The 139,188-nt window shown below is 43.7% G+C and overlaps 8 protein-coding genes and 2 long non-coding RNA genes across 20 annotated transcripts in view; 4 read left to right on the top strand and 6 right to left on the bottom strand.

Annotated features, from left to right (window-relative positions):
- The window catches only part of LOC135412873 (uncharacterized), a 636,102-nt gene extending 622,288 nt beyond the window's left edge, over positions 1-13,814 (bottom strand). The window contains exon 1 of the long non-coding RNA XR_010429999.1: positions 13,557-13,814. This is a non-coding gene — a long non-coding RNA (uncharacterized LOC135412873). The remainder of the gene's footprint in view (positions 1-13,556) is intronic.
- On the top strand, positions 11,340-15,747 carry LOC135412870 (osteopontin-like). Its single transcript, XM_064651815.1, has 7 exons — positions 11,340-11,448; positions 12,716-12,782; positions 12,883-12,933; positions 13,808-13,912; positions 14,065-14,109; positions 14,377-14,631; positions 15,081-15,747. The coding sequence occupies exons 2-7, from the start codon at positions 12,729-12,731 to the stop codon at positions 15,483-15,485; spliced, it is 915 nt and encodes a 304-aa protein (XP_064507885.1). The 5' UTR covers positions 11,340-11,448; positions 12,716-12,728; the 3' UTR covers positions 15,486-15,747.
- A 275-nt stretch (positions 15,748-16,022) lies between these two features.
- PKD2 (polycystin 2, transient receptor potential cation channel) lies at positions 16,023-42,613 on the top strand. Of its 2 annotated transcripts, XM_064651804.1 has the most exons (15): positions 16,038-16,545; positions 23,474-23,587; positions 25,922-26,055; positions 26,412-26,662; positions 27,370-27,594; positions 28,151-28,379; positions 30,212-30,382; positions 31,496-31,677; positions 32,682-32,802; positions 35,226-35,324; positions 36,283-36,404; positions 37,004-37,121; positions 37,379-37,542; positions 38,335-38,482; positions 39,438-42,613. In XM_064651804.1, exons 1-15 carry the CDS (start codon positions 16,149-16,151, stop codon positions 39,669-39,671), a joined length of 2,709 nt encoding a protein of 902 aa, XP_064507874.1. In that variant the 5' UTR covers positions 16,038-16,148; the 3' UTR covers positions 39,672-42,613. The 2 variants fall into 2 exon arrangements, with proteins under 2 accessions (XP_064507875.1, XP_064507874.1); XM_064651805.1 differs by lacking the exon at positions 39,438-42,613 and having other exon boundaries at positions 16,023-16,545; positions 38,279-38,376.
- Positions 42,614-53,869: 11,256 nt separating this feature from the next.
- On the bottom strand, positions 53,870-75,573 carry ABCG2 (ATP binding cassette subfamily G member 2 (JR blood group)). Of its 4 annotated transcripts, none has more exons than XM_064651810.1 (16): positions 75,015-75,573; positions 69,128-69,340; positions 67,729-67,788; positions 67,142-67,256; positions 65,861-66,013; positions 65,288-65,445; positions 64,757-64,908; positions 64,209-64,313; positions 62,520-62,767; positions 60,024-60,106; positions 58,933-59,022; positions 58,227-58,351; positions 56,924-57,078; positions 55,897-55,986; positions 55,091-55,188; positions 53,870-54,605 (listed from the first exon to the last, which is right to left on the bottom strand). In XM_064651810.1, the coding sequence occupies exons 2-16, from the start codon at positions 69,331-69,333 to the stop codon at positions 54,455-54,457; spliced, it is 1,989 nt and encodes a 662-aa protein (XP_064507880.1). In that variant the 5' UTR covers positions 69,334-69,340; positions 75,015-75,573; the 3' UTR covers positions 53,870-54,454. The 4 variants fall into 4 exon arrangements, with proteins under 4 accessions (XP_064507880.1, XP_064507878.1, XP_064507879.1 ...); XM_064651808.1 differs by having other exon boundaries at positions 62,520-62,770; positions 75,015-75,572; XM_064651809.1 differs by lacking the exon at positions 75,015-75,573 and adding an exon at positions 69,685-69,784 and having other exon boundaries at positions 62,520-62,770.
- LOC135412875 (uncharacterized) lies at positions 69,850-74,517 on the top strand. The gene is made up of 2 exons (XR_010430001.1): positions 69,850-69,938; positions 74,374-74,517. It is a non-coding gene; the product is annotated as an uncharacterized LOC135412875 (long non-coding RNA).
- A 5,698-nt stretch (positions 75,574-81,271) lies between the features above and the next one.
- LOC135412842 (placenta-specific gene 8 protein-like) lies at positions 81,272-86,538 on the bottom strand. Of its 2 annotated transcripts, XM_064651800.1 has the most exons (5): positions 86,499-86,537; positions 83,060-83,204; positions 82,696-82,820; positions 81,676-81,779; positions 81,272-81,422 (listed from the first exon to the last, which is right to left on the bottom strand). In XM_064651800.1, coding segments are annotated over exons 2-5 (336 nt in total). In that variant the 5' UTR covers positions 83,166-83,204; positions 86,499-86,537; the 3' UTR covers positions 81,272-81,421. The 2 variants fall into 2 exon arrangements, with proteins under 2 accessions (XP_064507870.1, XP_064507869.1); XM_064651799.1 differs by lacking the exon at positions 81,272-81,422 and having other exon boundaries at positions 81,672-81,779; positions 86,499-86,538.
- Positions 86,539-87,858: 1,320 nt separating this feature from the next.
- LOC135412841 (placenta-specific gene 8 protein-like) lies at positions 87,859-93,117 on the bottom strand. 3 transcript variants are annotated; one of them, XM_064651795.1, is made up of 4 exons: positions 89,647-89,809; positions 89,283-89,407; positions 88,263-88,366; positions 87,859-88,009 (listed from the first exon to the last, which is right to left on the bottom strand). In XM_064651795.1, coding segments are annotated over exons 1-4 (336 nt in total). In that variant the 5' UTR covers positions 89,753-89,809; the 3' UTR covers positions 87,859-88,008. The 3 variants fall into 3 exon arrangements, with proteins under 3 accessions (XP_064507865.1, XP_064507866.1, XP_064507867.1); XM_064651796.1 differs by lacking the exon at positions 87,859-88,009 and adding an exon at positions 93,081-93,117 and having other exon boundaries at positions 88,259-88,366; positions 89,647-89,791; XM_064651797.1 differs by lacking the exon at positions 87,859-88,009 and adding an exon at positions 92,986-93,103 and having other exon boundaries at positions 88,259-88,366; positions 89,647-89,791.
- A 1,323-nt stretch (positions 93,118-94,440) lies between these two features.
- LOC135412840 (placenta-specific gene 8 protein-like) lies at positions 94,441-98,202 on the bottom strand. Of its 3 annotated transcripts, XM_064651794.1 has the most exons (5): positions 98,078-98,202; positions 96,197-96,319; positions 95,864-95,988; positions 94,844-94,947; positions 94,441-94,590 (listed from the first exon to the last, which is right to left on the bottom strand). In XM_064651794.1, coding segments are annotated over exons 2-5 (339 nt in total). In that variant the 5' UTR covers positions 96,306-96,319; positions 98,078-98,202; the 3' UTR covers positions 94,441-94,589. The 3 variants fall into 3 exon arrangements, with proteins under 3 accessions (XP_064507864.1, XP_064507862.1, XP_064507863.1); XM_064651792.1 differs by lacking the exon at positions 94,441-94,590 and having other exon boundaries at positions 94,840-94,947; XM_064651793.1 differs by lacking the exons at positions 94,441-94,590; positions 98,078-98,202 and adding an exon at positions 96,481-96,581 and having other exon boundaries at positions 94,840-94,947.
- A 4,015-nt stretch (positions 98,203-102,217) lies between these two features.
- COQ2 (coenzyme Q2, polyprenyltransferase) lies at positions 102,218-116,657 on the top strand. Of its 2 annotated transcripts, XM_064651791.1 has the most exons (8): positions 102,218-102,545; positions 102,637-102,803; positions 106,218-106,339; positions 106,570-106,655; positions 107,522-107,655; positions 108,116-108,304; positions 110,749-110,946; positions 116,452-116,657. In XM_064651791.1, exons 1-7 carry the CDS (start codon positions 102,227-102,229, stop codon positions 110,902-110,904), a joined length of 1,173 nt encoding a protein of 390 aa, XP_064507861.1. In that variant the 5' UTR covers positions 102,218-102,226; the 3' UTR covers positions 110,905-110,946; positions 116,452-116,657. The 2 variants fall into 2 exon arrangements, with proteins under 2 accessions (XP_064507861.1, XP_064507860.1); XM_064651790.1 differs by lacking the exon at positions 116,452-116,657 and having other exon boundaries at positions 110,749-111,278.
- Positions 116,658-118,036: 1,379 nt separating this feature from the next.
- HPSE (heparanase) lies at positions 118,037-132,987 on the bottom strand. The gene is made up of 12 exons (XM_064651788.1): positions 132,783-132,987; positions 130,596-130,741; positions 129,130-129,255; positions 128,681-128,854; positions 128,036-128,207; positions 127,390-127,437; positions 125,247-125,340; positions 123,809-123,915; positions 122,825-122,939; positions 121,003-121,121; positions 120,725-120,871; positions 118,037-120,015 (listed from the first exon to the last, which is right to left on the bottom strand). The coding sequence occupies exons 1-12, from the start codon at positions 132,953-132,955 to the stop codon at positions 119,856-119,858; spliced, it is 1,581 nt and encodes a 526-aa protein (XP_064507858.1). The 5' UTR covers positions 132,956-132,987; the 3' UTR covers positions 118,037-119,855.
- Between the last annotated feature and the right edge of the window lie 6,201 nt (positions 132,988-139,188).

Below are 139,188 nucleotides of genomic sequence, written 5' to 3'. Positions count from 1 at the left end.
CTGTATGAGAAAGTATATAGCATCATAGAATGGTCTGGGTTGGAAGGGACCTTAAAGATCATCTAGTTCCAACCCCCTGGCATGGGCAGGGACACATTCCGCTAGACTAGGTTGCTCAGGGCCCCATCCAACCTGGCCTTGAACACTTCCAGGGATGCAGCATTCATAACTTCTCTGGGCAACCTGTGCCAGTGCCTCACCAACTCACAGTAAAGAATTTTTCCCTAATATCCAATCTAAACCTGCCCTCTGTCAGTTGAAAACCATTCCCCCTTGTCCTATCACTACTACATTTTGTAAACAATTCCTCTCCAGATTTCTTGTAGGCTCCCTTCGGGTACTGGAAGGCAGCAGGTTTGTCAGAATAGAGGATTTTTAAGGTAAGTTTTAATATAATTTGAGATTAGCCCAGGGTTTGCCATGTCACACAGGATTGACACAAAGCAAGTGCATGTTCTGGCATATGTTCAGCCTTTGGAAAACTGCATTTAGAGACTGGGGGAAACAAGTTGCTTTCGGTGAGCTAACCATCATTATAGGTTATGGCAGCCCTCCCCAGACCACTGGCTTAAACAGGAAGGGAGGGAGACGTCTGCCCTGCCTTCAGTTTGACAAACCAGCCTCGTCACAGTATTTTGCTGCACAAACCATCACCCAAAATAACTCCATCCTCGTGTGTCAGTTTGTATTTGCCATTATAATTACATTTCACAGAAGAAACATTTTTCTTGCGCTTTCCTAGAACGGCTGCAGGGAGATCAGTATGTTGAAATAAAAACCCAAACAAATAAACCAATAGCTGTTTTCATTGGAAAGCCTAATTTCCGCCCTGCTGCTCATTAAAGTAGGGCCTATGTTGAGGACGAGATTTTCTGGAGAGTAAGAGCCGAACAACCTGCACAAAGAATTGTACTGAGAAAGGAAAATGGACAGTGTACTGAGAAAGCAAAATGGACAGATGTTGTCACTGGTCACTTCCAGAACTACTTTCTAGCCTTTTTAATGCCTGTGTGTTTCTAATCCATTTTCCATCAGTGGTTCAGCTACTTTGACCATCTTTCAGAGTTGATCACCGGGAGGAAAAATCTTATTTCCAGAAAGCCAGGAGGTATGCACAGAGCCTAACTGAGCTGGGGAAACTCCTGTTTCCCTAGAAGTTACAGATAGGTTTGCCATACAATAAAGCAGACTTCTTGGCCAGCAAAGTCTGAAACTGGAACAGGGTGACAAGCCAGAGCTCTGGGGAGGCTTTCCTAGCTGGGAGCATAAGGGTGCTGGAAAAACCTCACCAGCACTCCATCAGGGTTATCTCAGTTAAAATCAGAATATGAGTTGTAAACACCAGTACTGGAAGGGCTGGAATAGAACAGATAATTGTGAGCTAGGCTGCTGTGTTTATACATGGCTGAATTGTGTAAATAGCCAGAATAATCTCTTGCCCACAAAAAACAATGGGAAAGCCAAAGCCTGTGCATAATTTAATTTTTAGAGTTACAAATGGGTGGTGTAGCTAGTGTTCATCAATGTGACTATATGGAAAATAGCTTTAATACAGAATAACCCCAGTTCAGGAGGAATAATGGTATTTGGCCAAATGCAAGCTGATAAGCTCAGTAGTATCTGAAGTTTGTCCTCCAGCCTGATTTGTGCAGTGGGACAGAGTAAAAGATGGCCGGTTTTAGCTTTAAAAATCCACAAATCCTCACTTGTCTGGTATGTATCATCTGTACACTGAGGTGATTGACTCTTCCAGTCTGTCTGTATTACAAGTTCAGGCCTGGTAGAGTTGTTAGTTTTCCAGGAAAGATCTCCTGGGTATTTACCTGGTCCCCCTGGATAGCCCAAGCAGCTGTTCCAACGTGTAAGGAGGGAGCACAGAGGCTTGCTTTTGCCCCTGTTAATTGCTAAGCAGGGATGGAATAAGGAAGAAAAGCAGCCCGAGCAGACAGGCTAATTGTCAGCAGGCCATAAGGTGGTGAAAGGGGAGAAGCCCTGCTGTTTTAAGCTTCAACTTGCAGCATCTGTGTAGTCCACATAAATAAAAAAAAGCTGCCCTCTTTCCCAGCCTCCAATGTGCAATCTTGCGTATGCACACACATAGCTGTTTTCTACTGAAATCTATGGAGAGGACTTCCTGTTAAAGAAAGATATTTAAAACCTACCAGGGAATGCAATTACTTCACCAGGTTAATTTATTTTCTTTACTATTTTGTCTCTGTATTTTTCCTTGATTTCCATGGCAATAATGATGGGAAAACAATGTGTTAGAAGAAATGCTAGCGTAACTGGAGTTCAGAGTGAGCTTTTAGCATCTCTTAGGCATCTGTGCCTTGTCTCATTTGTGAGCAGTATCAAGCCAGGAGATGATAAACAAAATGAGCAAATTATTATTGCATCAAGACTTAAGAGTTGCCTCCTTTTTAAAAAAATATTTCCAATAGTCTTTACCCAATAACTGGACCTGATAAGTGTATAATCACTAAGAGAAAGCTTGTGCCCATACAGTAGCTTTGCAAGATCAGAGCTGTAATGAATGTTAATTTTGCTGAAAATTTTTATAGTCACATGCTATAACATTAGTGTGGTAAGGGCAGGTACAGTAGACATGAAGATAAACAAAAGGCTTCTTAAAAAAATTCTTTCTATGATAGTTGATGTTTCTTATTATTTTGATGGTACTGGGTTTTTTTATATAATTGGAAAATCTACATTACTCCTATCATCTTAAGACCTCCTGACAAGCCAGTGAGCATGCCTTGAAACTTGCCTGTAAAGCAGCAGTGTTATATCCCAGCAATGACGCTCCTTGCACTGCCCAAAAGAGAGCCATGGTTAACACTCAGCACACCTCCTGTCGCTCTTGCCCTGAGACTTGGTCCTGTACTTCCTCTTGTAGAAATCTGTGTCAAGTGGGACTGAAGCTGTGTTACACTGCTTGCTGTAATGACAGCAGCTTCCTAGAAAATAGGCAGATGAATGAATCAGCTTATCTGAAAGATTGGAAGGTATACATAAAAATGCCCAGTGCGTCAGCCTGGCTTCTTTGCCTGGAGCAGAGGTGAAAAAGACACCAATAACCGTGGATATTTGTTGAAATTAAGCCCTCCTCTCTCTGTCCTGACATAATCCTGAAACAGGGGACTAGGACTAATCTCACTAGGACTTGCCATGGTCCAGCACTCTCTTTTGCTGTTAACTTTTATGGAGGTTTTGTGTTACTTCCATCAGACTCAGAACTCCAGAATTTCATTTGATCCTGAAAGTGGAATTTACAATATTAAGTGTAGGCATGTATGTGTGTCAATATATAGGCACATCTGTGTGTGTGTGTGTGTATTGCTGTGACTGAGCCAAAGCAAATGCAGAAACCCTGCTCTGATTAGATTTTCAGCCTGGGATGGAACTACCCCTTAAATGTTCAGTCAGTAGAATTCAAGCCACCCTGTGCATGGAGGCAAACACTGGAGTATCTCACTGTACTAAAGTCTGTCCTAGGGCAAGTTAGCTTCTTTTTGCAAAAGGTGAATACAGAAGACCCCATTCTGCAGAAGTGATTTATTGATGAAGCTTTCCTGGCTGAATGCTGACCTGCAGCCAGCTCTGGTTTCTGTTGTAGCCACTGCACTATTCCTTTTCCCTGGTTTAGCACACCCAAGGAGCCTGGATAATGTAGCTATGTCACTATACAACTGCCTGCACTATAAGGGTAGAGCAGAAGTAGGACATGTCAAGGATGGGAATATCCTGCAGGGCTCAGGCTAACTGATTCCTGTGGGATGTGACTGCACCAGTGCCAATGAAGGTACAAGTGCCAGAGTTCCTACAGTGCTTTCTTCAGGGACTGGGTGCCATGATAAATGCTTTTCAGCCCTGCTGAGGGCACAGAGTTATCTGTTGACAACCTGCCTCCTTAGATCTGCATTTTCCAACCTGGCTCAGACCACAAGTCTCTGTCCTGTTACTGCCCTTGCTGCCTGAGGTGAGACCAACACAGCTCCAACACACACTCAAGCTTCCTCATTTTGTCTAATCGATTGCTTAGATGAGATCTAGTCTGTGTTTCAACATCAGCTATTTTGGGTATAGCAGATCAAGTTTCTCCATACAGAACGGATGTTGCTTCCCAAAATTGCTTGTCATCCTCTGTATTCACATTTTCCATGGGTGAGGAGAAGTCATTTGACTTCTTTGTGATAAACAAGACTCAGTGAGCAAAACAGCAGTGCTGGCTTGTTATTTATTGACTGGTAATGTTCTTGCTAATGCAAAAAGCCCTCATCCTGCATATGCTCAAGACTTAGTTGCCCTGTCAGCTGCCCCTTCTTACTGTTTTCTTTAGAGCCTGCTGATTAACCCAGTTTCTTAGGCTTTCCTTTTCTGTAGTTAATGTATAGCTGCAGTTTGCTTCCTGCTTTGCATCCATACGCCAACCACAGTTTGCCATTTTTTCTGCCAAATTTATAGCTACATGCTCAACCAATAATCTGTCTAGATAGCCAGTATGAATTATGTGCAAAATGTTATTTCCTAAATCTGGATGTGATTATCTCTCAACTATGTATTTCCAAAAGGGCAGCTGCCTTCCAAAGAGAGCTGGTAAGCAAAGGAGGGATAGCAGGGACTTGCCAAAGTGTTTATGCTGCTGTGCTCCTGTACCTAGCAGGCTCTCTATCCTCCTGGCTGCCCAAGCTCAGCTTGCCTCTGTGCAGTTCCCTTTTATCAAAGGCTGCTGGGCTGCTGGTCCTTGGTGCTGAGCAGGGTCAGAGATTGGCTGGTCCAGAACATCACAAATTTGGGGATTAAGGGCACCTGTCCTGTGTACCTGAGATGCCAATTCAGCAGATAACACATTGGTACTGTCCAAAATGAAATATTTTTTTTGCATACCAGTCCTGCTAAAAGGGAGGCTGAGAAAGAAAAGAAAACCGACTGAACATGGAGGGGGAGATACCTTTCTAATGAAAAGAAACCTTTTTACTTCTTCTCAGACACTTGTATTATGCATCACGTAATTATTCAGTATATCAATTTACCCTATTTACTTTAAAAATTATACATTTAAGAAAACATCCCCTTTGACTTGCTGATGGTAATACCTGTCAGGTGTGAGTTAAACTACTTCCCACTTCATAAATAAACTCTTCAAGTTTAAAAAATTTTAATATGCAAAACACAAGGAGAATTTCTGGGTCTGACTGATGTTCCATTGGCACATTTGTTGCTTGTTGTACAAGAGATGTTTACCCCAATGCTAATTAAATGAAGTATACTGACATGCAGGAGATGTCCTGGCTTTCCAAGCCAGAGCCAAAATGATTATTGCTGCAACGAAGCATAGTTCCTGCAGAGCTCCTGCTTGGATAGGCTTAGAGGGAAAACAGCCTCATCACCTCCAAGCCTGAGCAAGCTGTGAGGAATCTGTCCATGACTCAGTCGAGAGAGTAGAGGCCTTGACCCTAGCCTGCTGATTTTTGGTTTCCCCACAAAATCAAATCAGCTTCTTGGTTAAACTATTTCCTCCCCAAGTCCAGTCCCTAACTCTTTAATTTCCCTTCATCAGGCCCACAGATGGGTTTTTCCTCCCACTCTACCAGCAGGGACTCTACACCCTGGTGCACAGTGCCTGGGACGTGTTTGCTTTCACACTGACTCAGTTCTGCATCCGTCTCACCTCAGACCACAATGGCTTTAGACTGAGAGTTAAGAAAACTGCTCACAACAAAACCTGAAGCCACGTGAAATCTGAAAGGTTTCTGGTACATAGCCAAGCCTATGTCTGAGGTCAGGTTTGTTGACAGGTCACAACCCATGCTAGCAGTCCTGCACTGCTTGTACAGCCTACGCTTCACCTTCCCAAGACTTTCTGGAGGTAGAAAAGTCAGGGCAGGCTGCAGAAAAGATGCTTTGTATACAGATAACCACAGATATGTAGGGAGGAATCCTGTGTTGCGTAATGCCTGGCACCTCTCCAAATTATCTGTTTTGCACTGGCCTCTTCCAGGAGGCACTCAGAAAGCGTGCCTTGTGAAAGGTTTGTCTCTGGAATTGGTAACAACCTTTTCTGGACTCTCTGCTCCTCGTGCTGTGATCCTTGTGTGGCTGTTTGTGGAAACATGACATGGGCTCAACATGGTATATGTGGAATGCAAAATCAAGGCTGCTGTGTAACAAGGATTCCCAGGACACAGTTAGGACTCTGTCATGCTCATCTCAGTTATACACAGAAGCAGTGTACAGGTGACTGCAGAGGAGTTGGCCCATCATCTTCCCTGTCTGACTCTTCTCTGTCATGCTGTGCTATAATCTGTTCTGTTTCTTGCAGCGAAGGGGTGACTCTGTGCTTTCCCAGAAGAGCTTAGTGAAGATACGAGCAGAGGGCTGTGCAAATCATTCCTGTGGTGCCCTGCCAAAAGTCCCTGCACTAGGGAGAACAGGCATCTTGTGACTTTCCACCAGTTTCACAATGCAGAGCAAGAAGATGCTGTTCTTTCCATACCCATTCTGCATATTCAGATGTTTCCATTAGTGTCCTTTCTCAGTGGGAGGAGAAAATTTTGCAGTAGGATAGGAAACAGAAAACTGAGCAGAGGGAAGAGGGAAACAATTTGTCATAAAGTTTTTGCAAAGCTTCTCTGAAAAGCAATCTTTTGTAAAGCTGTTTCCTACCATCAAATTACCATGAGCACTAACACTGTGAGCCCTGAGCTGGCAAACTTTCCTGTGAGCATATAGAGGATTTAGGCACACACACCTTGCATGCTTTCCTTCATCCTGGAGCAGTGTTCAGCTTCAGAGACAACAGATTGAACTCAGCTCCCACTGAGATGGGAAAATCTCATCCCCCTGTTCTCAAAAAATTGCTTTTCTAGGGTTACATACATTACAAAATGGCACAGTTATGAAAACATGATGTACACCATATATTCTTTCTCTGGTTTTGTTTCTAATAGTAGTTCAGTCTATTATTGTGTTTATTATTTTCCAGTTGAAACAAATGTTATTCTTTTTCTTTCAATTCAGACCTGCAGCACAGCCACAAACCCAGCACTGAACTATCTGGTGTTTTGCTCTTCACACTGGTCACTCTGATGACCTGAAAGTAACCTAATGTTTTTGTGCTGGTTTAATTCCTGCTGCTACACCGACTTCTGTATTAAAACACATGAATTTCAACAGGAAAGAAAAAAGATCTCAGAAAATCGTTTTTTCTAGTTGGCTGTAACAGTCAAGGGAGGAAACATTAGTAGGACCCATTTTAGCAAGTTACAGACAGCTGAACTGTATTTACGCTGTAGCAGGAGCAGCCACTTGCCTCTGTGAAAGCTGGGATCTGACTGGGGATGTTCAGCCTCCAGGATTTGTGGCCCACAGCTGTATGGCAGTTTCTCAAATATTACTTTTTTTTCACTTTCCAAAGCCGTTACTAAAACAGCATTTGAAAATGTGAGCAGGTAGCAACTAGTCTCAGAAATCAGAGACAAGCGACTGGGCTCTCTCTTTATGGAGAGGGAGATAAGGACAGACCAAAAGACTGTGCTGTGTGTCAGACACCGGCACTTTCTAACATGCTGTCATCTTACAGTGGAGTTGTCTCCCAGAAAGCCTCTGTTCTGTCCCAATAAATCACCTACTGCAGCTCTAGCTCAGTGTCATGCCTAGTTCTGCAACTCCTCCAGGAACTGCTAGGGTTGGCTCTGGGAAACTGAGGTACTATAAATCCTTTTATTGCTCTAAGGGGTGCAAAGCAAAAGATACACAGTTGTGCTGCAAAGCATGTGTTACTGGGGTGTCCCGCTCACACATGTAAGGAGCAAATCGCTGTTGCAATTTCTTTATCAAACAGATCTGACACCCATATCCCTTCTGCACACCAAGTACTCTCCTAGGCCTGGTCACAAAGACTGTGGTGGTCTGTGTAGTCTATTTAAGAGGCAGAAGGGGTTTTTTTGAGGTCTATCAACTGCTGAATGTAAGTTTTTCACTGCTTTTGAAGCCTTTATTGGGAAAATGTAAGGGCTTTGGGGGATATATTATATTGGCTGACATGCTGAGTTTCCAAGGAGAATTTTATGGTAGCAATGCAAGAAAGTTTTGGTTTTCATCTGTCTTTCACAGAAACCCATGTTTACTATGTCTGCTTTTCTTTGGGATATTCTAGTTGTAAAGCAGTACTTGATAACATCCTTAATGGTACCGAAGAAATTAACCTCTCTCTCCCAGTCTTATCTTTGCCATCTAGATGCTGCTGCTCTGGTCTACCTCTAGACTTGTTTTTTGATAAACAAAACTAAACAAAAGCCAGCTATGCTGAAAGACTGAGCATTACAAGTCACTGCAGGCAGGCTGGAATTTCCCATGCCAGCCAGAGATATCTCTGGGCATCGCGCTGATGTCTTGGCTCAGGATCCTAGGTAGGTGTTGGAGGTTGCAGAGGGAGGCACTGATACCGCTTCTGGACAACATGAAAGAGCAGCCTAACCACATGTTTCCAACACTGCCCAAGATGGAAGAAATTGTGGTCAAAAGCTTTGTTTGACAGGATAGACAAGTAGAAAATGTCACCTACATGCAACAAATTACAGCCTGTCACAGTCATGCTCCAACACAGACCCTGACGGCTCTGGAAAGCTGAAATCATGTACCCTCCCACCTGTACAAATTCAAGCAAGTTGCTTCTGCTGTGCCACCAGCAGCCAAGCATTCCCTATGGAATTAGGCATTTTAATGTGGGAAGTGAAAATGGTGAGAGTTCCTCCCTTTTTCCTATCTCTGACAGGATATGAAGCATTACCCCCTACCAAGGTAAAGGATTTCTCGGCTAGACAAAATATTTACAGGACGAAAAACCACACAGTGACGGCATGAGACAAGTGCTAAATTTACTACAGCTCGGTACTGGCTAATCTTGCATAAATGAAGATACTTAGTAATAACTATCGCTTCACATCCTGCTTCTGGATTACTGCAAAACATCAGTGTTGTTCCTTACTTCTTACAAAATCAACCATATAGCTTTGGCAGCATGTTCAAAAACACTGTCATCTCCCAGCACACTGGAAATATCAGTTGTTTGCCAGAAACAGCTCCCTGGGGGTCACATAGAGTCTCTGCTGGGAGTCAAGTGTTCCAGGTACTTGCAAAACATTTGCCTTGAAAAGCCACGTGATAATTGACTTGTACAGGAAGGTCTTTAACAAGCTGCAGGAAGACTGTGTTTCTAATGGCTCCATCAGCACCACTGATAACTGCTGCTGAACTTGGTGGAACAGGTTGTTTACATGTCTTGACATAATATAAAGTCTGATAGACAGTAATATGGCATTATGCAGATTGCAAGAGCTGGTTTTGGCCAGAAAACAGCTCTAGAGGATCTTTCAGCATATGTTGGTTTTCAGTTCTGCATCTCTTGATGAATGGTTTGTAGGGAAAGTAGGTTTTTAAGGCTTAAAATTTGATCCAGGGTGTGGACAGGAGAGCAGGATCCAGCACACCCAGTTCCACATTGAACTGTATGAGCCACCAAGCTTCACTCTGTCTCAGTTTCTTGCTCTGTCCCATGGAAGTAGTTTGTTACTGATGGACTGGTTTTTGGGATCAAAGGTACTTGGCTACTTAAGGGCCTGAATTGGGGTTCCTTGGAGTCAACAACAGTGCCTTTCTAAAGCTGTACTGGTAACTAAGTAATAGTATCAGCTACTACGTTATGCTCAACCCAAAACTTCCAAAGAGCACCCACTTACAGCTTGAGTCTTGTATCTGCATTCAAGAGCTTCAGTAAACTAACTGGCTTCCAGGAGCACTGAGCTCCAGCCATGATGGAGGATGGTAAAGCTGGCTAAATCTGCAAAAGATCATGCTGCTGAAATCCCAGTTACTGAAGGCTTCTTTTGGTTGAAAAGTCTTTCCTGAGTTAGTATATGGTCACATAGCTCCAAAAATAAAAGCCAGGGTAGTCCTCATTCAGGTGGATCCTTACATGCAGAACTACTAATGGCATGCCATATACTATCTTTTTATCCAATTCTCCTTCTAGGATATTAGAAGACTCTATGAAGTAAACTAAGTTGAACTTCCAGCTGTTGCTGATCTCAGCTCCAAAATATAATTAGCTAGGTCTGTGTGATCATGTGATGGGCAGGTGCTGAGCTAACTTGGGGATGTTTCTCACAATGTTTCTAAACATACCACAGTGTTAATAAGCACAGGATAACTGGTAACATGGGCTGGTACAACAAGGTGTCTATTGTCTGCTTGACTAAGGACACAGCAAACATTAGCTGGGTATCAGAGATGAGGAGAAAGAGAACTGCTTTGAAACAGTTATAAATATTCTGCCTTCTGAAAGGGCTGTTTGGGATGTTTCCCTGTGTTTGAATGACACCTCATTGCCATTTTAAGGAAACACCAAATGGAAGAGGGTCTCAGAGCCTTACAGCACATCCCGGCTGATGCAGAGTCTGCCCAAAGCTATGGCTGTCCAAGCGAGGCACTGCCAGAATATATGTCACCCATCAACAGGGCCAATGCCCTGCTCCATAGCAGACACAGAATTTCATACCATGAGGAAATCAATCCCTTGATTTCCAATGCTAATCATGGCACTTCTCAAACTGGAGCTACAGCTGCTTTCTCCCCTCCTTTTTTCTTTTTTTTTTTAGGTTGACCAAACCATCTAAGAAAGGAGCAAGAAGGGACACAAATGAACAGAAGTGAGAATTTCTCAAAATCAAATCTTTTTTAATTCAACTATCGCTGGCTCTTCTATATCTTTACAAACAAGTTTCTGGATGTAGAATGCCTACTGAGACAACTAATATTATTAATTTTTTTTACCCAGGTCAGACCAAAAAACACAAAAGGCCATATTCTGCCCCATATTTGCAATTCCCATTGCACCATGTATGCCCTGGAGAGCAAATCTACAACTTTGTGGAAGCATTAACGCCTTTTTGGTTAATTTTATGTTCAGATTTCTTTCTTCCTGCTCACATTACAGATTCCTACTCCCTACAGAGCAGGGCACAAAAGGTTTCTGGGAAACTGGGCTCTGCCTTTTCACAAAAGGAGGACAGATGTGCCCCGAAGCCCTCCTACACGATACCAACTGCTGGGCATACAACAGACCTGCTGGTTAATGATCTTGCCCATAAGTAATGTTTTAACCATAGAATAGTTTTTGTTTGCTTCCAAAGCCACAAAGCCAAAGAGGAAGTGTAGGAGAACGTGGGCAGGACGGCGGCCAGGAGCCTCATGACCTCATCTTTTTCCGCCACATGGGGATTGGTGGCTGTGCTTGGGACAGGGTTTAAATTCCCGAAGGTCACAGATGTCAGGCAGTCAGGGGACAAGGGCAGAAAGACAGAGCTTCTGGGAGCCAACTGACTGGAGCTGCTGCTGGGATCACTAGGAGTGCTCTTGCTGCAGCTGACTCCTCCAGCACCAGAAAAGGTAATGTTTTTGCTTTTACTACCTGACATGTGCTAATCTGTCTGCAGCTTTAGTCAAGGAAACACTGAGCAGGAGATCTTTGAAAATTGCTTCACTGGGCAGGGACATTTGATGTTGCTCTGTGGAAAAAGGTGTGTTTTTATAGGAGCAAGGTTGCTTTAGCAATGCAAGGTATTATACATAATGACAATTTTAAACCTGTGTGCTTATAGATGTCAGGAGGAGGTTGTTGAAAACTCTGCCACTGAATCATGTGCTGCAAACTCAAAGCTGATGCTTGAACACAGAAAGCTTTCTCCCTCATGCAACCACTGCCTGGCAGTGTCCTTGTTTTTTCTGGCAGGCTCACAGTTTGTGCTGCACAATCCTGAATGGATGGGACACTCGTCCTTCTCTGTGTAACTTGAAATTGCAATACCTCTAGTAGAGTGTCCTGTCTCAGGGCCAGCCTTACTAATGCATTTTAAATATGTCCTAAGTAGCCCTTTTTTCCTGCTATGATTTACCAAAGTTTTAAATGACTCTTGTTCATCAGTGAATTGGTTTAATTTCTCAGGGATGTTCCGTATCCTGGGAACTGGTCTGTAAGCACCAAAATTTACTGTAGCTCAGCACTCTCCTAATTTCAGCAGGAATTAGTCATTTATTAAATTGCTAAAACTGCAATGTAAGCAGATATTTCACGTTATCTCTTGTTTGGAAACACAGGTTATTTTGTTCAAACTTCTGGAGGGGGAAATAAAGGTCTATCAATAAAAGCAGTTTATGTTCATATAAATTGACTTTACTCAGAAACTCAAGTTAATAACCCTGAAAACTAGTTTTAAAATAACTGACAAGAGAATCCAAACTGAGTTGGCTTTATGCTGTCTCTTCTGAAAAAAAAATACGTTAAATGAATGAAGATAAACCAAAGCTGATATTGATAACACTTTGGCTATCACAAAGCTTTTCCTTTGTCTGTGCAAGTCATTAGGTTACAGGATTCAGTTCAACCTTCTCAATGTGGCCACTCTCACCAACTGCTCAGCTCTTCTCAGAGCCTCTTAAAAATTATTGCAGCTTTTGAGTAGCTAAGTCATGACAAACCAGCTGGGTGTGCGGTGGTGATGGAGGACAGAAGACAAAAATTAGTATGTGCAGGTTGGATCCACAGCAGGGAGCTGTTCTCAGCACAGTGAAGTACACTGGGAAAAAGGAAAAACCTATGGCATTTTTGTGGTACTTTACCTTGTTGACTCACTGTTTGTTCCAAAATATTTTCTAGGTAAAACATCACAATGAAGGCGGCAGTTCTGTGTTTATGCCTTATCAGCATCACCGCTGCATGGCCAGTGAGTAAATCACAAATGTGGATCACCAATCACTTGTATTATTTTCTTTGCATCTTAGTGAGAAACACTGATAAATGCTTTTTTCTTTTCTCCCTTCAAGGTCAGTAAATCCAAGCAGCAGGCCATTTCTGCCAGCTCCGAAGAAAAATATGTAAGCTCTTTTTGTCTTTCTATTCATTAGCTTTAATAAATACTTTTTGATTTTTTTTTTGTTTGTTTCCTCTAATACATATTTTCTGGTACTTGTTTTATGATTGTAGATGCTTGCAGGGCATGTCCTCACCTGGCTGTTAGGAGCCAGTTTCATAGACTTTTTCCTGTGTCTGGTGTCCTGGTTGAGGACTTTCATTAGTTCTATCTCTGCACCAGCACTGCAAACCTTTTGTCTTAATGAAAAATGTGTTAGTTGCCAGTTAAAAAGAGAAAGGACTATAGCATGGCACAACTACTACAGCCCACATTTGTTAGTGTGGATCAGATGACAATATTTGGTGTTGGAAGAGCACTTTAATCCAATTCCCATGATTTTTTGGAGTGATGTAAGTGAACGGTATTAATTTTGTATATAGCTATTTGATTTATACTCCACTGCCAGCTGCTACCCATGTAAAATCAATTCTTTGCTCTGAGAATCAGCTACTGCACTTAGTTTAGAGTCTTCATGATGAGGGAGATAAATCACCCTTGGGAAAAGGACCCGAGAATTAGCAGAAACAATGATTGTTAGATATAACTCCAAATTCCACTCAACAAAAACAAGCTGGAGAAACTGACCTGAAATTCCTCGGGCTCTGCCAACAGGAGAGGCACATCTTCTATATTGTATTCTTTGGGTATAATGTTCATCATGGCTTGTTTCTGAGTCCTCTTCCTACTGCAGTGAATAGCTGAGGGCACATCCTGTGCAAAAGGAGTATGTATTGCAGATGCCACCTCTGCCTGAAAACAGAGGTTGTGATGCAGGCAGCTTTGCCTGATCCTTTGTGGATTAACCTCCATCTCCCCCCCTTTATTTTCTCTCAAAGGACCCCAGGGGCCATCACTTGCACAGATATCACCATGACCGTGTGAATTCTCAGTCTTGGGAGAGTCAGCAGCACACACAGACTGACCTGGCATCACCTCAGCAGGTATGGGCAGCTAGCTGGAAGAGAAAGCAGGAGTATCTTTCCATGACAAGATGTACAAGTTAGGATTAAGTGCTTAAACAATAGTCAACATGCTAATCAGCTCCACTGTACACGCCTTTTTGAACTAATAGGGAGTTTTATATTGCTTTCAGACCCTTTACTCTTCAGAAGAAAGCGTGGATGTCCCAGTGGAACCGGTAAGTGTTTTGAACGACACTATGTCAGTCGAGTGCTGCAGGGCAGCCAGTGAGTAGCAACACTAATTTTCCTCAGTCAAGTGCAGTTCTTGCAGTAGCATCTCTCCCTAAATAGCATCTCCTCCTTAGGCAGGGTGAGGTGAATTCAAAGAAATGCCTGCACATAGCTCCCCAAAACTGCATAAGCCCTGGGCTAGCAGGACAGATACTAGTCTGCACATCTCACATCTGTGTTCATTTGCCTGATGCATAATAAATGTTTTCCAGCACTTTCCTGATGTGTCAAGCAAAAGCCATGAAGATGTGAATGACAATGATGATGATGATAATGATTCCAATGACACAGATGAATCCGATGAGGTTGTCACGGGTTTTCCCACAGACATTCCAGTCACTGTACCATTCCCCCCATTCCCTTTCACCCGGGGAGACAACGCCGGCAGAGGCGACAGCGTGGCCTACAGGATGAGGGCAAAGGCCGCACTGGTGAAGTCTATCAAACTCCACAAAGATGCAAAAAAGGTAAACAGCACTGAGCAGTGGTCCCCATGGTTTTGGAAATGGGTAGTGAACTTGAAGATGGACATGTTGTTTTATGGGAGTCAGCTTTGAGAAGAATCGGTGAGGGGAAAGCAGGCATGAGCAAAGGAATCTATTTTCCCTTGTCTGGATACCCCAAATCAGGGGGTGTTGATGGTGCCAAGGCAAGAGTGTAGCCTGCTGCTGCAAGATATGCAACACTGCAATGATGTACTCACACACATGAAATCTGAGGACAGGATCAAATGTTAATTTCTCATAATGTGAAGGGTTCATTAACTCCATAAAAGTTAGTGTTTCCAGGCAGAGATGTACCATGCAAGCTTTGAGTGTCCCCTCAGCCTAAAGCAGCTTTAGTGCAGTAGGGCAGCACTTGTTGATAGATAATTTCCCAGGAGTGACAGTGGCTCTCGTTTTGCTCTCTAACACAGGTCATGTATGATGCCACTGTGGAAGATGAGAGCGATCTGGATGCAGACAGCCAGCGAGCAGGGTTCTCCCGGGAGGATTCTGCTTCCCGCCGCTCCCTGGAGAAGCATGCCATCAGCGTGGAATGGTCTGACAAGAGCCACGGGCAGGACAGCAGCGAGCTGGACAGCAATCAGCCTGACCGGAGCATGGAGAACGACAGCAGGCAGAAATTCGACAGGCATGAGGCAGAAGGCGATGACAGCAAGTCTGCTGTCAGAGGGGACAGCTTCCCGAGCGTGGAAAGCAGGGAAAGCCAGGTCCGCGTTTCAGCTGAGGTCTCTGACGATAACAGCAACCAAAAACTTGAGAGTGCTGAGGATTCTCAAGACCGCCACAGCATAGAAAATAACGAAGTCACCCTTTAAAAAGGGAGGCAAAAGTAACGTTTCCCTTCTTTTTCAATCCCGGGCTAATGGCAGAGGGGCGTAGCTTCATTTCAGGTCACTGTTCGCTAATGTAGTTCGCGTGGTGACTTTTCGGGTTCGGGGCGGTCCATGACCCGGTGGCCACCCCTGGGCCACCAGCAGAGGCTGCGGGACACACGGGGCGAGGGTCGCGCCGCTCTCTGCGGTGCCGGGCGGTGTCTTGCTCTGTAACGGGACTTAAATAAAACCACAAACCCCTGTACCTGCGGGCTGCGTTACTGTTTGCTGGGTCGGGCGCGGGTAGCTTTAATACCTCTCCTTAAAACGATGTGAAACCGCTGCTCCCACCAAATTTAAGGAGTAAAACCCCTTCGTGGGGCCTCCTCCCGCTCTCACCGAGGGTGAGCGGCGACCGAGACTCACCCCCGGCCAGCCCCTACCCCACTCCGCAGGGGCGGTCCGGGTCTGCCGGCCGCACGGCTCGCCTGGGCGCTTCCAGCCTTGGAGAGGGGAGGGAAGGGTGGGAGGAGTGCAGGAGGAGGAGGGCGGGAAGGAGGTCCCGGCCGCCGCTCCCGCCGGGAGCCAGGGCGACTACATCTCCCTCCGTACCCCGGGCTTTCCGCCGGAGGGCGGGGAAGGGGCAGGGGCGGCGGCGGCGGACCGATGGCGGGCGGCGGCGGCGGTTGCCGGCGCGGGCGGGAGCAGCTGGAGCTGGAGCGGCTGGGCGAGGCGGCGCGGGCCGGCTCCTGCCCGCCGTCGCCGCCGCTCTCCGCCTGCTCGCGGCAGGCCTGGAGCCGAGACAACCCGGGCTTCGAGCCCGAGGAGGACGGAGCGGCGGCGGCGGCGGGACCGGTGCTGGAGATGGACGTGGAGTGGGGCAGCCGGGCGGCCGGCGCCGCGTCGTCGCTGGGCAGCGGTGCCGGGGGCGGCGGGCGGCGGGCGCGGCGCGGCCCCGCGGGGCGCGGCGGGGCCGAGGGGCTGGGCCGCCTCCCGGGGCCGCCCGACGGCGCCGCGCCCCGGAGAGTGGCCTGGGCCAAGCGCCTGGCGCGGAGGCTGCGAGGTGAGGGAGAGCCGCTGCCCCAGCCCCGCACCCCTGCGCCCTGACCCCCGCTCCCGGGCCCGTGCGGCGCCTGTGCCGCTTCCTGCCGGCTGGCGCTCGGGGGAACGCTTAGTTGTTCGTAGTCCCTTTTGCCTGTTGTCCACCCACCCCTTTGCTCCCTGCCCTCTTTTCCCTCTGTCCGTGTTCTTTTCTCATCGGTCCTTACGCCTCTCTGTGTCCCCCGTCTCTTCGTGCACATCCCCTTCCCGGTTATGCCCCCCCAGCACATGCAAATGCACCCGCAGCTCTCTCCTTTCTTTACCCTGGAGTGTTTAGACCTCTCTGCCTTCCAGCTTTTCCTCCTGGCTGCTTTTTGTGAAAGACGTTCCCTCATAGGGGAGGTTTAGTTTGGACGTAAGGAGGAATCCTGATTAGACATTGGAATGGGCTGCCCAGGGATGGATTGGAGTCACTGTCCCTGGAGGTGTTTAAAAAAAGACTGGATGTGGCACTTAGTGCCGTGATCTGGTTGACATGGTGGTGTTAAGTGATAGGTTGGATTTGATGGTCTCAGAGGTCTTTTCCAACCTAGTTGATTCTGTGATAGTTTCTGGATATATGTGGCTTTCTGACCCAACGCCAGGTCTTGGGAGAGTTGGAGAAGAATGCTTGTCGTCCTCTCTTTTTTGGCTTCCCCTGTCCTATAGAAGAGGTGTTTAGGACGGAATAGGATTCTTGGCGTGGGTTTGTTGGGAAGGTGTTTGATTCACTTTTGCTTTTCTGCACTATTGTGCAGTGCCTTGAAACTGCCCTCGATAGTCCGGAGCTGCCTGTTGATGCACAGCTGGGACCAGGGACATAGTTTGAAGTAAAACCGGGTGCACATTGAATGAGCATTTGAGGTGTTGTTCTGAGCTTACTGCATTAACTCTGCACTGAGCTGGCCTTGTACAGGGTTGATTTGACATAGCAGAGAAAATGGTGGATGGGGAGTTCTTTAGATTCAAGGTTGTGGGAACACATTGAAACCCCCCCCTTCCTTTTCAGAGAAGCTTAAAATGTCAGCATCAAAATGGGAATTTTAAACATAGCATTTAAGTGCCAGACAAGATCTTTAAAGTTACAAAGCTGCAGGAAAAGTAAACCCTATTTAGAAAATAGTTTCTTCTTCTAAAATGTGGACTTTCTGAAGGGGTGAATAGTATCGTTACTGGCTGGCACAGCATCAGCAGAACTATCAAAACAAACTTGATTTTAAGCAAGGATTTGTAAATTAGGCTATTGTATATCCTGTATGCCTTCTCTTTGATTTTTGTGTGCATTCAAAGATCATTTGCCATAAGGATTTCTTTGACTTCAGCTGTATTGCACCAAAACAAATCCCTCTTGAACATTGCAGTGTCTTAGATTCAAGTTAGACTTGCAGAGATTATGGAATAGAGCATGTTTTCAGTAGATTTTACTGGGACAATATTCAATGACCCAAGTCACTTCATAATAAGAGATCAGAATGACCGGGAAAAATACCAATAGTGATTGCATTATGTGTGAACTGGCACCACTGTGTTTTGGAGTCTTCAGTGGTGAGTTTCCTTTAGTCTGTTGCTATGTAATTGCCTGGGAAAGGAGCTGCTTCACGTGGAGAAAGTAAAGTCATCTTATAAAAATTCTTATCTAAGTAGACTATTCACATGCTCCCTTCATATTGGTTTTTGCCAAGAAGGAACCTGCTGTTTATGTTTTTAACTATGGTGAAAACCAGCAGTGTTTGTACATGAGGTGAGTGAGACTGAGTTAGTAATAACCTGGCATGAGTTGCTACTGTTGGTTCTCTGTCATGATTTGTGCAGTAATACTCTAAACAGATTACCCACACTAGGACTGAGTTTGGTGCTGATTTCTGAGCCCTTTTGAACCTGAAAGCAGAGCTTAATAACATGTCACTTGTGTAAAGTTAGGGTATTCACAGATGGAAAGTCTATCAGTCAGACAGACTCACTGCCATGAGCTACTGTTCGAAGGCTTGGTGAAATGATTTGTTAAATCATCTGTTTATCTGCATCTACAGCTTAGGGTTGTTTATGAGTGGAGAAAGAATGTTTATTTTTAGTATATTGTTTTTAGCAGTTGAGGTTTGTTTGTTTGTTTGTTTTTAAGCATATATATATATATTCATCTTGTTCAGCTGAGCAAGCAGCAGAGCCAAGAACTGGCTATTGGTGAAGCTGTGTGCTGTGCTGGGCAGAATGAGTGCAGCTGAGCCTTCAGTGGCATCAGCATCAAGCAGATGTTGCCAGCGATGTTCTTGCCCTGCTCTGATAGATGGATCCTCTGCCTGTCCTCCTGCATAAAAGCAATATATCTCTGGCTAGAATAACCAGTTTGGAAGCTGATGTGTGTTTGTAGCTTGAACTTCTAATTTCTGCCTCCAGGCTAAGAGGTGAGGGCCACTTTTGACCTGGTAGCATTGTGCGTCCTTTCAACTGCAATCTCTTCTCCATTGGGCATTAGCCAATTAATCAAATGTGTGTTGTATGGGGAGTGGTTGCAAAGTTACACATTCTTGCAATGCAAGAAGACAGAAAAATATTATCTCTAATGGCCATGGATCAGCTGCCTCTTGCAGTTTGAGACAGTCATTGTACACTGGTAGTATTCTATTTTTAGCTGTAAAATGAAAAAACTTGGACTCCTATTGTAGGAGTGTTTGAAGTGTATTTATTCCAGAGTGGTTATTATCCACAGTTTCTTTTGATTTCAGACCTGTCTCTATAGGCAAGTGTAGCTAAAGTTACTGTAGTAGACAGATTCATTTCTGGCTCTTTCATGAGAATGTTGCTATAAATTCATGGGCACAGTAAATGTCTGAGTGTGACTTTGGTGCTGTGGAGGCACTGCAGGGTGCCGTACTTGCCTGTGGCATAGGTAGCACCTTCTCTGAAAATGTGGTCACTGTGCTATGTAGTGAAAGTGCTGATTTCAAGCCTGACATTATCATAGGACACTGCAAGGATGACTGAGGTTTTAATATTGGAAAGAGCACTCCATAGTTCTTTTGACATTCCATGGATAACCATGAGGATCTCTGAAGACTGGATAATGATGTACTCAGTTTTATTTCAAGATGACTAGAGGAAAGTTAGCATAGATTTATTTAATGAAATTCCATCTCACTAGGCAGAACTCAACAAGAGGGATTAATCCTTTGGATATCACAAGTGATAGTGCTACCATGGCTAAACAAGTTGTCACTCTTTACTGAAGGATATTCAGTGACAGCTTACACTTTACTTGCTGTCAATAAGAAAAATGCAGAGAGGATTTAAGATGGGATAATGGGATTTTGGTAATTGCAACTGTTGGGGAAACTGTAGCAGAAGTCAATAAGTGAATAGAAAGTCAGCTATTTCAGACTACCAGTATTTTAGGTTCTTCTCTTTGTGGATTCTTTTTAGATTGTAACAAGAGTCTCTGTGAAGTGACTTAAGTCCCTCTAGTTTTGCAGATCTCTTCAGCAGACATCCCAGATGCTGAGAGGAGAGGAGGGGCTGACTATCCAACTCTATTAAGGAGAAAGTTATCAAAAGTTTTGATGGGTAAAAACAAGGTCTGCTTCCAGAGCCAGGCTGGAAAGATAATCTAGCCTGCCCTGCAGAGCTGTACTTGATTACTCAGAGCTGCCATGTCTTAATGTGTGTCAATACTGGCTATGTTGGGCATTTCTTGAAAGGTTTTCTTAGTTCTCATTCAATGAAGGTATCAAATATCTGTCCCAGTCACTCATGGATTGTTACTTTCATGAAGAATGCATCATGACATTTTTACTGCAGGCTCTGTACCCTACTAGGGAGCGTGAGCTAAGGATTGTGAGACTGTGTTTTGTTGTTGTTTTCAGACAAAGCGTCTTTGTCTGAGGGTCACTTTCCTTTCTTTCTCCCAGTCTCATTCTTTCCTCAGAATTTCTGGGCAGTCAGGTTAGTTAGTGACATGTATCTTGGCCTGAGCTCTTTCAGAACTTAGGACTTTTACATAAATCTGAATTACTTTATATGCTTCTGTACCTTAGAAACTTGGCTTTATGATTATAAAGGCATATGTGTATATGTAAGTACATATACATTATATATATTACATATGTGCATTATATATATTACATATATGTATGCATATGTATATAAAACATCATATATGTGTGTAAACAGAAAGATTTCAATTTCCTGTGTAACAAACTAGACTTTTTACTGTACAATGAAATTTCATCTATTTTTTTATCATTACTTTTTGGCAACTCTTCTGAGTTTATATACTCTTGAAGTAAGCCATTTGAGATACAGAATGAGTATGAGAGATTGTTAGTTGCGGCACTGTTTGATAAATGAATTACATAGATTCTGTCAAAAAGTTGATGAACAGTAAATTTATATAAGGAAACAAAATGTTCTTGGTGCTTGCAGCATATTGTCAACTTAAATCCAGCACTGTTTACCTCCACTATTCTTGATGCATCTAAATCAGTATTCTCATAAGGCAAAAAGGGGAATAATATATATGTTGTAAAAATGTAACAGCTAATGAAAGCTTCAAGTTGGCTGATGGGCAAATTCAGAGTTCATTTAACACAAAGATCGTTATATGATCTCTGGTGTGGTTTGGTTGGGTTTTTTTCTTCACATGTAACTTTCTGCCAGTCTTTGCTGACTTGACTCCTGACAATAGTCTAATATGACAGAGTTTGAGTTTGCAAGCTTTCTGCTTCTGCTCACCACATTTCTTATTGGTGAGTAATGTACTGACAGCCAGGACTTGGCTTTCTCGCCAGCTTAGCTCACTGGCTCTTCCAGCCTTTTCTTTCTCTCGTCCGTAATGTTTTCCTGCCTCTATTATGAGGGTTGCTAGTGCAACGTAGTCCTGTGTTAGAGGCTGAGTTTGTGGAGTTCTTTATTATTAGTAACTCTGTAAGTGTTCCTGGATTTGTGTTTGTGTTTTCAAGAATGACCTAATGGGGAGGATTTGGCATTCTGTGTAGTAAAGTCGCAGTCTTTATATGTAACTTTTCAAACTTGGCTTTAAAGAACAGCTTTGAAAAAGCTCTCTTATTTTGGGGCTGACACTAGTGAAGGTTATAAGTTACTAATTAAGGAATGTGAACAAAGATTAATTCTAAGACTGTTAGTGCTCGCTGTGCCTATGCAAGAGAATTTTACTTGTTTACCTCACAACTTAAAAGTGTGGTAGCTGAAAGGCTTCTTTCTTTTTTTCTTTTTTCTTTTAGAAACACCTAACATTTTTTTCTGAATAAACCTTATATTTGCAGGTCGAGGGAAGAGCTTCTTATTCCCATCTCTTTGTTAGCAAACAAAGGTCTGCCACAGGCAGATTAGCCCTTTGTCTTGGTTTTACAGCAGTGGTTGCAGATCGACTGAACTCTTGCTTCATTGACAGCTTTATAATGTGTTTTGGCTGTCCCTTGTTGCTGTTCCATTTGACTTCAAATTACTGTGGTATGTTTGATGGATTCAAGATTTTTTCCTAGGGAGTTTGAGGTTACTTCATTTCCATCTACTGAGAACATAAGGGGTGTTTTGAAAGGTTGGCTGTTTAAAGCACCTGAAAAGGGTGGAAGTTTAGTGTGGTTCTGTAAAAATGAATTTTTATTTTTATACACTTTCTCTCTCACCATAAATTAAAGTCAAATTGCCTTGCTTTATTTAGGCTTCAATGAAGAGAAGTTCCCTGAAAGTGGCAGTTCTGATCTGAGCATCAGCAGCTGTTTTCACCTTTTTTTTCTGTTCTGTATTAGGCATAGGAAATAAGTATGGTGGTTACTGTGTTTTTGTTTTAAGATGGTTGTTTTTTTTAGGGACTCCATTTAAAAGGTCCTTTTGCTTTTCAGTTACCCTTTAGGAAGGAACCTATCAATAGCTTCTCTTACAGTGTCTACTTGAGAATGTCAAGTATGATATGAAGTGAGTGGCAGGCAGAAACAGTTCAGCTAACACTGTTGCTCAATTTGACAGCTTAGATGGGAGTTGCTCATTTAGGCAGCTACTAGTGTTTAAATGATAACTCTTTGTTCTGCAGGGAAAGAAACTGTGTAGAAATGCTCACCAAGATCCTTGCTGTGTCTCTGTTGAACATGCCTTGCCTATCTGGGAGAGGAAGGTTATGATTTGGGTGTTTTTAAAAATATGTTTGACTCATGTATCCTCCTGTCACATGGAAAGTTAGTTAAGACTACTCATAAAGGTTTGATAATGGACATGCATTTTCACAGAATCACAGAATATACTGAGTTGGAAGGGACTCACAAGGATCATTGAGTCCAACTCCTGGCCCTGCCCAGGACCATCCCCAAGAGTCACACCATGTGCCTGAGAGTATCATCCAAATGCTTCTTGAATTCTGTCAAGCTTTGTGCTGTGATGACTGCCTGGGATCTAACAATGCTTTTCATGTAAAAAAAAAAACCCAAACAACCAAAACCAAACCAAAACAAAAACACAAACAAACAAACACAAACCCCCAAACCAAAACAAACAAAAACCAAAACAAAACAAAAAAAAGAAAACTAAAAAACCCCACACCCAAAACACTACACTTCCATTTCTTGAAGGATGGCTATATCTCTGTGTGTCTTTATATCCTTGTATCTATCTTCATGCCATGTGGTCTTAAGTGAGAGCACTTCTGGCAGATCTGCAGATTCTGTTAGAGTTCTGCTGAGCTGTTCCTAAGTTGTTGTGGTATCTCATGAGTAGCTAATACTGCCTTGGGCCCCATTCAGTCTATGAAAGAAATTGTTCTTACTTAAACTTACCTCAGTTTAAAATCCACAGAAGAACCTGCAGCAGACGTGACAAAAGTTAAGCTTTCGACAGCACTTATTATGTTGCTTGTGTGTCAAATATCAGACATCTGGGCACATCATTATATATGTTTTCCTTTTAAGGTCTGTGGGGGACAAGACTCATGGAAGAAAACAACACCAGCAGAGAGCGATATCTGAAAAGCATTTTACGGGAGTTGATTACTTACATGGTTTTCCTTGTGGTCTTGTGTGTCTGTAAGTACCATTCAGCACTAATGCATCCAGTTCTGCACTATCTCCTTGCTGTCTGTGATTCCAGAATGAAGGTTGTTTGAGGTAGGAGAAGAATTAATGAGCAGATGTCAAGGCAGATATTTGGAAACAAGTATTTCTGTGCATGGGTTATTGCTCGAGATTGAAAACACTACAACTTTCTGTGCCTTAACAAGTTTGGAATCCTCAAGCAGGATGATAATATTCTTTGGTTTTAGAGAGCATTTTTTTATTGTATTACCACATTGCAGTGTAGTGCTATGCATTTTGAAGTCACTGAATGGAACTGATAGATATGAAGAGGAGGACTAAGTCATCTAGGGCAAATCATTAGATTAAATCACCAAGTTTCAAATTCATCACCAAGCTTATGTCCAGATCATTCTAAGAATAATATTTCTTTCTAAGTAGCTGGAAAGGCAGAGATAGTGCTGGCAACTTAGAAATATCTGATAATCTGTATTTACGTGATGTTGGATGTTTCAGTACTCAGGTGTATATGGATCACAGCTGGAGACTTCTGTGACTTAAGTGTGTCATTTGTTTTGTTGTTTTGATACCATATGAAGTATCATAACATTCTAGAACACAGAACAGAGTAAAATTCAATCTACAATGCAAGAAAGAACCCACTATGGAGTCATGAAATAGATGTTTTATTTGGTCGCTAGGGAGAACAACAGCAAAATCTGTATGCATCGAGTTAGTGCATCTTTGGAAAGCTGATATGTTTCAGTTCTCTAGGTTTTAGTGTGGGCAGTTCTGCTCTAAATGGCTGAGATATCAGTGACAGTTAGGTTGTTTATGATCAGCTGTAATACAAGAAGGTGATGAGGGAATCTTGGAGCAGAAAAGCAGATGCAAAATTACAATGGTAGACTGACTGAGAGCAAGTCTGCCCTGCTTGAATGTAGTAGAAGTACTAAAAGCCTCAAACTTTATACCATTGACAAAACTGTTTTGTTGTTGTACTGCAAACCTGTTTATATACTAAATATCATGGGTTTTTTTCCTCCATGAGTCCATTAACAATGCTTAGTGCAGGTTTATGAAGTAACGTAAGACTGCTTGAGGCTGACATGCTGTGCCACCAAGAGAGGTGTAGCATTAAAATGAAATTGGTTTCAGTGGGAGAAGTTTGACTTATAACAGGCTGTTAACTGTTTTGCTACAGGAAAAGATTTTTTGGAAACAGAATAAAGGAAAAATGTAGTGTGTTAAATATCTAGAGATATTGCTAACTCATTAGTATTTTTTAAGTGCTATCCTTTTTATTTTACACATAAGCAATAACTATAGGACAGTCTGGTCTGTCTGGTCTGTCTGGTCTGTGGCTTGGCATGCTCTAGGAGAGAGCTTTCCAGTGCAGGCTAAATTCTGTGGGTATTTCTTGTTCCCTTGTGTTTTTGAGAGTACATATTTAGAGAGAATCCAGGTATTGCACAGTCATGTGATAGATTCCATGTGCCACAGCAGAACTCCATTAAAAATAGTTCTTATTCTGTGGTTGCTAAAGAAAACATTTTATAAAATTGTCAATACTGACAGCGATTATTCATTTTAGGCGTAATCTTTCAGACTCCTCTGAATTTTAGCCTTAAAATGGTTATAAGTATTTATAGGCAGTAACCATATCCACACCAGAGACTATTGTCTCAAGCCATCTTGGCTTTGTACATCATTTTATAATTTATACTCTGTGCTCCTCATCCAAATGCTTGGCCCAGTGGGAGGAAAAGAAGTAACATGCGGTCATTTATTTCCTGTGCAGAGTTTCTCTTAAAAGGACTGCACATCTGGGGTGGAGGTTCACTGCCTAACCATAAGCTGCCAGTGTCATTCCCAGGGCCCTGCAATATCCTGATTGACTGTCATTAACTGCTCAAGCAGGGCATAGTTCTCCTGAGGGCTTTGTGTCATCCACACTGGTTCTCTGTGCATGCCTTGGATAGCACAAGTCACCTAAGAAGCAGTAGCTGCTTCTCTTCAGGCTGCTGAATCATGCCTATGTTTTTCTTGAGGTTAGCTTTTGTAGAAGTATTAACAATAGAATGAGGTGTGGGAAGGAGAAGAGAGTATTTTAAACTGATCAATCATTCTATCTTCGCTGCTTTTTGTATTTCAGTAACAGTTGACAGATAAATGGTGCTTGATGTGGATTTTGTTTTGGTTTGAAGCTTAAAAATTCCAGTACAAAATATGTACAAATACAGTCTGATGTATTCAAAGCAGAACAAAGTACCTTTTTTTGTTCTTTTTCTTTTCTTCTCTTTCCCTCATTCCTTTATCTCTCACTCCTTACCGAATCTTTTGCAGTGACTTATGGGACGGTGAGTTCCAGTATGTACTATTATACAAGGGTTATGTCGCAGCTCTTCCTGGAAACACCTGTATCAAAAACAGAGAGAACTGATTTCAAAACTTTGTCCACCATGGATGACTTCTGGAAGGTAATCTAAAACCAAGTTTTTATCTCTCTGTTGTTGTGTTTTGCTTGTCCTGTCATGGCCTCTAAATTTAACTGCAGGATCTTATTTTCTAACGTGGTAGGGTTTGTGCAAGAAGATCTATGTGCACAATGTCAAGGCTATGGAACAAAATAGGCCTTTGATATGTAAAAGTTTAGAACACAGATCATGCTGGTGGGGCAGGGTGGGGCAAGGTGGTGGAATGTCTTTGGAGGACAGGTAAAGTAAGGCCTTCTGTCAGTAAAATTATCTACTGCAATTCTAACACCTCCATGGAATGAAGGCCTATAAAAACAATGCTGGCAACGTGCCAAATAAAATTCTGTCATCCTCCACAGTTCACAGAAGGCCCTTTGCTCGATGGTCTTTACTGGGAGATGTGGTACAACAACAAAACCATGGCAGAAAACAAAAGCTTCATTTATTATGAGAACCTGCTCCTTGGGGTGCCTCGCATTCGGCAGCTGAAAGTCAGAAATGGTTCGTGCTCAATACCTGAAGATTTAAAGGATGAAATCAAAGACTGCTATGATGTCTATTCTGTAGCTAATGAGGATACTGCTCCTTTTGGACTTCGAAATGGAACCGCGTACGTAGTATTCCTGTAGACGCAGACTTTTTTCCTTATTTCCTGACCTGGCTTATGCTGAATTACACACTGAGTCACTTGGCAGAGGCAACTTTTGTATGTTCTGTCTGTAATGCCAGGTAAATGTAGAGCAGCTGCCAGTTCTGCTCTTGGAGAAACCTTCCAGACTTGGAGAGGACTGTGCTCCTGATCCTGTTGAGTTCAGGAGCTGTCCCTGTGCCATCAGTAGCTGCTGTGCATGGGAGACATGCTGCATTCTGAGCGCAGCACCGCAGACCTCACCTGTTCTGGTATCACAGATTATGTTGCTGCAGTGGGTTTCAGCGAGTTGTCTTCCCTGGCTAAAATCAGGAATAACACTGCCCCTCTTGGAGGATGATTTGTGAGTTGAACTGTAAAAGGTTTTGGAGGTGGAATGTAACTATGTAAATGCCAGTTTCTTTGTTTCCCTGAGGACAGAAATTCTGTGTGAGTGGGTTTCGTAATTAATATACTTGTGACACATCTTTTTATCTTAATTTTATTGTGTTTGTCAAAAGAACTTTTTTTTCTCTGGGGTACATCAAAACTTTTAACTAGCACCTCTTAAAGCAGCTTTAAGTAACTGATACAGGGTTTTTGGTCAGGTTTTGTTGGTTTCTGTTTTGTTAATTTTAAGTTGAAGGTGGGAAGACCAACGTGTTCTGCTTCACTTACTTTTGAACTAGTTGGACATATACCAATGAGAAGGATTTGAATGGGAGCAGCCACTGGGGCTTGATTGCCACATACAGCGGGGCTGGTTATTACCAAGACCTCTCGAGGACCAGAGAAGTGACAGCTCTGCAGATTGCTAGCCTTAAGAAGAACCTGTGGCTGGACAGAGGGACCAGAGCAGCTTTCATTGATTTCTCCGTGTACAATGCAAACATCAACCTGTTCTGTGTCGTCAGGTATGAACAGAACCACAGCAGCATTCAGTTGCACAGCGTGGGTTGTAGACTTGGGGTTTTCTTGTGATTGCTTTGTTTTAGGACGTGGGTAAGCGTATGTTTTGTATAAAGGAGACAGACGACTGCAGTGACGTGCCTCCCTGCCGCAGAAGTGAGACTCCACATGGTGTCTGCACTCACCATCTGGAGGCAGTCCTGGCTTTCCTGATGCCACAGCGCTTTGGGTGCAGTTTGCAGGCGACTCCTCTCGTGAGTCGGCTTAGTCAAGTAAATACATGGGTATACAGCATCAGTCTTTAGTTTAGACACCATGAAGCAGATAGAAATGAAAACAAATCTCTCTGTTTTCTCACTGTTCCTAGAAAGCTTTGGGTTTTACTCAAAATTGAGCATGGTCATATTTACACCTTTGTGTGGTATCTTTTCTGAATCATATGTGGTCTTGTTTCCATTATTTAAATAGTTATATAAATAAAACCAAGTATCTTTTAGTAGTGCTTTTCATCAGCTCTGTGTATATTTAAGTATTTTCTTCTTTGCCTTTCTTTAAATGCAGGTTGTTGGTGGAGTTTCCAGCAACTGGAGGCCTTGTTACGTCTTGGCAGTTTCAGCCAGTGAGGCTGATTCATTACATCTCCACTTTTGATTTTTTCCTGGCAGCCTGTGAAATGGCATTTTGTCTTTTTGTTCTTTATTATATGGTGGAAGAGATTTTAGAAATTCACATTCACAGACTGCGCTACTTCAGAAGTCTTTGGAATTGCCTTGATATCCTTATCATTGTGGTAAGTGACCTTTATAATAAGGCTGAACTTGCTTTCTAAAATGCGCTTTGTGGAAGACACTGGTGACTCGGTATTCCTATTGTGGGTTTAAGGGATAGGACTGTCTTTAGGAATGATACTTACAGACTATTAGGCTGCTCAGTCTGAATAAGATTTTTTTAGTCTGTGTTGTAATGTTGGTGTGTTTTGCAAATTCAGTTGTTCTGTCTTTAGTGGTTTCAACCTTTGCGTCCTGGTGCAAAGTTAGAGTGTTTGTCCATCATGCTTTTCAGGTTTTGTCTGTAGAGGCGTAGCCATTATCAGAGGTAACAAACTTGCCCTCTGTTGTATGTATCTGATACAGACTAATGCACTGGCTTTCAAGTAAGAAAATCATCCACTTTAAAGTAGTGATTTGCATTTCGAGGAATGGGACTGGGATTTGAATGTGTTTGCAAAGAACCACAAAGAGATTTATTGTGGTATTAAATACTCACCAGCTAATACCAAATTGAAGAAGTGTCTCAAACTTGTAGACTGCTAGCAGCTGTCAGGTCTGCTTTCTTGGTTCAGTGGACAGTGTTGCACATCAGTAATTCTTGGTGTAGCAGAAAATCTGAGTTTTGGATTTGAAGCTACATAATATAATTCTCTCTGGACTCATGTCAAGCTGTTCTTACCAAAAGTATACAAAGCCAGAAGTGCTGAAATAGTTCCAGTCCCACACTCGTTTTGTATCTTCAGGCTTGGATAAATCAAAGGTTTCAAGTCTTGAATTTAGTATCTGTAATCCCGAGAAATCATACTTGCATCACAGTGCTTTTTAAATTTCGGAGGATGTTTACATGAAGTGTGTGCTGTTTGTTATACTTAATGGTGGGAGCAGGAATAAGATCCTTGGCTGTTACAGTCAGTGAAGAGTGTTCAAGTGTGAGTGTAAAATTCATTCACACAAAGGATCAAAATTCTACGTTTATACCTTGCCTGAGGGGCATTAAAAATTTTAGAATTATGTACCTATGACTCTGCTTACATGATGAAGTGTTCACTTGCACTAATGAACGGCACATTTGCAGAGGTCAAAGCAAGAACCTTACCTGTACGGTAGAACTGCAGCTTCTCTGCTCTAGCTTGTTCTGGGCAATACTGGGCAGTCTGTACTCTGGAGAAACTGTAGTGCCTTTTTGGCTACTGCTGTCTTTCTGTTCTTTACTCTTGTCACTTTTGTGGTTTTGAATTGTCATATTTCCTTCCTTATATTTTCTTCTCTGTGACAGCTTCACTTTTCTGAGACTGCCAGGTGTCACTCTCATCTTGTCCTTTGACTCTGACAAGGAAATGACTTCCAAATCTTCACTCCCAGACTATTTATCTGTAGTCCAGGACTATAATGATTTTCTTGTGAAATGCATTTCCTGATATGTTCAGAAATTGTAGTTTGGATCCCATGTCAAACAGCAGCTACCGGGCTGGTAAATGACTCCTGAGTGAAACCTGGCCCCTCCAGCTGCCTGGCTCTGAGCACTAGTGGGATTGGTGATCAGAGGGGTTGACCCTGAAGGACTCTGAGAAGTTTATATAAGTGATTTTTTTGTTTTGTGTTCCCTAGGCTCTGTGCAATCTCTTTTCTGTTTGAAACTTTATCTTTGTAGTCAGGACACCTTGAAAACAGTATTGTTTGCTTTTACTCAAAGCTCACTTTATGGTATAAATGTGCTATAAATAACATAAAGTTATATATAAATAACATGAAGTTCCTCATATCCTAATATTTTCTGACGGATGTGGCTAAAACAAGTTGGTTTAAAATTCTAATCACCTTTTGTAAATTTGTACATTTCTTTTGCACTCAGCTTTCTGTGGTAGCTGTAGGAATTAGCATTTACAGGACATCAACTGTTGATATGCTCCTGAAGAAGCTGCTGGAAGATCAGAACTCATTCCCCAATTTTGAACCTTTGGCGTATTGGCAAATGCAGTTCAACAACATTACTGCAGTCACCGTGTTTTTTGTCTGGATTAAGGTAACTCTAACACACACATCCTTATTCTAATGTTAGAATGTAAGCAGTATTCTGAGTTTCTCATGATACATTATTTGAGTTTTAGTTGTGTTTCTCCTAAAATTGGTCATGCAAGAAAGTCAGAACACAGGGTTAACTTCTTGCAGATGAAAAGCAAGGTTGTAATTTGCCACAGGTTTAGTCAGCTCTTGTTAAAATCTGGATTATATAGTCAGTGCTAGTGTTTTGTCAGCAAGCACAGGAAATGTTTTTATTATTTGTCGATTGCTAAGTCAGTAATTCTTACTGGGTACTGCTTTATCCTAACCCGGTTAAACCATGCCCATATCATTTATTCCAAACTTCTGAATCATTAGAAGAGTTGGTAAAGCTAATCCAATTAATTTGAAAACTCAATATATATATTGCTTTAGTTAAAAGTAACTTCTCCTTTCCAGTGATGCTTCTTTTCATGCCTATACTCATTTTCTGCCCTCTATACATATAAAGTTGCAGAGGAACATTTAGTTAATAAACAGGGGAAATGTGAGATCAATGATAAGTGAATTTCAACTCCGATGCTTAGATTCATCAAGCAAGTTAGCTAGTCTCTTACTGTTTCATAAGAAAAAGTTACATCTAATTTTTGCATCATAGTTAAGTAAAGTGGCTCATTACAAGAAGTAGTGATAAACTGCAGAGTAACAGAATAATGCAGTTTGAAGGGGATCTTGGGAAGTCTCCTTCAGCCACCTGCTTGGAGCAAATCAAAGCTGTGAGATCTGCTTTTGTTGTATTTTACTACTTCATATCTAGCCATCTTCACTGAAGATAAAGGTGGATAAACAGGCTTTTGTAAGTGTTTTGGTAATGCTGTTCTGAAGCCAGGGTGCCAAATACAGAAATGAAAAAAAACCCACACCCAAACAAGAAGTCTGCCTTCTCAAGCAATTTTCCTCATGTTTCAAGCCTCAGTGATTTTAGGAAGTGATGTATTTCTAAACGTAAATTAACTGACTTTGTCTCCAAGCATATCCAATAAGACATCTGATGTAAAAGGCAGGAGAGCGATTGTGTTGAGAAATTGTCTTCCTTGTCTTTACAGGTTTTTCTTGGTTTTTTTTCTTTTAACAGCTTTTCAAATTTGTTAACTTCAACAGAACGATGAGTCAGTTATCCACTACCATGTCTCGCTGTGTCAAAGATGTCATTGGCTTTGCTATTATGTTTTTCATTATTTTCTTAGCATATGCTCAGTTGGCCTATCTTGTCTTTGGCACTCAAATTGATGACTTCAGCACTTTCCAGGATTGCATGTAAGTACAGGTATAAAAAATGCAAAGAATTTCCCAGTACATTGGTAAATGGATCTGCTTGCCTTATCAGAGGTGAATCCTTACGACATCCATCTAAATAGATAGCTGCAGACATATCACTGTTGATGTAGCCCAGTAGCAAATGCATTTTTTTATAATTTTTAGCTCAGAAAACGTTTTTGCTGTGAGATTAAAAATATGCTGTCAGATAATAGTCAGATCAGTGAGCTAAAAATGGCAGGTTTTCATTGGTGGAAATGACATGGTTTTTACAGCAGTTGGTCACATTCTCAGACAAAGCAATGACTCCATGTTCAGCAGTTACATGCTTACAGAAATGTTGGGTGCATAATAAGGCTGTGCTCCTGAATAGTGTTTGTAGTTGGTTGACTCAAATGGCGTCTGTCTTAGCTAACCAGAACATTTGTAACCATCTGCTGGAATGCAGAAGAGCGACAGGACTTAATATAAGGTTGTTAATAATTTTTTCCTTTATTGATTTGCTACAACATAACCTGATTGTAACTGAGGCAATTAACAGGTTGTTCAGTAACCAATTCCCCCTGCCCCCTAATAGAGACGTGGAAGAACTTGAAATAAGCTGATTCTGCTGTAAAATGCCAAACCTCTTCCAGCCTTGGCACTGTCCAGACAATTTTAGAGGGAAAGGGTTGGGATTGTATGTATGTGAGAGAGATGGTAGTGGCTCTTCAGGCTCCATAATGGTAATCATTGGTTTGCTCTGCTTCTGTTGCCCCCAGGCAACTGAAAAGCAGAGGTAACCACCCTGCTTTTGTTCTGAGTGTGTGGCATCTGACCATGAGTTTGATCATGCCTAGAGATGGACTTGAGAACTGGTTATTGCAGTGCCTGGTAAAGTACTAGAGTAGTGCAGACCTCTCTGCAGCCCATCAGTCAGACTGTTACAAAAAAGTAGTTTGAGTATCCTTTCACAGCTCCAAAAATGTTTTCTTCAACTCCTGGATGTGTTTTGTTTTTTTAAGATTTACTCAGTTCCGCATCATTTTGGGAGACTTCAACTTCACAGAGGTTGAAGAAGCTAATCGAATTTTGGGACCAATTTATTTCACTACATTTGTGTTCTTTATGTTCTTCATTCTTTTGGTATGTACACTTTGTTTATGGGGGGTGGGCAGGTGGCTATTTTTGTGTTGCTTTTTCTTTGATTCCCACTGCTACTTGGGACTTTTTGTGATAATGGTGAGTGTGTGGCCCATGTAGGAGCCTGAATTTTACATGGCTGGTTACACACTCTTTCATTTTTTGCTTCATTTAAAATAGATTTGCATCGTATGTTTGTTGTCATTCCCATGTAGTGTTCCACTTGGTGTTTTTTTAATTTTTTTTTCTTATTATTATTGTGAAGAATTTTATTTCTAAAATCTGAATAGTGCCTGGTTGGCATACACAGCAAACCTGTATCTTTTGTTGAAAAGTACCTGTAGTAGCTGTACAGGCTGTTGGTTCATAAAGTTGGTTCATGTGTGACTGGCTGTGTTTACAACAGCCTGGTTCATGCATGCAACACACAGATCTTCTGCTAGAAGAGCCTAGTTCATCAGCAGTGCAGCAGGTTTCAGAAATCCAGGTTTGCCACTCTTCTATCTTCTTTTACTTCTCAAGGGCAGAGTAGCCCCTGTCTTTCTCCCCTTCCCAATGCAGATTACCTGTACAATTTTCAAAGAGCCTTCAGCTTACCTGAGAGGCAGCATGTAGGCATTGCTGGCAAATCAGTGAGTGTATTGTGAGTGACTACTCATCTTTTGTATACTCTGTTAATACTAGTATTGAATCCATATTACAGTCTTACTGATAATTTATACAACAAAATAGAGGGAAGAGACCTCTCTCTTAGAAACCTAGGATACCAATAAATTAATTTTTTTATGTCAATACAACTGGAAAGCTCTGGTATCTTCTACCTGGATGTACTTTTCAGTTAGTTTGGTACTAACAATATATAGTAATTTTATTTCTTATGATAGCACCAGATGGAAGCTGTTATCTGAGCAGGAAGCTTCAGATCATTCCCCAAACTGTGTGTGTTTTGGTGATTTGATAAGGCGTCAAGTATTAGAGCAGGATTTTACTAACCTTACATCAGTCCTGTATCATCATAACTTTCAGAGTTATTTAATGACCCTTGGACTTAATGAAGCATTCTATTATTTTTATTATTATTTGAAATGATGAATGGCATTCAGATTTAATTTGTGGGAAAAGACATCATCTTGGATGTTTGCTACTAAGGAAGCAGAGAATCTTAAGTGTTCAGTGAGATGGACCAGTAGCCAGTAGAAAAATAACATGGGTCTCTCTGGCCAAAGAAGCAAATGAGGCAAGTTTTGTGTTTGCTTTGTAGTGCCTCACAAATTCCAGAGGAACAGCATCTTAAGTGTCCAGTAAGGGAAACAAATATTTTTTTCTAAGGGGCAGCAGAACTGTGAAGTCACAGCAGGTTATCCAAAATACTGTCTATCATTTGTGTGCTTATTAATATCTGTACAGCCTCTCGTTTGGCTTGGAATGATATGTTGATGTCAGCCCCTGGAGACCAGTCTGAGACACGGAAACTAAGTTAGGGAAGATGGGTAAAAAGCATCAACTCTTAATGTTGGGCAGCTGAAACCAAAATAATCAGTAGTCAAGTTACCTCTTACTTCTCTGGTGTTGGGCAAGAATGCATGAAGAATACAGCACTGGAAGATTGTTCTAAAGCAGGTTTTTTTCAGTCCATGAGGAAAGAGAGGTTTAACACAGCCTTTCTGAATGAGAGTGGCACGTTGAACATGCCAGTAAATTTAGTAGTTCTTCTTGAACATGAATGTACAACTTGCAACTCAGTGATGTTTACTCCATGTCCATTAGGAACCTTTCAGTAATGACAGCATGGCTCAAGTCAGTTATATGCTTGCTACAGTAGTGAGGCCAGTATTTTCTCTTTTCTCTGAACGAGTGACCAAGCTCTTTTCAGAGTTGATGCCATACATGCCAAGTGTAGTGTCTGATTTTAAGCTTTTTGGTTTTTATCTTTAGTGTGAAATGCCAACAGAGCTGTAACTAGAAAAGAACCTTTTGCTTGTGCTGTTTATTGCAGGATGAGTAGTTAACTTGATTCCTCGGGCATTTTTGTTGCCAGCTGTGTTGCCTTGATTGATTCATAGTTGTTACCCATGTAAGTTTGGCCTTGCCAGGTAAAGGGCCAAACATACATATAACACTAAACAGGCTTGGTTTATTGCCTCTGCTGTGTGTAGGTGTGAAGCCTCTCTAGAAATTAATTCTCCAGTTATATTAATAACTGTCTTGATTAAAAGTTGTTATACTGCAGCACACATTGTATTTCAATATCAAGCTATTGATGTTAGTGCTTTTTAAACACCCCACCATTTTCTCCTGGACTTTAAAAAAAAAAATCATATACAGGTCTGCACATGTATAAAAAATTCATGTATAAGTCATAGGAGCAGTAGGGCTCAGACTTGTTGAAATTTCAAATTGGGCTTTTTGATTTCTCTTGTGAACAGAACATGTTTTTGGCCATTATCAATGATACATACTCTGAAGTCAAGTCAGACATGGCACAACAGAAGGCAGAAATGGAACTGTCTGACCTTATCAGAAAGGTAAAAGTAATGTTTTGTTTGTTTGATGTCTTATTACTCTCATCTGAACTTATTTCATAAAATGCTACATAAACTGTACAGAGTAAAACTGGCAGCAGCTGATGAAAATACACATCTTTTAAAATAAATGAATCTGAGTGGAGTGTAAATTAACTGAATAAAAACTTTCCATCACAATGTATTTTAGTCACCTGAGACTTTGCTTAGAATGATCAGCCTACTGAGTATGACATAGGATTTTTCTGTCTGGATACATACAGAAATATTGAACTGATGAAGCTAAACTGGTATTTGGGACAGTCACAGAATTCAGATTTACTCCATTTCAGAAAATAAGACGAGGCAGATCTTGACTAATATGCTGGGAGCTCCCAGAAGCAGCTGTCAGTAAGGTTGTTGAATACAAAGTTGGGAGCCTGACCTAAATCCTAGTTGAGGAAAAACATGTGCACATGCATGTGCTCTGGCATGGATGCAATGCTGTGCCATGGTCAGAAATGTCTAAACGCATCCTCAGCATGACCAGCAACACAGACTTTTATTAAACTTGTTATTAGAACAGAGCAGTGAAAAGTGCTATTATTTTTGGATGAAGATTCTTTTAAAAGTCATTCTTACAACTGAAGAATGAGAGATAAGCAAAATGACTGCAGCAGGTTGTACCTTGCAGCATTATTTAAAACTGTCAGGAGCTGCCAAAGGTGTCTTTGTGGGACAAAATACTCCATTCCTACTCAGTAATTGAATTGCAAATTGAATGATGAAAGCCTTACCTCTGACCGCAAAGGTATTTAAATGCTGAAATAAAAGATGGATAAATTGGAGGAAGAGACAAATTCTTGCAGGACTTTTGGAACACACTGAATGATTGTATAGCTGATTTTTGTAATAAAAAAATTATTAGAAATCAAATCTTAACATTTCATGACAAACACTAAAATTTCACTTTCTCTTTTAGGGCTACAACAAAGCCATGATCAAACTTAAACTGAAGAAGACTACTGTTGATGACATTTCAGAAAGTCTGAGACAAGGTGGAGGAAAACTAAATTTTGATGAACTCCGGCAAGATCTAAAAGGGTAAGGGAGTTCTTACTGCTTGTCTTGAGTAGTATTCCCAGAGATATGTGATCTTAAGATTTTGATGTGATTTTTCTTCAGCTTCTGTGGCATGGCAAGACTACACTAATAAAGACACATGGCCCCTGCAGTCTGCACTGTCACTGGTGCTGCTGCATTGGGGCAGCATCCCTCATTAGAGAAAGGATTTGGAGCTCTAGGGCCCAACCTCTTTTTGAATTTCCATGTTGTGGGGGAAAAAGTTCTGAGGAAACAAAGATTTAAGACCTTTGAGGAAATGGTAATGTTTCCGTCAGACCACTGAAGAAGTTTGTGAACAGGCAGGAGTCCAGGGAAAGGGAACAAATCAAGGAGGTATGGAAGGGATAGTTGGCAAGGAGCAGGGTGCAGTGTAGGGGAGATTGGTGCTATAAACTAATGAAAGGTGAGGAGCAAGGGTTTTTTTCTCCATGTTGTGAATTTGTAGACAATGCTGGGATCAGTCATGACTTTGTCTTGGAGATGAAAGTCTGTCTGAAATGAAGTGTTTTCTAATACTCAAGATTCTTTCAGCATCTGAAAAATGGAAAGTAAGGGAACTGCTTTTACTGCCTTTTCAGGAAGGGGCACACAGATGCAGAGATTGAAGCAATATTTACCAAATATGACCAGGATGGGGACCAGGAATTGACAGAGCATGAACATCAGCAGATGAGAGATGACCTGGAGAAAGAGAGGGTGAGCTCAGCATTAGGACTGCTGTGCCACCAGCACTGTCTGCCAGTCTGCTCCCTGTGCTGTTTTGCTGCCTCAGAAGAATCCTCTTGTTGCCCTTCACATTTGCTGTCATCCCTGGCTGTCTGACCAGCACTGTGAAAAGGCACAGGGGAGCTGATGGAGGGCAGGAGCTCTTTGACCTTGTCACCACCATATCCTCCATGTACAAAGTGAAAGTTTTTACATCTTCTCTCTCTCTGGCATGTGTTTTCACAAAGGAGGATTTGGACCTGGATAGGAGCTCTCTGCCACGTCCTCTGAGCAGCCGCAGCTTCCCCCGGAGCTTGGATGACTCCGAGGAGGATGAGGATGAAGACAGTGGACACAGCTCCAGGAGAAGGGGCAGCAGCTCTAGTGGGGTCTCCTATGAGGAATTCCAAGTGTAAGTTTATCCTTCTGAGGGGGACAAATCCGCATGGTGGATTTGGGGTTTTGGGTTTTTTTCCTTGTGGGTTTTCTCCTTTCCATTATTATAGTATTCTTTCCTGTAACTCTGAGTATTAAATTATTAATAGAAAAAAGTGTTATGTTTTTGTGGTGCAGAAGTTGCACCTTTTAGTAGCTTTCAAATAATATCTAAACTGGAAGTGCTTTAGAGAGCCTCATGGGAATTGGTTAGAAAATGAAAAATTAGAATAAACAATTTAAAAAAAAAACAGCAAAACCCCTCATGTCCTTAAAACCTGGTCATTGAAAAGACAGATAAAATGATCATATTACAATAACACTAGAAGACTTTTCTGTTTTTTTAAGTAGTAAAACCTCGAGGTTTTTCTAGGTTCAGTGAGAACTTCAGCTGTTGTTTCTAATAAGATTAAATTACTTGTGACCGTGTATTTCGTCTGAAATGATAGATCTCCATATGAATTATAATGATACTAGATGAGTAAAGAACTATGTAACTGGAACAAAAAAATTTTTATGATGATGCCCTAAAAGCAATGAAAACAGAGAGAAATATGTACTTCTTTTTCCATGTGCTTTTACCCCTGTTCTATCTTCGTGCTCTAGTGTACGTTGTCCCTCCTGGACAGTAGGACTCGTTTGTGGGAAGTCAGATGGGCTCTTGAATAAAAATGGTGTCTCATCCTTATCTGCTCTGTGTGTTGACATGCTAGAACGATGCTGACTGGGAAATGTCAGAGTCACTGAAGCTCCCACTTGTTGCCCTCAGACTCATGAGGCGGGTCGATCGCATGGAGCATTCCATCGGCAGCATTGTTTCCAAGATCGACGCGGTGATTGTGAAGCTCGAGGCAATGGAGAGAGCCAAGATAAAGAGGAGGGATGTGTTGGGAAGACTGTTAGATGGAGTGACAGAGGTAAGGAACCCACTCTCTCCAGTCTGGTCACAACTTGCACGGCTTCCTTACTGTTAGCACTTCTTCCTAATGCTTGGCTGGGGAGGGAGGATTGAAGGAGTGTTGGAAAAGGTGAGGTGGGTGATTTGGCAGTGGCCAAGTGATTCCACTTATGTGTTAGGAAAACATGAAATTTAAAACATTAAATTTTGAGGGCATGGTCCAAGATTCAGGTATGACAACCTGTCTTATAGCAGGCCTGTGTCACCATTTAAACCCATGATATTCAGTAGTTGCTGAAGTTCATCCCTTAGTGTCTGTAAGCATTAATACAATTTTATGGACTGTTAGTCTTGGGGATCCAGCCCAACAGGCCCTGCCTGTTCTTATTCTCCCATGTTGCTTCTGGGATTGTGTGTGGCAGGGGGAAGCAGCTCATTTCTGCCACCAGGGTTACCTGACTTCTATTGCTTCCCCTTTCACCTTCTCTTTCTTGGGGGCCTTTTGGAAGTGGATGGTGGGAGAAACATGTTATTTCTGTGGATGCTGAAATCTGTCAGCTTCCTGATGGGAGCAAGAACATGCAGAAGAAGGCTGTCAGGAGGTGGGTGTTATCAGGAGGACTGTCTTGGTGGGTTATGTAGGTCAGACTTGCAATTGCCCTGTCACAGATATGGTGATCCTGGGTGTTACTTGTTCTTGAGGTGGAGCTTCTTCATGGGTGTGCTCTTCTCAGTATATTTTACATTTCTAGAGGTGGATTTAAATACAAAAAGTGTAATACAAATTGTGCTTTCCTAAGTGAAGGTGACAAGCTGGGCATAACATCACTGGAAATAAAACGATTTACTGTGGTAACTGTGTTTCTCCAGTGGCCTGTGGAAGTACTTGAGTGGTGTAAGAATTTCCCATTGGATTTTGCTTAGCCTGTAGTTTGGAAGCTGCGCTTCCAGCTTGTGTCTTTTAATGTGTTTAGGATGAAAGACTGGGCCGTGACAATGAAATCCACAGGGAACAAATGGAGCGACTTGTGCGAGAGGAGCTGGAGCGCTGGGAGTCGGATGATACTGCATCCCAAATGAGCCATCGATTGGGAACACCACTTGGACTGAACGGCCAACCTCGTTCGAGGAACTCCCGGCCATCTTCTTCCCAGTCAGATGGTATTGATGGGGGAGGAGGAAATGGGGGGAACAACATCCACATGTAGGATTAACTTCATCGGTGATTGCAAATGTTTCAGGTCAGTATTCAGCCAGCAAATACACTACACTGTTTCCCAGCATGAGGTGATCATTCTGATCAGACCACTAAGGACAAGTTTCGCTGGTGGGCAAAAGTAAATATTCTCTTCGTAAGTCATTTTCAGACCTTTGTAAGCCATGTGTCATGTTTGGGTTACCAGCAGTGAGACTGTCAGCCCTGGAAACAAAAATGCAGGAAACAGAATGGATATCAGGTGTGACAAAATCTACCGGGACAGAAATTTGATTCCATACATGTATTAGGGGGAATACTTTCATGAGGGCTGCAAGCATCAGACAAAATAACGTTCTGTGGGCAGCACTCTAAAATGAAAGGCTATGAGTCTTCTGCTTTCCCTTGGAAAATATGATTTTTAAATTATTTTAAAAGCAAATTTTAAAAGAAGATGGCATCAGTTTATTTTCTAATTCGTTATAACAGCTGACAGTTTTCAAAGAGAGAAAACCACTTTTTTTTTTTAAATTTGAGTTGCTATCTGATTTTCTGAGTTATTCTTGGTGTACCAACATTTTACCTAACATTTTCCTGTTTCTGAGAAGTACTACATTTCTTTAAAAAGAAGAAAGTGCACTTAGTTTGTACAACTGTAAATTACATAATTCTGTAGTAGAAACTGAATACATTATAATTAGCATTTCAGAAGTAATATTTGAGAGCTGCCTCTTCACACCCAACTAACATAATAATTTTCAGCTATGTTGCAAAGTGTCCATTTTTTAATGCCATGTTTTCATGATTTAAGTGTTCCTGGGATAAATATTGCAGAGGTTCTAGGGCAAATATGGCTACTTTGCAGAAAATATATTATTTACAAGCACACAAAATTCAAAAACACTAATTCTTCTGTGGGTGTGGGAAGGGGGCAGAGAAGTTGCTGACAGCTGGGAAAATCTGATCATGTGCTATGTGAAGTTCTAATAACATCTCAGCTCTGCAATCTGTATTTACATTTAACGGAAGCGCTTGTAAAATTATTAGGTACATTTCTACATATGCTTTTCTGCTGAGGTGCAACACACGATTCCTTTGGGAAAGATGCTTGTAGTATGATCACAGATTTTTAGTATTTAATTTCCTCTGTTTCCTGTGTCATAGAAGCTTTGTTTTTGAAAGGAGATGCGACATTGAAATTATGTTGGTTTCCTATAGAAAGCATTATAGAAATATAGAAAGCAGTGTTTGGAGTTTTGCCTAGCAACATGTTTCCATACATCGAATGCTGGTTTAGGAGGGAGGTTGTCAATGGTGCTTTTTTCCTGAAGATGGCAGTTGTCTTGTATTTAAAGACTTAGAGTTGGTGAAAAGGATAACGGGAAGCTACACAATCAATTGCATCTTAGCTATTAGTAGGGTATATAGGGGAAAAATGCCTATTTAACGAAGTATAAGTAGCACATATTACATTATGTTTGTTGCCTTTTGTTTCAAAAAGCAGTTGTTGCCCGGGTTTAGCTCCTCATTCTTGTGGGAGTACTGCTTAGGCAAAGCTTACATGTTCCATATATTCTGCACTGACTGGATGTGCAGTGACTCAGACTGCCTTTCTTCTAACCAGAGAATTTGCTAAAACTAAATAGACTTCGTGCCTTTCCCTTTTTTGAGTTTATGAGAAACCATATGCACAGAAACGTAATTAATGGAAGGCAGAACAGGAGGAAATTCAGTGGGGATTGGAATTTCATAGTAGCCTTTTGTAGAGAACAGAATTATGTGGGAAAACAGGTTGTGATTCTTGTGAAGTGTTTTTTTCTTTCTGTGGGTTATTTTGTCTTGTACTAGTAAGAAATTCATAATCTTCCACAAGAGTTCTCATCAATTTGCCAAAACAGCACAGTGGGTAGGGCATATGTATGGAATGAAGACACTCGAACTAAGCTCTGTCTTCCCTTGATTGATCAAATCTTTGGACCGCAGAAATCTTTCTGAGAAAACTTTTCAGTGTTGAAGTGGCATTTCTGACTTCAAACAAACAAACCAAAAAGAAGCACTAGCTGTACACATGGCCAGCTGGTGTGCAAGGAAAATACCAAAGCAATTTAAACATACAGAGGCTTATCTTTATATTCATATCCAAAATGTGTAGTGTATTGGTATGTGATGTGATTTACAGCTTAAACTTTGAGGCACACTGACCAATTGCATGTGTGTAATATGTAATTGGTGTTGGGTTTGTAGGGTCAAGGGTCTAAATGCTATGATAGTATTTAAAAATCAATGACTCGGGCCAAATGACTCAACTTGAATTGTCCAGCAATCAGCTGGGATCTTAAGGGTACCCTGTGTTGAGGTTTGTGCCTGTGGCCTGTCAGTCATGGGGCATGCAGAGGTTTATGGCAGCAGGGACTGAGGAGTGTGCAGAAGTGATCCAGTGGTCGCTTTTGGTGAGGCAGGGCCTTCCTGGGGGAAAAGAAAGCACACTTAGACCTGTCAGTATGGTTTTGCATGGGCTTCCTGTAAAAATGTATCTTTCAAAATGTAAATTCATCGTTTATTTGTACTATATGTTTATTATGAAAATGTCTGCATTCATAGCTTTATTTGTTGAGATGTATTTCTGTAACGTGTCGTTACTTAATAACAAACTTCATCTTGAAGTGCAATAAGTTCTCATGGGGTACCCCTGTGTGTTGACAGTGGGCCTTGCAGTAAGTGCATTGCCACTTGAAAAGTGTTACAAATATTTTTTAATACATCTTTCAATTTTAGATTATAATATCATTTGTTACTTATTAGAACAGTAAGATTTTTGCATAGTAATATACAGTGTTTGATCTTATTAGGAAGCTGTTAATTATGCAATTCTTCTACAATGAGCAAGAATGGATTGATCTGTAAAACTGAGCACTTTACTTCCTAATAAACATTTTATATTCTCTATAAACCAAACATTGTGCCCTTTGCTTGGTTTGTTTATAATGGAACATGAGGAATCCTACATTTTATTTGTGTTACTTTTATCTCATACCTTTATTCTCAGATTACCTAATAATGTAAAAAGGAAGTACAGGGTGATGATGAACAAGAGGACAGGGCTGATCCTGCTGCTTCATTGCCCAAACAGTTCTTTTTTTTTTTTTTTTAATGCTTCATTTCACATTTGTGTTTCTGCAAATGCACAGCTGTTTTCTGCTATTTCAGGTAGCAGCTCTGACTGCTGGTAACTGTCTCTTCATTACTTCACAGTAACTGTGTGAGCTAACTCTTTTTTTTCTCTATTCCCCTTTATTTTTCCCCTTGTTTCAGGGAATCCTGCAGTATCTGGAGGGTTTGAATAGTGCTTGGAAAATCCAAGGTCACATGCCCATTGTTCTCTCTGGACTGCTGTCCTGCCAGCTTTAAAATATACTGTATTAATGAAAGCTGGATGCTTTATGTAAATCAATCTCAATCTTTAATGAAATACATACTGAGTTTAGTAAGTATATTAAGCCTTTAGTCAGTGCACTGTAAAAATCACAGTTTGTGGTAAGTGGTGTGAGAAATAGAGTCTCCAGGTAAAATAATTTTTCCAAATTAGAATTTATTATATAGTAGAAGCAAGCAGCACTGGGTGGACAGACGGAATCTGGTTCCTAAATCTGCCACCCCAATATGGGATATGAGGTCAGTACTTATTTCAGACATCTTATACATATTCATTACATACATGCATATACATTTTACATTGCTATTCCAGGTATTCAACATATGTTTTCTTTTACAACCCAGACTAATTTGTTATCTCTACAACAAGTTATAAATCCATACATTTCTCAACAAAGCAGCACCAGCATTCTGTTTATTGACTTAGTTCAGATATAACTCATGTCCAGGGTAATAGGGAGGGTGCAATTAAGTTTTACAATCTGTTTGTTTCTCTTCTTTCCTGAGGTTACACTAACCCATTTGTTACCCATTTGTCTTTTTTATCGACACAAATTATCCTCTGTTTATCACGGTGGGAACCTTTTTTTTTTATTGAATACTGTGTGTATGCTACAGCGTCGGTGACTTTTTAAGATTTCTTCAGGAAGTACAGTTTGAGATGCCTGTTTGGAATAAGAGCAACATAATTCTTTCGTGTCCCACGAGCATCACTTGGATGCCTTGTATAGTTACTCTTCTCCAGTAAATCTAAATAAGAAAAAACACCTGAAGAAAACGGGAAAAAATGAACATTATGATAAAGGTGTGCAAAGCAATTGTCACCTGCAAAAGAAGGACTTCCAGGTTTTAAGTGCTGATCATGCAAAATAGGTGCAGAAAAGTGGAGGGACAGCTTAATGATTCAGGTGGCAGGCTGACATTCAAAAGAGTTGTCTGTCTTTTATATGTGTCACCTCATGCCAATGCCTTAACACACATTCAGGTGGTTCCAGCTTGTTTCAAAGGACTGGTACAAACATGCTACTTAAATGTCAGTAATGCTAAAACAGCAGTGGGATCACAAACATGTTTTATTTGGATTGGAGATTCTGGCAGCTCTTCTGCTTTGCTTCTACTCCAGGGAATACTCATGGAGACTGGAAATCCCAGGAGGCAAAAAGCAGGCCTGAAGGAAGCAAACTTGTGCCTTCTGTAACAGTCCTGAACTGGGAAATGTGTGGAAACAGGTTTACTGCAGCCAGGTGTTCAGGTATTTTGGAGGAGGCCTACCAGCAGTGGGGTGCTAGGAGGAGAGCAAGTTTTTTGAGATTTGGGGAGTGTACTGAGTTTATGCAGCCAACAAAATGTTATTAGTAATAAATGCAATATATTGCCAAAGGACTGATCATGACAATTTGCATCAGCCAGAGTTTTACTGGTGACATTTTGACAGAAGTTCAGTTAATTCATTCATTTGCAAAGTCTTGAAAGGAGTTAAAGATTAGCAGATAGTCACAGGGGACAAAATGCTCATTAAAAATCTATTCATACAGAACAAAACAACAATATGAAACTCCTACAGAGCTAGAATTGGTTTAACTCCTGTTCAGATTTTGAGACTTCTACTTTCAAAAAAATATCCTTCCAGTGAGAAGAGTTATGCTTTCCTTTCAGGGAAGTCATTTTTAAGGTATTTTTAAAATACACTTAACAGTGTTGTGACTGCCAGAAATGCCTGTGTGTGCTGCACAGGCTGCTGCTTCCCGCTATTACATGGAGAGTGGTGTGATGTAAAATCCAAAAAAATGCTCAAAACAAAAGAATGCTCCTTTCAGGCTAAACAGTTCATTCCAAAGTCCAAGGTAAGCACACTTCTGTTCTGCTATCAGCTTTTCCTGCAGCCGAGGAGGATGCTATAAGATGGAGTTCCCCAACTTCTCAGTTACGGACGGCTGCGTGCTGAGAGATGCAGCAGTGAGAAACTTTTCGCTGCAGGAAGGCAGAGCTTGTGAGCATTGGAGACACTCGGTATCCAGGGACCACTGCCGTGACCCAGAGGAACAGCTAATCCAGCGAGGCCACCACCAGGGTACCCTGGGGAGTCTCCTTCCCCACCTGGCAACATCCAACCTCTTCGCTCCTTCCCAACCATCTTCTCACGCAGGAAGAGACAGCCACAGATTTGAAAAGCGCTTGGCTGAAGTAGGTTTGTCATGTTTATCACACAGAAAAGGCATGCAGCTGTTCTGGTTTCAAAATCGTTATATGTTACCAAGCTTTGAATGATGTTTTGGTAAAGATGCCAAGTTGTGCTTGACCAGATAGTCTTGCTAAGCCAGGTAAATGACAAGAGAAGGAATTCTTTAGCAAGAATTCTTTAGCAAGAATTCCTGTCCCAATATGACCCATTTCATCATAGTAATGCATATTAAGGACCAAGGTGGATTTACTGAGGCATGGCTCTAGAAACTCAAACACAGATAATTTGCCTAAAATTTGTGATATCTCTCCCTGGTTTTCTAAACAGGCATTTTCTCTTTCAGAAAAAAAGATTACTTTGTCACTGTGACCCCCAGAAAGCAGGGAAGGAATCCTTGCATGAGTCTTGCATTTCTCCTGGTAGGAAATTTCCATTTCTCTCAGTGTTCCTATGATGCTAGAACTGTGTAATAAAGGCCAGCTGTGTTTCTGGCTTAGTCATTTGAAACAGTTAAGTGAGGAAACAGGTTTGAGAAGGATTTTAACTGTCTTAACTGGCTGTTATTTCATGCCTGGCAAGCAAAAGGAGGGAGATGTGGACTGAGAAAGGAAAAGCATTTATGTTACATTCAGGAGACTTCCCTTTTTTTTTTTTTTGTGATGCAGAGAGGTGAATATAAGCTTGGTCTGACAGAGGAGAACTCATTAAAAAAAGGGAGGGAAATATTTGGATTGAAGGAAGTTGGTTTTGTCTGTAAGAACCGTAATCAGACAGATTATTTAGCAAATAGAAGTGTGTCACATGGAAGACCCAGGGTAGCAACTACAGGAGTCTTTGTTGGCACTGATATTTATGTTATCAGATTGTACTCTCTCCTCCTGAGCTATACCTTTTGTGTAAAAGGACACGGCTAAACACAAAGTGAGCTATTGCGCTTTACTGAATGTTTGTGAAAATAGCGTTTTTCAAAAATAAATGGTGTTCTCCCTTGAAAGATTATTTGTATAAAGTGTGCAGAAAACCTGGCACTATTAGGCTGTAGCAAGGAATACTGAAATTTTTCATCCTGGAAATAAAAAATTGAATACTTGTGATGTTTATCAGCATCCCAGGAAAAAATTTGTGAACAGAAAATACGTGACTATAAATCCATAGCAGGGATTATCTGGAGAGATTTGACTCACCTTGGACTGATTCTAGTGTTTGTCCAGAAACAATTTTTGTCACATTACTTGCAGTGCCTGTCTGCAGTAATCCAGAGCAGGATATTACGTCCTAAGCACTTGACTCTGTGCCCACTGGGTCAATGGAAAAGTAATCAGAAGGCAGGTGGCTATTTCGTAATACTGGAGAGTGAGGGAGTAATTGCAGTGTTGTGTTTTTTGAAGAAACAGAATGCCTAAAATATTGGCAAGGCACTTTCTTGAGAATTAAATGGTCTGCTTAGACAGCATGACTCAAAACCTTAGGGCAGCAAAGATTATTTCTCTTGAAATATGGAGGAAATACATGAAAATGGAGAAGTGTTGTTTACTTAAAGCTGCCCTTGAACCTATCCATCAGCTTCCACATATAAAGAAACTGTTGTTTTGAGCTCTAACTATTTAGTCTCTGTGAAAACAAGAGATAGACATACATTATTTAAATTCTTTTGTGATGCTGCTATTTATTCTATTTATTATTTTTATTGGCTGTTAACTTCAGGTGTCCACCTGACATAAACTGTTCGTTGCTTTTATGTTTTGGGTTTTTTTAAATCTTTCCTCTGTGCTGAAACAACCTCCTAAATTGCAAATCTTTTTATTGATTTATTCTCTGGCCTGGTAGGATGCTGCTCTTCAAGTACATTTCTTAATGCCTCCTGGAGAGCCTAAATTCAACAAATGTCTTTCTTCACAGGTAGTGAGTATATGGCCTACAAGGTTCTTACTGTATCTCCACAGCACAGAAGTCAAGAAAGACGATGACATTTCTTGTGCAGCCCAGAGCATCCAGCCAGTGTAGCGGCTTCATCAGCAAAACACGTAAGTCCATGGCAAGAACTGTTGAGTCATTCAGGCACTTGTTAAATCTTTGCTTGAACCAATATAATTTATAAAGCCTGGGGACACTATGAAAAATAGGTCACTATTCCTGAGTCAGTGTAACTTATGGACCTTTTAGACGTGCCATTCAAAAAGTCAATAGCCTTTATCATGTCGTTGTCCAACCACATGTAAATGTGTGACAGAATCAATGAAATAACTTGCTAACATCTGTTTTGAAAATAAGGCAGCAATTCGAAAAATGAAATTTACTTTCTATACTGTCTAGCTTTCTGCTTCCTTCAACAAAAGAAATTCAAATTGCTCCATCAGCAGGCTTGCTAACCTGTTTGAAATTCCACTGAAATAATTCTTTATTCCAGAAGGATTGCTCCAACAGTTAATATTATTGATGATTAAATATTTTTAGCTACAGAGAAGAAGAAAAACAGTAAAAATTGGATACCATTGATTTCAGTTTTGCCAGTAGTCTTCTGCATATTTAAAGCTCTCAATTAATACAGATTCGTCCTAGGCCTGCCACCAGCATTTAGGTTGCCTTTTACTTTTTTCCTCTTCTTAATAAATAAACATAGAGCTTTTTCAGGTTTTTCTAAACTGTGGCATTCGGAACCTCTGTAAGTTTTAAATAGTCTTCCTAGGACTTCAGTTGGGTAATGTATTAGCAGTATGTAGCCAGTTTGGTATCTGTTCTTGCTTGTTATGTAGGAATAACATTAGGTGCTTGCTACTAACAAATTTTATGACTATGCGGTTGCAACAGCTGATCAAACAGATGAAAAAGTTGTAATTTAGGCAATGAACAAAGAGCAAGTCTGAAATGTGTGCCTCAGATAACACGCACAGGTATTTGGGAGAAAAATACTTCCCTCTATACCCCTGGATTGCTGAGGAGGAACAAGGGTTATTAAAAATATAAACGCCCTGCTATTTAGCAATGCTGTGCTATTAATTACAGCAAATGGAGCGTTCATTACAGAGAACAAGCAATTACTTTCAGTTACTGGCACTGAAAATATAAAAACCTTAGTTTCTGTACTGAAAGCAATAAAAGATTATTGTAATCATAAAGCTTCCTTCAAACTAATTGATTCAAATGAGTTTTAATAACTCTTTAGGAAGTAACAACCTTCAGCTTGTGATTTATTTTAATTATTTTAAAGTAGTTCAGATGGAGAATGTAAAAGAAAAATTGAATGGCTTGACATAAAACCTAAATGTAAGTCTTTTAAACTTTCTGGGAGTCCAGATTAAATCACTTGATGTTAAATTGTAAGCAAACTGAAACAGGAATTTTCATACACGAAAACACATTTTCAGTTGAGTTAGTGATATAATCAGAATCATTAAATTCTGTACATCACACTTTTTAAATGCTAAATGCAAATGACAAAAATCTTAGGAAAACAATGGTATCAGGCAGTTCTGTCATCTTTAAGCCTGAGCATTGAATGAATCTTAACACTATAAACTACTTGATCCATGGTACCCTATCGCTAAGATCCTGCCGAAAGGAGCAAATGTCAGGGATAATTTGGCTCCTAAGCCAATTGCAGTGGAAAGCAGGGATCATTTCAAGACCAATTTGGAGCAGATTAATGAAGAAAAGTCTTAATGGGCCGTGTACCACTAAAAGAATGCTGGTCAAATCCATCCCTAATGAGGGTGGGGAGATAGAAAAGATTGTGAGAAACAAGTCAGGACCATTAACCTTGAGGTATTAAGGAGATCCTTGAGAGCCTAATTCTTGTCACAAGGTCAAGCTTTTACAAAGCAATTATTAAAGATCTCCATAGTATCAACATACAGACACACACACATATATCAAAGCCTTTTAACCTTAGGGTTTCTGAATTTATTTCCCTTCTCCTAATCACTTTTCCTCCCCCCTGCTTTCCTTGTTTGTAGAGGTACATGTTTGGGTTCCTATAGAGCTGATGTGCCTAGTGGCTTGTGCGAGCAATCTGATTGTACTTGTCAGTCCCAAACAAAAGGGGAGAACCAGATATATAATAGAATCATAGTCCCTTGGGTTAGAAGGGTCTTCAAAATATCATCTAGTTCCAACCCCCTTGCTGTGGGAAGGGACATCTCTCACCTGAATATGTAAAGTATAAAGAGAAAAGTAAAATCTTCATTTAAAGCCTATGCTGTGACAGACAAGTCCCACATCACTACTACTGTAATTTCTGCTCTTGCAACTGAGGTACAGAATCGTACAAATCTCATTGTGGAGTTGCAGAGCTCAGATAACAGATTGACTGCACTGTGCTGCTGTCAGCTCATTAGCGTGTGGGCATTCTCATTAAAATCACTGGGAGCAAATGAGCTAAACAGTGATGCACTTGGGAGTAGCAGAACTTGTCCTCTCATTGAGCTGCATAGGAACTCTTCCTGGGCAGTCACTGGGATTTGCTCTGGTCTCATGGGTCACTTCAATGAAAATTAAATCATAGTGACAGTATGTTAACTTCTCTGCAGAGTGAAAAACAGAAATAGGTATCGGACAGTGCAAGAAGAAATATTTGCTTTACGTAAGTACATTCTTATAGATGGCCAACTGCTGAAATGAGTAGAAGTTTAGGAGCTTCATGGTAAATATTACCTGTGCAGTACTGTGTGAAAATCTGTTCAAAATGGGAGTGGTTTAGCTTAATTTGATTGTTTCCTTTCTCAGAAATCACTGCTGTGTACTAAAATCTATTTTATTGTCAGATTGGAACACAGTCTGATAACTCTTTAAAAATGTTGAAATGTTAAGGACCAGATACAACTGTCTGGGCTGTAGAGTTCTACAGTTTTAAATCTGCTATGATGTTGTTTTTTGTCTCCAAAGGCAGCTTCTCTAATGTACTTTCATTTCTTTGTAGTACCATGACCTGGAGTATTCTTTCTGTTGATTTCTTTGGAATAACCCCATTGCTGTTATCTTCTCACTGTTTCCTTCTGCTTAAAAAGGACAAATGTGTAAGTAAATTAAAGGTACAAAACACTTTCTGCCAATTTTTGTGCTCTGAAGCTCTCATTTGCCCCTGCAGCACTATATCTTACCAACAAAGCAATACCATAATTAGTGATTAGATCAACATGAATCCTGAAGTCATATATATATCAAAATGCTAAGTTTAGAACAAATGTGAGCTGCCCAAAAGCTTAGATCATTTCATTTACTTATAAGCAACATCCCAGCTCTGAATGTTCCGGAAAGATAAAATCTGAATTGAAATCAAAGATCAATCGAATCTGTAAATACAAACACAGCTAAAAAAGTTGAAGTTTTATAATCAGAATTTTACCACCAAGAATGATGGCTCATTGTCAGAAGTACATGTTTCAGCATCCAACCACAGATTCTAGATAATAACATAAATTCACTAGAAAACAGTCACAGTGGAAGACTGTACTCCTGAAAGCTCTGTTATCTTTCTTGATTCACTTTTCTGGAGCCTTCTGCACAAAGGAAACCATCAAAGGAGAAATTCATACCAGGGCAATTACATGAGACAGAGGCTTAAATGAGACAGGAATAAGGAATTCATAAAGCCGCATTACCTTCTCAGTGGTTTGTGATTGTTGAAACTGTCAAGGAAGCTCCATGGATAAGAAATATTTTTGACATCATCGCTGATGATGTTGGACATAGTTGGTAGAATGAACACTGTGATTCAGCTTTCAGAAGTTCATCAAAGGACTCCCTATGTTCAGGATGTGCAGAAGTTTCCCCAAGCTCTTTAGGAGGATAAAATAGAGTATTATGTTGCAGTCTTAGCAGCTCTGACCAAACAGCCAAGCCTTATTGTACCTGCAAGTACTCATCAATGCAAGCTGTGAAAGAGAAGAGTGAATATCTGCTTCAGTTTAATGATTCAAATCTTGAATTAGTCATCCTGTTTTAATATACTAAAATGTTGGGCAGTATTTACAGTGGATTACTGGAATGGCAAGGGGAAGACTTTGTTAAAATTTTAAACAAAAATATTGAAGTTTGAAAGAGAATACTAATACAAATGTCAAAAAATTCAAATCTCAAATGCAAATTTTTTTCTGGTTTTCATGAGAAAGATAGCAGAAGCTACATCCTGGAAGGCTTTTAAATGCTTTCAAACATAAAGGAGAGGTGAAATCTTAAAAAATAATTCTGTAGCTGGTCTCATCTGTTTATGTACAACCCCTGCCTGCTGTGGCAGCTTGTTTACTGTTGTCTGTATAAATCTCATACAGATTTTTAGATGTATCCTGTAAATTTACATTAAAACTAATCTAGCCTCAGATATTTTAAAATTTAACAGGGTCATAACCTATTTTCTGAAAACTAAATACACTCAAATAACCAAATTCAGAAATATTAATGATCAAGCAAGTTTTTTTCCTCAGTTTTTTAGGGCTCTTTGTAATATTGAGAATCTCATGTGTGATTCTATTTGTACATGTGTTCTTAAACTGACATGTGTTTTTTCCCTAAAATTCAGGTTTATGTCAACACCCTTCTGTACAAAAATCCCCTTCTAAGGTAACCTGGAAATTGAAAATTTAACTTAGTGTGTGCTATTGTGTCTGTGAATCTGTAATTTTATCTTCATTATACTATTTCATCCTTTCAGTTCATTTCCTGGATGCTTAAGCAGAGTTGTGACAAAGCTGAATAAAAAAAGGTATGAAAGGTATTTTAAAAAATCCTACTTGATATTTATTAAAATATCAACTTTTTTGACAATAGCAAATGCTACTCCTCAATTTTGTAGCAGATGTTATGGAAATTAGCAGTGGCTTCTGCAGAAACCCTGGGTCTGACTACAAAAAACAAACTGTGAGATTCTGAGTTCCCAGCTTCAGTTGGAGCAAGGACTCCACTGCGAGGATGTATCTCTGTCAAGGGGGTAAAATTCCTTTATATTTGCAATGCTGTTCTACAGCTGTATGTTTGCTCTCATGCAGTTCAACTGTGAGTAGGTGATTGATTAAAATGTTATTTCCACAGGCCCCGTGTCACTTGTTTCAAAACTCACATAGGAATATTCTGGAGCACAGCTACAGATTACGAGTGTACGAACCTTAATTCTGCAGCACTCGTTGTAAGGCTTGCAAAGGGAAGCTGGAGAACAGTGTAGCTTCTTTCCTATTCTCCTTCACCCTCACTTCTCTGCCTCATGTCCTTGTCCTAGGTCTGCACCACTGCCTCCAAACCAAGTAGTTCTGACAGGAGAGCACACGCTCCTTCTGCTTCTTTGATTCTGTCGCTCTACCTTGGATAATTTTTGCAAGAGACATAGAAATGTAACCATCCTCGAAGGAGTCATGTAAGAGAAGGCAGAGAGACCTAGCAAGTCAGAAGGCTTCGCAATCACCAACTATGGAAAATTTAACAAAGACAAGTGCCAGATTCTGTACTGGGGACAAGTCAACCCTGAATGTATGTACAGACTGTGGAATGAGAGGCTGGAGAGCAGCACTGTGGAAGGAGACCTGGGTGGCCTGGTCAAAGCCAAGTTGGACATCAGTCAGCAGTGCCCTGGCAGCCAAGAGAGCCAACCATGTCCTGGGGGGCATCAGGCAAAGCATCACCAGCCAGTCGAGGGAGGGGATTGTCCCGATCTGCTCTGCACTGGGGCAGTTTCAAAGTCCTGTGTCTTTCAAGTCCTTTCAATGTGGAGCTTGAGTCCTGTGTGCAGTTTTGGGAGCCACAATATAAGAAGGCTATAAATCTGAGAGTGTCCAAAGGAGGAACACGAAGATGGTGAAGAGTCTAAAGGGGGTGGCTGAGGGCACTTGGTCTGTTCAGCCTGGAGAAGGGGAGCCTGAGGGAGACCTCATTGTGGTCTACACCTGCCGCACGAGGGGAAGTGGAGGAGCAGGAACTGCTCTCTTCTCTCTGCTGACCAGTGACAGGACCCGAGGGAACAGCATGAGTCTGTGTCAGGGGAGGTTCAGGTTAGATATTAGAAAAAGTTTCTTCACCCAGAGGGTGGCTGGGCACTGGAACAGGCTCCCTAGGGAAATGGTCACAGCACCAAGCCTGACACAGTTCAAAAAGTGTTTGAACGACACTGTCGGGCCCATGGTGTGATTCTCAGGGATGGTCCTGTGCAAGGCCAGGAGTTGGACTCAATAATTCTTGTTGAGTCCCTTCCAACTCAGTATATTGTATGATTGTCTCTTAGAGCAATAAGGTTCTGTAAGTTTGTTTTGTATGACCTGCACAAACCAGGGCAAAGATTACCAGTAACAGCTCAAGAAAGAGCTATAAAGTTGTCTTTATGCATTTTAACACATTTACTATGCATAGCTCTGCATATAAAGTCCTCCAAATAAAGATGAGCTAGCACTGCTGCACATGGCCAGGGAAAAGCTGGCCTGCCAGGAAAGGATTGCTGCAATCTGTGGACCTCTAAAAATGTGGTATCATCCTGTTCAGTCATGCACTTGAAATTGGTCACTATAAAAAAGACTAAGAGCTCATGATAGCAGCAATAATGGGACAGTGAAGATGACTTGCAGTTACACAGAAGAAATGCAAATTTCAGGACAAGGATTATATGAACTGGCAGAGTAAGGAAATTCACAGTCACCTTTATTTAAAAAAGCAGTGCTTCTACCACTCCAGTGTGGTAAGAAAGACTTCATGTCATCAATCAACTACGCTCCAGAGCAGTAATGATTCCCAAATGGAAAAGGGTATGAGATGTGCACAGGGTTGGAGAGGATTTTGTTGCTGTCTCACATAGACTGGGAGCACATAAGCAGTTGAGACTGCACTGGTGTCCTGATAAGCATCATTTTGCACTGGATTTCTTGCCAGTGAATGTAGGTGCTAATTAAAGTATGCAACCTTTTTTTTTTCAGGTTAAGCCACTAAATGTTAATTTTAGTGTAGCTAGAAGATGCAGAAAGACTGAATAGTCTCTTGAAGAAATCAATAGTTGATTTTTTATGGCAGGGAGGACTGAGTCTTGCTAGATATTTCAGCAAAGTACATTAATAGTAAGTATTTAATATAACATACAAGGATGGCATTCACATTATTGACTTGTGTCATCATAAAAGTACAAAGGAAGGCCTCTTAAAAAAATAATGGAGTCAGTTGCACAGTCAGTTTCATCAAACTCCTGAAGAGTGGAAATTGCATCTTTTCTTCTGGTTTTAAGAGAACTTCTTCATGAAGTGCAGTTTCAGGTACGCAATGGTGAAGAATATTAGTGACATGCAGGCAAGTGCCAGGTGGTTCTGCCACAGGCCCCAGGTACTCGCATCGATGCCTTGACTTTTCAGGTAGTAATCTCCAGTACACACCCTGCAGATAAACACACATGCATTTATAAACTTTGTCAGTTTGAAGCACCTAGGAAGATCCCTAGAAGCTGCAGTGTGATTTAATGTGTATAGCAGGTCAGGCGAACACCAGCTATGTTACTGTTTTATTTTCTATTTGTAAATTTGTTTGTCTTGTAGCTCCAGCTTCCTATAGGAAGCTGAGATGGATTTTGTGAGGTTGTAAAATTGTAGTGTGCGTGAATGTCTTTCAGTAAATGCAGTTTGAAGAAAAGGGAAGAAGCATACTGTCAGATATTTCTAGTCTTATAAATACTAAATATGACAACAGGCAGAATGCGTGTTCTATGCAAGCAGAATGCAAAAACCCAGTCAAAACTTCATTTTCTCTAAAAAACTCACAGATTCTGCTGGTCATCAGTGTGTATCTCTGATACTCAGACTAATATTTTAGGACTTCTGAAGTTACTCAGGGTGGGATTCATTTCAATGAATCAAAATACTTACATCTGGTCCATTTGCGGATAGCTATTGTTGCTGCTTAAAACTGTGGTGTTAATGCTGCCGCAGAAGTTCAGACCTTTCAATTCATTGATTTCTAAAGCCTTTTAAAATAAAGGAAACAATGACAACAGAAATCAGTAGGCAAAGGAATGATACATTATCAAGATGAGATATAATGCAATTAAAATTTATTCTAAAAATGTGATGGTATCACTACTATGTTGGCCAAATTTCTATTTTTTAAGGTGACCAGCACGGTTCTTTTAAGAAAGGAATGTATGCAGCCCAGACCCTGTTAAGCATGCACAACAGAAGGCTTTACCACCTCCCCCCGGCTAGACTATTTCTGCAGGGGCATAGTAAAGCCCAAATTTCTCTGCAAAACATCACCCTAGCTATATTCTCAAAAATTAGGCAAAAAGCTTTAGCTTGACAAGTTTTTGTCAAGATGGAAAAGAGAGAGTGATGGAAAAGAGAAGAATTTAATTTCTTTTTTTATAGTGATAACATTGTTCTTTACTTTGTATCGTTTTTGTCCAGCTGCATTGCACTGGGTGTAGTTGTTCAGTTGCTCCCTCATTTGAGGTGTTTCTAGGTTACAGAAATGAGCTCTTCTAGACAGCAGTGGGCGCTGGTTGATGAGAAGCCTTTCTTGTTTCAAGATCCTGCACTACGTTCCAAGGTTGCTGTACTTAATTAGTTTCCTTTTGCTCATTAGACCATAAAGTTTGAAGTTTTCTTTATCACAAAAGATACTCCTTTCTATCGAGCCTTTTCCAAATCTGCACACAGGAAAATACAACACTTACTGTCATTCCATATCGAGGGATGCTGAAGTATTTGAGCCAGGAGAGCCAGGGCAGGACACTTGTGAGATTGACCAGTAACCCAGAGAAAAGCTAGAGACAAGAATTACAAAAAAGCCACAACAACGACAAAAAAAAGCAAATTACAAATTGCATGCTGTTATCATGTGTTCTTCTCTAGCTCTTGACTCTGCTTCTTCAGATATAAATGAGTGGGAAAGCCTTTCTAAAGAAAAAAAAAACGTTCCAGTGGAAGAACAAGGGAGAGGGAAGGAATCAGTTGTGTTACCCAGCTTTGAGCCATAACCCCAGGTCCTTCTCCCGAAATAGGTTAACAGGGAATGCTTTTACCCTGTGCATTAAAACCCTCTGCTTCCTGGCAGGGGGTCTCACATGGGCTTGCATGAACTGTCTGCTGCCCCTCAGGTGTGCACCGGGTTTTGCCTGTGTGCCCTGAGTCTGAGGCAATGTGAATGTTGTCTGTGGGTTCGGGACTGCCTCATTGTTTATGGTGCCTGTCTCCCAGCTGGAGCTGTTTGTGTGTTGTCTGGTTCTGATGCCCGGTGGTGGGCTCTGCAGCTGAGAAGCACAGCTGGAGTAGTGGTCTCAGAGAGTAGGAGGCTGCAGGTCATGTTCTCAGCCAGACACACTTGTCTTTTGCAAAGCTAAGGGCGAAAGAAAAAAATGTAGCTATAGGTGGCTTTTCTCCTTTCAAGGCAGTTTGCTGGTTGGCAGAGCCACACCGAAGAGGGCGGAGGAGCCACTCTCCCGCCCCCTCACACCCAAACCCCCAGCGCCGCCCCCCCCCCCCTCCCCCCCCCCCCGGTTCTTTTTTGTTCAAAGGACGAATCAGAATATTCAACCCCACAGCATCAGAATACTCAAATAAGACAAATCAGGATATGCAACATGCTCGACCCCAAGAGTCTTTTTGCAGAATTCAGCTGAACTCTGAGCTAGTAGGATTTCTACATTTCAGCATTTCTAGGATTTCAGGATTCAGTCTAGAAAACTGAATAATGCTACTCACAATCATAAAAACAAATGTGATAGTCATGAGTAGGTTTGCTACAGCGAGCACGCTCTGTCCTGCTGCAATGGCTAGTGCCATAGAAGTGGCTGTGTAGGACACCATCATAAGGGTAAACATCATTGTAAAGAAGGCTTCTACTGTTGGTTTCAAACCTTAAAGATGAGAACAAGAAGGGTTTCAGTATGATCCTGCCAAAAGCTCTACCATAAGCTGAACACTATCCTGAATTCCGTAGTGTGTACTGCCTACACACTACTCTTTGTCTGACAGCATGGGCTACATCACCAAGACCCAAGCCTGCCATGGTGTTTGTGACAGCCCATGTGTATGCCCTGACAGTGGAGGACGGGAGGAATAACTAGTAACACTAGAGATGGCAGAATGGGTAGGAGTTAAAAGTATTGTACTCCACACATCCAAAGTGATGGCTTCACTGTGGCTTCAAGTTGTCTATCTAAGAAGAAATTTCTAGTGCAATTCCATGAGCAGCAGTTGTATAGCATTTCACCTGGTTTCCAGCAGAGAGCTCTCCTAAAGGACCTAGTAGACTTATGGTGACTGTGGATTTGGTAGCAAGGTCTATCTCACTCCAGTTTCACAGTCCTAGAGCCTCTTGCTGATGCAGCCTTTTTTCCTATTCCTTAGGGAAAAAATCTCAGACCAAAGCACCAAAGTGATTATTTTTAAGTCTTGCTTGTACTTTCAAGCTTTTGGGACATCCCAAAAGGATGTCATCATCTGAAACCTTACTCTAGGAAAATGGTCTGCTGTGGACATATTTTGAGGATGACATTCAAATGTGTTGTTCTAGGGTTGTAAAAGCTGGTGCCAGCAACTTTCAAAGTCTGCTCACTAACCAGAAGGCATCTCACCAAAAATAACAATTTGATACTAATTCACACAATATTAAGATCTTAAATGAAAAATTTTTCTTTTAGGTGTTCTTGCAGGGGTTGGAAAAGTATCTTGTAATAGTCAACAGAAGTTTAAGATGGCCATAGATGAAAAGGAATAGAAAACCTATGCAATAATGGTCACATCATGCTTCCTTCTAGGGACAGGGGACATGAGATGTCACAGATTCTGTGTTGAATGCTTAAATCTTTGAAAGTGTTTCTTTTCTGTAGAAAACCACATGGTGTGCTAAAAGCAACTGGCAGTAACTACTGCCATGCCAATGCAGTGCTTTACCCTACATAAATATGTATGTGTACATACACATCTATAAAACACATGTTCCATGTTAATTTATTGAGGGGGGGTTGGGAGTTGCAGTGTGACCGTAGGAGACCATACTTGCCTAACATGAAGTAAACTATACAGGTGAAGATGATGCTTGGTAGAGTCCTTATGGGTATTAAATCAGCCATTAGCTTTGCGATGAAATACGCAGATGTTCTGTAGTACCCACTGATATATTCATGTCTGGAACACAGAGATATGTACAGCATATGACAAATGTAAATCATTAAAAATCAGTATGGTTATTTAGACAAATGAATTCTAGCTCAAACTGGAAAAAAATCTTTCACAATTAGGCTGTAATGCAAATGTCCAGTAAGCCAGACACTGAACGTGGATACTTGTGCATATGGTTTTTAGTAAATTCATATTGTGCTATCAAAACAGAAAGGGTAAAGTTTAAATAATTTTCATTTTTTGTACAGTGTAATATGCATAGCTTTAAAGAATCCAGTTAAATAGTATTTATTGCCCTCACTAGAAAGTCACAAACTTATTAATCAATACCAAAACTGAATATTCAGGGAGGTTTTTTTCCCTACTCTGTCAGTAATTTTAAACTCAGCTATTTGTGATCACAGCTACTGTTTGGGGGATTTCCAGACAACTCACAGGTTAAAAGAGCACATTTGCAATGAGCACCATCAGTGAAATAAATTGAAAACTCTCCACTTGGTATACATAAATGACAATTAGCCACAGTACAGCAGACAAACTTGCTTTATAACAGTAGTGCCTGATAACCTTTTGTATGCTTTACTTACATAAATATCTTTTTTTCCTGAACGAAGAGTTCAATAGCTGAGATGCTGCTGAAACACTGGTTGGTGGTCAGAAAGAACATTGCACCCACTCTACAAAAAGCAAAACAGCAAGCTGTTATTAAAAATGTGATGTAAATGTAGTGTTTCTACTCCTGGGTATGTAAATCCAACTGTAGCACCTGAAGTTTAGCAGTCTGTGACCTCTCATCCCAAATTCCACGGGAGAAAGCTTGGCTACAAGTCTGAGTCTGTAACAAGCCTGAATTACAATGGTACAGTTAGTATTTGCTTTTGGCATGCAAGAATAGTAAGTTCTCTGATGCAGTTTTTTTACATAATTTCCTGACACATTAAAAGTTCTCAGATTGTGAGACATTTGTCTGATTGCAAACTGTGAGGTACTGAGTAAGCAACGTGAGAAGTAGTTTTCACTTTTTCCACTGAAATTTAAGGCACTTCATACCCAATTTGAAACTGGGCCATTTTTAGGTAAATGCCATATATGTAGTGTTTCAGGACTAACAGCCTAGAGGTTTCATAGTTGCAAAATCATGTGTCAGGTCATGTATATACAGCTGTCAAAATGATACATAGACCAGAATAATTTGAAAATCTAGCTTTAGGTGTACCTTCTGACTTACTGCTGGTAAATTCAAGTGTGTGTATATAGAAATAGACACAAGATTAAAGCTTTCGTTTCCTAGGTTTATGTAGCCAAGTCTGCATATTTTAATCTTTGTTCTTTTCATCTTGGAAAAATCTTTGTAGAAAATAAGTTGAAGTGCCGCCATGCTGAATTAAACCTTTTTAATATGATGTCTGCTCTTCAGCATTTTTAGCAGCCTGACTGGCACTGAAAAGTGTCATCCTACAGAAGCATCATCACTCATTTCATTTAGACTGCTTGTCCAGCTTCCAGCATGGCAGGGCAGAGCTGCATCCCCCTCTCAGTTCTGCAGGGACCAAGGAACATCCTCACTTCGGAGTCACTAACACAGGCTTGGCCTTACTGATTTGAAGGGAAGCATTTGCTTTAAAGAGGTAGAGCTTGAAATCAAATTTTTGAACATCCATTACTCAAACTGACTAACCTGTTCTGTAGTCCAGTGGAGTCCTCTTTAAGTCCAAAGAAAAGGGCACCTACAACCAGTCCCAGAAAAGCCGTAACACACACCTAAATGGGAAAAAAAAAAAAAAGAAAAGAAGAGAAAAAGTGTCATTCTCATTGCTTCAAAACTTCAGTAGGTTTTTTTTAAAATATGTAGCGGGCGAGTGCGGATTGACAAGAAGTATTTTCAGAAAGGACAAAAGCTGCCCAAGCTGGGAAGGGGGTCAATGGGGTGTTAGCAACCTGCAGCTCTGCAGTACTGTGAGTCTCGAGCCATGACATCCTCGGAGAGGTGTCTGAGATACAGCAACTCCCCAGTGCCACCTGCTCGTGGCAGTGGCCAGCTGCTGCTGCCTCATGTGGTCAAGGCAGTGGGACAGTGAGACAGGAGGGCCAGTATGGAAGCTTCAGCTGCTGCTCACTATGCCGTGGTGATACTGGCAGGAGGCACAATCCTGCAGTGATATCATGGCTTTTCTGTGACCTCCTGTGGGGCCAGATCTTGAGGATCTGCTCCACGAATGGTGGGAGGATGCTAAAACTAGCAATGGGAGGATGAGGATAGCAGAGGCTTGGTGGGGCAGGTTAGAAGGAGGGATCCCCAGCATCACTGGACCTCACCCAAACTCCTTTCCCCAAGCACTGTTTCAGCCATTCTTAGATGGTGTGATTAAATTAATTAATTAGATTGCAACATTTCTCCTCTTTTCTTACTGATAATCTCCACCACTCATTCTCCTTTGGACAGAAAGTGACTCCCCATCGGCTGTCAGTGGCAAGGGTCACTTCAGTTCCAGGGCTGACCACAGCTCTGCAGTGGAATGCTTCTGTGGGGATTTCTCTGCAGCCATCTCAAGGCTACTTTGAGCTGGGCAATCAGTCTTTCCTGACTGCCAGGCTGAGGATGACATTTTATTTTCATGCCCCACAATGTCTAATTGCTAGGCTCTATCACACATCTTATTCTTGAGACTTTTTTTAACAAGATACTATGACTGGGCTGTAGATGTGCTGATATTTGCAGTCTGTAACACAATTTAAATAGCAAAGATAACACTTGGCTCAGGGATGAAGACTGAAGTGTGTGCATCACACTTTTAAAACGCTAAACGCAAATGACAAAAATCACAAGAAAACTGATGGTATCAGGCAGTTCTGTCATCTTTAAGCCCGAGCAATGCATGAGCCTTAACACCATAAACCCCTTGATCCATGGTACCCTATCGCTAAGATCCTGCCGAAAGGAGCAAATGTCAGGGATAATTCAGGTCCTAAGCCAATTGCAGTGGAAAGCAGGGATCATTTCAAGACCAATTTGGAGCAGATTAATGAAAAAAAGGCTTAACAGGCCGTGTACCACTAAAAGAATGCTGGTCAAATCCATCCCTAATGAGGGTGGGGAGATAGAAAAGATTGTGAGAAACAAGTCAGGACTATTAACCTGGGGGTATTAGGAGATCCTTGAGAGCCTAATTCTTGTCACAAGGTCAAGCTTTTACAAAGCAATTATTAAAGATCTCCATAGTATCAACATACAGACACACACACATATATCAAAGCCTTTTAACCTTGGGGATTCTGGACTCATTTCCCCTCCACACTGGCCATTTTTTCACTCATTATAAAAGCCATTATACCCCTGGATCCAGACCAATTTTTCTGTTGTCTCCTCTAGAATTGCTGAGAATTGTGAGTTTTGCTGCTGCTGTGACTGCAGTTTGGCCCATGAATTACAGGATTCCTGAGGATTAGTCATTCTGCAGCCAGACATTCTTTATTTCTGAAGGCAATGTACAGCTTTGAAGAAGTCAACACTTTTGGTGTTGATTCTCCTGAAAAAGCAGCACTAACAGGGCCAGTCATGTAGAACATGCTTATCTTTCATGGTGGGTGTTAGACCACATTGTGGGTCCTCATCACATCTTATCCAGAAGACATCACTGCCAATATGGACAGCCAAATGACCAAACAGCACGCACATTACGAGACTGTGAAAATATTTTTGCGCTTGAGCCAACTGCCAGCACTTCATTTTGTACTGAAGGTTAATTAGGTACGCTAGTGTAGTCTGTTAACTTTTCCTGGCAGGGGAGAAGATTGGAGGCCAAACCCCACAGTGCCAAGCCTGGACAATTAGAGTCAAGTTTGAAGAATATTCACGAGCAAATACAAGAAACTACTTGGGACATAACGTGCTCCTGGCCAGGAGCAGCAGAATACCCTACTGGAAAAGATCTTGCCTCCTAAAGTCTTTCAGTAGTCCAAAATTAATTACTGAACAGTCCTGCATGCTTCTCATTTGGGAGCATTGAGGACACCTTCTAGGGAATCAGATTCCCAGACCTTGAACACACTTTCTTCAGATGCTTTCTACAGTCAAAATATCAAGAGGCAAAACTATCCCAGTGACTCATCTAATAATACAGGAGTCAAATAAATTCAACATATACCACAAAACAACAGATACAAATAGCGTTACCTGAGCTATGGAAGCTTGAGGGTTTCGTATCATATTTTTAAACGTGCGCCTGGACACCCATTTCAGCTGATGAAGGAAGGAATTGGCATATGTGATTTGTCGGAAAACTGATTTGGTTTTCTTTTTATTTCCCAAAGAAATATTCTCTAATTGTGCTTTTGTTTCTCGGTAGTACGTAGAGCTGGAGTATTTTTCTGCTAAGTGCTCAGCCAAGGTTTTATCATATTCAGTGTGTTCTTCAGTGCTCTCTGCTGAAAAGATTAAAAAGAAACATGACCGTGCCTGTAAGGGATGGGAAGGTTGTTTAGGAGTTAGGCCAGGGAAGTTTTGTTGGGATGGGAGAGTTACTAATGAACCAGAAGAATTAATATGCACATGTAGTTTCAGTGATTCATTGCCCTCATAGCATGCAGTTCAAAAGAGTTTGTGTAAGACCAAACCTCTGTGCTTGTCTGTGCAACCTGACCACAGGCAGCAGCTTCACAGCAGACTCACTAGGTAAACCCTTGTCTGCCCATGAAGCTTCAACATGACAACAATATAGCTTTTAATCAAAAAGTGACTTTAACACCCGCTTCTCACCCCTCAAGGTTTCTGTAAATGATCTGTTTCACAGATCTGATGAGATAACCCTAGACTTTCCAGACTTTTAAATCCAGGTAATCCTGCATGTGTCTACTTTAGTCATGAAGAAATTTCAGCTGAACCTCCATTTTTTCTCAACTATAGTCCAATGTGCTTTTTCCAACAACATCTATTACCAGGTATAATATTTTTCAGATCCTGAAAAATGCATTTTGTAAACCAGTTGCTTTTTTGGTAAAGATATAGTGAAACTGTGTGTTTGAGTACATAGTATATTCACAACTTCATGTCTCTTTTCAGTCCTGGGAAAAGAGAGTATGCTATTAATGAGTGGCAGCAGAAAAAGATGAAAAAGCATGCTACTTAACATAGGTAAGATCTGATTTTTTAGTTTGGGGATAATTTCTGCCTTATCACAACTTCAGGGAAGCATCAAGTGAACACTGGTCCCCTACCTCTATGCCCTCTTCCCACCTGGCTCAGAGGAAGGAAAACAGTAATTTCCTAACAGATTAACCATTCCATTGGGTAAAAAATATAAGTCATAATTGCATCAAATTATGTCCATAACTGGTTTATCATCTCTGCTTCTGCAGGACTTCAGCTGGTTTGCCTTGAAGATGAAAGCTCTTTCTCTGTGTTGAGAGTTACCAAAATAGTTTCCTATACTCCCAGACATTATAATTTCAATACAGGAAAATATTCTTGCACCTTTAACATCTCATTATTTGAATGTGACACAAAAGCATGCAGGTCAGTTTATGGATAGCAGTGACAAATTACTAAATACCTATTTATGAGAGGCAAACTATTCTTGCATAGGCAGGAATGTTTTATATAGTAGAGCTGCATGTGAATTTGGTACTTATTGCAGGTTGTGCTAATTATTTTCCACACATAAACAAAAAGGATTTAGGAATTGCATGTTTGTGGGGTTTTTTCCTTTAAAGCAACATGGATCAGCAGTGCATGACACTTATGCATACAAACAGCCATACACTGTACAACAAAGTTATTGGTTGGTTGACACCTGTGAATGTTGTGTTGGACACCTCCTGGCAAAATACATGTTGTGATAATTTGACTCAGCTCTGCATTTCATACCTTTGTTAATCTCATCAGTCTTGTTCATTGCCACAGCGGTGGAGTCTCCATTGATGACGTCCAGGAAAAAGTCGGCAGGGTTGTTGAACGGCTCACACTGGTAGCCTGTGGTGACAGCAGTGCAAGCCCTGAGTGATGGTTGTGTGACTGGACAAAGGCTGTCAAGAACACAGCTACACGCTGTGCCCACTGAACTGCCCACTGTACCATGGGCAGGGCAGGATTCAAAAGGTCTGTGCTTTCCCAAGGGATGAATGGCACTGCCAGGCAGCTCCATCAGTAAAAGCAAGGTGACAGCTGGCAATGTGCCTTCCCAGCCCTAGCGTGGGCTTTGTCTAGTTAAGATGCACCCAGGAACAGTTCATTAGAGGTCAGCCCTATCATCCAAACCTACATGTGGGTTAAGAGGAGAAACTCCCAGAGAAATGCTTAGCCTATTAAAACCCTGGGCTTGCTAATACATGCTGTGGCCAACTCTGACCCACAGCTACTGGCATTTTATTCAAGTTAGTGCACACTAAGGGTGTTGCTGCAAAAGTTGTGCTCACCAAGGGACTGGAAGTACCCAATGGCATGCTGGGCTGGCCCATGGTACAGCACTCTCCCTGCAGCCAGCAGCGTCAAGTTGTCGAACAGTCGGAATATGGAGTACCGAGGCTGGTGGATGGAGAAGATTATCGTTTTTCCTTGTTTTGACATCCTGAATGTGAAGAACAACACGGGTGTTAGCTTTACAAGTCAATTCAGCCTTTAGATAAAAGAATTCAAAAGTTCAGTTAAGCCTTGGTGAAGTTTGATTAACCTGTCATGCCAGAGAGGGGAGGAAGAAGGGAAAAAAAAAAGAGAAAGAAAATATTCAAATCATATTCATAGTGTCCGTATGAGAAAAGAATTCTTACTTTGGAGAGAGAGAATTCAGACAGACTTTTTCCTACCCCCTTTGCAGACTTGGCTCGCTGGTAAACAATTACATGTGTGATTTCCCTATTTCCTCATTCTAACTGTAATTTAAGTAAAATACAACTCAAGTGTAGCAGAGAGGAGTGTTGAAAACAGGAAGCTGTTTCCAAGGCCATCACCTTTTCAGTAGCAGTAGAACAGCATTAGCAGTGCTGGCATCAAGTCCAGTAGTTGGCTCATCCAAAAACAAGATGGCAGGATCCGTGATGATCTCCATCCCAATATTGGTCCTTTTCCGCTCTCCTCCGGACACCCCACGAGTGAACTGGGTGCCAACCTGCCACAAAACAAGAAACTTGTCTCATTTGGCCTGATGACAAATCCTTGAGTGAACAGTATCCTACCCACACAGCACTATTTGGGAAGAGTTGTAAGAAATTTTGGCCCTACTCTCTGGAATAGATGTAAATGTTATCTCACACATAGGCTATTTATTAATGTTAGTACTACTTGAGGTGTTTTCTTTTTCTCCAAACACAGACTACCTTTCCCTTTCCCTGCAATGTAGTAGCACAGGGCAGCATCAGTGCAGTCTGTACAGATCCCCATAGAAAAATGTTATTAATTATTGTATTACTGAAACAGATTTTGAAATTAGCCTTTTTTTAATCTGCCATGTTGAGCCATTTGGCTCATTAAATAAATCACTTAATATTTACTCATGGTTTAAGCACCATATTTACATGCCTTACCTTGGAATCTGCCACTTTGCTCAAACCCAGTTCCTTGATGATCTGATTCACTCGTTCTTTTTTTTCCTGTTCCTTTACTGACTTTGGCAAGCGAAGTGCTGCTGAGAATGTCAGATTTTCTCTTACACTCAGGGTTCCCATCACCACATCATCCTTCATTAAAAAAAAAAAAAAGAAGATACTTGGAGGTTGCTTAGAAATTTCTATTTGTTCCTCCGAGAACTGCATTTATCTATGTTTTGTGCTGTTCTTGCATGCAGAGGGACAGTAGTAATGGCCAGAGCATGTGATAAGGTGCATCTTCAATGCCTGTGTCATAGCAGTGTTGATTCCATGCACATAATTGTATTTGACTCAATTCATAAAGCAACGTAATATAGGAACATCCTTCATCATGCATGATATCAAAATCCATAAATAGCAAAGTAATTAAAAACTATCCCTTTTGTCTTCTTACCTTATGCAGTTTTTTGGAGGTGTTGAGGGAGAGACTGAAGGGCTGAAGGGACCTAAGGAGCAGCTACATCTCAGGTCATTATCAGAGTGTGTTTGTTAAGGTAGCCCCAGCCTACCAGGGGAGCAGGGAGAAAAGAAGGAAATAAAACAGAGGTTGTGTCCATGTGGGTGAAGATGAAGGGTGAAGGTGTTCCAAACTTGTTTCAGCAAAGGAGGAAGGAAGGTAGGTTTTTTAGATATTATCTGCTTGTCTCTTGCAAAGGGAATCTGTTAGATTTGGGAGTTCAGAGTGATGTTGTTTTGAGATACCCCCTTTCTGTAACATGCTGACCATGCTTTTACAATTTTCATAGACACACCTCTTCAGGCCTTGATAGATTTGCAAGCCTGCTGCTGAGCACGAGGAGTGGGGAGGGGAAAGAAATGAAAAGAGGCATGTGGTTTTCCTTCTTTTGTCCATCTTCCCAGCCCACCCTGGCAGAACAAAGGTTTTCTCAGAACGGGAGTTAGTGACATTGTCACTGGGCAAGTGGAGGTGCCAGGTGCATATTACCAGAAAACATCATACTTGGAAAATAGTCCATGCATACTGATGGCCTACAGCTGTTCCCCCAAATGGAGAACAAGAAGGGATCCAGATCCAAAGCATCTGCTCCCATAAGCTGTAAAGCAACTCAAATACAAAGCACAGTATTTTTCCCAGCAAGGGTAGATGTGTAGAGAGTTGCTACAGCAACAGCCCTGCTTCTTGGATCACAGCAAAGTACTTGGAACACAGCAGCAACTTTTTACAATAGAATCCATACAGTGATAAAAATTGCCTACCTGTACTACATACCCAGAGGTACATTTAAAGTTGGCAGGCTGAGGAGCTCCATTGATCAAAATGTCACCAGAAAGCCCATGGGGATCCTTCCTTGCAGCCAAAATGTCAAGTAGCCTAGAGGAAAAGTTAGTTACTTTGTCAGATGACCATGCAGGAGGTAAAGATCTCTGAATCACAAGCCCAGTTCATGGAACAAACAGCTACATGAAAGCATACCATGTTAAACATTTGCAATTTAGAAAATCCCCAGCAACTTTGAAGGACTGAGTTTCTTTTGTCCTGGTTTCCTAAGGAAATGAGATCTGTGCAATTTTATGTCCATTTTTTCAAGAAATTGAGCTTTGCTTAGAATGATGCATAAAGATCGTGTTATCGGCAAAGTCTGGACTAAAGCTGAATTTCATCTTTGTCATATAACCTGACTGTCTTTTTTGAATTCAAGTATTTCTCAGAAACAGGTGAGATTTGCACAGACCTAAAATAAAAGCACAATCTTTCTCTGAAAGTATTGTCCATTACTGCTAAATATGTGCAGTTTCGTTTTCTCTTTGGTATAATCTCTGTGTAGGACAAAGGGGGCACTTACGAAGATTTACCACTGCCAGTGGGTCCCAAAATTGCATTCAGTCCAGGTCTCATGATGCCACTGTAAGGCAAAACAGATTTACAAAATAAATAGAGTGCATTTATCTCTTTTACTGTTTCAACTGGTAGGCTGTGTAACTTATCTGTACAACTACCTTCTGCATCCCATTAATTTTGGAATTAATGAAGCTGCCTGATCACTATCAAGATTTATGATCAGTCAAACTCCACTTTAATGTTTATTCCTAATTCAAGAAGAACTAGTCTTCATATAATGAAGACAATACAGAAACATGAGTAAAATGTAAAAAAACCTGTTCATATATTTTTACCCCATGGATCTCCGCAAGTGAAGCACACACTTGCTTTAACCATATTCAGTTCTAAAGGTATTATTCTCTTTAACAGAGAGAATAATGGTCCCTGTAGGCAGAACATACTAGGGATTTGTCTTTACTTAAACTGCAGTTGACAGTTTCTCTGTATCTGACATTAAGCCACATGAAACTCAAAAGCCAGATAGAAAATGTTCCAAGTGACCAATGTCAGTCAACTGAGTTACCACAACATATGGCTCTTGAGGAAGTTAGGAAAGACTTTAAGAGCTCATGTTTGGAAGGTGTGGAAATTGCACAGACAAAGAGCAGAACAGACAGAGCTACACAAAAGGGTGAATATTTACGATAGAAATTGAAGTTAGGGAGCTGAAAGTCACAGGTGACTTGGAATGGCATATTGTATAAGCACTTGCCACTTAGTTTAACTACTGAACTGTGAACGGGCAAACTTTATGCATCGATTATTGAACAAAGGCCATAATGACACGATTCCTTTACTACAGTAGTGCTCAATGTTGGGGGAAAAAAAACAAACAACCCAACAAAAAAAACACCAAAAACCCAGAAAACTATGCATCTCTTTAAAATTAACATAACCCTTGCTTATATTACTGTCTTACACATTATAAGTAAACTTCCCAAGATTAACCTTTCCAAAGGCCACCTTAGGGTGAGAGACACAACCATCAAGGACAGGCTGTTGGTATCTCAGTTAAACACTACAGCCCAGTGGGAGAACTGCCAAGTACTGCAGAATGATCAGAGCTGGCTGGTGTGGCCCTGTGCCGATAGCAGCCAGGAGGGCTGTACCCCTAGGGCCCAGGGAAATGATGTCCAGCAGCATGAGCTTTCTGATGTACAGGCTCAGCACTAGAGACTGAGGACCACTGGAGCCTAGCAGGAAGCTTAAGCACAGCTGATAGCAAACACGAACATATAATTTTTCTAAATCTTGGTCAAATATTGTATATTGTGCTTAATGGCTCAGTGATGTGAGTGGATTCAGCTGTCCAGACAGAAAAAAAAAATACACGTACTCTAAAGAGATATTTAAATACATACTTGACATCTCTCAAAACTTCTTTAGTGGCTGTTTTTTTACAGCACAGGAACCCAGTCTTCATCTTCACACGGTAGCAGATGTTGTGGAAAGTGAGCACGCTCCCTGCCCTGCCAGCTAAGTCTGGCGAGGACGGCCTTCTGCTGGGGATGCCATTTGTATTTGAGTCTGACATCTGAATGCACAGGTGCGGCTGGTCTTCTGCCATCCTTCCTCTGGAAATGGAAAAACAGGTAGGGTAAGATTTGATTAGGTATGGAGAGGAAAGATACGTCTTTTGGGTCCACTGTTCGACACTGAACCTATGTAGGTTCAGTGAGAGATCTACCCATGTAAATCTCTCTCTTTTGGATAACAGTTTGGGTCCTGTGGGGTCAGACCTTGATATGACATGGAGCTGATGAGGAGCTGGGTCTGCCCTATTGCTTCACACCTCATGCGGTGTTAGGGAGGTAGAACAGTCTCCCTCCACCCTGACGGCCTGTTGTGGTGGCTTGACCTTGCCAGGCCACCAGATGCCCACCCACCTGCCCTCTCAGGTGAATGTCTGTTCAGGCACCTGGACCACCCTCTCCCACTCCTTCCTCCCTGTCCTTGGTGTCTGTACAGCTGTTTCTCTTGTATTTTCCAGCATCAATGACGTGCTCAGCTTTGCCAGCAGTGGGTCCGCTGGCACCAGCTGGAGGTGGCCGTGTCTGGCAAAGGGCAACCCCATGTTCTTTCTCACAGAGGCCTCCCCCTACAACACCCTCCCTGCGACAGCACCTGGCCACAGGCACCAGCTGTGTCTCTTCTCCAGATATGAGGAAGTAGGTACGTCTCACAGTGGCACTAGCACAACATTATGCCCTTTCTGGAGGGCTGCCCCTGGCAGAAAGGCCTGTACTTAAACTGCACCCTTGTTGGAAACCACAGGTACAACAGGTGACTCACCAAAAGATCTGCTCAAAATTACTGAGGTCCAAAAGGACCTGGTCTTCTGCCCCTCCTCTTTTTGAATGTGCTTAAAGTCAGTCCATTAGGTACTCTTTAAAAGGGATAGTCTGAAAGTAAAGACATACTTCCCACCTCTAGTGCTCCAGTGCAATGTTAACAAAATCTAAAAATTGGTGCATTATTTTTTTAATCAAAATAATTTTGCCAAGGCTATAGGAACATCGGAGCTGACGCTGCTGCCAAGTGATTACAAGTAATTATCTTCCTTGGATTTGATTTCCACACAAAATCTAGAAAGTAGGTGTGGGATAATTAAAGTTATCTCACCTCCCTTATCAGCCAGACTCCTGCCTGTGAGCCATCCATGTGCACCATGGGGCATCTCTGGCTGTCCCCGTGCATGAGGACCTTTGTCCCCTTTGTTTTTCCTAAGTAGCACAGCGTCATTCAGGTGAGAGGTAGGATCTGGCCTCTCTTGATATATCATGTTGACTCATCAGAGTCTAATTACTTTAATTGCCACTATAAGAAATGTTAGTAATGCACTAGTTAGTGGGAATTGAGAGGGTAGATGAGCAGCTAGGAGCTCTGGAATGATCAGTCCTGTACCTCAGCATGGTTACAGTGCTTACAGCAAGAAAGAAGGCAAATCATGAGACATTTCAGACATGCTGAATGAATTTGAGAGCAGTTAATAAAAAAAAAAAAAAGCTGTTTAATCTAACAGAGACATACGGTCACATAACAAACCAAGCCCTTATCTTGTCAGTTTGCTAAGGTTGCTTGGCAGACAGCTGAACTCAGCTCAACTCTCCTTTGTAGCTATCAACACAGAGAACCCACTGGAAGCCCTACATTCAGCAGGAGGCCTATCTGCATGTAAAGGCTGGTTCATCTGTCTCTCAGTGATGCTACCCCAAATTTAGCCCAAGCTTGCCTCTTCTGAGAAAGCCACAGTCTTCTTGTGTTGGTCTTAATGTTTTAGTAACCAGTCATCTTGGCCCAGTGCAAAGAAACTGTGTTCCAATTATTATTATAATGGGACTAGCTTTAATATAAGCTAAAATGGATTTTGAGTAAATTGAACATCAATTAAATGTGCAACAATTGAAGTCGAGAGGCCTTTTACTGCCTGCACTCTACTTGTGCCAGAGAAGACTCACCTACCTGCAGGAGGGCAGCTAATTTCATAAGGCTATTTATAGAGCAGTTTCTGGGCTAATCTGGCTGGACATCGATCATTGCCATTTGAAAGGATGCTTTCTAAGGTAACTTAGATGCTTTCTAAGGTAACTTAGAGATGTGTGTTCAGAACTGCAGTGGAAACTTTTCACTTAAAGGCTCACCACGTGCTGAGCAGATGTTTGCTAAGCAAGGTGACAACCTCAGAGACAATAACACAGGTAGATATTACAAAGTCCCTTAGACTGCTGGATAACCAGGCAGCACAATGAGAGTGGAGAATTCTTCAGAAAACAGTGTGACTCTGACCTTGATATATCACTGTATCCATAAGGTATCTAGATCAGTATGTTGATCACATTTTTTTCTCAGCTTTACTCATGTAATATTATGAACAAACGGGGAAAAGTAAGGTGGAGTCTGACTTCAAGCATTATCAATAGAATAGTTAAATTCTTCTTTGTTTCATTTGTTTTTGTTGAGTTTTTTTCTGAAGACCAGTACAAAAGCCTAGCTCAGCATCTGCACTGAAATTTCAGAAATGCTTTTTAGAAAACAAACTTTTCTTTTAAGAATTAAACAGATTCAATCATCCAGACTGAACTAGACAGGTAGACAGCAAGCACAGAATCAGAAACTGTCCTCATTATTACACGATCACACTACTTTCACAGTGTCATTCTTAAGAACAGAGAGTATGTCAAAGTCAAATTTAACTTACCAATCAAGTTATGATGAGATTGTACACATCCTTGCAAAGATGTGTGCGAAGCTATATAAATAAAATACCTGTGAGAAGAATCACACTTGTCCATAGCAGACAGGCTATAGCCTCAATGGCTATTTAGACCTGTCCATAGCCTCAATGGCTATTTAATAAAACTGTTGGCGGGAAACTTCCAGTTGAGGAAGGCCCAAGCCCACTGATTGCCTAAATCTGTCAAACTGTGTGTTTTGCTGTTGTCCCTTGGGAAGCCATTGGCTACTGGTAGCTCAGAGAAGAGACTGGATTCAGGTCTTGCTGGACCTCTGGTGTAAATTGGCACAGCCCTTTGTGTCTGCAGTGTGCTTGTGCTACTTGGAGGGACAGGGTGGGGTGCTGTAAGGGGAACACCTGGGAGGTAGATTTATCAAAGTAAACCAAATCTATTTCAGATGTTAGGTTAATACTGAAAATAGCATTTTACACTTCCAGAGCTTCTAGAATTTACTGCAGAAAGAAATTGCAGAATATTCATTCTCTGAAAGCTTGAGTGGTTACTTATGCTGAGTGAAACCTGTGTCAGCTGCTCTCTTCTCAAAGGTGCATAACCATTGCAAGGTCTCCATCACAGCAGCTCCTGGGGATGGGAGAGTGAGAGGGCTCTAGACATGCTGGTGGGAAGGGGCCTGGGGAAGCCCCCTAACTCAGCTTCTCCCTCCGAGCCCGACTGTGACCAACACGCAATCGGATCAGCTGTGGCTTTGCCTGGGTGATTTGTGGAAACCTCTGAGTGGTGATTTGGATCTCAACAGTGTACTCGAAGAAGATGAAGTGCTAACAGCAGAAATGATGCCCATGTGCTAAAATTAGGCATTTGATTTGCTTTTATTTTTTGGAGACCTGTTTTTCTCTGTGGAGTGAGGAGTTGCAGTGACATAACCAGTTTGGTATTTTAAAAACCAACCTTTCCATTTCTAATCTAGCAATAAACTTCACCAAAAGAATACAGGGGCATGCCCCTTTACAGCTAATATAATTGTCAGCTGTTTGCAATTGCTCCTTAGGAATAGAATTTTTTAAATATTGCAATTTTTAATTGTTTAAAAAAATAATGCATTGTGTTTAGTATGACATGCAGTCATTAAATATTTTAGTCACAAGATGTGCAGAAAAAAGAAACAATCATGATGACTGTTAATCAAATCAATTTCTATGCAAACTAAAATTCTCTGAATGAAGTTTCCTAGATTTCATTGCCAATGGCTTGCAAATATTTACTTTGGATCAGAAATGAGCAGTAGATTCAATGACAATATGTACTGCCTGCTGTATTCAGAAATATTTGTTAATATGATATGTTTCATATCCTTATCATATCAACCCTGGGTATAACGGATTTTTTCATCAGCAAAATAAAAAATTTATGAACTCTGGGAATTTTACAAATTTAATTTCTTTTGCTGTATAGTTCTAAAATATTTTCATATTTGCTACTGATTTCAACATAATTTCAGTTCAACCTAATAGAAAATACTTTTCTTCAGAGATATTTAGTCTCAGAAAATTTTGTCAGGAGACAAAGCACGGGATCAAGGGATTTAACCTTTTATTAATGGCAAAATGAAACTACTTTATTTAAAATTACCACAAAATCTCTTTACCCATTGTTTTCATGCACAGAAAACGAAACTCTCAGTACAGTCACTTTCCTGTGTGTTCTTCTGAGACTTGTAAAGTACAGTCTCATTTTTCCTACATACACAGGGGACACTAAACAAAAACATCGACTAATTACAAAATGTACTAGAAAGTTCCATTGACTTAAACTCACTTAAACCACAACAATACCATACCTGGAGTCTTTCAAACAATTCCAGTAAACCTATTTGTATGCCTTAAGATATATTGTCTATATAAAAAGCCAAGTAACATTCATTCCTGCCAGTCTGCCTGCAAAGCTTTTGGCACGGGAGTGATTTGCAGTACAAATAGAAAAAAAAACAATTCTAAAAAACAATACTGTAGGAGGGGTACTAAAATTATGAATAGCAAAATTCAGAAGTGCATTTTTTAAAATGCAGGCAGTTATTCAAAGTATTTTATCTCTATAGAGAATAAGCATTGAAATTACTTAGAGGAAGAGTTTTAGAGACACAAGCACCTTTCAGCAGAGTCTTCTAAAGCTGCCTCAAACCCTTTTTAAAAATAGTCCCTTTTCCTTTTTTCTGGATACCTGAACATGCCAGAGATGCCAGATGAACATTTAAGTATGCTATTATTTCTCTCATTTTTAACGGGTACAAAGTTTAGTTTTGCACCCTGCAAGCTAAAACACTACAGTATTTGCATTTTGGACTTTGGATACATATAAATTCACAGAAGTTGTAATTATACCTTTTTTTCCTCTTTAATTGCATGCGTTTACAGCGGCGTAGACTGGCCAGAGAATGGATGTGGGGATGCAAAGAGGGCAGCACAGCCTAGTACAGCCAGCCCAGGACCACAGAAGTCCTCTTTCTCAGGAACACGCGTAGGAAATTAAAACCATTTGAGTAAATAAGGATAATGCGATTCAGGCAATCTGTAAGTTAATTGCCAACCGACTTACTAGGGATTTGTAACCTACCTTCCATGAAAAGAGCCCTGTGTGTTCACTGGGGACCGAGCAAGCAGCGCGCTGTGCGTGCAGACATTTGCAGGCGCGCTGTCGGCAGCGCGTTAATATGCATGAGGGGACCCCGAGTATGGCAGTTCTTGCAAAATATTCTAACTTTTCACCTTTTTCCTGGTTTTAGTTTAAGCCTTGGAGCTTTCCACCCCCCACCCCCCCATCTATAAAACATACTTTCATTGATTTCTTCCCTTCTCAATTAAAATCCCCTGAAACGCTGGGAGAAGGTAGGTGAGCGTTTCACTGTGTTTTCCTTGGCTGTTGGAGGAAAACAGCTGCTGAATATAATTCCATAGCGATAGCAGCGTAAGCAATTTGTGGGCGAGGAAGCAAACCACTACACCGAACTAAATCTATCTCAATAAAAGGGCTGAACTGCTGCTACGGACTCACTTACCAGCAGCAGGTCTGGGTCAGTGCTGCAGGGCTGCTGAGGAGGCTGCAGAAGCGGTGGAAGGGACACAGGATCCAGGGAAGAGACGAGCGTGGTGTGTAGGAGCGCAGCCCCGACGGCTTGCTCAGCTTGCACAGCAGGGCAGTCCCACCCGTGTCATCACATCTGCTGCAGAACAGCTGGGAGCTGTGAGCTGGGATCCCCGCGCTCCGTCACCCCAGGGAGTCTCCACCCTCTCCCTGCACGCTGGGGAAGCCAGAGGGCTTTGTCAAGAGGGCAGGGCCAAGGACGAGCCTCAATTTCACCTTTCCTTCTTTTAGCTGAACAAGTCGTAAGCTGCAGCACAGCACTTCGCCGGGAGCTGGCCCAACCCAGCTGTGTCGGTAGCGTTGACATTTGAATGAAGTAAAGCATCTCCACCTGCCCGAGGCTTGCAGCGGTGGCCGGGGCTGGCAGAGCTGCAAGGGTGGGATGAATGCCAGCGCGGAATGTCGGAAAAGGCTCAGCTGGCTGCGAAGCCTTCTCCCCCACTGTCCTGTGGATGGATACTGTGTTTTCCTTCAGTTCCAAATGCTTGCAATAGTGCAAAGGCTTTTCTGAGCCCATCAGAGCGGGGTTTTCACAGGGTATGTGTGCGTGCCATTGATGTCATTGTGGAAGGAACCAAAGCTGAGGCAACCTCTGTTATACAAGGTAGGGGCACTGGTCCCCAGGTGAGGCTACTGGGCAGCGCAGGCCACAGCTTTCCAGGAGCTGTGCTAACATTTGGAGCAGTATCAGTGACGGACACACCACTTCTCCCATGTGGTCCCTGACACAGTTTTGCTTTCCAGGACAGTGGTAGCTTCTCAGCCCAATAACCCCAAAGATGAGGTTGTCCAGGCTCTGGGGGATGCTGAAGGAATTCCTTCCGTGCAGTTGGCCAGTGTCCCAGGTACCATCCCACACAAGGGCTGCCAGTGCTTTGACAGGAGCATGAGCTCATGCAGTCACAATCATTCTTCTTGGCAGACAATGCAGAAGAGTACAAGTTACAGATGGTTTCCAGTTAAAATCATTACTTTTATGCTCTCTTTTTCCTAGTGATACTCATCACTATTTAGTGAACACCAAGGCAGCGTGTAAAAGCTATCCTGGACAGAACATATTTAGCTGGCTGAAGCCTTGGATAGGTAAGCATTTCATTGGTCAGGAATCATGCTCCCAGGATCTTTCCTTTGTCAATAATTTAATAATAATTAACCCTGTACTCAAGACTTGCATAAGACTTATAAGCATGCCAGCAGCTAGTGAAGACCATTGCATAGTCCCAGTAGCATTTGAGAAGGTGCACATGTGACCAAACAGATGCAGAAACATTATTATCTCATTCAGGGAGCATAACTACAGCCTGGCCCGGAAACCTCAGCAGACCATTCATAGTATCAGATTTGGGCTATTCCCAGGCAACTTGGAGCAGGACTGAAAGGTATACTAAGTTTGCCAACAATACTAAATTGAGAGGAGCTGTTGACTGCTTCAAACGCAGAGAGGCCCTGCAGAGACACCTTGATAAATCAGAGGGCTGTGCAATCAGAAACTGCCTGAAGTTTAACAAAGACAAGTGCCGGATTCTGCACCTTGGACAGGGCAACCCTGGATGTGCAGACAGACTGGGAGCGAGAGGCTGGAGAGCAGCAATGTGGAAAGGGCTCTGGGGGTTCTGTTTAAGGCCAAGTTGGATATCAGTCAGCAGTGCCCTGGCAGCCAGGAGGGCCAACCGTGTCCTGGGGGGCATCAGGCAAAGCATCGCCAGCCGGTCGAGGGAGGGGATTGTCCCGCTCTGCTCTGCACTGGGGTGACCTCATCTCAAACATTGTGCCAGTTTTGGGTGCCACAATATAGGAAAGATATTAAGCCATTAAAGAGTGTCCAAAGGAAGGCAACAAGGATGGTGAAGGGCTTAGAGGAGAAGCCGTATGAGGAATGGCTGAGGGCACTTGGTCTGTTCAGCCTGGAGAAGAGAAGACTGAGGGGAGACCTCATCAGGGTCTGCCAGTTCCTCACGAGTGGAAGAAGAGGGAGAGGCACCAATCTCTCCTCTTTTGTGACAAGTGACAGGACTCAAGGAAAGGGTATATGAAGCTATGTCAAGGGAACTTTAGGTTGGATATTAGGAAATGATTCTTCACCCAGAGGGTGGTTGGGCACTGGAACAGGGTCCCCAGGGAAGTGGTCACAACACCAAGACTGACAGAGTTCAAGAATTGTTTGGACGATGCTCTCAGGTACATGGGTGTGATTCTTGGGGTTGTCCTGTGCAAGGCCAGGAGCTGGACTTCAATGATCCTTATGGGTCCCTTCCAACTCAGGATATTCTGTGATTCTCTGAGTCAGAAAAAAACAAAGCATTTGCACAGGATGCAGTGAGAGGCAACTGTTGCTCTCAGCATTACTGGCACTCATGCTTAAACAAAACAAACAACAACAAAAAAGGAGATGAAAAACTATAGTTGCTTTGTTCGCACAGATATTTGCTCTACAGTTAAAAGCAAACATGATTTGGGATTTTTTTTAATTGTGGGCATGGGTATCCTTGAGGTCACTTCTGAGTGAGTCAATTCACAGTTGTTCTTGTCTTCAGACACAGAGTAGACTGTCTGAAGGAAAGCCCCAGCTAATGCTTGCATTGGAGTCTGAAACAGTGAGTGACAGGAATTCAGCATTTCTTTCTGCAGTTGTGGGAGGTGGCCAGGACTTATTTAATTTCACTGGGAAGTTTTCACTCTTAGACATGTTTACTAGTGAGGCTGAAGAGACTGTGTTATCAACCCTGCTACCTGCTGATAGTTGAATGATCTTGTGTAAAGATAATACAGGGCTATCTAGGTTCAAATTAGTAATAAAGGAGATGCAGTATAGGAACATGACTCCTCCGTGATAAGACTACAGATTTCATTGGAGAGAGACAGTGCAAACTTTGGCATCTCATCAGCTTTGCTACTAGAGGGTTCCCAGGGGGATCAGGTGAACCCAGTGTTCATGTCCTGCTGCAGGGCTCGAAACCTGTGCCCTCAGAAGTGAGTGCAAAAGTCAGTAATAAATTCTACTCTAACAAATTATTTTCTATCTTACTGTCTCCAAGGCCATGCTTGCCCCAGGTGCATATTTGTCAGACAAGACAAGAATGCATGACAAGTGTTCATAAATTTTTCCTCATCTATCTTCAGACTAACCTATGGTGTATCACAAAATTACTTGTTAGTAACTGATTAAACATGTTCAACCTTTCACACTTGTGTTTTATGCTTGCTCATATGTGTGGCACACCCATATCATACAGCTGACCTTTGGTCAGTTCACAATATAACATCCCTGAGATCGTAAGAAAGCTATCTCCTTATCAGACAATGCTTCCAAACACCTTGCATGTGCTGTTTAAATATTAAATCTGGCAGAAGGTCACCACCAGCTGTCCATTAACTGAGACAGAAGCTGGAATCTGTCCAGCTGCCACACCTGCCTTCTTTGTTTAGAGGTGGACAAGGCTGTGCACCTTCACCCCAGCTCTGGGAGGCAATGTTTAAAAACATAATAAAAATTTATTAGAAAGAGGAGAAAATAGCAAGTCTTATTTGAGTAATTGTCATTGAAAGACCTGAAGTAAACCTTGAGGAAGGCCTGTGGAGGTTGAATCTAATGTTGCTCAATATGATGCTCACCAGGAATTTTCCTGAGCTGCAGACCAGGCTGGCGTGGTACTGTACAGTACTTCCAGCTTGGCATCAGATGCAAATCTCTCAGGAGTCCTTTTGGTCTGTCCCATTAGCCCTAAAAATAACATGACCGTCCTCTCCCCTGTAAGGCTTAACACTCCCACATTGAAATATTTCAACTATGCCCCAGAAAGTACCAGTTAAATCATCACCATGTTAACATCACATATTTTACTTGAGTGGCAGGTTTCCCAGCAGGTTTCCTGCTGCATAGAGTGAGCTGCATTTCAGCCCTCCTGAATTTAGGCTTAGAGCTATACTCCTCTGCAACCCTGCTTTGTCTTACAGGTGTCTTGCCTCTACCTTTCTTTTTAGGCTGAAGCCTGGCTCACTTAAAAATTAACATACCCAGGAAAGATCTAAGAGCTCTCTGTTTCCTATCAGTGAACACAACGGTCCCTAGGGCTGCTACCACCAGCTCCTTCTAACAACAGCTCTCTGTGTCCACTGTCGTACTTTCCTTCCCAGGTCTCTGATTTCTTTGAGACAGCAAGTCTCAGGGAGGGAGTTGAAGCACCACAGTGGCAAGCACTGCACCCACTGTGAAATGTCCTGAACACAAATAAGTAGAGGGGCAAAGAAAACTTGATAGATACCCTCAGAGTTTTTACATCCATTCATTGCTGTTCTAATACATACAAGGGACCGACACGTTTTCCTTCTCACCGTTAAATTGCTGTGATCTTGTGCCTGGGCAGAAATGTGTCCTGAGGGCATTGCCTGTGGGCAAACAGCAGCAGCAGGGCATTATTGAAGAACACTTTCTCCTTCGTAGGCTGGATGTCTCTCATCCTTCTTCCCTGATGCCCTCTAGTGACTGACACTCTGCTCTACTGGCTCACGGAGGACTCCTAAAACACATTGCTGCTTAGGGGCCAGGTCCGGAGGAAGAAAAGCGGTATCATCGAGTTTAGCCATTAGTAACAGTGTGGGATATGAAAATAGATGGTCTGGTTTACTTTCCTGTACTTCATGCAGGCAGCACCAACACTACTCTGCCCCAGATGAAACAAAAATGAAGCAATGGCAGGAGTGCTTCTTGAAAATGTAGAGAACCACTCTGGAAAAGTAGGAAGGCTGTTTCAGGAGGGGCTTGTATTAGCTGTGCTTTTACCACCACCCAGCACACTAACATTCATGCTGCATTAGCCTTGAATTAAGAGTGTGCCTGATCAGCTGCTCGGGGTCATGCCCTTTTATACTCTCTGGCAAATGACCTCTGCTCTCTAACTCACAGACCAGACTCCAGTTTAGGTGCTGCTTTGTGCAATTGCAGCTCCCTTGCTGTAGCCTGCCTGCCTGCTGCTGCTCCTGCAGGGCTTCTGCTGCCCACCCTCACCTTTCCCCACCCCAGTATTCCCCAGGCCCAGAGCCCCAGTGGGACATACCGCTTTTGGGAGAGGTTTTCAGGGAAAGGCAGTTTGTTTCCAAGCTCCTGTGCAGCCCTAAGCCATATTCTGCTGGAACTGCAGTGCCTTTCCTTCATTAACCCTGAGCATCAGCAAGAGCTGATTGTAACTACACTGGGTGACACAGGTGCTGCCTCGAGGGACATCTACAAAATTGTAACACACTGTGCTGGGATGAGGCGGCAGCCTGGTCTTTTTTCTCCTCTCCCTCTCCACTTTCCTGGCCTTTACCTCTCTTAGGCTGAAAATGTATTTTCTGTACGGCCACGGATCATCCATAAGACTGTTTGGGCCATCTGGAGTTTAGGCAGGTGGGAGTGCCACCACACACACCCACCCCACAGCATGGACAGAGCCACTGCCTGCCCTTTAAAAGTTTTGTGGTGAAGGTGAAGGCAAAGAGGGGACAAAAAATTCTCACATTTTCCTTAAAAAGTGAAGCTGGGGAATATTTGCAGGGATCGAAAATCCTTTAGCGTTTCTCTGAGTGATGGAGAGAGGGTGGATGCAACCTCCACCTCCTGGACAGGAGTGCAGGGCTGACAGCCCAGTGCAGGCAGATGGACTCTAAAAGGTCATGCACGAAGACAACAGGGTTTGACCATGGACAGGCCGTGGCCAAACCATCACCAAACCAGGATTTTAATTGCAGGTGGGTGGGAATTCATGCTCAGGGTCTGTCAGGGAGCGTGTCTCTGCAACACAGGAGGCAGGCTGGTGCCAGGCAGCCCCAATCCCCATGCTTTTATGTTCAGAAAGGTGGGACTGGCCAGCAGCCCTGGACAGCCACCCGGGCCACCACAGCAGGGGCAACTCAGCACTGGGTGGCCTGCAGATGTCACTTGTCTGCGGGAAGCCCCACCTCTACCCTGTAGTCATAGTCACTTGTCCAACTTCTACAACTTGAATGAGCAACACTGACTCCTCCCAGGTATTCTATATCCTTTCTAAAAGCTGATTGAATAACAAAATACTCGTGAAAATCTTTCTCTGCAGCAGGCAAGGGAAATCTCAGCTGCACCAGAGGCTGCTGAGGTGGATGAAACGGGAGAAGGGCGGGTCCTCTCAGGTGGTACAAGAGTGACATTGACAGAGGTAGGAAGACAAACTCAAAACTTTATTGCTGGTGTTACTCAGGGAAGGGGAAATCAACTAGAATCAAGGCAAGCCCCACATGGAGCATTTCCCAACAGCCAGGCCAGTGGCAACTCCTGCCAGCAGCTCCACAGGATGCAGCGGGGATCCATCTGCAATGGATAGGAGACAAGTGTCAGGGAAAAGGGCTGTGCCTCACCACACACCGTGTGTCCCCCAGTCCTTCCCTCCCCACCCTGCATGAGGTTCCCAGCAACATCTTGCTGTAGGACAGGTCACTTTTCTCACATGTCCATGGCCATTTCCCCACTGCAGCAACCCTGTGTCAGTAGGAGACACTCTGGGAAGCCTTTTGGCCATGTGTGAGGGCAGCTTTATAAACCAGCACCAGCACCCCCAGCTTACCAGAATGTGCCCTGCTCCTTCCTGCGGTTGATGTCTCTCTTTATTTGGCAAACGGAGCACACGGGGCACCACAGGGTGATACAGAAGTCAGAGCAAATGGACCCCTGTTAGGAAGAAATTAGTTAGGGACAGAGGCTTCCCAAAAGCCATGTTCCAGACAAGGAAATGTTAATCCCATTCCAGGTCGTGTGCCCTTTGTTTCTTGGCTGGCTGCAGCATCCTGGGTAGCAGACACTGAAGCCCAGGGCTGGTGAAACCCTGGCACTATGGAAAGGAAGAAGAGAGTCCTTTGTGCAGGTTGTGGATAGCTACTTACCCTTTGGCTTCTGAGGTTCACACTGGGGACAAAAATGCACACAGAAAGAGACAATTTGGGCAACGTGAACTTGGGCCCCCGTGATTTGCACTTGGCAAGGCACCAGTCCACCCCCTGCAGGATGTAAACCCTTCACATATGTACTGTCCACCTTTCTCCCAAACCTGATTACAGATCCTTACCTGTATAACCAATTTCATCTATTCTTTAATCTGCCCACAATTATCTCTAATCTCACCCATCTTTCAAAGATCAAAGGAGGAAGCAGCAGCCCAGGCTCTGCAAGCCACTGTGGTCAGCAGCAGCTGAAGGCAGGACACTGCCTCCAGTGAAGGAGCTGTGTCCAATTTATGTGTGTTGTTGGATACCAGCGCAGGGATCAGCTCAACTGAGGATGTCCCAGCTCCTGTTCCGTGCTCTGGCATCATGCAGGATACGGAAGGGAAAACAACAGGGAGGGAAAAGCACTGCTGCCCTGTGCTCATCCCCCATAGAATCATCGAATAAACTGGGTTGGAAAAGACCTCCCAGATCATCAAGCCCAACCCTTGATCCAACACTGCCGTGGTTACTAGAGCATGGCCTGAAGTGCCACATCCAGTCTCATCTTAAAAACCTCCAGGGACAGTGAATCCACCACCTCCCTGGGGGGCACCTCGCCTTTCAGCCTCGCAGCAGGGTGAGGGGGCAGGTTACCCACTGACCGGGATGTTGTATCTGGTGCGGTAGAGGGTCCTCATGGCCACGCTGGTCCCACACAGGAAGCACTCGTTCATGTCCCCGGCCACCTTGTACCCCAAGCAAGGGTAGCAGAAGCTTCCACAGAGACCTGTGGGACAGTGAGATATGGGCTTGGCTGAGGGGTTCAAAGACTGAGGAAAGGGGGAAAGGCCAACCAGGAATGTGGCCATGGGAGCTGTGACTCTTGACCTCAGGCAAGAGCTTCTCTGCTGCTAGTACCCACAAAAGTAGGGCTTGCAGAAGGGGCAATGCTGCAGAAGGAGCAGGGAGAACACCAGAAACACATCATGAACCAACAGCAGGAATGAGGAGTATATATGTACTCACACACGCCGCAGTCGGAGCAGCAATCCATCAGCCCAGTCTGCCACCTGCCTGGCTGCTGGGCAGTTGAAAACTGGGGCTGGATCACAACCACATTTTGAGAGTCCATTGCCAGCACAGCGTCAGGTCCCTCTGGGCAGTTTGTGGTCTGGAAAGAAAAGCCATGAGAGAAAGATGCTGCAGGTGTTTCTGAAGTGGGTGTCTTACTCAGGCTGCTGCATTCAAAGAGAGGGCAACACAGGTCTCAGGGGCATTTCCACTGCCAGGGTACTGCCACCCCCACCACAAAGTGAGGGTTGCAGCACTGCCAGGAGCTGCCACCGCCCTCTGAAGCAAAGCCCTCCCCAAAACCAGCCTCCCACCAAAGGCAGCAGGACCTCGTCCCCTGCCTGTGCAAGTAAATTGCTTCTGTGAAGGCAGAAGTCCTTTTGCTTCAGAACTGCAGTGCTTCAACCTTCAATCCTGTCTTCTCATCTCCAGTTCATCTTCCATTATTATCTGCTTAAAATGTTTTGGGTTGGGTATTTTGTTGTCGTTATGATCACGGTCTCCCAAAGCTTAGTTCTAGCTTCCCCAGGCTCTCAGTAGTTGTTCCATGATCATCTCAGTCTATTTGTCTCCCCCTCTCCCTTCTTTCTTCACCTGCTTTCTTAGCAGGCTTCAAGGCAGTGGGTTTTCCTTGTTTCTTTCCATCGTTCTTAGCCCAGTCACCAGTTCCTATCCCTCCTCCACTTGACTGATTGTGCCAATGCATCATCCTCCTCTTCCTCAGTCTCCTAGGGTCCCCATAGCCCCTATAGAGGATACTCCCACAGGAAGTCCCATGCAGACACATCCCCTGCCCTATGCCCAAGCTCAGCACCACTCTGTTAAGCAGCATGGGGCTGAGGTGCAAAGGCTCTCCAGCTACGAGAGCTTTCTCCCACTCCCAGCACACACCATACATCCTCAGCAAAGAAACTATCAGCGAGAAAACAGCCTGAGCTTTGGATCCTGTAACTGCAAGCTGCTGCTTCTTGCCTGGGAAGAGTCCCAAGGCAGCACCTCAGGGTGCTGTCCAGCGGCCACATCCTCGCACAGCACTCAGGCATTTCTGCGACAGTCACTGTGGATGTCTAACAAAGCATCTCCAGGCAGTTCAGGTCCTGCTTGCCCCTGCTCGCCTTTGGCACGTTTGTCCTGCTTGTACCTGTCTGGGTGCCGGGTGGGGGTGCCCACCAAGCAGCACTCCCTGCCCTACCCCTGTGTGACAAGGAAGTGCCTGAGTTTCAGGATGCTGAGAGGAGCAAAAAGAAAAACAGCGGAAGCATTTAAGTTTTGAAGAAAAGGATGATGGCATTAAATTCCGCCAAATTCTGTAAATTCTGTTAAAATGCTATAAGGAGAAATGGGATTGTTTTCATATCAGAGTTGCACATTTACACAGAAGTTAAGTATTAAACACCAGAAATATGGTGGAACAAATATTTTACTATGCCCAGCACTCAGATGATGCCATTGAGTACATGGTACCCACATCAGAGAGACACAGGCTGTGGCATTGCATTTTACTGACTATTGCCAGTAGGTGGCTGTCAGGGTTGACAGTGGGTCTGTTAGCTCTCTGGGAGAAGATATTGACCTGGGAAATTTATGGATGTATCCTTGAGATAGGAGAGGTATGTACGCAGCCCTAACAAAAATAAGACAGCTGTGGAGTGCTTAGATTCGGTCCTGCGAGAACTTCAATTTTAGCCTTGAGCTTTGCCAAAATTATCACTAACAAATAATAGCCAATTAAAATACAGTTACTTGCTAACCTTCTAAAACTGCTGCTTGCTACTAACATGGGATATAAAAAGACTCATGAGAAATAATAAAGAGACTGGTACTTTGCTCAGTACTAGACTGTTCATGTTTTTCTTTACTTTCAACTGCTGCAACAATAACAGGTGGCAAAGGGGTTGATGGCTCTGCCAGCAGATCCTGTGGTTCCCCACCATTTACAGACTGTCCCAGACACATCCCTGCTGTCAGACACAGTCTGTTGCTGGAGGGTGAACACTTGTTCCTGGCAGTTAAAGGAAGAGGAAAAAAATTATTGAATTATGCTGTAAGAGGGAAGAAAGCTGGAAAAAAGTCTCCACGTGGTTTGCCTCTGACTTTTTGCAGCTTTCTGCAGGCAGTGGAAGTGTGGCTGGGCTGTTCCTTTCTGAGATACTGGCACCTCCTCCCACTTGGTGATGAGTGGCCTGAAAGGGCAAAGCGACAGCTGGTGGAGTGTCTCAGTCACTGTCACACTGGGGGCTAAAGATCAAGCTGTTTCCTGCTACTGAACAAGGCTATCGAGCTGTAAAAATGCTGTTGTGCCCTCTCTGGGGCAAGTCACCCCACTGCTTGCAAGGAGCGACCTTTGGAGCAAGCTCAGGCAACCCCAGCAACCATGGGTGCAGCAGGGGCCCCTGCACCCACCATCCCTCACCAGACACCTCCTGGCCCTGCCCTGGCCAGCCAGCCCTGCTTGTTCATGCACGAGATCCCAGGTAATTCCCACCACTTCTGCAGCCAGTGTAACACCTCCTGGTATGCCAAAACAGCAGCCCCTTCAAGGAGTCTTGACACATGACAATTTAAGAATCAGGAACCGGGAGGGGCAGGGGAGGAGACAGACCACAGACAGTGTGTAGTGGGGACACCAGGGAGGGACAGCACAGGGGTCCCACACAGGGACAAGGATGCCCAGCAGCAGGCATGACCACAGGGAGAAACATGCACAGGAGCAGCAGCAGGTTACGTTTTAGGGGCAGGACCCCATCAGCCTCCCCTGCTGCTCCTGCACTACCAGATGACATGATCAATAGTAGCACCTCATAAAAACGCAGCCAAGTGGTGCTCACACACACACTGTGGCCTTTGCAGGCAGGGCTGACCACGAGCTTCTCCTTCCCCTCCTTGAGTACGAGCACACCACATCCCTGCACAGATGGAAGCTGCAGTGCAGAGCGGGCAGCAGCCTGGAGAAGCCTCTGGCACACAATCACCTCCCAAGAGGTGGCCCAGGCCCAGCACACCCAACATTATCACCCCCAGTGCCCCCAGTTCTACAGCTCCATGGCATCGCCAGCTGTGTTGAAAAAACTGACAGGAACAAAAGGATTCTGAGGAGCATGCAGCCACATTTCACCCATAACCAAGGTCACAAAGCAGCATTTATAGGCCCACGTATATACGCACAAATGAACAATACAGTGCAAAAAGTTGCTGTCCTATACCCCTGCTGCCCACTTCCGTCGAGATGCCCATCAGCAGCATCCAGCATGCCATGGTTTAGCTCTGAAGTAGTTTTCCAGGTAGGTAGAAAACCTCACCTTTTTCTCCACCCCTTCCCCAGCACCACTGTTTCAGCCACAAGCAATTTCCATAGTTCTGTACCACAACTGAAGCAAAGCAATGCCATACATACTTTCCAAGCCGTCCTTCTCCCAGAAGCACGTATGTCCTTTTCCTGGTTGTCATCCCTTTTATACCCTCTGGCAAACGACCTCTGCTCTCTGACTCACAGACCAGACTCTGTTTTAGGTGCTGCTCTGTGCAATTGCAGCTCCCTTGCTGCAGTCCGCCTGCCTGCTGCTGCCAGGCTTCTGCTGCCCACCTTCACCTTTCCCCACCCCAGTATTCCCCAGGCCCAGAGCCCCAGTGGGACACGCCACTTTTATGAGATGTTTTCAGGGAAGGGCAGTTTGTTTCCAGGCTCCTGTGCTGCCCGAAGCCATATTCTGCTGGAAGTGCAGTGCCTTTCTTTCATTAACCCTGAGCATCAGCAAGAGCTGATTGTAACTACACTGGGTGACACAGGTGCTGCCTCGAGGGACATCTACAACATTGTAACACACTGTGCTGGGATGAGGCGGCAGCCTGGTCTTTTTTCTCCTCTCCCTCTCCACTTTCCTGGCCTTTACCTCTCTTAGGCTGAAAATGTATTTTCTGTACGGCCAGGGATCATCCATAAGACTGTTTGGGCCATCTGGAGTTTAGGCAGGTGGGAGTGCCACCACACACACCCACCCCACAGCATGGACAGAGCCACTGCCTGCCCTTTAAAAGTTTTGTGGTGAAGGTGAAGGCAGAGAGGGGACAAAAAATTCTCACATTTTCCTTAAAAAGTGAAGCTGGGGAATATTTGCAGGGATTGAAAATCCTTTAGTGTTTCTCTGAGTGATGGAGAGAGGGTGGATGCAACCTCCACCTGCTGGACAGGAGTGCAGGGCTGACAGCCCAGTGCAGGTAGATGGACTCTAAAAGGTCATGCAGGAAGGCAACAGGTTTGACCATGGAGAGGCCGTGGCCAACCCATCACCAAACCAGGATTTTAATTGCAGGAGGGTGGGAATTTATGCTCAGGGTCCGTCGGGGAGCGTGTCTCTGCAACACAGGAGGCAGGCTGGTGCCAGGCAGCACCAATCCCCATGCCTTTATATTCAGAAAGGTGGGCCTGGCCAGCAGCCCTGGACAGCCACCCGGGCCACCACAGCAGGGGCAACTCAGCACTGGGTGGCCTGCAGATGTCACTTGTCTGCGGGAAGCCCCACCTCTACCCTGTAGTCATAGTCACTTGTCCAACTTCTACAACTTGAATGAGCAACACTGACTCCTCCCAGGTATTCTATATCCTTTCTAAAAGCTGATTGAATAACAAAATACTCGTGAAAATCTTTCTCTGCAGCAGGCAAGGGAAATCTCAGCTGCACCAGGGGCTGCTGAGGTGGATGAAACGGGAGAAGGGCGGGTCCTCTCAGGTGGTACAAGAGTGACATAGACAGAGGTAGGAAGACAAACTCAAAACTTTATTGCTGGTGTTACTCAGGGAAGGGGAAATCAACTAGAATCAAGGCAAGCCCCACATGGAGCATTTCCCAACAGCCAGGCCAGTGGCAACTCCTGCCAGCAGCTCCACAGGATGCAGCGGGGATCCATCTGCAATGGATAGGAGACGAGTGTCAGGGAAAAGGGCTGTGCCTCACCACACACCGTGTGTCCCCCAGTCCTTCCCTCTCCACCCTGCATGAGGTTCCCAGCAACATCTTGCTGTAGGACAGGTCACTTTTCTCACATGTCCATGGCCATTTCCCCACTGCAGCAACCCTGTGTCAGTAGGAGACACTCTGGGAAGCCTTTTGGCCATGTGTGAGGGCAGCTTTATAAACCAGCACCAGCACCCCCAGCTTACCAGAATATGCCCTGCTCCCTCCTGCGGTTGATGTCTCTCTTCATTTGGCAAACGGAGCACACAGGGCACCACAGGGTGACACAGAAGTCAGAGCAAATGGACCCCTGTTAGGAAGAAATTAGTTAGGGACAGAGGCTTCCCAAAAGCCATGTTCCAGACAAGGAAATGTTAATCCCATTCCAGGTCGTGTGCCCTTTGTTTCTTGGCTGGCTGCAGCATCCTGGGTAGCAGACACTGAAGCCCAGGGCTGGTGAAACCCTGGCACTATGGAAAGGAAGAAGAGAGTCCTTTGTGCAGGTTGCGGATAGCTACTTACCCTTTGGCTTCTGAGGTTCACACTGGGGACAAAAATGCACACAGAAAGAGACAATTTGGGCAACGTGAACTTGGGCCCCTGTGATTTGCACTTGCCATGGCACCAGTCCACCCCCTGCAGGATGTAAACCTTTCACATATGTACTGTCCACCTTTCTCCCAAATCTGATTACAGATCCTTACCTGTTTAACCAATTTCATCTATTCTTCAATCTGCCCACAATTATCTCAAATCTCACCCATCTTTCAAAGATCAAAGGAGGAAGCAGCAGCCCAGGCTCTGCAAACCACTGTGGTCAGCAGCAGCTGAAGGCAGGACACGTGCCTCCAGTGAAGGAGCTGTGTCCAATTTATGTGTGTTGTTGGATACCAGCGCAGGGATCAGCTCAACTGAGGATGTCCCAGCTCCTGTTCCGTGCTCTGGCATCATGCAGGATACGGAAGGGAAAACAACGGGGAAGGGAAAGCACTGCTGCCCTGTGCTCATCCCCCATAGAATCATCGAATAAACTGGGTTGGAAAAGACCTCCAGATCATCAAGCCCAACCCTTGATCCAACACTGCCGTGGTTACTAGAGCATGGCCTGAAGTGCCACATCCAGTCTCATCTTAAAAACCTCCAGGGACAGGGAATCCACCACCTCCCTGGGGGGCACCTCGCCTTTCAGCCTCGCAGTAGGGTGAGGGGGCAGGTTACCCACTGACCGGGATGTTGTATCTGGTGCGGTAGAGGGTCCTCATTGCCACGCTGGTCCCACACAGGAAGCACTCGTTCATGTCCCCGGCCACCTTGTACCCCAAGCAAGGGTAGCAGAAGCTTCCACAGAGACCTGTGGGACAGTGAGACATGGGCTTGGCTGAGGGGTTCAAAGACTGAGGAAAGGGGGAAAGGCCAGCCAGGAATGTGGCCATGGGAGCTGTGACTCTTGACCTCAGGCAAGAGCTTCTCTGCTGCTAGTACCCACAAAAGTAGGGCTTGCAGAAGGGGCAATGCTGCAGAAGGAGCAGGGAGAACACCAGAAACACATCATGAACCAACAGCAGGAATGAGGAGTATATATGTACTCACACACGCCGCAGTCGGAGCAGCAATCCATCAGCCCAGTCTGCCACCTGCCTGGCTGCTGGGCAGTTGAAAACTGGGGCTGGATCACAACCACATTTTGAGAGTCCATTGCCAGCACAGCGTTAGGTCCCTCTGGGCAGTTTGTGGTCTGGAAAGAAAAGCCATGAGAGAAAGATGCTGCAGGTGTTTCTGAAGTGGGTGTCTTACTCAGGCTGCTGCATTCAAAGAGAGGGCAACACAGGTCTCAGGGGCATTTCCACTGCCAGGGTACTGCCACCCCCACCACAAAGTGAGGGTTGCAGCACTGCCAGGAGCTGCCACCGCCCTCTGAAGCAAAGCCCTCCCCAAAACCAGCCTCCCACCAAAGGCAGCAGGACCTCGTCCCCTGCCTGTGCAAGTAAATTGCTTCTGTGAAGGCAGAAGTCCTTTTGCTTCAGAACTGCAGTGCTTCAACCTTCAATCCTGTCTTCTCATCTCCAGTTCATCTTCCATTATTATCTGCTTAAAATGTTTTGGGTTGGGTATTTTGTTGTCGTTATGATCACGGTCTCCCAAAGCTTAGTTCTAGCTTCCCCAGGCTCTCAGTAGTTGTTCCATGATCATCTCAGTCTATTTGTCTCCCCCTCTCCCTTCTTTCTTCACCTGCTTTCTTAGCAGGCTTCAAGGCAGTGGGTTTTCCTTGTTTCTTTCCATCGTTCTTAGCCCAGTCACCAGTTCCTATCCCTCCTCCACTTGACTGATTGTGCCAATGCATCATCCTCCTCTTCCTCAGTCTCCTAGGGTCCCCATAGCCCCTATAGAGGATACTCCCACAGGAAGTCCCATGCAGACACATCCCCTGCCCTATGCCCAAGCTCAGCACCACTCTGTTAAGCAGCATGGGGCTGAGGTGCAAAGGCTCCCATGTCTTACCGCTACGAGAGCTTTCTCCCACTCCCAGTACACACCATACATCCTCAGCAAAGAAACTATCAGCGAGAAAACAGCCTGAGCTTTGGATCCTGTAACTGCAAGCTGCTGCTTCTTGCCTGGGAAGAGTCCCAAGGCAGCACCTCAGGGTGCTGTCCAGCGGCCACATCCTCGCACAGCACTCAGGCATTTCTGCGACAGTCACTGTGGATGTCTAACAAAGCATCTCCAGGCAGTTCAGGTCCTGCTTGCCCCTGCTCGCCTTTGGCACGTTTGTCCTGCTTGTACCTGTCTGGGTGCCGGGTGGGGGTGCCCACCAAGCAGCACTCCCTGCCCTACCCCTGTGTGACAAGGAAGTGCCTGAGTTTCAGGATGCTGAGAGGAGCAAAAAGAAAAACAGCGGAAGCATTTAAGTTTTGAAGAAAAGGATGATGGCATTAAATTCCGTCAAATTCTGTAAATTCTGTTAAAATGCTATAAGGAGAAATAGGATTGTTTTCATATCAGAGTTGCACATTTACACAGAAGTTAAGTATTAAACACCAGAAATATGGTGGAACAAATATTTTACTATGCCCAGCACTCAGATGATGCCATTGAGTACATGGTACCCACATCAGAGAGACACAGGCTGTGGCATTGCATTTTACTGACTATTGCCAGTAGGTGGCTGTCAGGGTTGACAGTGGGTCTGTTAGCTCTCTGGGAGAAGATATTGACCTGGGAAATTTACGGATGTATCCTTGAGATAGGAGAGGTATGTACGCAGCCCTAACAAAAATAAGACAGCTGTGGAGTGCTTAGATTCGGTCCTGCGAGAACTTCAATTTTAGCCTTGAGCTTTGCCAAAATTATCACTAACAAATAATAGCCAATTAAAATACAGTTACTTGCTAACCTTCTAAAACTGCTGCTTGCTACTAACATGGGATATAAAAAGACTCATGAGAAATAATAAAGAGACTGGTACTTTGCTCAGTACTAGACTGTTCATGTTTTTCTTTACTTTCAACTGCTGCAACAATAACAGGTGGCAAAGGGGTTGATGGCTCTGCCAGCAGATCCTGTGGTTCCCCACCATTTACAGACTGTCCCAGACACATCCCTGCTGTCAGACACAGCCTGTTGCTGGAGGGTGAACACTTGTTCCTGGCAGTTAAAGGAAGAGGAAAAAAATTATTGAATTATGCTGTAAGAGGGAAGAAAGCTGGAAAAAAGTCTCCACGTGGTTTGCCTCTGACTTTTTGCAGCTTTCTGCAGGCAGTGGAAGTGTGGCTGGGCTGTTCCTTTCTGAGATACTGGCACCTCCTCCCATTTGGTGATGAGTGGCCTGAAAGGGCAAAGCGACAGCTGGTGGGAGTGTCTCAGTCACTGTCACACTGGGGGCTAAAGATCAAGCTGTTTCCTGCTACTGAACAAGGCTATCGAGCTGTAAAAATGCTGTTGTGCCCTCTCTGGGGCAAGTCACCCCACTGCTTGCAAGGAGCGACCTTTGGAGCAAGCTCAGGCAACCCCAGCAACCATGGGTGCAGCAGGGGCCCCTGCACCCACCATCCCTCACCAGACACCTCCTGGCCCTGCCCTGGCCAGCCAGCCCTGCTTGTTCATGCACGAGATCCCAGGTAATTCCCACCACTTCTGCAGCCAGTGTAACACCTCCTGGTATGCCAAAACAGCAGCCCCTTCAAGGAGTCTTGACACATGACAATTTAAGAATCAGGAACCGGGAGGGGCAGGGGAGGAGACAGACCACAGACAGTGTGCAGTGGGGACACCAGGGAGGGACAGCACAGGGGTCCCACACAGGGACCAGCAGCAGGCATGACCACAGGGAGAAACGTGCACAGGAGCAGCAGCAGGTTACGTTTTAGGGGCAGGACCCCATCAGCCTCCCCTGCTGCTCCTGCACTACCAGATGACATGATCAATAGTAGCACCTCATAAAAACGCAGCCAAGTGGTGCTCACACACACACTGTGGCCTTTGGCAGGCAGGGTTGACCACGAGCTTCCCCTCTTCGAGTACGAGCACACCACATCCCTGCACAGATGGAAGCTGCAGTGCAGAGCAGGCAGCAGCCCGGAGAAGCCTCTGGCACACAATCACCTCCCAAGAGGTGGCCCAGTTCTACAGCTCCAAACATTATCACCCCCGGTGCCCCCAGTTCTACAGCCCCATGGCATCGCCAGCTGTGTTGAAACAACTGACAAGAACAAACGGATTCTGAGGAGCATGCAGCCACATTTCACCCATAACCAAGGTCACAAAGCAGCATTTATAGGCCCATGTATATACGCACAAATGAACAATACAGTGCAAAAAGCTGCTGTCCTATACCCTTGCTACCCACTTCTGTCGAGATGCCCATCAGCAGCATCCAGCATGCCATGGTTTAGCTCTGAAGTAGTTTTCCAGGTAGGTAGAAAACCTCACCTTTGTCTCCACCCCTTCCCCAGCACCACTGTTTCAGCCACAACCAATTTCCATAGTTCTGTACCACAACTGAAGCAAAGCCATGCCATACATACTTTCCAAGCCGTCCTTCTCCCAGAAGCACGTATGTCCTTTTCCTGGTTGTCATCCCTTTTATACCCTCTGGCAAACGACCTCTGCTCTCTGACTCACAGACCAGACTCTGTTTTAGGTGCTGCTCTGTGCAATTTCAGCTCCCTTGCTGCAGCCCGCCTGCCTGCTGCTGCCAGGCTTCTGCTGCCCGCCTTCACCTTTCCCCACCCCAGTATTCCCCAGGCCCAGAGCCCCAGTGGGACATGCCACTTTATGAGATGTTTTCAGGGAAGGGCAGTTTGTTTCCAGGCTCCTGTGCTGCCCTAAGCCATATTCTGCTGGAAGTGCAGTGCCTTTCCTTCATTAACCCTGAGCATCAGCAAGAGCTGATTGTAACTACACTGGGTGACACAGGTGCTGCCTCGAGGGACATCTACAAAATTGTAACACACTGTGCTGGGATGAGGCGGCAGCCTGGTCTTTTTTCTCCTCTCCCTCTCCACTTTCCTGGCCTTTACCTCTCTTAGGCTGAAAATGCATTTTCTGTATGGCCACGGATCATCCATAAGACTGTTTGGGCCATCTGGAGTTTAGGCAGGTGGGAGTGCCACCACACACACCCACCCCACAGCATGGACAGAGCCACTGCCTGCCCTTTAAAAGTTTTGTGGTGAAGGTGAAGGCAGAGAGGGGACAAAAAACTCTCATATTTTCCTTAAAAAGTGAAGCTGGGGAATATTTGCAGGGATTGAAAATTCTTTAGTGTTTCTCTGAGTGATGGAGAGAGGGTGGATGCAACCTCCACCTCCTGGACAGGAGTGCAGGGCTGACAGCCCAGTGCAGGCAGATGGACTCTAAAAGGTCATGCAGGAAGGCAACAGGGTTTGACCATGGACAGGCTGTGGCCAACCCATGACCCAGTCAGGATTTTAATTGCAGGTGGGTGGGAATTTATGCTCAGGGTCCGTCGGGGAGCGTGTCTCTGCAACACAGGAGGCAGGCTGGTGCCAGGCAGCCCCAATCCCCATGCTTTTATATTCAGAAATGTGGGACTGGCCAGCAGCCCTGGACAGCCACCTGGGCCACCACAGCAGGGGCAACTCAGCACTGGGTGGCCTGCAGATGTCACTTGTCTGCAGGAAGCCCCACCTCTACCCTGTAGTCATAGTCACTTGTCCAACTTCTACAACTTGAATGAGCAACACTGACTCCTCCCAGGTATTCTATATCCTTTCTAAAAGCTGATTGAATAACAAAATACTCGTGAAAATCTTTCTCTGCAGCAGGCAAGGGAAATCTCAGCTGCACCAGGGGCTGCTGAGGTGGATGAAATGGGAGAAGGGCGGGTCCTCTCAGGTGGTACAAGAGTGACATAGACAGAGGTAGGAAGACAAACTCAAAACTTTATTGCTGGTGTTACTCAGGGAAGGGGAAATCAACTGAATCAAGGCAAGCCCCACATGGAGCATTTCCCAACAGCCAGGCCAGCGGCAACTCCTGCCAGCAGCTCCACAGGATGCAGCGTGGATCCATCTGCAATGGATAGGAGACGAGTGTCAGGGAAAAGGGCTGTGCCTCACCACATACTATGTGTCCCCCAGTCCTTCCCTCTCCACCCTGCATGAGGTTCCCAGCAACATCTTGCTGTAGGACAGGTCACTTTTCTCACATGTCCATGGCCATTTCCCCACTGCAGCAACCCTGTGTCAGTAGGAGACACTCTGGGAAACCTTTTGGCCATGTGTGAGGGCAGCTTTATAAACCAGCACCAGCACCCCCAGCTTACCAGAATATGCCCTGCTCCCTCCTGCGGTTGATGTCTCTCTTCATTTGGCAAACGGAGCACACAGGGCACCACAGGGTGACACAGAAGTCAGAGCAAATGGACCCCTGTTAGGAAGAAATTAGTTAGGGACAGAGGCTTCCCAAAAGCCATGTTCCAGACAAGGAAATGTTAATCCCATTCCAGGGCGCGTGCTCTTTGTTTCTTGGCTGGCTGCAGCATCCTGGGTAGCAGACACTGAAGCCCAGGGCTGGTGAAACCCTGGCACTATGGAAAGGAAGAAGAGAGTCCTTTGTGCAGGTTGTGGATAGCTACTTCCCCTTTGGCTTCGGAGGTTCACACTGGGGACAAAAATGCACATAGAAAGAGACAATTTGGGCAACGTGAACTTGGGCCCCCGTGATTTGCACTTGCCATGGCACCAGTCCACCCCCTGCAGGATGTAAACCCTTCACATATGTACTGTCCACCTTTCTCCCAAATCTGATTACAGATCCTTACCTGTATAACCAATTTCATCTATTCTTTAATCTGCCCACAATTATCTCTAATCTCGCCCATCTTTCAAAGATCAAAGGAGGAAGCAGCAGCCCAGGCTCTGCAAGCTACTGTGGTCAGCAGCAGCTGAAGGCAGGACACTGCCTCCAGTGAAGGAGCTGTGTCCAATTTATGTGTGTTGTTGGATACCAGCGCAGGGATCAGCTCAACTGAGGATGTCCCAGCTCCTGTTCCGTGCTCTGGCATCATGCAGGATACAAAAGGGAAAACAATGGGGAAGGGAAAGCACTGCTGCCCTGTGCTCATCCCCCATAGAATCATCGAATAAACCGGGTTGGAAAATACCTCCCAGATCATCAAGCCCAACCCTTGATCCAACACTGCCGTGGTTACTAGAGCATGGCCTGAAGTGCCACATCCTGTCTCATCTTAAAAACCTCCAGGGACAGTGAATCCACCACCTCCCTGGGGGGCACCTCGCCTTTCAGCCTCGCAGTAGGGTGAGGGGGCAGGTTACCCACTGACCGGGATGTTGTATCTGGTGCGGTAGAGGGTCCTCATGGCCACGCTGGTCCCACACAGGCAGCACTCGTTCATGTCCCCGGCCACTTGGCAGGCAAGGCAGGGGAAGCAGAACATCCCACAGCAGCCTGGCAGGGGGAGAAACACAGCAGGGGGTGAGGATCTGCCTGCCCACTCAGAACTGGGAGAACCAGGCTACATGGCTGGAGCCATTGCACCACCAAGCCGAGCAGCAGGGGCAAGAGAAGTGTCTCTCGAGGGTGTGTGACTGACTGCAGCACACCCCTGATTAGGCCCTGATTAGGGCCAGGAGAGGGGACTTCTCACAGCACTCACAGACGCCGCAGTCCGAGCAGCAGTCCATCAGCCCCGTCTGCCAAATGCACCTCGAGGCAGCGGGCATGCCATACTGTGGCTGGATCGTCACGATCGTCTGGGAGGCCATTCCTAGATGCTCTTCTGAAAGAGACAGGTGGGGAACAGCAAACAGGTTACTTAGTGAAACACCTGTGGTTGGTCTGAACCTCCAACCAAACTGTGGGCCGTCACCCTTCAGCAGGCTGCCTTTTGCCCAGCTCTCTTGCTGTTGCTGGCGGTGATAAAGCACAACCGTATCTTACCTGCATTTGTGTCCTTTCAATGCTTTTGCATTTTCTACCACTTTATCCAGCCTTCAAAACAGCACCAGGCCACTGGCACTCCCCACTCCACCCCAGAAAGGTTTCGCTAGTGCTTAGACACAGCTCACTGATTTCCCTTGAGCCAAGCCAGGCTAGGCAGTGAACCCAAGCTAAAGGGAATGACTTGGGCATTTCAGTTGTTGAACTTGGCTTATTTTACACAAGATGGCTTTGGCATGGGGCCAAAGCATGTGGGAAGCACCTGTGGTCTCACTTCCTCATACCAAAGCCAGGCTCCACGCAAGAGAGATACTATAGAAAACTCGTATCTCCAGCTTCTTGTCTTAGAGAGTCAAAAAGACAGAAATTCAAGGCTGTGTCCCAAGTCTAATGCCCTCTCCTTGCCTTCCTGTGGTTAAGCAAGAAAGTAAATCTTGAAAAACAGTAAGCCTCAGACCTAAAATAGTAATAATTATAATAATTATGGTAATGACAATAATAGTGGTGATGATGATGATAATAATAATAATAATAATAACTACTCTTTCTGCTTCTATCTTCCTGCCCAAGTAAAAAAAGTGCAAAACAGTCTTAGATAACAATTCAAAGAAAGTTTGGCTTTGGGGCTAGGTTTTTCTAGATAAGATAAACTGCCTGCTCGCATCTATTAAGACTTAAAAGAAGTCTTTTTTCTACAAATTCGGTTGGTTTGTTTTATCTCTTAGAAACAGCAGCTTGGCAAAGGCAGAACAGCGCTGGCTAATAAAGCTCTTCCCTGTGCAGTTTCTGAGCTCAAAAGCCGGAATAGAAACTGAAATTAAGTAGGGGGTGCTGGGGGAGGGGGAGTACTCTCCGCCCTTTGGATTAACCCATGCTTCTCCAGAAATCCCACTCCTGCCTTCACCTGGCAGCACAAGCCAGCCTGCAAGCCCGGTGTGAATCACAGAAATCACAGAAGGTCCCGAGTTGGAAGGAAATGCAGCTGGAGGCAGTACCAAGTGTGTCCAGAGGGAAATGTGAGCGTGTGATGCCTTCGAGGGCTTCCCTCTGCCGATCCACAGCCCTGCTACCAACAAGTGGTGAATCTCTCTACACTTTTACAAATGCACAGTATTCTGTATACGAATATTATTCACCTATTTTCTCCTCTCTTAGCTGCAAACATGCAAACAGATCTCTTAGCTGTAAAAATTAAGACTGCAGCATGAAGCTGCTCTTCCCACCAATAGCATACCCCATTGAAGGGACAGCAAACACTCAGGGAGACCAGGCATCAACCTATAGAAGTGATCAATATCCAACCTGGTGGCAGGACAGCCCGGTTTAAACAGAGAGTAAAGTACCAGTCAGATTCCTTTAACACAGTTATACAATTCTGTCAGCAGGAGAAAGCAGCAAAGAAAAGGTAACTGCTACAGAATTCAGCTTTCATGCATAGCTTTTTAAAAGCCTCCCCCTTCCCCAAGTAGAATTTGCAATATTGTTTGATTTAAATTATGTGCTAAGCAGGAAAAAAAAAATCCTTACTTTATTTACTATTATCCCACTTTCCCAGGCTAACAAGTTATTAATATTTCCATGCTTTAAGAGAACCAACCTTCTGATGAGCAGCCTCTGTAAGAGCACACTTCTTTGCCAGCCGGGACCCTGCAGAAAGAGCTCTGGGGATGGTGAAACTAAACTTGCTCACACTAGGAGGTTTATTGGCAGCCAACAAACAAGTATAGTGGGTGGGAGGTAACTTGAAGGGGGTGGTGTGGACATGTGCCCTGTCGTTAGGGTTACAGATTTAATAAGCCTGCAGAGCACAGATTTCCTTTTCCCAGACTTAATTATTCATCTTAAAAAATAAAAAAAGTTACACGTTTATTGTCTATTCTTTATTCCCTTAACTCTACCTCCACGTTGTTGCTCTTCAGGGGAGAACAGCTCTGAATGATGTGCGTTCATTTGGACAGATATTTTTCCAACATTTTTCCACCCAGAAAAATTGTACTTCTCATATCCCAGACCAGACTAACGGCAGAGCACCTCCGACTGCTTCACTCTGAGCTCTTCCCTTTCCTTATGGAAAAAGCTTTGGACAAAGGGGTTGGTGCAGACCTGTTTGCTTTAACAGCCAGGCTTGGCAATGGTGGGTGGGCAGTGTGGTGGGAAAAGGGGCGGTGTCAGGGGGTTCTGGGTGATCGAAAACTCTTTGTGGAGCTCCGAACAGCCCCTGCTCCAGCCTGCTGATGCAGGGGACTAAACAAGGCACTCTCAGTCAAAGCCAGCAGCAGCTAAACCCACCTGCACCAAGGGGCAGCTCCCCACAGGTCAGTACTCTGTGCCATGACCCTGACATGAGGGGAAGCCCCAGCCCCAGCCATCCTACTACACTTCCATTCAGCCCCAGACAAGGAGGCAACAGGGAGCAATGACACCTTTGATTTTAATCCTCTTCTCAATCTGCGGTGTGCTCCCTGCTCCTTCTCAGCAGATGCATTTGGGTTTTAATTTCTGACATAGTAAATACACTCCACGTGGAGGCTTTCTAGAAAAATCAGGCTGATTCCCTAAGTGCTTGTCACAAGCCATGTAGCCCAGCCACTTTAAAATTAACCAAGTACTTACCATACACATATCAATTTCCCTCTTTGAGACTCTAATATTTACTGTTTGTTCACTAACATGCCCCAAATATTTAACCACTCAAGCCCTGTGCTAGTCACTGAAAGTTTTGGATACACTTTCACCTTATGTGGAGAATCTGTGGCAGCAGGACAGCATTTTTTGCTTCCCAGCAGGATGCACAGAGTGTTCAGAGAGCCCAGAGAAGATCAAAGCAAGTGCTTGATCAGGAGCAAGGCAAGTTCAGTGCATCCCACAGGAAGTGCTGATGGTGTGTTCTCCTCTCTCACCCTCAACAAGAACAGGGAAAGGGGAAATTCAATTAAACCGCAATTTAGGAGCTTTGATAACAGGCTGGGATTTATGGTGCTTTAAAGGAAATCTTTTAACAATAGTCCTGAGATAACAGTGAGCCGTGCCCTGGAATGCTTCCCTCGGCTTCCAACAGCTCCAAAGTTTAACTGGGGCTCTCCCTGCTTTAAGATGGGGCTGCCTGGCCACCCCCTAGCTGAATCATAAATGATTCATTTCTTTTTCCAAAAACATTGCAAGAGGCTGTGGGAAGTGGGGTTTGCAAAAAGTTGTAGTTCCTAGAAGAGGGGATACGTGACATCCCACTGGCTCAAGCAAATACCAGCTGGTCTAGGAGAGGAGGGAAATGGGAAGCTGAAATGCACAGCCAGTATGGGAGATAACACATTTTAAAAAAGCACTCATCACCAGCATTTTAAGGATTTTAATAGCTCATCCTCCATTCAGAACTGGGGTGACACTGACTGTCTGAGCAATCAAGCCATGAAAATACTTTTCTTCCACAGAAAGGCCACCCACTCCTATATGCAATCCTGGTTCATCAAGTGCATCTGCTCTTTGTGACAATAAAAAGTCCATCATAAACACCTACCTCAGCTCATTCCCTTCATCTGGCATTTAAGTCAGACAAAAAACCCAGCAAAAATGTCAGCAGTGAAACCAAACTGTGAACTCCTAAAACTCACAGCAAGAGCACCACCCTTGCCCAGCTGGGCAGGAGGACCAGTTGCCTCCTGTTGCAGCTGGTGTGGTTTCTGGCCAGAGCTCACCACAGGGCTGTTACGACCCGCCGCAGGAAAAGAGGGGGGGGGGGTGTAACCCAGGTTTTATCAAAAATTCCTTTGGCGTGGATTAAAGCGAAACGACACTAAATAATCGGTGTATGAAAATATATATTGATAAGATTTATTTTAACAATTTTGAATCAACAGGTAAGTTAACATTTTTGGGTGCTGTCATAATCAATAGGTAAGCTAACACTTTTGGGTGCTGTCATAACCTTTCTGGGGAGGAGAAAAATGCATAGGGGAGAGAAAGGCAGGATAAGAGCCAGGGAGAGTAAGGGAAAAGAGAAGAACCCCTTTTTGGTGGGGGGGAGAAACTGTTTAGGGGAGAGGAAAACCAGGATGAGAGTAAGGGAAAAGAGAAGCTGAGAGTATAAAAGAAATGGACATAGTCACCGCCCACTGGATCCAGCGATGCTTGAGAGCGATGGTCTTGATTCGCAGGCGGTGGGGGAGAAGGAGAACCCCCAAATTCTCAAAGTCACCAGTCAGTTTATATACCCTCAGCATGCTCTGGCACCTCCCTGGCATGAGGGGTTGTTTTCCTTTTTTGGGCTTAGTCCACCTGAGGCATCTTCTAGGCCTTGTGCTGTGTCTTTTGTGTTTCGCCTGGTTCCCGCCTTTCAAGTTTAGCAGAGGGAGGGAGGGTCTTGATTGCCCATCAGACGTATCAATAGTCAAAAGCCTGCAAGGTCAGTTCTTGCCTTTTCAGGACTTCACACCTCCAGCACTGGAGGGAGGGAGGGTCCTGATTGTTCATCAGAGGCATCATGCAAGTCAAAAGCCTGCAAAAGTCTCCTAGAATGCATAAATCATTAACAATTTCAGTCTCTGACAAGGGCACAACCAGCCAGCTCTGCCGCTGGCTGGTGGCTCCGATCCCCTTCATGTGTGGCTTCTCCAAGTCTGCAAAGTGGCTCTGCAAGGAGACATGGTCAGCTGCAAAGTGTGTATCTCTTAGCCACAGCAAGAAGCAAAAAGCAGAACATCTCAATAGCTAGGGAGAAAGGAAATGTGCTAACAAAACCAACCCTGTAAAGCCTTTTTCCAGGTGCTAAGAACAAAAGGCTCCAGAGAGACCATATACGATTGTCCAGTACCTAAAGGGGGCTACAAGAGAGATGGAAAGGGACTTTTTACAATGGCATGGAGTGATAGGACAAGGGGGGATGGCATTAAATGGGCAGAGGGTAAGTTTGGATTAGATGTTAGGAGGAAATTCTTTCCTGTCAGGGTGGTGAGGCACTGACACAGGATGCCCAGAGAAGTTGTGCATGCCCCACCCATGGAAGTCTTCAAGGCCAGGTTGGATGGGGCTTTGAGCAATCTGGCCTAGTAGGAAGCATCCCTGCCCACAGCACGGGGTTTGGAACTAGATGATCTTTAAAGTCCCTTCCAACCTAAGCCATTCTGTGATAATTTCCAAGCAGATAATGGAAAAATTCAGCTGAAATTAATATTCACCAGTTTACTAGAGTAAATGCAATATTGATGAACATAAAGGAGCACAGATTAAAAAAAAAAAAACAACACATTTTGTTAACACCTTTTTGCTTTCTCTGCAAAGAACAAAGTATGAATTATGCAGTCTACCATTGTACTTTACAGAGCAGTTGCAACCAGAAAATAGTTTATTCCATTTTAGGCCACTCACATAGAATCATAGAATCAACCAGGTTGGAAAGGACCTCTGAGATCAGCAAGTCCAACACTTCATTTTTTTTCTTAATTTTTTTTTTTTTGGGGGGGGGGAAATCCAGTCTCCAGAAAAATCCAGTCCGGGTTTTCCTCCATTCTGTACTCCAGAAAAATCCAGTCCGGGTTCTGCCCCATTCCGTACTCCGGCCAAAATCCAGTCCGGGTTTTTCCCCATTTCCTGCGGAAATCCATAAAATGGTTTGGATTAGAAGGGACCTTAAAGATAACCTGTTTCCTGCCATGGGCATTTTATTTGCTTTTTTTTTTTTCATTAACGATATAACGTGGAAAGGTTTGGGAGACGACAAACACGCTGAAACACCAACACTTATGTCCCGGTTATGACAATGGAGCCCGGCTCGCCACAGCCCCGGCCGCGGGCGCTGCGCATGCGTGGGGTCCCGTCACGGCGCCCCGCCGGGGCCAAGATGGCGGCAGCGCTGCTGTCGCGGCTGTGCCGGGGCCCCGCCGGGCTCCGGGGCCCCACCTGGCTCTGCGCTGCCCGCCCGCCCCTCGCCGCAGCCCCGCCGCTGTTGCTGTCTCGCCGCCGCCCCTGCGAGCACCCGCGGCCGCGCAGCTTCTCGGCGGCCGAGCTGGTGCGCGCCGCGCCGGGCCCGCTGCAGCCCTACCTGCGGCTCATGCGGCTGCACCAGCCCGCCGGTGAGCGCGGGGAGGGCCGGGGCCCCCGTGCCCGCGGCGGCCTCCCGTTCACCCCCCGCTCACGCCACCCGCGGGTTTTGTCTCCCCGCAGGGACGTGGCTGCTGTACCTGCCATGCACCTGGAGCATCGGGCTGGCGGCCGATCCCGGCTGCCTCCCGGACTGGCACATGCTGTCCCTGTTCGGCGTGGGGGCCGTGCTCATGCGGGGCGCCGGCTGCACCATCAATGACATGTGGGATAGCGACTTTGACAGAAAGGTAGAGGGGCCCCCGAGGGCTTGCAGAGACGTGGGCAATGCTGATCGATGCTGCCTCCCAGTACCTGAAGGGAACTTACGGGAAAAATGGGGCAAGATTATTTACAAGAGTGTGTAGCGCCAGGACAAGTGGAAATGGGTTCAAGTTGAAAGACAGTAGGTTTAGCTTAGATATAGGGAAGAAATTCTTTACTGTGAGGGTGATGAAGCACTGGAACAGGTTGCCCAGAGAAGTTGTGGACAGACACCCCATCCCTGGAGGTGTTCAAGGCCAGGCTGGATGGGGCTTTGAGCCACCCGGCCTGATGGAAGGTGTCCCTGCCCATGGCAGGGGGGTTGGAACTAGGTGATTCTTAAAGGTCTCCTTCCAACCCAAACCATTCTGTGATTCAGTGAACCGAGCACATGTCCACTCATCTCCAGCATCACAGAACCATTAGGGTTGGAAGGACCCTCAGAGATCATCAAGTCCAACACCCCTGCCAAGGCAGGGTCACATGGAGCAGATTACACAGGAACACGTCCAAGTGGGTTTGGAATGTCTCCAGAGAGGAAGACTCCACTTGAACAGATGCTATTTTAGTAGATGGGGCTTTTTTAGCCAGGCGCCAGGGATCTTGAAGGCATCAAAGTACATGAACATCACCAGTGCTGCCTTGCTGAGTGCAATCATAGGGCTCCAGGTTCAGAATCTCCTCCATGTTTCTCTCTGAGATGCATGCAATTAATTTGTCTGCATTTCTTCCTAAAATAGTAGAAATTGTTTTGTATAACATTTCTCTCTAGTACTGTAATAAGTCGTCTGGAGTACTTACCTCCAAATGGGATAAAACACATGCAGTTGTCAGCTGTAGGTAGTATGTAAGTTTATTTCTCAGCATTGTTTTGCATGACAACAAAACAAGTAACACCTTTTTGCTGCACTAAGAATCACTTCCCCCCCCCCCCTTAATTTCTGGAGCAGTGTTTCCTTGTATTGTTAATTTCTTCATGAGAATGGCTATTTAGAGTATCATGCCCAACCTAGAGCTAATCCCCTTCTATTATGTTGTATTTTTCTTTTATCATCTCCTTTTTGTTCAGGAGAAGGAAATAAGCAAAAGGCAGTGCCCAGTGTCAGGTGTTGAAAAGTATCTTGGTGATGTGTCACTGTTTGCTGGTCCTGTTTTCTGTTCCTATACTGTTTCTCTGGTTTTGGGTTTTGGTGCTGGCAAGAGACAGAATAATGAGCCAATCCAGCATGTGGAGTTCTTACTACAGCACTGTTGTATTGTTGGGAAGGCAATGAGTCAGTACAGGCTTTGTGGCAGCTTTGGATGGTTTAGATCTTGCAAGATACTAACAACTGCTTGTGCTAAACATATTTGATGGGGGGGGATGTGATTAGTATGAGGGAATTTTCAGTATAGTGATTTAATTTCTCCATTATGTGGTGTGGTGAGATGTAAAGGTTTAAAAATTGCCTCCTTGGCTTTTTTTGATGTACCTTAAAAGGCTGCCTTCAACACAAGTGCGAGAAGCTGAGTCAACAGCAGGATGTTGGCTGGTGTTGGTGATAGTGGTTTGGGGGTTAGATTTTGTGTTATTTATTATTTGGTAAATGGTTTTTTTAAGTGAAATGTCCCATCTCTGTTTGCAATGTGCAGTGGAATTGGTGACAGATATGTTAAGTGAATGTTTAATCTGCAAAAGCATATGTAAGACACTTCATACATACATGATATTCTGTAACAAGTTGGCTTTTGAACCTCTTCAAATAGACATTTTACACTATTTTCATCAACATGCACAATTTCACAGAATCACAGAACCGTTAGGGTTGGAAGGGACCTCTGGAGATCATCCAGTGAAACTCTCTTGCCAAGGCAGACTCACCTGGAGCAGGTTACATAGGAACACATCCAGGTGGGTTTGGAATGTCTCCAGAGACGGAAACTCGACAGCCTCCCTGGGCAGCCTGTTGCAGGGCTCTGCCACCCTCAGTGTAAAAAAGTTCTTCCTCATGTTGAGGTGAATTTCAGTCATTTGGTGTTTTTTTGGAATTGGTTGCCTTTGGCAAGTAACTCACCATTCATATAGTTTTACCTTTTTTCTGATATTTGTTTCTTTCTTCAGTTTGCCTTGTATGATTTATTATTCCAGACAGAGTTTTGGAACTCCTCTGTATCCCAACTAGGATTAAATTATTTGTCTTTTCATTGTTATTAACCCTAGATCGATGGGACTGGATTCTGAAAATCCCATTAGAGAGAAACAAATGTAAAGAATAGAACTAGGGCCCTTTCATTTCTCCCCAGAAAATAGAAAACAAATGTTTTAAATTGCCCATCAGTTACTCAAATGCAAATATTTGATGTTCTTTTCCCTGCTGCATTTACAGAATCCGTGCAATAAAAGATTATTAAGGCCATACTTAATGGCCTTATTCATAGTTCCAAGCCAACTTAATTTAAAAATTAAACCTGCCAGGCTGTTTGGATGTAAATTGCAATGCTTTAGAGTATAAAAAAAAAATGTGATAACATCATCAATTTCAAGTATTTTCAGACATGTCTTTTCCCATAATTTCTGTTGTATCAGCTTTACTGCTCACTCTTTCTCTCTCAGCTAGACCATTCACCCTTCTTCTAGTAATGCTCTCAGTGTGTTTTTCCCATTCTTGGTTGAAAAACTCTCCAAATGCTACTGTGGTGGTAGGGAGGAGGAGTTGCCTTCCTGGAATCTGCTTACTTACCAGTATGAACCTCAATGACCTCAGAGCAAAATCAATGCTGTCAGGCCATTACAAGACAGCCTTCTGAGATCATTAGGCAAAGCCTGACCTCAGTTCTGCCTGCACAGAAGTGCTTGGTGGTACATAACCATTAGCTATGGTTGTGTGTTCTTGAGGAGCTCTGCATCTTCATCAGATTTTACATGGTAATCATATTAAAGCATTTAAGCACAGAAGCGCCATTTGAAATCAGGATAGTTAGCTCACAACTTTTTAAGTCTGATTTTTTTTTTTCCCTAAGGTGAAAAAATTCATATGCAAGATGTCTGCAGTGTTTCTAATCAGCCTCACTCCATACAAGTGGCACCTCAATTCTGCACTAGTTTTTAAAGCCTTCATACTTCGGTTACAGGCACTGCTGCTTAGAAATCCTTGATGTATTTCTGTGTTTTATCATTGAAGGAACCCCATCTCATGCATTCTGTGACCTGTTTTTGCTTATTTTCACACTTACGTGCCAATAGTGTGACTGTTAGTTACAAAAGGTACTTTGGAATGTGTTATGTTGGATGGGGCTCTGAGCAACCCGGTCTAGTGGAAGGTTCCCTGCTTGGAACTAGATGATCTTTTAGGCCCCTTCCAATCCAAACCCTTCTGTGATTCTGTGTGGGATTTGGTGTTAACATAATTTCCATTTTTCAGGTTGCAAGGACAGCAAGTAGACCCCTGGCAGCTGGAGATATCTCCACTTTTCAGTCCTTTGTTTTTCTCGGGGGACAGCTTAGCTTGGCACTCTGTGTGCTTCTGTGTCTGAATTACTACAGGTGACGTATGAGTGATCTTTTGGTTTTTAAAATTTGATTCTGGGTCCAGAGTTAATCACAGACATTTTCAGCAGAAAAAGTGTTAGGAGCAGAGGGAGGGGGTTATCAGTAATGGATTGTATTTTAAAGTAAAATAATTAGTTCAGTACTATATACAGCTCCCATAATGCTGCACTACATCTAGTAATCTTCAGCCTGGCAAACAATAATCCTCTTGGTACTTTTTACAGTATCATTCTGGGAGCAGCCTCTTTGTCTCTTGTGGTCACCTACCCTCTGATGAAGAGAATAACGTATTGGCCACAGCTGGTTTTGGGTGAGCTGGAAATATTTTTACTATTTTTTCTTCAGATGTAGTTTTTGGGGTGTTTTACAAATTAGTATTCATACTTTTGCAATCTGATTTTTTATAACTATATCAAAATAGAAATACCTTATAGACAAAGCTCTGTTGTATGAGAAGCTTAATTTATAACATGCATGAGTTGATGTGTGGGTTTGGGGTTTTTTGGTTAGAAATCAATTCTTTGTTTTGATGGAGTGATAGGAGGAAGAAAGGGAGCAAGAAAATAAATATTTGCCATTTGAGAATAAGATTTAGTTTTGGGGTTATCTCAAAACCTTTCTTAAATAGAAATTTGTCCTGCATTTCAGTCTTCATCCTCTAAAATAACTCCAGTACAGATTCTGATGTTGCTTGTATTTCAGGCTGAGCTACTGAAACATATCTATGTACATTGTCTTTCACATTCCAGCTGTCTTCAGAGGGTATCCTTACCAAAATTGTCATTTTTAGCCTTGAAGTACCACAGTTGGCTGCCGTGTAGTGTTTTGCAGTTAGTTATGCTGATATCTTTTGTTATACTGACATTTAGGCATTTTAACTTTGGTCCTCTTGTTTGAGTATACTGGAATATTTCTGTGCAAATGTTTCCCTACACTAATGAAGTCAAATTTAAATTAGGGAAAAATGTGTGGCATGTGTATTTTCCTTTGTATGTCCAGAGTATTTAATGCCAAATTAATTATATTTATTACTTGCCTGAAAGTAAGTGATAGAAAAATAGAGATCCTGGTATTGTACAAAAAGGTGCTGACATGATATTCCCTTGAACAAATAATATTTAATTATGTGCATTCTTGTAACTTTTTTCTCTTTCTTTTAACTCTTTGTGTTTTTAGGACTTACATTTAATTGGGGAGCCCTTCTTGGCTGGTCTGCCATCAAAGGGTCGTGTGAGTGGTCCGTGTGTTTGCCCTTGTACTTGTCTGGAGTCCTGTGGACGCTGGTGTACGATACCATTTATGCACATCAGGTGGAGTAACACTGAGAAATTTCACATCTCTCTGTTCAAATACACAAGTTTGTGTGTTTAATTACAACATTGTTGTCAAAGAGAAGAACTAACATGTGGCAGTTCTTCAGCCTCAGCTGAGCTAAAACAGCACCAAAGAAGTCCCAGCTCTTTGGTGTTTCATTGTTGTTTGCAAATGTTTTATATATCAGATAGAAAGATGGAAGTAAAATGTCCTTTGCACTCTTATGCATTTGCATTGTGTAAAGAAATTTGATGTTGGTATTAGCTCTTGGCTGCTAAAGCAGCTCTAAGACCAGCCTTCTAATTTAAATTTTAATGTAGAGGCCTACAAACGTACTTAAATTGGATTCCTAGTAAGAAGCATTGGGAATTTAAGCAAAGCCTCGCTTTTTATTTTCATTATGAAGTGACATTGAATTGTGGATTTTTTTTTTGCTAAACCATCCTTTCGTTCTAGGATAAGAAGGACGACATCATGATCGGTGTGAAATCAACTGCATTACAGTTCAAGGAGGATACAAAACAGTGGCTCAGTGGCTTCAGCCTTGCCATGCTCCTGAGTTTGTGCGTGGCAGGGATGAATTGTAACCAGACGTTCCCGTATTACTCAGCTGTGGCTGCTGTAGGGGCTCACCTCGCACACCAGGTTTGATGGATTTATTCATTCTTTTTCCATGGGGAAGTTCTTAATAAGAAATCAGAGCACTTTTCAACCCACATCTATTCACCATTTACTTGAAAAAAAACCAGTTCCTATAAAGAGGACTGAAATCTTCTGACCATAAGCTTGCTTCTCTTAAGTACCTTTTGCAGACCTTTTGTTTCAAGAGACCTTCAGTCCACAGATTGTGGAGCACTGTGTTTCAGTCTGCTCCTAACCAAAAGAAGTCCCTCACGTTAAGTTGTGGTCTCAAGATGGTTTTTGTCTCACTCCCAGTAGCAGCTGCTGCTAGAATCCACCTCAATATCCTGCAAGATAAAAAATTTTACTATTCTGATACAGCTGTTATGATAGCAGATGTTAGTATCATAATTTTGTGGTAACTGACAGTTCTAATTCACAGTTCTTCTTCTAGCAGAGAACAATCTGATTCAGTCTTGCAGTTGCATTAGTTCAGAAATTTTAGTGAATAACAGAAAAAAAAAGAAATTGGCTTTGTCAGTAAAGGAAGCAGATAGGATCTTGCTACCATGTTCTTTCTGAATCCTAACAACTGTGTTGCACAGTTTTGTAGTAACAAATCAGCCTACACAAAAATCAATTGTTGGTCTTGATGACAGAGCTTTGTGTATTGCAACTATTGAAAGCATTGGCCGTTTGAGGAGTCTGTGGTTAATGTGGACTTTGTAAAGCACGTTAGTCTTATGTTACATTTTTATGGGTGGAGCTCATGCAGGTAATGGATATTAAACACACCTCTGAGTAAGAGAATTCCTGTGGTGATGTAGTCTGGCACTCAGCCACTGCTTTCACAGTGATTGTGCTTGGAAATCTATGAGGGAAAGAATACTATGTCAGCTGCATGACCATTTACAGTTTGAATTGTCAGAGAGGCTTCACACTGTAGTTTTGGCTGAAATGAAAATCACTTTGCTGCAGGGAGGATTTTTATAAGTGAGGATGCAGAGCTATTGAATGTGACTCATGGAGAATGCATGACTCTGTGGACTGCCAAAGTCACAAGAGCAGCACTGTTCTGTGTACCACAGAGTAGCTTCTTTTTGAGGGATTATTTTAGTATTAATCCTGCTTAAACATTCTCATGCTTATCTTCTTGTTCAGGGCTTCTGATCGTGTGCTTAATGGAGTTTAGAAAGCTGAGTAAGCTGCTTGAGGGCTAGGTTTTCCTTAATTCGCTGAATTTTTGCATGAGACAGAGGAATTTGGGTCATGATGATGACAAATTATATCCCTCTCAAGACATTCACTGATAGAAACATGACATCTTTTACTTTCTTTGTGTTTCTGAAAGTATTTCTCATGGCTTGGCTGCCGTTGAGTTTTATTTGTCACTTCAGTGTTTCAAGTTCACAGTGTTTGAGGGGCTAACAGGTTTTTACGGGTGTGGATAACACGACTTTGAAGCTTGTGAACAATGTTTCTGTTTATTTGATCAGGACCCAGCCCTGTTTTCTCTGTACACCCACAAATGGCAGAGAAACGCATTTCCTGGAGAAGGTTTCACTTCTTTTACTTGAATATGTTCTAACTTTTTCAAAGGCTGAATTGCAAGGTTTGAGGTTTTAGGGGGTACTTTTCCATTAATCCTTTCACTCGTTTTGCTTAACATTTCCTCTTGTCATCATTCTCAAGACATTTGCACCAAATTTTGGTTTTGGGAATATTTTTCAGTAACTTTGCTCTTGCTATTCCTTGTGGTTTTTTTTTACCTTTAGCTGTGACTCACAGCAAACAGCTGCTCTGTTGGGTAAGCCAAGCCTTGGTTCTAGCTGCTGTTTCAGGTGTCCTGGTTCTTGTTTGCAAAGGAATTGAATGGACATGACTAAGAGCAACTGGACTGAACCAGCTGTGTGTGACAAGGCAGGGCCTGGCACTTTCCTGTGCTTTCCATCTAGCCTGGTTAACTTCTGGCTCTCCAGTGCCTTGCCTCTACTGAAACATGGGACAGCACCTTGCAGCAGGGATTGAAAGATGTCGGCATGTTCTGGGGGGTTTATCTTTAATTAAAGTTCCCACTGAAGGATTAGGTGGCTACCTACAAAGGAAGATCTCAAAAAGACTTATTGACATGCCCAGATATTTTCACACGTTTAAATATCAAACTGGACACACCAGTAACCAAGCTGTTTATATATTCTTTCATTGAGACGGTCTGGGAATCATGTTCATATGTGATCCGTGGCTTTTCTGCTGTATGTTGAATAAATCTGTCAAACATAGACGCCAGTTATGCAAAAACTCTTTTTTAAGCACAGAATATACCTGTTTCTTGTGGAGGTAAGGGTAGACTTCAGAATTTAAGAATAATTTTTTGAAGTTACATATCTTTTTGTGTCATTTTGTGATGTATCCAATATTTACGAGTCTGTAGAATAACAATCCTGTAATGTTTCACTGTGCTTTTGCAGATTTACACTTTGGACATAGACAAGCCTGAAGACTGTTGGAAGAAATTTGCTTCAAATCGTACTGTAGGAATTCTGCTCTTTACAGGGATTGTGCTTGGAAATTTGTGGAAACAAAAGGACTTAAAAAATGTAGAAGAGCCTTTAGAAAACAGATAGTTGAAATTATTATAAATACTGATATTTTAGTCCTGCTAAAATGTAAGTACTGTAAGAAGGAAAAAACTTTTAATATAAATATAGCTGCTTTATACTGTTTATTTATAAAAGCTGGTGAAAACATTCTTGTTTCTGAAATCATGCAGTTGAGATTACCCTACAATGCAAGTTTTGATTATCTGTAAATAACTTCAATCTCCGCAGAAGCTTCAATAAGTGAAGCTGCTCTGCTGGTCCTGTGTAGTGTCAAGAGCTTGTGTCAAGCTCTGAAGACCGAATGCAAGATTTTATACAAAACTTATGTCTCTTAGTGATGGCACGTGCAAAAATGCAAAATTATTTCAGGATGTAAATAAAATCTGCCTGTACATGTTTGATGGTCCGGTTTATTACAAGAATAATTCTCAGTTTGAGTTGGAGCTTGCTGCATGAAAGAATTGCAATAACTGTTTTCATCCTAAGATGTCTAAAAGCAGTCAGGACTTTTGAGTGTGTGAGGTTCATAATAAGTCAATAGAGAAGTATTTAGGATTACCTTTTGCTCTTGCTGTGATTTCATGTGAGAAGCACCCGCTGTCAGCAAAGAACAGGCTTCTGTGAAGTTGCCTGCACAGAGTGGGCTGAGCTTGTTTGTCAAGAGTGACTTGAACACAGATTACTGACTTAGAACAAAAACAGAGTAGCCCAGAACTATTGCCGAGTGTCCATGACTGCTGGCTGACCCTGAGCTACAAATTTGTCATGCTACGTGTTGTCATACTTCTATTTTTTCATTCCGTTTGTTTTGACTTATGCCTACTGGTTTTATTTGTAGTCTTACAGGAAGAACTTGTTTCTAGGAGGATGCCTAGAAACAATAAAAATAGCAAGTGCAGGCTAACAGTTAAATTGCTTAAAACTGTTCATGTTTTCAACTGGCTTATGCTCTCCCCGTTCCACCATGTGCACAGTGTTTAGCCTTTTCTTTGACTCCTGGTGTTAAAGAGCTTGTATGACGTGTTGTGAAGTCGATTTCTGTGGAAGGAGGAGCAGGCACAGCTGTTCTGGGATAAGGATACAGTGGAGCTTACCTGAGTTTCCATACTGGTTGGCAACGCAAGCACACTTTTCTCCATGGGTGACTGTGTATGCCTGCATGTGGGGCTGTGCTTTGGTGATACAGAAGGTTTGGTTGCCAAGCTCATTATGGTATCCCAACCACCTTTCCTGATGTCTGCTCTCCTCCTTGAGTGGTAGGGCACAACTTTTGTGTGTAGTCACAGCAATAACAAGGCTCAGTACTGCTCTGGCTCCAAAGATGGAAATGATATTTTTAAGGTTTTTTTAAACCAGTATTTCTGAGAGACCTTGCAGTCCAGAGCCATGTGTCCAGGGTTTGCTAAGGGTAATTTTGCACTGCCAGTGATGGTGAACAGGCGAAGCAGCTCTTGGTGCAGGAAAAAGAAAGCATCTAATGAGTCAATGGCTTTGGTCACAGAAGTTCCTTTTTGGGGCTGGAACTGCCAGTTCTGAACACTTCATTTTAATGTACATCCTGTAAAGTTGCTTTTTCTTTTACTATTTGCATCAGTGATGTCAAATACATTTTAAGCAAATCAGAAATAGTAGATTTTTCAGCCTGACTGCATGTAAGATAGAAATACATGAAAATATTAGGAAGTGTGACTGCTTTTAGGGCATCCTCAATCCTTACTCAGAAATTGTTCTTAAATAAGTTTTATAAATTTGAGGTGGAGGAAGCATTAAGTTAAAAAAAAAGTTTAAAAATATTATGTTTCTAAACAATTATGTGACGAAGTTGCATTTTGTAGAGGGAGAATTGGGTGCATCCAACTCCCTGTTGAACTTTGTTTATAAACTATTTACTAGTAATTAAAAAGTCTTGTGATGTAGTTAGGATGGATCAGTTTCTTAATACTACTTAGTATCATCTCTAAGAGGTGGCAAAAGTTATTCATCCATTTTTAATACATTACAGTGTCTTTGAGTAGCCTTTGAACCTACTCGTGTCCTTCGTTCAATGATGGCTTGTCACAAGCATTTGTCTTGTAATGAGAGGAAGAAGAAGGTGTAGCTAAACAGAGTAAAAATCGAAGTTCCAAAACAGTCCTCATGTCCTAAACTTGAAAATCATTTCATGTTTTCTGTGGGAGTTTTCCAAGTTCATCTCAAAGGGCATTTTACAAAGATAAGCCATAGCTGTGTTTTAGGTTAATTGCCTGAAAAACTAAGGAAGGTTGAGGTTCTAGGCTGTATAGTACTGAGGATGTTATTTGTGTGAGCATTTTATGATTAATACACGGAAATAAGAAGTAATTTTTCAAGTGCAAAACAAAAAAAGCTGAGCTACTTCCTGAGTAAAACTCTGTTTGGCAGGTGTAGGTGCATCTTCTCCTTTAATTCCCAAGCTATTCTATTTCTAATCTTCACAAGGACACTCTCTGCTGTATTTAGATACAGTCTACTAAAAAGTTCTCAAATAGACTTGTCTCTATGCATCAGCTTTATTATTAGGTAGTGTGCTTTTGCATAAATAAACACTGTCCTCTGGAAGTTTCTCCTCCACTGTCAAACCTTGCCTTTCTTGTTATCTTCCTTTTCCAAACGTTCCTCCACAGGATATTGAGATGATAAATGCTTTTGCAGGCAGCAGGAAGGTCAGATGTGCCTGGCAAAGGCCTACTGAAACACTTCCAGTTCCTCTGTGGACCAGAAAACTGGGCAACTAACACCAACCTTTGCCTGCGCGTGCTCCCATTGTACTTCATAGAAAGGTGTATCAAAGCAAGAACAGCTCTTTGTCCAGGATTAGCCCTACAGAAGTAGGGTGCTGGTTCCTGCAGGGGTGCAGGGAGAGGTTGCCAAGGCATCCCTTCATGGTGGGGCTGGATCTTTTCCTTAGGAGCCCACTTAACACAGTGGCACATGAGAGGTTTCATGCTCACCTTTGACAAGGGAGGGACTCTCCACAGGGTCAGCTAAGGCAAACTGTGCCTGGATTTTGCTATTTGTGTGTTTCTTGGTAAATATAGAGGTGGTGATGCAAGGGGGCCAGATTTTTCCCTCTGTTTGAAAGTATTTGCTGCAGGTACTTGGCTCTGGAGCTGCGGGGAGCAAACAGCTTGAGCCAGAGCACACAGGCCAGCCGGTCTGGCTGGCAGGAGCTCAGCCCCAGGGGCCACCAGGGCAGCAGGTCAGGCGTGTTGCCAGCCACTGGTAACGTGGCTTGGCATTGAACAAAGGACAACAGTTGGTTCAAAGGCACTACACGATGTGAGCTCTTCCCAAATCTGAGCTACTTAAAGTCATATCACATAATTGTTCAGAAACTTACTATTTTTCATTTTTAATGAGAAGGGGGCTTGACTAGGTCAGAAAGGTGTATCTGTGTGCAAAGATCAGAGCATCCTCTGGGTCACTAAAAAGCCAGCTGAAAATTAAGGTACCACATCACCTGCACCAGCATGGCACTGTGATTAGCCGGTATTCAAGGGAGACACTGAAAGCACAACTGTTGTGATGAGGGACTGGTGTGGTAAGCAAAATGTAGAGAATGTATTTTGTGGGCACTTTGTTATTTCCTTTTGGCAAAAGCTGGGAGAGGGCCATTAGTTTATTTCGAAACACTTCGCAGTACAAATGCCGTGAAGACAAGCTCTGTTTAAGCTTCAAAACAAAGCAGACGAGAAAAAAGGGGGACATTAACTGGTCATGGATAATGTGAAATTTAGGTACTAGCTGAAGGCTCCTGGTGTACTGGAGAGGTGAGTTTCCTGCAGTGCTTCCCTGTAGTTTGTGGCAGAGGCAAAAGGCCAGAGCAAATTTTAACGGAGTGTGCTACATGCAGTACCAGAGTTACAAAGAAAATCACAAAAGAGACAATTTGTTTTACAGTATTTCTCTTCTCCTGCCACTTCCAGGCAGCTGTACATATGTGATTTTGTCTGAACAGAGCAGAAAGGTCTAGTACAATTAAACCAAAACGAAACCGACAACAAAAACAGTATTCAATGCCAAGTTCAAAACTTCTAAAAACACAGCTTGAATTTCTGGAAGAGGAAGTGTAAATCCACATCCTAATGAAAAACAAATGAAACCCACTCCCGAATGCTTACATCAGCAGAACACAGTTCTTCTAAATTGCAGAGCTTGGCTATGGCAGGTAGAGTAATAAGGAAATACACCTAATATAAAGAAGTTGCTTCATCTGCATAAAGAACAGAACCAAGCCTGTAACAAGCTGTGAGGGCAGTGGGGAAAGCAATGCCCATTCCACAGGATCTTGGGTTTTTTTCCTAGACTGACATCAAAGCATTTGGAACCTTCAGCTCTGAAAAGTATCTTGCTCTCAACAAGTCTCTGAAAGGAGGTTGTAGGCAGGTGGGAGTTGGTCTCCTCTCCCAGGTAACAAGTGACAGGAGAGAAAACGGTCTCAAGCTGTACCAGGTGAAGTTTAGATTTGATATTAGGAGAAACTCCTTCACTGAAATGGTGGTTAGGCATTGAAACGGGCTGTTCAAGGAAGCGGTGGAATCACCACCCCTGGAAGTGTTCAAAAGGTGTGAGGATGTGGCACTTGAGGACGTGGTTTAGTGGTGAACATGGCCGTGCTGGGTTAGAGCTTGGATTCCGTAATCTTAGCGATCTTTTCCAACCTTAATGATTCTATGATTCTATATAGAAGGGAAATAATTTTACCTCCAGCTTAACTTTGCAAGCAGCAGCATGTACATAGCATCAGGGGAGTGTTTTGAGGAGAAGCTTCAACAGCATTAGGTGGCTGCTTAATAGAAAAACCTGCATGCATTTTGTGTTGCCTCTCATGCGGCAGCATGGCCAGATATTTATCAAACAGATTTTCCAGCTTCATCAGAGCTTATTTTCCCCCAAAAGCTGTCATGTTACTAACTGCTTTTTCAGGGGATATGTATAAATGGCAATAAAAGTACTTGAGAGAAAATAGAGGAAAGCACAGATTTTAAGTGCATTACAGTTGTGCTTTATTTAAGGGACCTTGAATTTATTTGCTTAGAGATGACAGGATCCTTTTTCCCCCCCTACTTCCGCGTGCATGACACTGCACAGTGGGTGCAATAAGGCAGTAAATGACACTGCACAGTGGGTGCACTAAGGCAATAAATGAAAGGTTTGGCAGTCCACTGGAAAGAATTGTGCTGACTGTGTCTGTCAGGTGAGGGACTGGGGATTCCCTGCCTCCTTCCTCCTTAGGAGGAAGACCCAGGGCAGAAAGCCGAGGCTGTGTAAGCACAGGTTGTCCATGGAGCTGAAGGGGCTGAGGTTGCTCTTGTCTTGGCAAAGGACAGGCTGAAGGTCTGGTGCTGCAGAACAAGGATGTATCACTCATAGTGGGCACAAAGAATGCAAATTTTATAGTCCACAGAGACATCTGGCAGAAGTCCTAAGATGAGGAAGAAACTAACTGACCCAACTCATTTCAACTGTGCTGAAACTGCTGCTGAAAGATTTCTTGGGGAGTTCAGTGTCCCTGTAGAGGATAACTTCTTTTTTATTCCACACTTCCTTTAGCTTGAACGACTGACACACTGACAAAAAAAACAAGGGAAACCATTTTGAACTTTAATTTCCCAAGATGCTGACTGCCAGGAGGAAGTGAAAAATGGAAGTGATGGAGAAGAGACTTCCATGTTTTGCCATTTACTGTTTTAGTGAGCAGTACTTTACAGTAAAATGACTTGCACAAGACAATAAAAGAAATAGTTGCTCAACTGTGATGATGTGTAATTAATACTATCTTTGTGACCTTGGCTCCATTTCACATTGATAAGGCCAATTGCCGGCTTTATTGAGGTACAGACAAGTGCCTGAGGTGTGTTTGAACACTGACTCCTGGCAACAGATGTCCACAGTCTCTCTGCCTGCTGTGTCCACAGGAACACCGATACTCTGATTTTCACCATGTGGGTGCTCCTCCACAGACACTGGTTTTGGGGGGTTTTCTGGGTGTGTGTGATGTGGCAAGCAAACCCTGGACTGTCTACAGAAAACTTTTAAGGAGCTCATGAAAATAAAGCAAAAAAGTTAACTTACTGCCACTAGATTTATATTCATAATAAAGTAGCCTGGCCCTTCCTTGAAAAATATTCTAGGGAATAGCTCATTTCAGACTTCAGAAAATCACCAAAAGCTATTAAGACCTCACTGTCTTGTTTGGCTCAAATCTGAGTTGATGGTCAAATTGCTCCTGACTCTAAGGAGATTATCAGTTTCCTTACTTTCACGTAGAACAAATATACAAAAGTACAAATGTACAAAAGTACAAATGTACAAACTGTACAAAAGTCTTATGGTGCAACTTGCTCCAGCTTCCAGGAAGTAAAACCTACAGTAAATCCAAGGCGAGTAATCCGACCTCCAGAGTCAAAAATGCAAAAGTAAATTGGAATGTGTGTGAGATATAATAATTGTCCGTGTTCTCAGATAAGTATACACACATACACATATTCAAGGTTTGCAACATTCATAGAGGAAAAAAAGCCTGAGATAAGGTGCCTGTGGGGCAGGCATTGCTGCTGCAGATGGGCCCTGTGAGGGTGATGTTTGCTTCTGTTTCAGACCGTACCTGTCTTGGGGTGCTGGGATCCAGCATCTTTCCAGTCTCCTTCGCTTACCTCCCTCCTGCTTTGTTTGTGTAGAGCTAACGGCTGCTATCAGCTAAATATACAACACTTCATAAAGAGAAGTCACCTGGGTGTGTGTAAGAAAACTTTTTAAGTTGAAGGCATTTATGTGAACTGTAAACCCCACCCTGTGAAGAACCATGCCCTGTGCTCAGAGGAGGAGACACGGTAGGGAGCAGCTGTCATTTGCATGCCCGGACATCCCTGTGCCCCTCCTAGTAGTTCCTGTGTGCCAATAACCAACACATGTTTTGAGTCCAAGTCAGACCCTGGGGTGGAGGACTTGTGAACTGGTGGTCAGCTACAATTGAAACGCTCCAAACTGGGTATGATTTCTTTCGTTTTCATGTGCTTGGGTACTCTTGTTGGTAACCAAAGTACAGGTGATGTATGACCAAAAGAAAAGTAGGGAGCGTTGTGGTATCAGTGTGTCAAAAAGAAGTTTTAAAAAAAAAAAACAAAGATTGCCAAAAGCTGGTATAAATCACTTTAATTAAAATCTTCAAATATAAAAGTCACAAGCATTGGAATAAACAAAACTGTTAGGAAAGTTCTAAAAAGAAACTACCAGGCAAATAATAACTTTTATGTTTTAGTTGTAAATTACATAATAATAATAATAATAATAAATTATTCACTTTATGTAAGACTTTTCACTCCATCTTACACTCTCTTTACTTCTTTTATGGAACCTGGACAGTGTAAACAAACAGCCTTTCTCATTTCTGATCTGTTTTATCCCCTGATACATAACCCTTCACAGAATGCATCTGCTGTATGGATGCAAACAAACACTCCTTTGACACACTAAACTTTAACATAACCCTTTTATTGTGCAGGTTTTCATCACAGCTACAAAAGTACATCTGTTTTTAAAGTCCTCTCATTAAAAAAGGTTCCCTGCCCTGAGTTGAAACCCCATGTGGCTGGTAGCATCTTTTTAAAGCTTAAAAAGGGAAATACAGTGGTGTGGTGTTGTTTTTCCCTGCTGTGCTCGCAATATCATAAGGCATTGACAGTGGTAGGGGTTACATATCTTCAAGGAAAGCAGATGCAAATAAATGTGTCTGGGGGGCCACAGGTATTGTCCAAGACCTTTTGTTACCCTGCGGACCAGTGGCCGGTGGCACATGGAACTGCAACAGGGTGGGTATAAGGAAGGCACAGCTGGGGGGAAAAGCCACCACCAACACAGATTTCTGGGCAAAATGGCTATTTTCCCAGTGGGAAGGATGTCAGCCTGGCTGGGAGTTTTGTCCTCAGGATCTCTAAGGCCACTGATGTCCCTCTGGTGGTCGAGGGGTGAGTGGTTTGCTCAGTCTCTTTACTATTCCATTTCCTCGAAGAGACCTTAGTGAACTAGGGAGTGTAAAGCAGAGAGATCTTCACCTGCAAATAGGTTCAGGGAAGTCCTTTCCAGCTGAACTGCCTGTGGGGTGGTGAAGGTTGAGGAGTTCTGAACTCTCACCATGGAGCCCACTGACCACAGAGGGGTGCTGGTGGGCTCCTCTCCTTTCCTCGCCGGGATGAAGCGCGTTATTGCAGAGGTAGACCACCCCACAGGAACGGCCTGCATTTCATGTGTCAAAAACTTGCCTTTGGAAGGCACATGGCCACAGCTCCATCTTGTGACTGAACTCAATTAGCTTGGGAAAAATGTGTATTACTGCCCCAAACCTGATAGAGGACCTGGTTTCTCTGCAAGGTCTTTCCCCCTGCAGGCACCCTGACCTTGGATTGCTTTCCATGTCCACACTTTCCACCCCAAGATGCCCTCAGCAACTACAACCCCTTCTTGGGCTTCCCCACATGGTATGGGCAGAGTCACAGCTGTACAGCTAAAATAAAAACCCTGCTCATCCTTTCTGAAGGCAAGCTTTTGAAGAAACTGCTTTTACAGCTGTGCTTGCAGAAACGAGAGAGAGGGGAGATTGCAGTTCCCAGGCTGGCAGAGCCCCAAGCACAGTGTGAGAAGCTGATGTGGCTCCGTGAGTGGCCTGGAGAAGGGCCCCCTGCTCAAGTACAGCGACACAGGCTGGACCAAGAGCAAAACCAGCCCCTGCCTGGTCTTGCTCTACCTGGATAATTCTCCTGGGAGCTGAATAAGCATCTTTCACGTACAAATTACCCAGTGGGCCCTCATATCTTGCCCAGCCCACAGATCGTACCAGTGCTGCCACATTTGCATCCCTTACCGGAATTAAATCCCATGGTAGAAAAGTGAATTTCTAGGATTAAAATCCCCTACTAGCCAAGTGCTTTACATTTATCCTGCATGTGGGTATTAATCATTTAAATGCAAGCAACAGCTTTGGCGTTTTTGATAACATAAAAGCCGTAAGAGAAGGCTGGGAGGCCGAGTACACTGCCGGGACCAAGGGGCTTTTCGATAAGCTCTGGCAGTGTTTTGTCATCCACCATCCGTAGCACATGGCCATTCAGCTCAATAGACCTGGAGAGGGACAGAGAGACTGTGTGGGCAGCTGTGCTCTGTTTGCTATCAAGCACAAATAGCTCCGGACCTGAGTGTAAACATTAACTCAGCCCAAAGCCAAACTAAACTTCCCTCGAGGGAAGAGCATCTGCAGCACTCCCTCTGCGAGGAGTCCTTTAGAGTGTAGCACAAGCACAATGAAAACTACATGTTTCTTAGTCTTCCAGTGAGGTAAGAGCAAAGCAGGCTTTGAAAAATACAGATTTTAACTGCCTTTTCTCCTGTAATTATTAAGGTATCTTCTATGCCTATGGAGAAGATCCTTCCCATGCAGAAGCCTTAGGGATAACAAAAAAACCCCAAAAAATCCCCAACATACAAAGCCTGAACATGTTGCTGTAAATCAGGACCCAGCATTTGGGAAAGCAATATTCCTGTGCTTGTGCAAAAGAAAAAGGACTTTGGCAGCTGGTCCAGAGCCCTGAAGCCTGCCAGAAAAAAACTTCCCAATTAACGTCAAGTAAGTGTCCTTGTACCTTAGCAAGCTTTCAGCAGACTGAGTTTAGGAGACCTGATTAAACAGAAGTCAGATTTTACTGAAAAAAAACCAGATGACTGAATGGTAACCTCTTCCTCCCCCTTGCAAATTGAAAGAGGAGAGGTTTTAAAGACCATCTACCTCTACTCACAGCCCTTTTGACGGGGACAGGAGGAATTGCACACTTACCTGGAAAGTATATTCTCTTTGCCATGAGGCAGTAAGAGGTACTGATCCACATGCTTGCTGGATAGGTAATCCGGTAGCTGCAAATGCTGGGTGATGTTGTAGAGGTTTAGGACAAACAGTGTCACATCCCCTTCTCTGTACTTTGGGCTGCAAAGCAGGAGAGAAAGAGGTTTCCCATAAATGATGTGCGACCTTGCACCATCCCAAATCGCGTTTGTTGGCCTGGGGGTGGCCATGGGCTCAGTTTTTGGGGTATTTGGCCCTCTCTAGAGGCTTACTTGAGGGTGTTCGTGCAGTGGAGGTAGACACGGAGCTTCCTCTCATTGGCTCCTGCCAGGCCGACCTGCAGCACCTTGGTACCCACCAACCTCTTGTAGAGCAGTGAGAGCCAGTAGTCCTGGGAGGCACAAAAACACATGTAAGCCCTTGTGTACATGCCAGGTACTCCACATGGTGCCTGACATAAAATGTTATTCATTTTGCTCTAATTTCAGGGGCGTTTCCCCCATAGCTTTCTGCTTTACCAAGTTTTTCACCGTATCTATTGAAATTCTCACAAACAGCATAACTAAAGAGGAAACCTGCCTCCAACCTGCAGAACAGCTGTGTTTACAAGGTACCTCAAAGTCATTCTCTCCTTCATATGCAACTATCAGAGCTCTTCCTACCAGGGAGAGACTGTTTAAATTTGGGAAACACCCTACTGCAGGGCTCTCTGTAGCACCTCAGGGCTGAACACAGGGAATAAGCTGACCTTCCTGCAGGAAAGCTTGTGCCTAAAGTACAGACACGATGCTAGGAAGAAGCCTCCAACAACTTTAACCCCTTTCATTAATGATGTGCTTTTGAATAGGTCTCAGAATTGATTTCTGAACCTCAGTGATGCGTGCATCCTCTGACACCCCAGAACGATGCCTCAGAGCAGGGTGACGCCCAGTGCAGACTCATTTTTTCCAGATCTTTCCAGGCTTCCAGAGAGCTTCTCCCAGCAAATCTGTCTGTCTTTGAGGCTTTTCTAGAAGGAAAACTGTCATGTTTCTCTCCCGACTCACCATGAGCCTGGGAAATTACTTTTCCTGTCAGCCTTCATGCTCAGCCCCTCTGCAAGGAGGTGCAGCCTTCAGACACTGCTGTGCTTCTTTATTTCTGTGCTAACCACAACTGATGGACCTGGGTCCAGATTTCCCTGCCTCAGAGGCATAATTAGCTTGATTAGCATCTGTACTGCCTGTAGGTGAGGAACAAGGCACATAGTTTCGGTCCAAATTAAATCTATTTTAAATGAAGGAATAAAAAGCCCAAAGCAACAAGCCTGACAATGCAGCCTCTAGCATAAGGGCCAGCTGAACAAGAGTGATGCAAAATCCCCATATGCTGGGTTTTCTTTCAGGTGGTCTCTATGGCCATCTGTGAAAATCACAATTTGGAAACAGAAAAATGAGAGGAAAGCTAAAAAGAAAGATGCTATCCTCTCACCCCAAGCTAAGTGCTAGTAGTGCAAAGAAATATGCTGTACATGCAAGAACAATGTATAGTTCAAATAATGAAGTTTCATCACAACAGAATGTTATTTCCTAATGAATCAAACTATACTAAATGTATATTTCAATTTAATTATCCTTCAACCACTACTGAAGGCTGAATATGCTCATGAGCTACAAAATGCTTGAGTCTTGACTTCATGCTGGCCTGGTTTTCACCTGGGATATAATTTATTTTAATAACTTGTATCACTTCTGTTTAAAAATTACTCATCACTCAGCTGAGGAGTATTCGAACAAAACCAGTCCATCTAGGAAAGCCTTGTGAGCTGCAGAAGTATCTGCATACAAACCCGAGCATCATGTCCCACAGATCAGTCTCTGCTGTGCTGAAGAGTGGCTGCATTCCTGCAATTGCAGTAAATATCTTGTATATATAATATTCATGTAATATGTTAACCCATAATGAAACGAGATAACTTTAGGTACAAGGATAACTGCAACTATTCAACAAGAAAAAGGTGTTGTTAAAATAGCTGACTTGTGCCTCCCCAGCCAGTGCTGCCTGTGCAGAAGTACCTGCTGCATTCGGGTGGTGCTAGGGGGGTTCCTTACGTACCGGCAAAGGCTCAAAGTTGGCATCCACCAGGTGGTAGGTCCCTGCCCCGAAGAAAACCTGTCTCATCACCACATCAATCCCCTTCCTGGCTGAAAGCCCGAGTTTGTCCAACCACCTGCCAAAAAATGAGGCAAATATCGTGCAGATGAAATTGCTGACCTCAGTTGCACTCTATTGCCCCTCTCCAACCAGCTTGGGAAGCAGAAAAGCAAGAATTAGCACATGATGCTGACTTCCTTAAAATCACACAAGTAATTTCAATTCAAATCTTCCATGATTACATTAAAAAATAATTCCAGACCACCTCTGGAAGTCCGAGTTGGTGGGAACAGTTGCTTCACTCCCTTGTCTGCAGGCAGTGGAAAACAGGAGCAGCAGTGGATGCTCCTGAATTGGCCAAAGGTTTGAAGGCTGAGGGAAATCATCACACCAATGACAAGGTTGCCTGTTGTTAATCAGCTTTGACTTCGTGACCTACCAGACCCTGATGAAAACGTCATCATATTCCAATGCAATTTTATCTCCCTGAATGTGCAAACTGATCAAAGTGCTAATAAAAGCAGGAATTCTTTAATTTCAACCAAATGCTATAGTTGGTGTCCTTGGAGAAAATTGGTTTTGTGACTAAATTGGCTTTTGATTGGTTATTTCATGGTGGTCAAAGGATGGCATAAGAAAAGGACACCTGTGTGTCTTTCTTTCCTCACAAAAGGACAGAGTTGGCGTTGCAGATTTGAGGCCAGAAATACAGCCTTCTCATGCTTCTCATCCCCCATTTCCTGTGGGAATCTGCTATTGCCTGGGTGTACATTGAACCTCAGGCACAGGGGAAGCACAGAGGGAGTGATGGGAGGGTTACAGTCCTCAACCCACCCACTGCCTGCATTCCCCAGGAAGCCTGAGGAAGCCACGTTCCTCCATGGTGCAGGTACACAGGCCCTTCAGCAGGTAAAACATCCCCCACACCTGGAACATGGCACTCACATAAAGCCAGAAACATAAGTGTTGGACAGTCTGGGAGCTCCCCCTCCATAGGCAGAGCTTGTCTCTCCCAGCCAGACCTTCTTGTTGGGCACGGTCCCATCGACAATCTGGCCAGTGTAGCATTAGAGAAGAAGAGAAAGGGACAACAGTTAAGTTTTTGGGCTGATGAAATAAGTGACATTTTGTACTTTAGCCAAAAGCCTTTGTACGGTGTTTGCATTTAAGGGATATCACCAGATGAGATGGGATATCACAGAAATTTTTATCAAAAAGACTAGAAGTAGATTTACATCCCACCGCCTCCAAAACCCATGTAAAATAAGGCAAACATCACTAAAATCCAGGTCCTGTAAATCTTCTTGTGCAGAGTAGTGCTGTATTCTAAGTTATAATGTTCTCAGGATCAAAAAATACAAAAAAAATGGGGTAGGGGGATGGAACGACCAAAAATTACATCCCTGAGTAACAACTACCTCAATAAATGGGAATGTTATAGGTGTGTGATGCATCTGGCACCATGCTTGCTGCCTGGCAAACTGTTGGAGCTCATTCATTATTAGTATAGTTAATTTTCATTTTTATTTTTTTTCTTAAGTTTACAATGTCAGCACCAACCAAGCTTTGAGGACCCCTGTTCATTGCTAGGAAGAAATTGTGCTTTATTCTGGAAAGTTTGCTGACCCCCAGGAAGAATGGGCACAGTATGGCTGGAGAGCAGCCAGGCAGAAAGGGACCTGGGAGTTTGGATTGACAGGAAGCTGAACATGAGCCAGCAGTGTGCCCAGGTGGCCAAGAAGGCCAATGGTATCCTGGCCTGGATCAGGAACAGTGTGGCCAGCAGGACCAGGGAAGTGACTCTTCCCCTGTACTCAGCACTGGTGAGGCCACACCTGGAGTGCTGTGTCCAGTTCTGGGCCCCTCAGTTCAGGAAGGATATTGAGGTGCTGGAGCAGGTCCAGAGAAAAGCAATGAGACTGGTGAAGGGACTCGACCACAAGTCCTATGAGAAGAGGCTGAGGGAGCTGGGGTTGTTTAGCCTGGAGAAGAGGAGGCTCAGGGGAGACCTCATCACTCTCTACTGACTGAAAGGAGGTTGTAGCCAGGTGGGGGTTGGTCTCTTCTCCCAGGCAGCTCTCAGTAAGACAAGAGGGCATGGTCTTAAGCTCTGCCAGGGAAGGTTTGGGTTAGATGTTAGGAAGAAATTCTTTACAGAGAGGGTAACCAGGCATTGGAATGGGCTGCCTGGGGAAGTGGTGGATTCTCTGTCCCTGGAGGTTTTTAAGATGAGACTGGATGTGGCACTTAGTGCCATGGTCTAGTAACCACGGCAGTAGTGGATCAAGGGTTGGACTTGATGATCTCGGAGGTCCTTTCCAACCTGGCTGATTCTATGGTTCTATGAAGCTGAACATGGGAATGATTGAACAGGACAAGGTACCTCCAGGACTTCATGTATGGCTGTGGCAAAGGTATCCAGCACTTCAGGGCTCAAGAAATCCCTCCTTGTTGCACTCCGTCCATTCACATAGTAACTGAAAATAGGAAAAAAAAACATACCAAAATTAAGGAAAAATACCACCAGTGGTACAAAATACCACCAAAAGTATTCAGCTGCTTGATACATTTATCCACAGCACTATTTTTTTGTCCAGGTCTTTTTATTATTTTGCTTTCCAAATGTGTAGATATTTCATTTGTATTTAAGGGACTGTCAGGTATAACTACCTCGATGGAGGCAGGATATCACAGAAATCTCCAACAGCAAAAGTAGTAGGTTTGTTTGCCTCTACTCATTTAGAATTAGGAAAACATCACTGGGTAAAAGCCAGCTTCTGCAAACCTTCTCTTGCTGAGGAGTCCGACACTCCTAGATGAGTACTTGCATTACTGTATCAAGTTATATATTAAAAATATCAGATCCCAGCTTCTGTCCCTCTGTTGGAATATTTTGGCCATTTGGAGGGGAACAGGATGTAGGCATCCCTATGGGATGAAGGTTGGCCTTCACTAGGAGCAGTAGAGCTTTTAAGTCTGGTTTGTCCAAATAAAGAACAGGAAATTGGGATCCTTGTGGGTTTTGCATTTTTTGTGCTGTCACTCAGTTCTACCAGAAGTAGCTGAAGTCTTCTAGCCACAAGGGGAAGCTAAAACCTGATAATCCTAAATTAGTAAAGAAAATAACACATGTCCACTTAAAGCAAAGGCAGCCACAGGAAGGGTAAGAACAGCCCAGGAAGGGGAGAGGACAAGTTTCATGCCTTTCTAGCAGTTCAAAATGCATAGACAAGTCATATATATATACACATATGTATGTAATAGAAGTATGTGTATCTTTTCCCACTCTCATCTGACTGCTGCACGTCACTGTGCTGCATTTGACTCCAGGAAAAAAACCTACCTTCACACGGAAAAGTCTTTCAAGCATGAGGGCCTCATGGCAGGTGCCCTGCTGCCAACTTGCCACCCGAGCCTTTTAAACCTGCATATCTAAGCCAGGCATAAGAGCAAAGGGCTGGGACTGTGCTGGTGCTGCTTGCACTGCAGGTGGGATCTGAGGGCCAGTTACCCACACAGAGCCCACACTCACTTGGAGAGCAAACCTAAGGGAACAGGAAAAGCTGCTATCCCTTCTCCATGGGTAGGGGTCAGCCAGACCTGCAGGGCTTTTCATTTATATCAAGTAGAAATAAATAGAGAAAAAAAGGCAGCACAACATATCAGCTCATGAGGCTTCTGTTGCACTTTTTAGAAGGAGTTGGGTGCATTTGTTGACAGGATCATCAGTGACTCCCTGAATTTGCTTTCAGCAAGCGAAGCTTTCACTTAAGCAGGTTCAGCCTTTCTAAAGCCAAGAGAAGAATCAATGTCAGGGGTACTGGCTCTGTTTTTAAAAGTCCAGCCACCCTTAGGTTGTTTAAAACTTTACATTAAAAACCTTCTGCTCTCACAGAGGTTCAGCAGAGGCATCTCTGCTGAGTAAGCTTGAGCCATCTTATTTTCCTTTTGTACAACACCCCCTTCTTCCCATGGGAAGGTGCATTTTATTTGCAAGGAGTGGCAGCTTGGAGCTTTGAAACAACCAGGTCTGCAGCTCAGATCTCACTACCTTTTAGTACGTGTTGAAATGCATATGCAAAAAGGCTCAACCTCTGCAGAAACTCTCCTCGTGCAGGAGAGAGCCATATGACTGACGTAACCCCTCACGCTCCTGTGAGAAGAAAAGCTGCTACGTCATCTTTTTTCCCACATCCCACTTCTGTTTTTCTCCATGCACATATTTAGCAAGCAAAATGACTGTCTTGCACACATTGCATTCCCTGCAGCTGTGCCTATGTTACAACCCCCCACCACTGCTTTTGGGTCTCTGCACCAAGTAGCCTCTTTGGAGGTTTCTGCATTTCTCTAATACGCTCCCTCAATTCCTCTCTTATTCTGAACAGAAAAGTTTGTGGAGAGGCCCCCGAGGAACTGCTGAAAAGGGTATTTCACCCCCCCTCCTTCCTGCTGAGATGTTCAAACCGACGTTCTGTGAAGAAAACAGGCAATAATCAGAGAGACAATGGCATTCAAGTGGTACTTACTGGTGCCACGTGACAGAGTCGATCACCTTCCCTCCCGATTTCAGGAAGCTGCAACCAGAGGGAATGTGGTGGAGAGCAGGGGGTTAGGAGGTACTGGTGATGGGTCATGGCCCCCCCACAAGTGAGCCACCATGCACAGCCCTCCCCTCTGCCCCCGGCTGGCAGCAGTGATCGTGAATGCTTTGGGACCACAGGCTTTGGGCAGCCTGGCTGCCTCAGCAGGTTGCTGGGAGGATGAATTAATGTTTAACACACAGGGGTTTCTAGGGCAAAAAGCCCTTGTTAGCACAGCAGTACAGCCAGTGCTCAGTGGAAAAGCATGCAGACCACTGACATATTGCCAGCAGCTGAGTTTCAAACGGCTGAATGTTTAAGCCTTGAGCTCATGCATGCAGGTAAGACTTTAGCTGTCCTCAGTCAAGGGGAAAAAAATCCATGTTTCTAATTTAAGGAAATATGCAATGAAATTGTTCTCCAATAGACCAGGTGTGTCCATTTGTACATTCGTACTATTGATTTGGAACAGAAAATCCTTAAAACCCTGCTCAGATGCATCCTCATGCCCCCTGCATCTGGATGCAGATAAAGTACCACTATCCACACCTGCCCCACCCTGGAGGGTGCTGCTGGTGCCCCATAGCCCTACCTTCTCAGCAGTCTCTGTGTGTGCTTCCTGGGCTGCCCAACATCGGGACCATAGAGCTTTGCATGCTGGTAGAGGGTGTAGTTATTCAGAAGCTGGCGTAAGTGAATAAAATCTTGCCCCAGCTGGGAGCCGTCGATGTGGATGCCAGATTTCTTCCTGAAGCTGTTGGGCTCTGGGAAAGACACGTGCACATCAACACCCCACTCTAGTTCTGGGACACAAAATAGGGCAGCTTGTTCCACATGGGGAGCACCAGTCCCCTAAGGCTTCACCTGATCTGTCAGGGTACGAGTGAGATATTTGAAGGTAGTAAGCATGAAATCAAAAGCCTGGGGGATGCAGCGTGCTGCTCTCCAGCACTCTATCCTAGCCAGTCTCGATAGATGACATCCTGCACCTTGAGGAATATCGTTCACCTGATCTAAAAGCCTTGGTAGGAGAAGCAAAATCACCTCAATTTGCTCATTCATTGGATCCTCTCATGAAATCCCTCCCTGCAAATTAAGACTTTAATGTTTCTTAATAAAACATCACCTTGCCTTTATGTGCCATCATCCGAATGATTCAAAACTACCAGCCCATACCCCGTGGTGGTACTTTCCCAGGTGACAGCTGGCCTGGCCAACAAGCAGGCTTTGCACTTACCATTCCCGAGCTCCCAGGAGATGTTGTAGCTCTGTGAGGCACAGTAGTCCAGCAGCGCCTGGGCGTTCGAGCTGTCCCACCGCAAACCACCTTTCCGCAGCAAGGCATTGAGTCCAAAGATCAGGTGAAACCCTGAGCAGTTTGCAAAGCTGTAGAGAATATCCAGGGTATTTTCTGCACAGAGGAGAAAGGGAGTATGCTTATCCCAAGGTTACACTGTGCTAGTTGAGCTCCAGCCAAGCAACGATTGTACTGCCCATATTTATTTAGTCTGATGCTGCAGATGTGCAAACAGTAGAAAAAGAGTTCTTTGAATATTTTGCTAAGGAGGTAAAATGTTTATTTTTCAGTGGTTTCAACTCCTGACAGCCTACAACCCTTTTACTGTGGGGCAGAGATTTGCACCTCCTTGTTTATAAACCCTACAGAGAAATCCATCAAAGTCTTACTTGTAATGGTGGTGTTTTTGTGCTTTTTCCGGTTCTGCTCAGCAAGAATCAGCTTCTCCTGGCTGGGCCACTGGACCAGCAGCAGCTTCTCAACAGCAGAGAACACAGGTGTTGAGCCACAAGCCTCTGCAGGGTAGAAGGTTGATAGGAATTAAGTCCTCACCTTCATAGCCAGGGTCCAACGCGTGAAGGGCTGCATCCCTCAGGAAGAACCACAATTCCTTGGTTCCAGCCTGAGAGCTGGTCGTGCACTTCTGTGAAATGCATTGCTACTTCCATAGCATTAACGACGTAGAAAAAGAGGGCATAAATATGTAAAAAATGAATATTTTTCAGTTTGAGGTGATGGAGATAGTGGGGTGAGGGAAGACTGAGCTGTGCTTCTGTAAGCTGGTATTGCGGCAGTCAACCCCCAATAAACTGTTTTTTTGGAGCACCATCCGGAAACCCTCGTTCCAGTGACCTGACAAAGCATAGGCTGCCATGCCCAAGGAGCAGATAAGCTGTCTTGGCATACAGTGGTATGGCTGGGATCATAGCCCACCTTGCTGTGGGCACAAACGGGGCAATGCTTCCTGCATTGCCCGTCCGGTGCAGAGGAAAGCACTGAATCCCCCGCATGGCTCCATCAGCAACGCTGGCAGGAGTCATGAGACACTTGTTCTTCAGAGCTCATGTTTTTTCTTGGCACACAAACCAGGAACAAGCCACAACCTGGAGAGGTTCCTCTTCCTGAAGAGAGGAAGGCACGAGCCAGGGTCACAGAAGGCAGCTACTTAGGGAAGTGATACAAAGGGAAAAGTACCACTCAACCTCAAAATCGAGCATCCCTGGTTGTACAGTAAGGTATGATTGCACTGTTGTGCTATGTACCACAGGAACAGATGGGAAATTTTTCATTGGAAACACCTCTAGAAGGGTTTATGTGCTTTTGCTAAGTTTAAAGAGAAAATACCAAGCTCAAGCAGTTGGCAGTGGTCCAGTGGATCCGTGCTTGCCCTGTCAGACACAGGAGGGCAAGGCTGCACTCCCCACCTAGCTCTCTGGCTTTGAACAGCACAGAGAAATCATGCACTGTGTTCTCCTCAGATTATTTCTTCCATCTCTTACTTGATTTTCATAATGAAGCCACAGCTTTTGAGCTGACCTTGAACACCTCCCAGGCAGTGTGGGAGGTCCCAAGACTGCTGCAAGGAGCACAGGGCAGCAAAGGGAGAGTCTCAGCAGAGATGCCATGGCAGATTTCAGTCCCCCACATTCTTTCTCACTTTCCAACAGCTGGCACAGCTCTTCCCACAAACTGTGCTGAAGGTCCTCGGATCTCCTCTCCATGGAGGAGAGGAATGATGACCCTGTGGAGGACACCCAGCACTGCTGCCGTGCCCTTGCAGCATCCCCAGCCTGCATCAAAGTCCTCTCCTAAACCCAGGATGATTTTGAGTCTAACACACTGATGCTCATTTTACCTTGCTGTGCCTGAAGTTCCCAGAGGATTTTTTCTTCTGAAGTTGAGTCTTTGTTGGGATCAAAGATAAGAAAATCTGTCTCAGTGCCGCCGAACCTCAGGAATCCTGGAGACAGGGCTGTCGCCAGTGCACGCAGTTTGGGATTGCTGAGGAAGGAACATTGAGAAACAGAAAACCACTGTAGCTTTGGTGCAGAGGCTAAATATGGGAAGTACTTGAAGGAATATGCTGCAGTGACTTGGGGCTATCCAGTTCACTCAGGGCACTCCTGACACCTGCCTGGATCTGTATCCCAGCCCTCTGCACTGTACAACAGGGACACTGTTGGCCAGGTGAGCCAGGAGAGCTTTGATGAGGCAACAAGGTGAAGACATGCCTGAGGGAACATGGGCACAGGCAGGGAGCCAAATCCTTGAAGAACAGTAAGGTGATATTTCAAAACAGGTATTTTTTTTATCCGAAACATGCCTCTCACCTAGACCTTTTGGTTTTGTTTATGCAACACTAACATAACAGTCCCCTGAGAAGGTGGGCATAAAACTGACTTTACATCATCAGTCCCCCTTTCAATCAAAAACAGCCAAAGCAATCGTTTTTGTACCTAAGAGAGATTAAGAGTCCATGCTGGGGCAGGTGTTAGCTTTAGCACAGCAGGTGCACAAAAGAACACAACTCTGCCTCTGTTACTTGCATACACCCCGTGCAGGATGCGCAGCACTGACACCCAGCCCTCACTGGGGGATGAAGGACACCAGGCACATCAGCCTTATCTGCCCAGTGGTGACAAACAGCAGATTAGAGGCCACTGAGTACTTCCCACTCTTCTTGGTGGCAGGGCTGGCCCCAGAGTGAACCCCAAGGCGTGTGGTTGGGGCTGGAGGTTGGGGACCTGAGCCCTCTCCAGTAAAGCTGGTGACGCCTCTCTCCCCACCTTGGTGAGGAGGAAAAGATGAAAGTGGTGAGAGGAGGGAAATCAGGACTGGAGAAATACAGTGGGGATGAAAAATGTGATCAGAGAGACGAAAAGGGAAGAATTAAGACAGTTTCCAAAAAAAAAAAAAAGAATAAAAAAGGAAAAAAAAAAAAAGATAAAAAATAGAGCAAAAGCAGGGAAGAAAAGGCAGAAGAGAGGTCAGAGGCAAAAGAATGGGCAGGGAACACCATCACCCAGTAGTCCAGAGTTGTTTAGTGTTACCCGGGAAGAAAAAAGACTTCATGTGTTGGATCTCTCGGTTCAGCTTTGGTGGTGACAGACCCTCCTCAGCATTTATTTGACTTCATGTCGACATAAGTCTGCCAAGCTACCTGAGGGCTCAGATGATTTTTATCCTGTGGAACGGCAGGAATAGCAGCCCCCAGCCCCTCCACACATAACGCCTTTGTTCTGTATAATTCACAGAATCGTTAAGCTTGGAAAAGAACTCTAAGATCATAAAATCCAAACATTAACCCAGCACTGCCACGTTCAGCACTAAACCACATAAACTATGTCCCAAAGTGCCACATCCATAGGTTTTTTGAACACTTTCAAGAATGGTGATCCTACCACTTCCCTGTTCCGATGCCTGTTTTACTTAATATCCAATCTAAATCTCCCCTGATGCAACTTGATGTCGTTTCCTCTCCACCAGTCACTTGTTACCTGGGACAAGAGACCGAACCGCACCTCGTTACAGCCTCCTTTCCGGTAGTTGTAAAGAGCGATAAGGTCTCGCCTGAGCCTCCGTTTGCCAAACAACTCCAGTTCCCTCAGTTTCCTTCTCCTTTTTTTCTGCTCGCAAAGGAGCTCCTCTCCCAGGTTTATCCCCGAGCTGCCCCTTCCCTGCATCCACCCAGCCCAGCTACTCATTCCCCGAGCACAATCGAGCCGGCGCGGTTCGCACCCGCGGAAGGTACCGCCTTGCTGCCCTGGGAGGATGGAATTGGTGAATCCCGAAGGAGAAGTGATCCAGCAGCCTCCCCCGACCCCAATTCCAGGGATGGGGGGTTCCCCGTTTCCCCCATCTCGCTCCGCAGCGCATTTTCCTGTTCTCCGTCGGGATGACAGGGCTCCCACCACATCCCCGTGGCTGCGGACTTCTCTGCCTGCCGAGGACCTCTCCCCTAGCCCAGGGGGACCCCTCTGCCGTGCCCCTCCTCTCCCCAGGACCTTTTTTCCTTTGCCCAAAGAAGCGAGACGTGGCTCACCTGAGCAAGGCGACAAAGCGCGGATCCCGGGCCAGGCTGGCATCCAGAGTAAGGGAGAGGAAATCCGGGCTCACCTCGCCGCGGGGGCTGCCCCGGAGCCCCAGCCGAAGCACCACCGCCCCCTGCCCCCCCGCCAGCGCCGGCAGCAGCAGAAGCAGCAGCAGCGGCAGCATCCTCCGCTCCTGGCCCGCCGCCGCCGGCACCACCCCCGCGGAGGGCGGGCCAGGGGGTGCAGCCCTGCGCTCCCCGCCGGGAAGGACCCTCCTCACCCTCTGGAAGCGGCTTAGGGCTGCAATCGCATCTCTTCGAGCCTCAAATCAGGTCCAGGACACCTGAAGCTGCCTCAACCCTTGAAGCCTCAACCTTCCCAGCTGCCTCAACCATTGCAAAATGAACCTGTGTTTCAAGCTGGTTCCTTGCCTGCTCACGCCTTTGCAGCCTTGCAGCCGATCGGCCGCTTCTTACGGCATCGCGCCCTGCCCGAGCGGCCCTGGGCAGCTGCCTGCACAAACAGCGGGCTGGAAAATCGCTGCAGGATGAACGCTGCTGCTCGAGGGCTAAAATGTCGGGCTGGCAGCGCAGCCACGGGCCTCCAATGCGGGAAACAGAGTCACAGCCAGGTCAGATTGAAAGCCGCCTCTCCCTGCTACAACGCTGTTGGAACAGGGATGTTTCTTAATTATAGAAACATGAAACTTGGAATTACTGTTACAATAAAGATTCAAGCATGCTCTGGGTCTGCCCCCAAGGTGTTCCTTGCAAAATTCCTTCTTCAGCAACAGCTGGCCTTGCAGGGACCCATGTCGGGAAACAGCCAGGTGCAGCCCTGGAGCAGGTATTGCTTAGTATCAGGGAATGATTTGGGTTGGAAGGAACCTTAAGAATCATATAGTTCCAATGCCCCTGCCATGGTCAGGGACACCTCCCACTAGGCCAGGTTGCTCAAATCCCCATCCAACCTGGCCTTGAACACTACCAGGGATGGGGCATCCACAACTTCTCTGGGCAACCTGTGCCAGCGTCTCAGCACCCTTATAGTAAATAATTACTTCCTAACATCTGATCTAAACCTACCCTTCTTCAATTTAAGGCCATTTTGCTCTTGTCCTATCACACTATGTCCTCGTAAAAAGTCCCTCTCCAGCTCTCTTAGGTCTCAGAACCCTGTTAGGTACTGAAAAGTGCTGTAAGCTCTCTCTGGAGCCTTTACTTCTCCAGACTGAACAACCCCAACTCCCTCATCCTGTCTTCATAGGAGAGGTGTTCCAGCCCTCTGATCATCTTCATGGCCTCCTTTGGACTTATTCCAACAGGTCCCTGACCTTCTTATTTTGGGGACCCCAGAGCTGGATGCAGTACCGCAGGTGGAGTCTGGAGTAGAGGGAGACAATCACCTCCCTGGACCTGCAGGTCCTGCTTCCTTTGAAGCAGCCCAGAATATAGTTGGCTTTCTGGACTGCAAGAGTGATCTATGTTTCTGAGTTTCTGTGCATGCTACTGAAACATTTGCAGTTTTTAAACAAGTATGCTTTACATCTCCATTACATTTCTCACTTGTGTCAGTTCATCCTGAAGCATCCATGTTTCTTGCTGAGTTTGTTTTCAATCAGTTTTCTGCTGGAACAGGCTGCAAATCTGTTACTTTATTTGGGTGCAGTGCTTCCCACACACACCGAAGTTGGAGCATTAATCAGCATGGCTCAAGTGCTCGCCTGCCTGGCCCTTCCTGTTCCTGCTTGCTCTACATTTTTGTACTATTAAGTAACTCTCCACCGGAACTAGAAGAACTGGACCAAATTAACTCAGTTTTTGATAAACACATCCATGGCTCTGCCAAAAAGGAAACATCAGTGACACTCCTGACTGCCTCAATATCTTAGTCAGGGTAACACTTCCCATCTTGGGGGTGCAGCACCAATTATACACCTACGCCCCAGGAAGGGCTGGGGTGACTGTCTGCCAGAGGAATAATTCGTCTATCAGCAGGTGACTGGAGCACCACACAAACTACCCAGCCCCATGAGCAAACCAAGGGTATAAGAATGTAGCTCAACTGTGTGACAAATCACTGCTGCAAACCTAATTAAGGCTGCTACTACAGGTAGCTAGTTAAGGTTGCTGCTACAGAAAAGGTTAACAGATGTCAGGGGGGATGAAGCCTGCGCACAGTTTTTTTCTGTTGGAATTCACTACTTCTGCCTTCATTTCCTCAGTTTGCTTCTTCGAGGAGAGATGCCTTAAATCACTTGCCACTGTGCTGTATTTCTAACAGCAGAGGCACAAGGTGTGTATTTCAAATGGCCAAGGCTATGTTTTGGATTCAGTCACTGTGAACGGATGTGTGTACGTAAGGTCTAGCACATGTTATGTTTTTAGCAGCCTGCAAACACTTGTAGCTGAAAAATAATGCCTTCCAGCATTTGCATGAGAGCTAGAGGTACTAAACAAGAATTTGCAGCTTTTGCCTGGGCATTTTTCACATTAATACCCATTTTTAAATATTGCAAAGTAGGGGAGATCAGTACAGAGGTATTTGGACTCCCATGGAAATTTGGGCAGAATTTGAGTGGTGCCATGTGAACTACAAGGGGAATGCTTAAGAACCAGGACTAGGCTTAAGCTCACTTGAGTGTTATTTGAAGCCAGCTCTGAACGAGCACCCTATCCCACTTCCTCACTCCACAGAAAGCCTAGTCCCTGCCTTGTGGCATTCAAATGCTTTGGTTATGCAGCTCCTAAAGCAGTTCTGCTTCTCCCATGCCAGTGATGCCATTAGGCACACTGTGCTGACTAGGTTTTTATAACTAGAGAGAATTAAAAATAAAACTTTCCAGGAATTTCAACTGTCTAACAGCAGCGGCACCATGCTATTGCTAACAGGGACCCCACTGCTCTTCCTGGGCAAGCACCAAGAGCTGATATATTTTCATATATATCAGTTTTATATTTTATATATATATATATTATATATACCTTCTGCATATTAAGGGAATTCTGAAGGGAAGAGTTATACAAAAGGCAAACAATTCTTGTGACATAGCAGTGTTTGGGCAGACGAACAGAGCAGACCTGTGCCAGAGTAGCACTCTGTTTCTGTATAAGAAGCATCAGGAAGATGAAACTAAGTTGATGCCAAGAAAGCATGGAAACTGTAAAAACAGAGATGCCTATCAAAGTGGTTTTGTAAGCTATCCTTACTCCCTGCCCCCAGGCCCCCGGCTGCTTTTATTTCTGAACTCAGCTGGTTAGAGGAGGCTGAGACGGCACATGCTCTGTTTATCCAGAGCTGGAAATAACACCGTGGGTCTAGCTTTTAGCAGTTCTCTTTGAAGTGCACACAGCTTTACAGATAGTTCTAAAAGACTGTTTCCACCGAGTGTGCAACTGACAGATTCAGGTGCGGTGGGAGCTGCGGAACACACCAAAATCACTCAGCCTCCCACTAAACAGAACAAAGCTTTTAAGTGAGAATATTTGCCTCTCATTACAACTGATGTGCAGAGCTGGACCACCGTGCTGAAAGAGATGAAATGAAGCTTTAAAAGGACGGACAAAGTGAGAGCTGCCTAGGCAGGACTAACTCACGTGGAAATGGCTTTCTAGAACAGAGGAACACAATAGGTCTTGTTCACACAATAGAAATTAACAGCTAAACGTTAACCTAAGGCTGACCCTCTTACCAGTCTTTGCAGAGAGACATTTTAAATAAGTTACATACAGGGATTCCTAAAAGCACAGAATTATGACTCAGGATGGGAATCACACAAACACAAAAAATTGGTCTCTGTGGATAAGTTGGAAAGTGGAGTGAATAGGCACAAAGACTAAGAAATACACTCTGAAGTTTTAGGTCAGAACACTTATTCTGCACCTGAAGAGACTGCACACAGCATAGCTCTGATTCAATTTACTGTGGGTTATGAAGGCATTGGCTGGAACATCCTACAGGGCATATTTTTATGACCTACCTTAGCTTTGAAGCACCTGCTGTTATTTCACATAGAAGTAAGATAAATTCATCAATGTTGCTTCTTTCCCTTTAACACAGGCTTTAGGATAGAAACATCCCATTGAAGCAAGTGAGAAATCTTTGCTTTCCAAAACATCCTGAACCCATCCTTACCACAAGCTTTCCCATAGCACATCCACCAAACCAAACCATACCCATTCCAACACCTACATGTTACATATATATATATATGTATATATATATATAATGAGCCCAGTACTGTACTTGACACTGAAGCACTTCAGCATCATCCGGCAGCACAAAAATACCATGACCAGCATCTGTTTTATACCTTTTTTCCCTTTTCCCATCTCCACCCAGGGGAAAAGCCTAGGTAAGAAAGCTATATATGAAAAGCATTTGATCATACACTAATACATATTGTAGAAACAGTAAGCAGCATGAAGTGCATGTAGTGCCTTGCTTGACAAGCTTGATTTCAGAAAAATAAGACAAGCTACATATATCAGAGTTTCAGTGCAAATTAGAGCAGCTTCATTCATTTAATTTCTGATGTTCTCAAAGGTCACAGAGAAAGCCTTGGGGGAGTTGCACTCATCCATCTGGCAGAGCACAGCCTGTGTAAACAGAACAGCAGAGACAACAAATGTCAGCCTCTTTTTCTTTCCAGACCAGCTTCATGCAGATCTGAAACCACTCACTTGTTTCAAACTAGCTTTTCCTGCCATTTTCAAAGGAGATCCGACATTTCTAGGGAATATTTGACTTCCTTTCCAAGTGTCCATCAGGTCAAAATCTGAACTCGCAACAGTGCTGGTTGTTAGTGATGGACAGTGTGAGGTTACAGTTAGCAACTGGCAGGAAGAATATTTTTTCCTGCTGTTCCCCTCTGCTGTATAAAAATAAAAATGTACACTCTGATAAGCATGCAAGTACAAATATCACTGTGACAGAGGTTACTGCCTCATTAACTACTTGTAGTTAACGCAGCAATTAATGGATTATTCCCACAACATCAGTTATTGCAATAAATCACTACTCAGAGTGAATAATTTTACAGTAACTTGCTCCTTGTTTTGTTTTTGGTTTTTTTTTTCCCCCCAAAATCCATGCAAGACTGTACCAAACTCTGGAGAAACCACCAATAAAACTTTAGAGCAACTGGTTAGACCTTAAGAGCATCACTAAAATTTTCTTATATGTGTACTACATCAGCTACTTAGGTACATACAATTATGCTGGAGTAAGCATCATCTGTCTTTTGAATGTAACACAAATAAACCAATAGAGAATTTAAAACTATCTATCATCTGGTGAAAAATATCTCTCAATTAGAAGGGCAAGGCATTAAGAGACAGACTTACACAGCCTCAAGTCATGGCAAATACTGCTTCTGCCTTTGAGGGCCAATTATTGTTAGAGTCAACATTTTCTGTTTCCTCAGCTTTCAGGATCAGTAACAGGATTCCTCTAGAGGCACTCAATCAACCAGTGGAAATGAATCATGCTGCCTCTAAAAAGTGCTGGTTTTAAATTCTTGACCTGGTTTAATACTGAATGCACTCAAATATTGCACTTATGCAAACTTCGTAAGCCACTATGAATTATCATAAGTGGAGGTATGTTTTTGCTAAATAAATAATTTATTGCATTGCTACCTATGAGCAGTACAATACTAGCATTTTCATCAGTTTTTCACCATAACTCCTTTCAATCAAGCATTCAACATTTAATGGCCCCACGGGATTTAAAACCATTCTTGTTTATTTCCAGAAAGGGAACATAATTAACCAAAGTTGAGTAACAAACACACAGTTTAAATAAGGTTTATCTTAATTTTGCTTTACTGAGAAGAGACACCTGATTTTGCAGAGAAATGCCATGTTTAGGTGTGCCACTATACTGGCTACCATAATTCAAAACTACTTTCATGTCCTTGTGAGACCCTACCTGGAATACTACATCCAGGTCCGGGGTCCTCAGCACAAGAAAGACAGGGACCTGTTGGAGCAGGTTCAGAGGAGGTCACGAAGATGATCAGAGGGCTGCAGCCCTTCTCCTATGAAAACAGAGTGAGAGAGCTGGGTTGTTCAGCCTGCAGAAGGTTCCAGGACTTATAAAAAAAGAGGAAGAGAGACCTTTTATGTAGACAGATAGTGATAGGACAAGAGGGAATGGAGGTATTTAGATTGGATGTTAGGAATACATTTTTTTTCTATGAGGGTGGTGAGACACTGGCACAGGTCTCCCAGAGTGGTTGAGGATACCCCATCCCTGAAAGTGTTCAAGGACAGGTTGGATGGGGCTCTGAGCAACCTGGTCTAGTGAAAAGTGTCCCTGACTAAAACAGAGATGAAACTAGGTGATCTTTAAGATCCCTTCCAACCCAAACCATTCTATGATTCTATGACTTAACCCACCAGTCTATCCCAGCTT

Source organism: Pseudopipra pipra, chromosome 4 (assembly GCF_036250125.1).
Source record: "Pseudopipra pipra isolate bDixPip1 chromosome 4, bDixPip1.hap1, whole genome shotgun sequence".
Lineage (NCBI taxonomy): Eukaryota > Metazoa > Chordata > Aves > Passeriformes > Pipridae > Pseudopipra > Pseudopipra pipra.
Note: the sequence above shows the minus strand (reverse complement) of the source record. Positions and strands in the feature narration are given on the sequence as shown.

Bases quoted from the DNA above. Each gene is read 5' to 3' on its own strand.
- LOC135412870 (XM_064651815.1), top strand. From the start codon at position 12,729: ATGAAGGCGGCAGTTCTGTGTTTATGCCTTATCAGCATCACCGCTGCA. The intron at 13,913-14,064 runs GTATGGGCAGCT...TATTGCTTTCAG, and splicing joins ACCTGGCATCACCTCAGCAG to ACCCTTTACTCTTCAGAAGA. The intron at 14,632-15,080 runs GTAAACAGCACT...TCTCTAACACAG, and splicing joins TCCACAAAGATGCAAAAAAG to GTCATGTATGATGCCACTGT.
- PKD2 (XM_064651804.1), top strand. From the start codon at position 16,149: ATGGCGGGCGGCGGCGGCGGTTGCCGGCGCGGGCGGGAGCAGCTGGAG. The intron at 23,588-25,921 runs GTAAGTACCATT...AATCTTTTGCAG, and splicing joins CCTTGTGGTCTTGTGTGTCT to TGACTTATGGGACGGTGAGT. The intron at 36,405-37,003 runs GTAAGGGAGTTC...CTGCCTTTTCAG, and splicing joins CTCCGGCAAGATCTAAAAGG to GAAGGGGCACACAGATGCAG.
- ABCG2 (XM_064651808.1), bottom strand. From the start codon at position 69,333: ATGGCAGAAGACCAGCCGCACCTGTGCATTCAGATGTCAGACTCAAAT. The intron at 66,014-67,141 runs GTAGGCAATTTT...TTTTTAATGAAG, and splicing joins CCTCTGGGTATGTAGTACAG to GATGATGTGGTGATGGGAAC. The intron at 57,079-58,226 runs GCAAGTATGGTC...CTCATCTTTAAG, and splicing joins TATAGTTTACTTCATGTTAG to GTTTGAAACCAACAGTAGAA.
- LOC135412842 (XM_064651799.1), bottom strand. From the start codon at position 83,165: ATGGACTCTCAAAATGTGGTTGTGATCCAGCCCCAGTTTTCAACTGCC. The intron at 82,821-83,059 runs GTGAGTACATAT...ACTGTCCCACAG, and splicing joins CTGCTCCGACTGCGGCGTGT to GTCTCTGTGGAAGCTTCTGC. The intron at 81,780-82,695 runs GTCAGTGGGTAA...TCTTCCTAACAG, and splicing joins GCACCAGATACAACATCCCG to GGGTCCATTTGCTCTGACTT.
- LOC135412841 (XM_064651796.1), bottom strand. From the start codon at position 89,752: ATGGACTCTCAAAATGTGGTTGTGATCCAGCCCCAGTTTTCAACTGCC. The intron at 89,408-89,646 runs GTGAGTACATAT...ACTGTCCCACAG, and splicing joins CTGCTCCGACTGCGGCGTGT to GTCTCTGTGGAAGCTTCTGC. The intron at 88,367-89,282 runs GTCAGTGGGTAA...TCTTCCTAACAG, and splicing joins GCACCAGATACAACATCCCG to GGGTCCATTTGCTCTGACTT.
- LOC135412840 (XM_064651792.1), bottom strand. From the start codon at position 96,305: ATGGCCTCCCAGACGATCGTGACGATCCAGCCACAGTATGGCATGCCC. The intron at 95,989-96,196 runs GTGAGTGCTGTG...TCCCCCTGCCAG, and splicing joins CTGCTCGGACTGCGGCGTCT to GCTGCTGTGGGATGTTCTGC. The intron at 94,948-95,863 runs GTCAGTGGGTAA...TCTTCCTAACAG, and splicing joins GCACCAGATACAACATCCCG to GGGTCCATTTGCTCTGACTT.
- COQ2 (XM_064651791.1), top strand. From the start codon at position 102,227: ATGACAATGGAGCCCGGCTCGCCACAGCCCCGGCCGCGGGCGCTGCGC. The intron at 102,546-102,636 runs GTGAGCGCGGGG...GTCTCCCCGCAG, and splicing joins GCGGCTGCACCAGCCCGCCG to GGACGTGGCTGCTGTACCTG. The intron at 107,656-108,115 runs GTGGAGTAACAC...CTTTCGTTCTAG, and splicing joins ATACCATTTATGCACATCAG to GATAAGAAGGACGACATCAT.
- HPSE (XM_064651788.1), bottom strand. From the start codon at position 132,955: ATGCTGCCGCTGCTGCTGCTTCTGCTGCTGCCGGCGCTGGCGGGGGGG. The intron at 125,341-127,389 runs GTAAGTACCACT...TCCTATTTTCAG, and splicing joins GACTCTGTCACGTGGCACCA to TTACTATGTGAATGGACGGA. The intron at 120,016-120,724 runs GTAAGTGTGCAA...GTCCCTCTCCAG, and splicing joins AAAGAGAATATACTTTCCAG to GTCTATTGAGCTGAATGGCC.